At 42.4% G+C, this 144,179-nt stretch overlaps 1 protein-coding gene across 6 annotated transcripts; it reads right to left on the reverse strand.

The window, feature by feature from the left end:
* Positions 1-35,438: 35,438 nt before the first annotated feature.
* Positions 35,439-79,627, reverse strand: ANKRD50 (ankyrin repeat domain 50). 6 transcript variants are annotated; one of them, XM_028743043.2, is made up of 5 exons: positions 79,538-79,627; positions 76,403-77,669; positions 55,691-55,920; positions 39,175-42,725; positions 35,439-38,340 (listed from the first exon to the last, which is right to left on the reverse strand). In XM_028743043.2, the coding sequence occupies exons 2-4, from the start codon at positions 76,879-76,881 to the stop codon at positions 39,178-39,180; spliced, it is 4,257 nt and encodes a 1,418-aa protein (XP_028598876.2). In that variant the 5' UTR covers positions 76,882-77,669; positions 79,538-79,627; the 3' UTR covers positions 35,439-38,340; positions 39,175-39,177. The 6 variants fall into 6 exon arrangements, with proteins under 6 accessions (XP_028598876.2, XP_028598879.2, XP_028598880.2 ...); XM_028743046.2 differs by lacking the exon at positions 79,538-79,627 and adding an exon at positions 79,181-79,412; XM_028743047.2 differs by lacking the exon at positions 79,538-79,627 and adding an exon at positions 78,497-78,550.
* Between the last annotated feature and the right edge of the window lie 64,552 nt (positions 79,628-144,179).

Raw genomic sequence — 144,179 nt, forward strand, 5'->3', positions numbered from 1 at the left:
GTGGCAGCCCTGGAAAGCACTATATCCACAATTTTTATAGTCCCAGATGAAACCTTTGATTTGATTATGGAGGGCATTAAAATTATGCAATTTCAGCATGATTCACTTTACTGGATCTGCCTTGTACATAGCTGTCAACTTTTAGATTTGAAAATAAGGGATCAGCAGCCTTGAAAATAAGGGATCAGCAGCCTCACCTGTTCTGGGGACAGTCTACGGGACATCTAACAATCTGGGATAGCAGCGGGAAACGTCGCTGGAATAAGGGAATTTCCCGCAAAAAAAGGGAAGGTTGACAGCTATGGACTTGTAGCTGTACTCGCTGCCTGCCTGCCTGCCTGCCTCTCTCTCTCTCTCTCTCTCTCTCTCTCTCTCTCTCTCTCTCTCTTTCTCTCCATTTTGCCTCTTTCTCCCTTCTGTTTCTCCCTATACTTCCTCTCTCTGCTTCCTATTGAACCCCTGTTTCTGTCCCCTGGCTGCTGCCTTCCTCCTGCTAGGCTCCCAGATCACTTTCCTTTCCCACCTAGCCTTCCCTCCACTTTCTTTTCTACTTTTCTGGTATATAAATGATGCTGATTTGAGCCTTGAAAAGCAAAGAGAGCTGAAAGAAAGAGGGCAAATGCCACTTTTCCGATTCCCTTCTTCTACCCTATGCACTTCTCAAGAGGTAGAAAAGGTAAATACTCTCATCACTTCGCAATGTAGGAGGAAGTGGGGGCTCAGGGACTTGTGGACAACAGGGGAATCCTAAAGGGTGGCACCACACCCATAGGTAGAGAGAGCCAGTGTGGTGTAGTGGTTAAGAGTGATAGACTCGTAATCTGGGGAGCCGGGTTCGCGTCTCCGCTCCTCCACATGCAGCTGCTGGGTGACCTTGGGCCAGTCACACTTCTCTGAAGTCTCTCAGCCCCACTCACCTCACAGAGTGTTTGTTGTGGGGGAGGAAGGGAAAGGAGATTGTTAGCTGCTTTGAGACTCCCTAGGGTAGTGATAAAGTGGGATATCAAATCCAAACTCTTCTTCTTATAGGTAGCGACTCAGTGTGATGTCAACATTACAATGGTAGCATTTCAGGGTTTGTACATATATGAAGGATCATTTCATTTTAAGATCTATGTTTGGAACTTAGCAATGTTTCAGACACCCTCAGTGATCGTTGCAGTAGGACTTGAGATCATCAGTGTTTAGGTAGCCAGTAGCAATGGGATTTTTTTTTTTTTTAAGGAACTGCTTCCTTCTAAAAAAAATTATGCTACACTCGTTTTTAAAATAAATATAAAATACAGATTATATATATATATCTCCAAAAGAACAGGATCCTCTATTCTCTCCATAGCTTAAAACCTTCAACAAAATTACCATTGACCCCTTGCTCTAGTCACTTCTAAATCTAAATCTAAAGCTATTTTCACACAAGTCATTTTTCATTCTCACACAGCGACTGCTATAATCAAAACTATTTTAGTACCGACCTGGAGGGAAGGGAGATTGTTATCATTATTTCTATTTTTAGATGCACCGAATGTGCTTATTACAGCTTGTGGGGAATTATAAATACCTAGATATAAAATAGATTTAATAGATACCATCCATATGCATCACACAGCAATCACCCAGTTGAAAAATGGAAAGCCGTGAAGCCTTGCATGATTGAAAGAATAATTCTACCTAGTGATTGTTCATCCCTTGGTGTCAGACTCCTCAGATATCCTGTCTCATTCTCAAGGGGACTTCAGATTCCTCTCCGGTTTTCTGATTATTCTCTCAAAGTCTTCTCTAATCTGATGCCTGCCAGATGTTATGGACTACTGGTCCATCATCCTTGACCATTAGCCATGAGGGCTAAGGCTTATTCAGGAGGCACCAGGTTGAAGAACGTTACTTTATAGCTTTGTGTTCACCCAGAGAACTATAAAATATACAGTCATACTTCTCAAAATATATTTGGTGCTGCTATATTAAATTAGTTTTACAGTACTGTTAGTTTTACATTGGCTTAAAATAGGTTTTTAACTAGTTTAAGACTATTCTACAATTTTCATGGAGAATTCTATTACTGTCAATCTTATATGCTGAGTTGCAGTGATTTTTTATTAGCCATAATGTGTGGTTTTGACTTTAGCTTTCATAATGCATGGTAGGGGGGGCTTTTTTATGTGTATTGGAAGTCACCTTGGGAGGGCATGGCCCTAAAAGGTGGCTTACAAAATATCTTGAAGTACAATTATGGACATTCACAACATTTTTTCAATACTGAGTAGTGTCAGTAGTAATGTAGTCATCAAAGAAATCTATAAAGCTAATCTTTTCAGCACCAGCCTTTGGTAGAGGATGACACAACTATTATTATTATTATTATTATTATTATTATTATTATTATTATTATTGGTGTACCTCCCTATACCTGCAGGTCTCAGAGTGGTTCACACAATAAAGAAAGGTAAAGGTACCCCTGCCCATACGGGCCAGTCTTGCCAGACTCTGGGGTTGTGCGCCCATCTCACTCAAGAGGCCGGGGGCCAGCGCTGTCCGGAGACACTTCCGGGTCACGTGGCCAGCATGACATCGCTGCTCTGGAGAGCCAGAGCCGCACACGGAAACACCGTTTACCTTCCCGCCAGTAAGCGGTCCCTATTTATCTACTTGCACCCGGGGGTGCTTTCGAACTGCTAGGTTGGCAGGCGCTGGGACCGAGCAACGGGAGCGCACCCCGCTGCGGGGATTCGAACCGCCGACCTTTCGATCGGCAAGCCCTAGGCGCTGAGGCTTTTACCCACAGCGCCACCCGCGTCCCGGTTCACACAATAGAATCATAATATAAAAACACAAAATACACAATCAAAATAAACAACAACAACAACCCAATAACCGCTCCTCCCCCCAAACACATTTTAAACAAGCACCAGATGTCAAATCAGCCAAAGGCCTGATTAAAGATAAATGTTTTTGTCTGGTGAAAAGTGATGAATATGTAATGAAGGTGCCAGGCAAGCCTCTCTGGTGAGAGCATTCCACAAAGTGGAGCCACTGTAGAAAAGGCCCATTTTTGTGTTGCCACCCTCTGGACCAGGGGTCGGCAAGGTTTTCCTTGCCTGGGCCAGTTCACTCCCAGGAATATCACTACGTACATGGGCCGGATCACTTCTGCGCAGATGCGATTTCCGGTGCCGTGGAAGCGAGACCCCGCTCCGCACTGTGCCGTGTTAGCACAGCGCACGGGGACTCGCTGAGCAGGCAGCTCAGTTCGGGGGCAGCTCATGGGCCATTTAAACGACCCCCGTGGGCTGCTTGTGGTCCATGGGCCTCAGGTTGCCAACCCCTGCTCTGGACTTCTCGTGGAAGAGGCACACGAAGAAGGGCCTTAGAAGATAATCTCAGGGTCCAAATAGGTTCATATGGAGATAGGGGCTTCTTGAGGTATTGTGGTCCTGAGCTGCTTAAGGCACTAGAAAAACAGCTACATATGATGCCTTTTTTTAAAAAAAAATTTAATTTATAGCAGTAAGCTCATTCACACATCAGTAGCATTGCTTCAAAAGAGTAAATAAAACAGAGTTTCCATTGCTACAGGAAAAGGTTCCTTCTGTTTACGAGGATGACTTTGGACTCTAAGCTTACATGGTTGGGAGCTAGATTCCTATGGCTGCTTCATGCAAAAGGGAGGTGATGGCAAGGAGACACTTGGGAGTTTAGTGGGCAACCACAAGCCCCCTGCTTACTGGAGGCATGCTAGGTTGTTCAACAGAATAAGGATTGCAGGCTCTTTTCATCATCAAGTCGAGCGAGTAGATTCTCGAATGCATATCACCATCTCAGTATGATATTTGAGAAGTTCCACCTGAAAGTGTTTGGTTTTGATAGCAGAAGTATTTTGACAGAGACAATAAGGTCAGCAGAAATGCTGAAAGGTTTGGCAAAGGAAACGAGTCCCTGTCGCATACAGTTTACTCATTTAATAGGATCTTTTCATGTTCAGGAGGACGGCCAATATGCTTCTGAAAGACAGCCTCACCTCCGTAACCCATCCCTGCCATCCAAGTCCCAGCCTATTATTAATGAAACCATGAGCTGCTGTAGCAAGTTTATCATACAGGCAACAGCAGCTGCCTCATAGATTTAAGAGGTTGTTGGGCTCTATTCTAAAGGCAGTGAACAGTAAATTGGATATGGAAATATCAGCATACAGACGAAGGGGGAAGTTGTTTGGCTACCATCAAAACATTTATATACTGTATAAAAATGTAGCTAAGTGATAATATAAAATAGAGCTACTGCTAAGCTGAATTAAGGACTGATTTATGTTTGCACTTTCACACCCATATTTTTTATTGTATCTTTTTTATTGAGATTATTTTAATTGAACAAAATAAAGTAAAAATAAAAAGTGTATTAAGAGAAAAAAAGGTAAATTATATCACTATGTATGCAAACAATTACAGTTCCATGTATGCTTGTGTGGTATATAGGCATATAAGTGTTATTATTAACCAAATACATATATCCAGTGTTTTTTTTCTGGGGGGATGGAGGGGTACACATACCCCTAAACATTTTGTGAATCTAAGTTTGGCCTTATTCAGTATTTCAATAAGAATAGGAAAATGAGAGTACCCCTAAACATATATATATATGGAAAAAAAGCACTGCATATATCATTATTTATAACCTACTATATGTTTTAATGGGACGCGGGTGGCGCTGTGGGTAAAAGCCTCAGCGCCTAGGGCTTGCCGATCAAAAGGTCGGTGGTTCGAATCCCCGCGGCGGGGTGCGCTCCCGTTGCTCGGTCCCAGCGCCTGCCAACCTAGCAGTTCAAAAGCACTCCCGGGTGCAAGTAGATAAATAGGGAGCGCTTACTAGCGGGAAGGTAAACGGCGTTTCCGTGTGCGGCTCTGGCTCGCCAGAGCAGTGATGTCACGCTGGCCACGTGACCCGGAAGTGTCTCCGGACAGCGCTGGCCCCCGGCCTCTTGAGTGAGATGGGCGCACAACCCTAGAGTCTGTCAAGACTGGCCCGTACGGCCCCTAAATCTAGGGGTACCTTTACCTTTATATGTTTTAATAAACACTACCATCTTTTTACAAACATTCCAGATATAACTGTACTTGTCCATGCATGGTGTACATCTGTAAGCAATCCATCCATAAGTTGCAAGTGTTGTCATATCTTCAACCCATTGACTAAAAGGGGAGCATAGATTTATCTTTCCATTGCATCACTACCAGTTTTTTAGCCATAGTGAGGGCACAAGGAATCCATATACATTGTCCAGTAGTCAAATTCCATATATTAAAAAAGTATAGTATAAACACTGACAACTGGGAAACACTGGCCTGCAAGCACTCCAATTGGAGAGCAGCTTTTACCAAAGGCATCATGGACTTTGAAGACGCTCAAACTCAGGACGAAAGGGAGAAATGTGCTAAGAGGAAGGCATGTTTGGCAAACCCTCACCGTGATCAACTCCCACCCAGAAACCTATGTCTCCACTGTGGAAGGACGAGTGGATCCAGAATTGGCCTCTGCAGTCACTTAAGGACTCACTGTTAAGACTATGTTCATGGAAGACAGTCTTACTCGGCTATGAGTGATCACCAAAGAAGAAGATTAGGTACATAATTCAGAAGACTGTTTAACTCTGAAATTTTTAACTTGTTCTGCACAGTCAGAGTTATACAATCCAATACTTTCTCCCCAAACTTAGTAAGTGTAGGACATTGTAAAAATCATGTGTTTCAAAGAAGCGTTATCCTTATTATATCTCCAACAGCATGCGGTCTTAGACAGTTCCCCCCCCCTATATGTTCCCCATTCAGACAGCAGTTATACTTATATAGTCCCTCCCCAACACCCTTTCAGAGAAAGAGCAAAGTAGTTGCCGAAAGCATTGCCTTCACTTTGAACTGAATTTGCTCTGAACTGATTAGCACTTGTGCCATCATCACAATGACTAGGTGTCCCTTGATTGGCTGGGTTAAATCTAGGAAGATGGAGAAGCACTGAAATTGTACTCGAAGCAGCAGCAACCTGAAGGACATGAGGACTGAAAGCACCTGTGAACAACTAAAGAAATGTAAATCCAAGGAGTTTTCCAGGAACTGTTTTGACTCCCTTAAAAATACAGTTTTCATTGCCAAAACGTTTGTGGGTAAACGTTAGCAGTGGCGTAGCGTGGGGGGTGCAGGGGGGGCCGGCCGCACCGGGCGCAACATCTGGGGTTAGGGCAAATCCACAGGTTAGGGGGCGCAAATCCACGGGTTAGGGGGCGCAAATTACTTGCCTTGCCCCGGGTGCTGACAACCCACGCTACGCCACTGAACGTTAGTACAACAGTAAATAGAATGCACATATTTCTTTAAGCAGAAACGATTTCTTGCTAACAACTGAACACCCTAATAATTATAGCTTTTGTGTTAAATAGTATTATAGGAGACTACTGCTCTTATCTCTGTCTGGAGGAATTTAATTGCACTAATAAAATATTTTCTTTGTCCTCCTCACACTGACAGTTCATTTTGTTCTTTCTTATCTCATTATCGTGTTTCCAGTACATGTCGCCTTCTGCAGCAGTTGTGTTGTGCACATGCTATAAATAAAGGCTTTCCAAATGTGGGGTGGCTGTTCATGCTGCGTGTAAACCCACCCTGGATACCAGTGTAGGAAGACAACGATTGATCCGAGTTACAGCATATGCGCTCACAACACAATGCAGGCAGGGTACTGTTGCCAGAGGCACTGGTTCAGAACTCATCATATTGCACCTTCAGTCATAGGACCCTAGGAAGGTACTTTATACCGAGTCTGCCCATTGCTTCATCTAGATAAGTACTGTCAGAGCTTTTTTTTCACTTGGAGCTCATCAGAGCTCAGTTCCAGCACCTCTCAGGTGGGCACCATTGCTATTCTAAGAGAAAAAGGGAGAAATTCATAGCGAGGTCCAGCACCTCTTTTTCAAGAAAAATTGTACAGTGGTACCTCGGGTTAAGTACTTAATTCATTCTGGGGGTCCGTTCTTAACCTGAAACTCTTCTTAACCTGAAGCACCACTTTAGCTAATGGGGCCTCCTGCTGCCGCCACACCGCCAGAGCACGATTTCTGTTCTCATCCTGAAGCAAAGTTCTTAACCTGAAGCACTATTTCTGGGTTAGCAGAGTCTGTAACCTGAAGCATATGTAACCTGAAGCGTATGTAACCTGAGGTACCACTGTACTGAGTATTGTCTACAGTGGTTTTCCAGGTTTCAGACAACGACATTCCTCACCGTACTGTAGCTCCCAGGGATTGAACCTGAACCTTCTGCATTCAAAGCAGATGTTCTCCCACTGAGCTACAGCCCTTGTGTACACACCAGCTGTCTTCAACAAGCTATTCCACATTTATAGTGTAAATAACTTACTTTCCCTGATTTACACAGTTGGGAAGATTAACTGTCTCAAGACATTTAAATTATAATGTTATGACTATCTCATTAGCAGTAATGACAATTTGCCTAAATAAACTAATTTGTAAAAATCACCTAGCCTTTGAAGCACAACCCTCCCTCCATGATGAACTGGGCAGCATTTATCTGACTGGTATATGCTACATTAAAATTTTAGGATAACCATGCTTACTTATAACGGAATGATTTTTCAAAAGCGTGGTTTTCTGAATATCCCATTATTTTTAAACCAAGCACAGAAAACTGGCGACTTTCTGGTAAAACAAAAGCAAAAAACCACCACCACCACGCTCCCTCCTGCTTTCCTACAGGCTGGCTGGCCTGGCATATGAGACTTTTCTGCCCACGATGGCCCAGATTTTGCCTTCCTGCATTTCATTGGATGTTGGCCTGCAGGACTGCCAACCACAAAGATGGGTGTGGTGTTTCCCCAGACTGTGCTGTGAGCCAGCTGGTTTCTGAGGATGCTTCCTGTTTCAAATTATAAAAGAGAGACATTCTAACAGGCCGGTTTTCATTCAAAAGGAATTTCTACGGCTGAGAGTGAAGTGTGGAATTGGAAGTCCTGAAAAATACTCAGGATTGCATACGAGAACTGTGTAGGCATTGTGCTTTACATATTCATGTGAGGGAGAGGAAATGTCACCCCCACTGGCCCTGACCCCACTGTTAATTCGCTGTTGGCCTGGTCTAATACAAAAAGTCTGATTTGTTTGTTTCACAAGAACTCCGAATCAGCTTTAATTATGCAGCCTGAATTTGCTGGGATATGACTGAATCTCACCTGAAAACTGTGATATTCTGGAAGCAGCCTTAGCTAAATAGTTCACAGCAATCCGTGGGAGTGTCAATCAGAGTACAGGGCTAACATTAAATAATTTGTGCACATGTGCCTGAAAAGAGCTGGCTTTGCCTTTCATGTAATTTTGCAGCAATCTACAAGTGCTTTAACAAGAGCAAGCTTAAAGGCAACTAAAAAGTAGCTTTGGATGTGTGATCTGCCAAACGCTGACTGTGCACTCATAGAATCTCATTTCACATATCAAACCAGAGAAAGAGCTCTTTGGGAAATGGTGCTTGACTCCTAATATAGTAAATTATTAAAAGCTGGACAAACTGTGTACCAAACCAGGAGGTAATAGTAATTACAAACGTCAACAATGTCACTATGTATAAATGCTGCTTATTGCCCATTATCATCCTGTGCTGGCCCAGCGTCAGCACCAGAACTCTCGGACAGCTAGCTGCCAGAGCCACCTGCCTATAAATTGGTTACCAGGATCTGCTCACAGATTGCCAGTGTTGCAGATATGCTTTCAAAGCTGTGAGCACAAACCTCTAGTTTGTTGGCCAGACTAGGCCCTGAATGGGTCTAAATCTCCCCCAAACGACATCCACCTGCCTCACACTGGATGTCAGGAACAATAGGGAATTTACAATGTTCCTGGTGGTTCATTGCAGTGGTGGCTGGCACCCACTGGGATTGGTAGGTGTCAGGGAGCCAGCCAGCAATAAATTACATGGAATACATGAACGTAACTCTTTATTAGAAGAAATTAGTCCTGCTCAGAGGAGCCAGGATTACTGAGCACAGTAGGTCTTGCCCCCATGAGGCAGTTGTGGAGGCTGAAGATCCCTGCTCTCCCACAGCTGCCTAAATCTGGCACTCTGCTGAACTCACAAACATGAGGAAGGAGGGATAATATCTAATAAATACATCCTCTCCTAGCATGAATGGCAACATTCATTTGGTCACCTGTCATGGCAGTGGCATTGAGTGACTTGGTATGTATTCAGTGGTCTGTGTTTAACTGAGCTTGAGTCTGGACTAAGGATTCTGAGCTCCTGTGATTCAATATATGATATCCAATCACAGAACATATCAGGATTTGGGCCTCTGCCATTGGCCCTTAAACTCTGAGTCATGATTCTCAGCTTGGAAGTTTAGACAGCCAATCACATTGGGAGTTGGAGTGGTCCAGGCCTTCAGAAATGTACATAAGCAGTTGCTTTGCCCCTGTTGCCCAGTTCTGTTAGTTCAATCAAGGTTCTTGCTGTTATCACGGTGTCTTGCCTCATGGGAACCCACCTACACTTCATGACTGATAGGTGAGAAGCCCCACCCACCTGTCAAAATGGCCCACATGAGTGGAGGAATTCCCTGGGTCAGATCCCCACCCACCTCTGCTTCAAGAAATGGGATCTATGTAAGTTGATGGTGCAATGCATTTGCTGGTAGATGGTGCTCTTTGTTGGTTTCCAATATAGAAGTAATGCAGGCAAGCTTCATTCTGCAGCCAGCTTCAATTTTCTGTTAATCAAGGAGATTCACGGGAAGCTCTGCCATCCAAATGGAATCCAAGTTTCATGTCATTTCAATCTGGAAGCAATCCATGGAAAGAATAGTCTGTCTGCTGAAACCTCTGCTTCAGACAGGTCAAGAGGAATTACATCACATTAACACCTTCAAGCGGAGACAGATCGGAAATGCCTTTTCTGCCTCAGAATCAGCTGCAATGAGATTCAAAGTTAAGAAAGCACTGACAGCATTTCACCCACTGTCAGTGGGAGAAGCCAGTGGCCAATACACCAGATGGGTGAGGCTTAAATCCTGCTCAGTTTCTCTGCAAACATCAGTACCTTGTGCTTAGGTACTCTGTCTAGCTTTTTTCTTCCACACTGAGCTACCAGACCTGGCAAGGAGCAAAGTGGGTGTGAGCTCCTTTTTAAATGCCAGAATGTTTGCCTGGTCCTGGTAAGGCACACTTTAGCTTACCATGATGTGCAAACCAGGACTGTGTGTTGTATTAAAGTCTAAGGTAAGGGTTTTGGAGGGGGGATATTTATCTACTAATATCAACATTTAATTATTTACTTCTAACCCCAAATTTGAAACTGGAGAGTATTCAACGAAGCTCCCCCTCCCCACCCCGCTCTCCATATAATTTAGTTATTATTTTCTGAAGATAAATAATGAAGATAATAAACTAAGACAAAACCAGAAAAGCAATGACAGTGTGCACAGGCAGAAATAAAAAAAATTTATAAAAGGGTGTTGAAAACCAAGATATAATAAGCAGCAAAATAACCTGTTACAATAGCAGAGAATAAAAGCACTTTTAAAAGCAGCAGTGGCAGGTAATTTAAAATAGCAAAGTTTTAAAGCAACAATTTAAAAGTGAACAAAAAGAATTTGAGTGGGTGCCAAAAAAATAATAATCAAATTTTATGCCAGTCAGGCTTCTCTGGGGAAGGCATTCCATTGATGAGGGAGCACTACTGTGAAACATCCATTAAAATAGTACAGCATCTCTTTAAGGATAACTCATAATTGTGCTGAGTGCACCGAGGAGCAATGAACCCATAGTATTCTGAAGAGAAAAATTCTTATTTTAAAGATAGAATTGTAAGGATTTTGATGCACCAAAGAGTTGTGATCAGGACAAGAATCTGTCAGGTGCAACTATAGTACTTGACATTCTTTCCTAACTTTCTTTAATGTGCAACAGCTAATGCTGAGGTGGCGTGGTGGAACCTAAAAAGGTAAAGGTAAAGGGACCCCTGATCAGTTGTGGCCGACTCTGGGGTTGCGGCACTCATCTCACTTTATTGGCTGAGGGAGCCGGCGTACACCTTCTGGGTCATGTGGCCAGCATGACTAAGCCGCTACTGGAGAACCAGAGCAGCGCACGGAAACACCGTTTACCTTCCCGCCGGAGTGGTACCTATTTATCTACTTGTACTTTGACGTACTTTCGAACTGCTAGGTTGGCAGGAGCAGGGACCGAGCAATGGGAGCTCACCCCGTTATGGGGATTCGAACCACTGACCTTCTGATCGGCAAGTCCTAGGCTCTGTGGTTTAACCCACAGTGCCACCCGCGTCCCGTGTGGTGGAACCTACCTCCTGATAAATGAATTGCTGCTGTGTATCAAGAATGAGAGGGCAAGGAGCAATGCAGAGCCAATCTCTCCACCTTGCCTTCTCCTTCCTGGTCTGCAGCAGTGACTCAGCTGTTGGGAGGTCAGGCGGGCACTCCCGCCCCACCATACTTCCTACTGCTATTTATGGACTCAGCTACATTAGTAAAGAAAAAGCATTTTATATGTGTTATAACACTGTGGCACCAGGTGGCGCTGTGGCGTTCTGTCTTTCACCAACGTGATTTCCCACTCTGACATTTGCAATGTGTTTTCCTGAAACATTTTTTTGATGTGTCTAGATTCAGCCTAAATGTCATGGTGTCACAAGATGTCCCAGGAAGAACTGAAGCAAGTCCAGCTTTGTGTTCATTTTCACACTCTTCTCTTTCTTGAATTGGTTCAAATAAAATGTGTCTCTTTTCAACTTTCCTTTCCCTCTGTTATTTGCTGGAATTTTGCCTTCTTAAGGAACAGTGCCAGTTATATACTTTTTTTTATCTCTTTGGAGATGAGTTTTATCACAGGACTGCTGGATCAGCAGTTCCTATCCCTTGTGACTGATTGTAGAGTGTGCATTTCCTGCTGTGGCTTGTGTGTAACACAACTGTAACGTTTCATCTTAAATGTGTGCATTATTTTTTTTTTAAAAGAAAAATCGTTTTGAAATCTCAAAGCCTTTGAAAATGGATTTTGCGGCGGAGGGCTTTAGGCAAGCCAGTTGTGTGAAACTCAGCAGCAAAAACAGTCTTGCCTTTGTACTGAAATATAACTGAGAAATTTCACACTGTCAAATGTGGTTTGCATTTCATTTTCTACCCAGTTCTAGAGTAAGATGTTTTATTTGCAGCTTCAGTTACAGCATGTTGGACCGAGTTACTATTCTCAGGTTTTCTGGCTTAGACACTGCACTCTTGCCACTGCGATATACTCACAGCTATGTCAAAGTGTGAAGTAAACATAATTCAGCCTCTGACCTCAGCCTTCCCACCTAATGAGATTGTTCAGTTTCCCCCCAGCGAAAGATGCTCTGGGGTGTTTAGATCAGATGACCTGGCCTGCTGCAGCTACGTTATGCTGTGCATCTATGTGTATAAATGCCTATTCCTACTTACGGAGGGGTAAATCTGAAAATGTTTGTTTCCTCTCAGTTTCTTATTTTTCCAGTCTTAACTTCAGTTCTCCACATTGCCACATAAGTATGCATTTTTAACATTAAAAAAAGTCCTGGAGAAAATGCATCAATATTTTAATGCCATTCTCTCCTAATATGCATATTATTGTATATAATTATGCCTAGTATACTTTTTAAAAAAATCCTAACATTGTATGATATTTCCACCAATAAATACATTTTTATGCACCCTTTAATCTAGCATATGAATTTTTATACCTATTACTGTGGCTGGGTTGCAAATTTGGAGAAATGTGAATTTTGAAGGATGTCTGCATTTTATGCATGGCGGCGGGGAGAATGTAAATCAGGCAGAAGTGTGTTGATGTGGCTCGCCACTGGTCCCCCCCCCCTTTCTGCCCCTTCAGCCTCAAGAGCAGTAGCAACATCAACAACATGTCTCCTCTCCACATCTTCTGCCTCCCCAGCCCCTGAGGCAGGAGCCACAGAAGCAGTGGGCATGTTTAGGGGAGCGCAATTCACTGCAGGAGAGGCCAAGCCAGTGCAAACAGGAACTGAGCAGAACAACTAACCATCTCTGAAGTGTTGGTGCATTTTTTAAGGGATATTTATTGAGAACATTTGAGAGCACCATAGGAAGTATGGGCGAGCATATGGTGCCCACGGGTGCTGCATTGATGACCTCTGCTCTGAGGCTTACATTCTGGTTCAGAAGGAACATAACACAGTGCATAAGAACATAGGAATGTAGGAAGTTTCTCCATAAAGAGTTCAGTATTGTCATCATTTCCTAATACGAGTTCTCCACTTCTCTTAAACCTGCTTTGAGATGGTGGGGATTCAACTTTCCTAGATGTCTGGCCCACCTTTGTTTACTTCTGGTTAACTTTCCTGGAACACAAAGATTATGCAAGCCTCAGCCATGCCCAGACCTTCACATTGTCATATGCTTATTCTACAGTACTTAGACCAGGGGTCAGCAAACTTTTTCAGCAGGGGGCCGGTCCACTGTCTCTCAGACCTTGTGGGGGCCGGACTATATTTCAGGGGGAAATGATGAATGAATTCCTGTGCCCCATAAATAACCCAGAGATGCATTTTAAATAAAAGCACACATTCTACTCATGTGAAAACACCAGTCAGGCCCCATAAATAACCCAGAGATGCATTTTAAGTGACACATTATACTCATGTAAAAACATGCTGATTCCCAGACTGTGTGCAGGTCAGATTTAGAAGGTGATTGGGCCGGATCCAGCCCCCAGGCCTTAGTTTGCCTACCCATGATATAGACACAGGGCATTTAACTTACCTGCACAGCATTTGCTTCCTAACACAGTTGATTTGATGAAGGGCCATTATTGGTTTCTAGTCCAGAGGTTGCTAGATTTGTACCGGACCTGTAAGTGGCTGAAAATGGAAATAATAAATTTTCAAGTGCCCAATGCAATAGGCTTTGAGAATCAGAGAACCTGCATTTACGACTTTAATCTACTTTCGTAAATGCACCATCAAATCAGGTTGTAGTTCAAACATTGATTCTTCTTGACACAAAAACCACACTAGCTCTTCTGCGACATTTGGACAAAATCAGTGTGGTTCAAATTTATGGCTTCAGACAGCAAAGCCATAATTGATCAAACATTCTCGGGCGCAACTGGGTGGTCTGAGAAAATATGATCAATCATAAAATCGGGTGAAAATGTAATAAGCACCCTGTGACTCAAGCTGCAAATGTAATTTGACTCTCCATCTTTAAATACAAAACTGCAGAAGTGACCAGTAATTGGAATTGTGTGATAAATGGTGTATGGTGGAAAGGAAAATGTTAGCACTTCTAGTGTCAAAATGTCCCAATGCACTTTTTCCCCATGGAGTCACTCAAGCCCTAAATAGGTCAACAGAGCACAGCTGAGAAACTGAAAGGTCAGAACAGTAAAGGAGCTTGTATCAATTTGATTCCCATCTGAATGATCAGCTTGACCTATAGAATTGGATTTGGGGATTGCACAGCAACTTGTTAAGTTGCAAATAGTGTCTGTGTAATGATTTCCGGATTGTACAAATCACTGGTTATATGCCACACCGATACTTCTGCTGTTCTGAAGTTGCTTTGGAATTCTTCGTGTATATATCATCTAGCTGGCCTTTAATGACCATCGACACTTTTCAAGATAAATGACAATGAACTTTTCCTTGATTTGTTAGCCCCGTAAAGTTGGAGCTAAAGGGATTTTGCTCCTGAGAACAGTGGTGCAGTTGGGTAATTTTAGATGCTGGGCTTAATGGTCTTAGAGAGGGCCATCTTTAGAAGGCAAAGTGTGTATTGCTTTTCTTGCTTCAAAATGAGAAAAAGCAGCTCATTCTGCCTAGTTGGATCCTGGATCTCTGCATATCTGCAGTGCATGGGACTGGGAGACTAGAAAAAGTTACCTTCTTTCATAACTAAACAATCTCCCCTTGCAAATCAGATTTCCATGCTTTTCTTTGTGGCACCTCCTGGTTTCTGATACACTGGTTTCAGTTCTAAATATGGTCTGTAAAATCAATGGTCAGAGCCATTGTTCCTCCCTCTCTTCCCATCTTGCATGCCTGATCTTGGCAATTCAGCTTGACTTGGAAATATTTTTTGCTTCAAACAAAAATTAGATAGATAGATGATGATAGATAGATAGATAGATAGATGATAGATAGATAGATAGATAGATAGATAGATATAGATAGATGATAGATAGATAGATAGATAGATAGATAGATAGATAGATGATAGATAGATAGATAGATGATAGATGATAGATGATAGATGATAGATAGATAGATGATAGAGATGATAGATAGATAGATAGATAGATAGATAGATAGATGATAGAGATGATAGATAGATAGATAGATGATAGATAGATAGATAGATAGATAGATAGATAGATAGATAGATAGATAGTGTTGCATCCCACCCCAATGTCTGAGTGGTGGGAGAAGATTCCAGGGGTTCCTGGTTCCTCATTTGGAAATGAGGCACAGTGGAAACTGTGGTGTCTTAATGATATATGGTTTAGTTACACAAATACAACCTGAGCCTATAATGGAGGGGTTCACATTGTCAGCACCTCAAATATGTCATGTTTCTCTCATAGCCTCAGCCTTGGATTCAAACAGAAATTAAACATGGCTCTCAAACATTGCTCTGACTCTCTCTCCAGCTTGCTCCTTTATTTCTAAGTCATATCACTGTAGTCTCAAGCTCCCAACTCTGGCTTTGTCTTCTAACTATAAACTGGGGAGCAGCCCTACCCATTTGCCATCTCACACAAAGGCCCTTTCCTTTGTTTTCCTTAATGGCCCATTACCCAGGCTATCACCTCAACACAGGAAGCTAGCCTGACTTATATTTTAACACTTACTGAATCCAGGGGTTAGAAGGATCTCACATACAGCCTACTTCCTCCCCTGCCCAACTCATAACTCTCTGTGTGTGTATTTCTCCTGGCTCTGGCAATTAATTAATCCTGTAAGATGTATTACTAACATTTCGTGATGTTACGCCAGGAAAAACAGCCATATTTTGGTGTCTTTCTACTGGGTTCAGATATGAGTTCATAGCTGGAATCTATTCTTTAAGCCAATACAAATTCTGTTGTTATTAATCTGACTCCAAACTCTAAGTCATTGCTGACATACAAGCTTCTTGATAAGTGGTTGATTAATTTTGAACTTACCTAAAATAGAAATTGAAACCATGTAGGTGTGAGTGTGTGTGTGTGCGCGCGCGTGCATGCACACGCGCACGCAAACCTAGCATGATCTAACCTAAGACTGCATAACAACACATCTAATCTATTGGATTATTACAAGCTGCAGACTAGGCTTTCTTCCCCAGCACTCGCAGCAAAATCTTTTTCTCTTTCCCCTCTCTGCCTTCTTACTTAAGTTAGCCTAATGTTTTGATGAACTCAAAAGATTTCTTACTACTTTAAGTTGTTTTGGTTGGACCTAATGAAAATATTGGGACGCGGGTGGCGCTGTGGGTAAAAGCCTCAGCGCCTAGGGCTTGCCGATCGAAAGGTCGGTGGTTCGAATCCCCGCGGCGGGGTGCGCTCCCGCTGCTCGGTCCCAGCGCCTGCCAACCTAGCAGTTCGAAAGCACCCCCGGGTGCAAGTAGATAAATAGGGACCGCTTACCAGCGGGAAGGTAAACGGTGTTTCCGTGTGCGGCTCTGGCTCGCCAGAGCAGCGATGTCACGCTGGCCACGTGACCCGGAAGTGTCTCCGGACAGCGCTGGCCCCCGGCCTCTTGAGTGAGATGGGCGCACAACCCCAGAGTCTGTCAAGACTGGCCCGTACGGGCGGGGGTACCTTTACCTTTTTAATGAAAATATTAGAGGTATTCAAACACTGAATGCATGAAGGAAAACAGGATTGCATCTTCTGATCATGCTGCAGTCCCAACCAATGATATGTCCACTGGTGATGCCTCCAGATGCCAATGTTTTTATATTATTATTATTATTATTATTATTATTATTATTATTATTCACCTTTCCTTCTACTCTCTGGTCTGCTGCTATGGCCTTTATCAGCTTTAGTCCCTAGCCTGTCAGTTACCCTACTTCCATCCCTTCCCTTCCCTTTTGACAGTACCCAGATCTATCTTTCCCCATGAAGATAGGTGTAGACTTTCATAGTGGCAGAAAGACCTTGGTGGAATCTAGCAGGACCAGTGGTCAGGGATGATGGGAATCGTAGTCTCAAACATCCGGCGCAGGCTTTGAGGAAGCCTGTACTACACTACACTGCCATGGAGAGCAGGATGATGGAGTGAAAGAAAGAGGTGCCAGCAATTCAACATGTTAGCAAGCATGAATTGCTGCCTTAGTTTTTCTTGTAAATAGCTCCCCGGAGGATGAAAGAGGCACACACCAAAATATTATTCAGTCCACCACCGCACCTGTAATAAGTTCAATATTTCAACAGTACAAAAGTCTACTAAGAGATGAAACCAAAAAGGTCCCTTTAAATTTTAATCTCCCGTATGTGCTGTAGCTGTGAATCAAAGGCTGGACAGGGAAAGGAATTCTGTTAGAGGAAAGTGCCAGTGAAAACAGCTGAGAGCTAGAGCCATTTCATTATAGGGCAGCTCTTGGCTTGTGCCTCTGTTGCTTTGTGGGCAATTTGGTTAGGGCAAATAAGCAAATCACACTTAAGCCATGTGCCTGTGTTTGCATAGCATCTGACTAAGGCATAGGCTAAGAGCATTAAGCCAACAACAGCTTATTTTCACTAACAAGCCATAGTTAAAAGAACATAGCCAAGGCACTGGGTTGGGGGTCATACCTAACACTAAACCATGATTTATTAACCAAGACTTATTGGAACCATTATTTAACCCGATGGGTAAACCAGTTCAGTGGCTGTGTCATTCAAGACTTTTTAAGCACGAGGTCATTTTGCTTATTTTATCTCTTGCACATCATATGGAAAAAACAAACAAACAAAACGGGGGGGGGGGGGAGGACATGTTATTTTAACTATAGCACCATATGTCATTTAGAATTGGACCTAGTGTCATGAACTAGGAGGAAGAGGATTCTAGTGCTACTGGGCTAGGCTGTGGATGGGGAAGGAGATAATGGTTCAGGAAGTACTCACGGAGTGATGGAGAATGGTGAGAGGATAGGGGTCAGTGCATGAGAACCAGAGCTGCAGGACTCATCACCACAAACATGGCAGCCTCTGAGACATAGAGAGCAGTGGGTAGGGTGCTCTAGGAGGCTGAGACAGGCAAGGGCCCACTGCCCAGATCCCCAGGTGGAGCTTGCTGGCTCTGGGAGGAGGTGTGTGATTCCTCAGCTGGAGTAAGCTTAGAACAGGTGAGGGTCACCTGCCTCATCAAGCCCAGATGCTGCAATCAGCAGGCAAGGGATAAAAGGGAAGTAGAACTGAGGTGCTGGGTCTGTTGGATGTTCCAGGGACTGTGCTTCAGGACTGACCTTGTCCTGACCCCTGGATTGGCTGTAGAGGTGGGAGCCTGGCCTGACTGGACTTTAGACTCATTTGCTGTGTACTAGCATCTGACTTGGGATTGCACACTCCAGCAGATATCAAACAGGTACCCGTCAGGTACCCAGTGGCTCAGAACCCCTAGCCTTCTTTTCTCACTCAAAAGATAAGACTTCCAACTTAAGTTTCCATTCAGGTAGCTGATCAGGTCTGAGATATGAACAGTGCAGAGTACCTAATAGATTTATTAGGAAGTGGTATCGTAACGCAATCGTTTTGGAAAAGTTCAGCATGGATGAGCTCTTGAGGAGATCAAGCTCCATCTCAGCTGATACATAAATACATCAGCGGTGCATGTTGGTAAATTCTCTTATTTGAGTTACGGCCATAAAGGGCCGCATCACCTTCTAACAGCCGTTCTAGGAATGGGAATGTAGAGCATAAGTTACTGCTCTGTGTCAAATCGAAGTCTCAGAATGGTTTATCCAGGAAGTGGGGAGATGCTAAGGAGCCTTTATAAATAACAATATAAGGATGCCTCACATCCCAAGAGCAGCTGAAATGGAACATTTTTACTGAGTTACTTGCAGTGCAGTAAAAGTGGTGTAATTTATGATAATCTGAACATTTTATTTCCCCCTGCACTGCCACCTAAGGTTATGACAACCTTATATATTATACCAGGTTAGGTGTTGCTTTCATCTTTGGCAAGGCAAGATCTGCCCTGATCTTAGGGTGTCCTGTTTTACAGATGGCAGTCCTCTCTGTGTGGTGGAGTGTGGTGGAGTCTCCTTCTTTGGAGGTCTTTAAGCAGAGGCTTGACAACCATATGTCAGGAGTGCTCTGATGGTGTTTCCTGCTTGGCAGGGGGTTGGACTCGATGGCCCTTGTGGTCTCTTCCAACTCTATGATTCTATGATTCTATGATTCTATGATTCTATGATTCTATGATTCTTTGAAGGGCTGTCTAATATAAGCACAGTTTTGAGATAGGACCACAGGAATGGGAGTGGAGGCCTTGATGGCTGCCTATCAAAAGCTAGTCCCTGGACAACAGATTGAGCAGGCAGACAGGTCACCTGGTCGCAGTCTCCTTTATGAAGGTGAAGCACATCATACTTCTATTTAAATCCTATTTCTATATTGCCCTTCATCAGAAGATCACAGATGGTTTACAATACAAAAACACAAAATGATAAATACAGAAGTGAATATAGAAAAGCCTTTCTCATTTGCTCGGGTGTTCATCAGCCTGTATGTATGTGCATATGACTTTTCATGGCAGAACATTTGAACTTTTGAAAAGCATTATTATCAGAGCTCAACAAACCTGGATGAAAGCTACATCTTCAGGCCTGGAGAGTCCTGTGTATTAGCCCTATACGTGTGAAATAGTCTGTGACTACCTGGTGGAATAAGAAATGTAGATTCAATGAAGTCTTTCACTAAACTTATTGTGGAATATTCGCCATGGCTAACCAAATGTACAAATGAGTACATATAAGCCTATAATTAGGATTATACACATATTTGCAGTATCTGGGTCCATGTATACAGTATAGGAAAAATATTTTAAACAAAAAAAAAAAACCTATTTAAAAGTTCACAACAATAGCAGCTGTCTCCAGAGCTTTGTTTACTGCATACAGACCAACTTCTAGCTATTCAATATTCCCATCATGAGGATGACGCTTTATTCAGCATCATCAGTACTTTACCAAGTATCACAGACAAAAGATAAGGTTTTTGCTTACAATCTGAAAAAGGCAGGAAGGGAAGCAATGGGGGAATGAAAAGTTAAGAATGAATTTCAGGAACCTAGGCTGCATTCAGATGTAGGGTTTATTGTGTTTGTTTTGCTGGTCATAATACTAGCAGTTCTGCCCCAATTTCTAGCATTCTTTTTACACAGCCGTGTTGCACAATGGTGGCTTTTTGAACAGTATGCTACCATGTCACACTAAATTTCCTTCACACCCGTGGCTGTCGTGTGACCCAACAAGAAAGAGCTCTCTACACGTCACCGCTCAACCCACCTTACCACACATGAGTCACTGCTTGTTATACCAAAATAGGGTTTAAATTACCTTGATAATTATTCTAGCTGGCACAGGAACCATCTGTGTCAAGTATGTCTTGTTTATACAGCAGAATAAGATTTGGAAAGATGTTCTGAATCCTTAAACCAAAAGCCTTGCCAAATGCTGAGCCTAGTCTGTTTATCGCAGACTTTCAAAACATTTGCAGCAAGAAAAGAAAGTAATCGCTGTCGGGAAGCAGTGCTTATTTAAAAGACACCATTAAAAACTGTTCAGTGAAAGGTGAAAGGAAATTAATTATAGCAGTGGCTTATCTCACAGTGACTGCAAGCCTGGAGAATTTTCTCTAGGAGTGACATTTTAAATCCAGGACATTTGATAAAACAAGAGAATCCTATGCCCTTCCTCTGTTCCCTCTCCTACAGATAGTTCTTCTTTCCCCTAAGGATTATGGGATGACTTGTGTGAACTGTTAAAGGAGTTAATTAAAGACAGTTGGATGAACTGCAGTTTTTTTTAAAAAAACCTTTTGTAAAAACAACACACACACAACCCCCCCCCCAAAACCCATTAAAAGTAATTTAGCACAGGAAACCAATTCCTGCTGCTGGGATTCTATCTTAATCATTAACATGGCACCCTTATAAAAGCTACAGGATAACAAGAGCCTTCAGAGACATATACCATAGTTAAAATCCTGCAGATAGTTGAAGGGCAGAAAATCCAAAGCAATCCCAACCCCTGAGCAAAAATTAACCTTACCCTCTCCTGTGTGAGCTTTAATATTTTTGGACATTCCTGATTACAGGTAACACATTGCAGAAAAGCCTTAAAGGATAATTATACAATTATACATTCATATGTAGCATCTTCAAATGGGTTTCTACGTCACTCTTTCACTGGCTCCCCTGGCTCTCCCATTTGTAAAAAAAGGACAATTTCTAAAAGCTGCATGTTTTGCTTATTAACTTCCCATAATCACTTCTTTGGCAGAAAAAAACTAATTTCTACAGGACGTTCATTTCCTGAATCCATCTCTACTGCTCTCTAGAAAACCACTTGTCACAAATTGGGGGGTTAATCATTGTGCACATCATGTATATATGCCATGTGTCCATTCTCCAATGATTGCAATGACTAATGATGAGATTCAGTACAGTTTTCACTTTGCAAACAGAAAATCAACATTGAATTCAAACTGAGGAACCCCACCCCCAATCCAAACCCCAACACTGATCCCAAGAGTCTTTCAGATCGTTTTATACACCGAAGCAGCACCTCTGAAGTTTATTGCTTGGAGAGTCATTAGAGGCACTTGTTTTATTTGCTCTGTCTCTGTATTAACAGCTGATGTCTGCATCTGAAATCACAGCCAGGATGCTAAAATAGAAAGAGCAGAGTAAGATGCAATGTATCTGGAGCATCGGGGCTGCAACAAAGGCAAGATGGCATGAGCAGAGGAGGTTTGTTCCTTGGTCTCATGGCTTCCTCTCTCTACCTCCAAAAGCATTCAATGGCCATGGGGGTTGAAGAGTGAAGATATTTTCAAGTTTTTGAGTGCCAAAAATCCACAGACCTTCAGCATAGTAACTGAGCATGGGAATACTGTAACAAATTGATATATAAAAAAACACAGAACCCTCTTTATGTGCGCAACCACAGTGGCTAGGATTTTAATAGCAAAAAAATTGGAAAGGTGATGTAATCCCCACAAAAACTGATTGGCAAGCAAAGATGATAGAATATTCAGAACTTGCAAGGGTGACTGGGAGAATAAGAGGAAATACTAACCAGAAATTTAGTAAAGATTGGACAATGTTCAAAGAATGTCTTAAAAAGTACTGTAATAACACAAATCTCCTGACAGATTTGGAATGAATATTGAAGTTTAAGGAAATTATAAAGAATCCTCCCCCCCCCCCCGATAATTAACTGAAAAGAATAATAAAAATGCATATAGACTAGTAAGGTACAAAAAGCACAATGAGGTGAAACGGAAGTAATGTCACATGAGGTGTTGTTAGTCAGTGCTATGGTCTGTTTATGTTGTTTTTTGTTTTGTTTACATTCTATGTAAATTATTTTGTAATAAAGAATTTTTTTTAAAAAAAAGAACAACTGAGCATGGGAAACCTCCCTGAGCATGCAATGGTACATGTGAAAAGGGGAAACAGGGAGAGTTGCTCTTAATTCCAGAGCCCTCAGTTGAGAAATATGTTTGAGAATGCTATAAAGGTTTCCATCTGAGCAGTACTGGTGCGGGGGAGAGATTGTTTATTTTGTGCCCTCTTATCTCTGCAGACACTCATATAATTCTATTGCTATCACCAAGACTCTTTATCAAGAAAAAGATGAATGCAACAGACAGAAACTGGTTATTGTGGTCTGTTTTCAGAAAAGCTTCTGGTTGGCTGCAGGCTGCATTAAGCTGTTGAGTTTTTCTCCCCTTATGGCACTCATCAGCCCATGTGGAGACAGTAGAGAGAAATGTGGTGGCATCTCATTTTTACATTTAGATGCAAAAGTCATCCCCTCCACTGAACATGGCCCAAAGAACACACGGCTGCAGCGCAGAAAACACAGATCCGGGGCAGGAAATGTAGAAAAACCTAACTTTAATCTCTATACTAGATCATAACTGTAATTCAGGGTCACAAGGCTGAAATATAGTCGAAATAATCTGCTAAAACTTCAGGGGCAATGCAGAGCATTCCACTAAGTGTTCTGCAAACTGCCTGCCTATGTGTCCAAACCTGTGCATAGGGAGGGGAGATGAGGAAATAGAAGGAAACCACACATGGGTGCTGTGCTTGAGGTTGAGTAGAACTGGACTGATCCCTTAGAATTTAAGGGTCTATTCCATGTGGTTGCAATCCAATATCTCCTGCTTTGGTGACTCAACAGTATTTCACCCAGCTGATTTGATGAATCACAGCAAGCAAATGGGCCTGAAACAAATATTCAAATTTCACCAGCAATCTCACCACTCAAATTGCGAACGTGACACTTTGAATTTCAAACTTAAATTTACATTCTGAATGTGAAATGCCTCCAAATAACGGAGTTCTGTGCATGCTAGTTATCAAATACAGTGGTACCTCAGGTTAAGAACTTAATTCATTCTGGAGGTCCATTCTTAACTTGAAACTGTTCTTAACCTGAGGTACCACTTTAGCTAATGGGGCCTCTTGCTGCCGCCGCGCTGCCAAAGCACGATTTCTGTTCTCATCCTGAAGCAAAGTTCTTAACCCAAGGTACTATTTCTGGGTTAGCGGAGTCTGTAACCTGAAGCGTATGTAACCTGAAGCGTATGTAACCTGAAGAGTATGTAACCTGAAGCATCTGTAACCCGAGGTACCACTGTACAGTGAAACACTGGATACTATTACATTCCAACAACCGTATTAATGCCATTGCATATCAACTAGCAGTGGCTTGTGATGGGGATAGAAGAGTAGGAGCAGTGGCATCCTCCTGGAAGTGATCAGAATTATCAGGATGAGGTCAGGCAATGATAGCAAGGTCAGAGTAGCTTTGGGATGGCAGTGGTGACCAACCTAGAACTCCTCAGACAGACCTCACCAACCTGGTACTGCTTCACACTGCCCCATCTCTTTCCTGACGAACACACCTAAATAAAACTACAACCAGCAAAGATGATTGAAGGTTTACCTAACAAGTAAACTAAACTACAACTCTCATTTAGTGCTGAACCAAAGTAGCCGCACAAAGTGCATGAAAAGCTTTCCTTTTCTGAGAACCCCCCCCCTCCTCCACACAGACTGTAACAGCTGCTTACTATTCTAAGCAGCAATCAATAGTATTACCCGGGGTTTGTTTTCAAGAAAAATAATCTCTGCCTTTACTGCAAACATGACTTTGAGCAGATCTCTCAGGATTAAACTGGCATTTTGAAAGGTGTGCGTGCATTGGTTTGGCTCCTCCAAAACAACATAATCACAGGGGAAATGTTGCCAAAAGTTGATAACTAGCTATCCTCCAAAGAACACAGAGAGAACCATAGTGCACACCTGTCTTCAGAGATACAGTAAAGAAGAGCTAGTTCAAAGTCACTCTTTCTCAGTGGTTGCTGTGTTTTTGGATCATGCGACTAAGTATTTTTGCCCAAGGCCAAGTACATGATTGAACCCTGCTGGATCAGTGCAAAAGCCCAGCTAGTCTGGCATCCTGTTTTCACCCTGGCGGATGACATGCCTATGAAAATCTCCTAAGCCCAAGAACACTCATCTCACACCTGGACCCAGTAATTAGTTCATTTTTCATTTGTCACTAAGGCCTAGAACTTCATCCCTTGCAACCACTGTTTCCTCCAATTCTTCAGACTCTCTTCCTGAGAAACTTAATTCAGGTGCAGGGATCTGTCTTACCCAGCAGAAAAATAGATGCAAAGAATGAACACGAATGTATGAAGTTACTTTACCCTGAGTCAGAACATGGGAACGTTAACTCTTACTGGCAACAACTCCCCAAACCTACAAGCAGGGTTCTTTCCCATCACCTGCTACTTGTCATTTTTAACTGGAAATGCTAAGGGTTCAATCCAAGACATGCTGCATGAAAAACATGTGCAGCTAATGAGCTGTTGCTTTTCTGGGATTCTTCATGAGGTTGTTGTGAGGATGAAATGGGGGGTGGGGCACAGCAACAACCATGTATGCCACCTTGAGCTCCTTGAAGGATAGGTGGGCTATGAATGCAATACATAAAAGTAAAGGTAGAAATATGTTGTATCCCAGGCTTTGTCAGCTTGGTGCTCTTCAGATGTACCCAACCAGGTATTGGGGAACCTGTGGCCCCTCTTGATGTTGTTGGACTTCAACTCTTATCAGCCTAAGCTAGCATGGCCAAGGGCCAGAAACTATGAGAGTTGTAGGGCAGCACTATCTGGAAAGGCCACAGGTTCCCTGCCCTTGTTCTAGACCAGGGGTCCCCAACCTGTGGCCCATGGGCCGGAAGCGGCCCACTGAGGCCGTTTAACTGGCCCACGAGCCGTCCCCGGACCAAGCCACCCACTCGGCGAGTCCCCGCACGCTGTGCTAAACTGGCACAGCGCGGTGCAGGGACTCTCTTCCGTGGCTCCAGAAATCACTTCTGCTCATGCCCAGATGCTGGAAATTGCTTCTCTGCAGGTGCGATTTTCAGCATCTGGCATGCGCAGGAGCGATTTCTGGCACCGCAGACATGCGCAGATGCAATTTCCGGTGTCACACTGCGCCGGTCTGGCCCACGGAGGATCTCCGTGGGAGTGATCCAGCCCATGCCGAGTAAGCCTTGCTGACCCCTGTTCTAGACTATTCCAATTACAGCACAGGTGCAACATGATAGACTAGGCAAGATGATGGGAATCAGAGCTTGCTTTTGTGCTATTTCATGGATCAAATTCCCCCATCCCATTAGTTTTTTTGGGTGGGGGGGATATGAAAGAAAAAAGATAGACCTATTGTACTCATTTTGTTTCCCTCATGCAGCTAACGGCAACTTGGTCAGGGAAACTCAATGACTATTATCAGGAAAATGGTTTGGGGGGAAAGTTCAACGTTTCCCTTGTAACATGTAGTTTGGCCCCATCATCCTGTAGTTCAAAATGATGGCCTCTTCTCCAGTCTTGCCCTTAAGATACCTTTCGTAAACCTTCAGTGCACCCTACTTTACAGGGCTACCCTATTCAGGAAATAAGGCCCCCTGACTTCAATGAGAGTTCCTCATAGGAAAGTGAGTATATGATTGCAGCCTAAATCTTTTCCATTCTGACTTGGTGGATGATTTCTTATATGAAAGATCTAAATTGTGTCCCAAGAACATCAAGGGGCTCACATCATCTGGCAAGTTCTGTGCCCCATAATCATTTCTAAAGCCCAGGCAGCTTGGAATAATATGGAAACATTAAAAGCGATCAAAGGAGATTATGTGGACTAGAGAGAGCTTTCGTGGCAAAATGGGAGCACAGAAAATGAAGAATGTCATAAATCTTGCAGATAACTCCCCCCCACACACACACATCCCGTGTGTATGGTGGAAAGAACTCCTTTATTCCATTTGCATCTGCACACCGGTTTCCATTTAGAATTGTACCTAGAAGTCAATTTCCCACACTGTGAAGGCTGGTGTTGCATATCAGGTAATTGAAAATAAACGAATGAAGCAGAACTTACATTTACCCCAATTTGTCCCTCCACGCTATCATTGCTTGGCTCCGTTGAAAGGGAATGATGGCTATGGAACATGCAAGCAGCAAATAACAGCTAAGGAATGTTTAGAACCGGTATATGAAATAAAGCATAAAACACCCTGATGCAGCCACAACTAGGGTGGCCACTTGTGCAGCACCAAAAAGGAAGAGAGGCATTACCCCAAAAAGGACAAAAAGGGCACATATCTGTATAAGATCCTATATGATGAATATACAGATCCTATATGATGAGTATGGGACGCGGGTGGTGCTGTGGGTTAAACCACAGAGCCTAGGACTTGCTGATCAGAAGGTCGCAGTTCGAATCCCCGCAACGGGGTGAGCTCCCGTTGCTCAGTCCCTGCTCCTGCCAACCTAGCAGTTTGAAAGCATGTCAAAGTGCAGGTAGATAAATAGGTACTGCTCTGGCGGGAAGGTAAACGGCGTTTCCATGCGCTGCTCTGGTTCACCAGAAGCGGCTTAGTCATGCTGGCCACATGACCTGGAAGCTGTACGCCGGCTCCCTCGGCCAATAAAGCAAGATGAGCGCTGCAACCCCAGAGTCAGCCACAACTGGACCTAATGGTCAGGGGTCCCTTTACCTTTACCTATATGATGAGTACAGCTGCAGATTTAAGGGGAAGGAATGGGCACCATTGAAATATAAATTATACAGTATTTTATTGGATGTTGCTTTGTTTTAATATTGTGGGCACCACTTTGGTATTCGTTTTTGTACATGAAAAGCAGTACATAAATATTTCAATGAAATAGTGGTAATTAATCAATTAATTTGTATTGCAATCATAAGGAAGGCTAATCAGTCTCATCTCCAGATGTGAGCTTTGGATGAGTAGCATCAAGACTCCTGCTCTCTCTTTTAAGGATTCTTTAAGCCAGACTTGGACCAGACAGCTCTTCAAATAGAGGACTGCTCTTCAAATTGAGGATGAAAAATAGGGCAGTGATGGCTGCCTCTGATCCGATTTGGGGGCCTTATATCATGATGCAATTGGGGGGGAGGATACATGCATCTTTTTCTTCCCCCTCCTGGCTGCATGTTTAAAGCAGGAAAGGGGGAATGAGGGGGCACACCCAGACACATCTTCTCCTCTCTCTCCCTGCCACCAAACTGCCCTTAGGGTAGATAGCCCTGTTTTGACTCAGGAATGGCTCAACCCAATCTGGCCGAATCCTGGGTCAATGCGAATTCACCAGACTGATTTGGCTGGATCTGCAGCACAGCCCTTGTAGAACCCATTGACCATCCTACCCACAGATGGAATATTATGCACACTTCAGGTTATTTATGGGGAAAGGCCCAATATATGCTTCACCTTTCAACAGCCGTTAGCTGCCTGAATCCTTCCCATTTTCTTCCAATAATTAAGCTTCCTTGTTGCAATGATACAAGCATTGATTGCAAGTGGTACTCAGATTGTATGGTTAGTTTTCATGCCAGCACTGCACTGGCACTGAAGTCACTGTGATGAAATGTAACACACATCATCTGGGTGGCCCACACCACGAAGGATGATTGGTTAGGGTGAATGGAGCACTGCCCCACTAACCTCAGTCAGCTGACCTGCCTGCCTTCTTACATGCTACCAGTTCAGTGGATGGTACTTACTGACAGCTGCTTCCTCTTTAGTCTCAGTGTTGCCTTTGTCAAACTCAGCAGGGAGCAGCAGACCAAGCGGGTTCTGCCTGTCATTGTCTCTGGCTCCACTTCCTGTTGGCCAGCCTTCCTTCTACCCTGTCAGTTTCCGCTGGGCCCTTGCCGTTGGTATTTCTAAGCGCATGATGAATGTCACTGTCTGGTTCATGGGCGATCAAAGTCCCAGCAAGGGACGTCAGGACCAGGGACAAGATGGCAGGGTGGGAGCAGGAATGGGAGTCCAGAAACTGGGAGTCAGGAAGCCAAGAGTCCGAGGGTCAGAGAGCTGGGAGTCAGAAGCCAAGGGTACGAGGGTCAGGAAGCAAGGAGTCACAAAGTGAAGGGAGCAAAGAGTCAAGAAACCAAACGCAGCAAAGCAGGGAACATGTTGGTGGCAAAGAGCTGAAGGGAAATGCTGACCTTATATCCCATCCCAGTTCCTGCCACCAGGTGCTGTGAGTTACCAATTGGCCTCACCTGTGAGGCCCCGCCTTGCCTCTTCAGAACAAACTTAGGAAGGCCCCAGTCCTGGTCACAGGGCCTGGCTCCTGCATGCACACATGACAATGAAAATGAGGAGCCTAAACACAGCAAAGTGTGGTATCCCCCACTAGCCCCATGCAGCAAAGGTAGTAAATTACGCCAAGAAGGAAATAGTATTTGGGTGTGGGGGTGAACCTCAATAATGTGTATTGTAACTTTTTGCAGCAACACCTTCCATCTCTACTTGATGAGTAGCGTATATAATTATTTTTCCTTTGAAGTTGGGGAGTATCTTTGCTGCGAGTTAATAAGGTAGAAAGCCAGTGCGGTATAGTTGTTAGAGCTTTAGACTAGGGCCTAGAGACAGGGTTCAAATCCTCAGCCATCTATAAAACTCACTAGGTGACCTTGGGACAGTCACTGTCTGATCTACCTCATAGGGTTGGTGTGGGAATTAAACAAGAAGGAGGAGAACCATGTATGCCATCTATCCTTGGAGGAAAAGTTGGGCTATCAATGCAATTTCATGGAAATATTATTTGGTGCTACCATTACAAGCAAAACATTCCTGTTCTCCTAGGAACCTAATAAACTGCACTTCTAAAGAAGTTCAGGTGGACAAGTGAGAAGAAGAAGAAGAAGAAGAAGAAGAAGAAGAAGAAGAAGAAGAAGAAGAAGAAAGCAGTGTAAGTGCAGTGCAAAGGTTAAAAAAAATCCAATTACTGCAGGAGTAAAGAGGCAGTAGAGAAGAAGCAATGTGATCCAGTCATTAAAGATCTAAAAGACTGCATAGTAAAAAAAAGAAAGAAAGAAAAGTAAATTGGATTTGGTTGCACTTTTTATTGATTTTGTTTTGCTGAAGTCATCCTGCAGAGCTTGGCTTCAGTTGGGGAAGAAAAGCAGAAAACAAAACATTTTTACTGGTTTTACTTGGGCAAGTACTTACCTGGAAGAATGTTATGCTCTGAAAGCAGCCTGACCAGCCATTTCTTGAACATGTGAGGGAATTATTTACCTTTAGATGCTATTGCAGCTGAAGTGCACAAAGAAAAAGAAGGGTCAAGCCTAAGTGGTAATACGGTGTGAAATACTAGCAGAACATATTGCAAGACAATTAAAATCCATTGACAAACTTGGATCTCGCATACATCTGAGACATATGCATCAGTTACCTGCCTTTTACCTATACTTACAAAAGAATTTTACATATGGAATTCAAGAGTTTGTCACTCCTTTTTATGGCACTACAATGATATGTTTCACATGTTTATTTATCAATACAATTCGTATCCTCCTCATCTTTCAAATATTGGTGAACACTGACCTGCATTATCCCATTTTAGCTTCATTAAGACAGTTAAGGCTGAGAGTGTGTGACTGACAGAATATCACCCAACAGGCTTCATGGCTGAGTTGAGATTTGAGCTCTGATTTCCCAAGCCAGCTCCATCACGTGAGTCATTCCATCACACTGACTCTTGGTGTCCAAGTTTTAGCCTCAATCTGTGGTTTCTACTTTTCATTTGTATATCAGAACTATGATTTAACCACACACAGCCTCATTATCTCCACTGAAATCAGGTGCTATTACTACTACTATTAAGAATGATGTATTTCAAGTATAGATCACCCTTTATTTAAAATCACAGAACAGTTTACAGGCATATGTCAATAGTTGGGTCATTTCCCACTTGGACTTATGAGATATGGTTCTTGAACGGATAAATTTATATCCATTTTAAAACACAAGACTGCAAAAATACCTTCTCCGATGCTCTCCGATGCAGGTCATAATGGCTGTGAACTATCTCCAGTATCAGAAGTTGCATGGCTCTGAAGTTGTATGTTTCTGAGAAGCATGAGTGGAGTGACTGCTCATATATATTCTCTTAAATTGTCAGCAAAATCGGAAAATGTGAGTGAGGAGACATCTGTTAGTAGAAACATTAAGAGGTCCTGTTTCCCTCACTGGTAGCTCCAAAGAGTTCTGGAGATTATGATTTATACCAATACAACTAAATTCCCACCACACATTGCAAAAAAGTTCTGGATCTTCTAAGCCTCTGGAAACTTTTATATATTGTGGGTTATCTTTTCTGGAACTGCAAGGTCCACGCAGACTATTTACAAATCTGACTTCAGCCCAAATTTGCCAGCTTCCAAATGAGAAGTTCTGATCAAGTGCCTATTTGAGAGGTGAAAATTTTCCTTGGACAACAGTCCTTCTTGACATTTGAAACACAAAAAGAACAAGTTAAAGAATGAATAAATGGGGGGGGGGACAACCCCAATTGGTTATAATATGCGGATGGAACAGTGGGGACATTTGTGAGAAAAAGGTTAAAATACACATTGTACTATGATTTAAAAGAGAATTTTTACAAAATGATTTATCATTGATACCTAACTCCTGAGAAGATATTTAGAATGTACAAAAATGTTCCAAATGCTTGTTGAAAGTGTCAAGAGCATGAAGCAACATTTTAGCATGCCCGGTGGATGTGTAAAAAAGCTAAAAGATATTGGATACAAAAACATACATACAGAGGATTTTGAAGGTTAATGTTCAACTGAAACCAGAACTGTTCCTACTGAGACTTATGGATATACACAGTTAGAAAGATTATGGGACTTTTTCAATATATGATTACAGCACAAACATGAAAAGATTCATCATTACCTACCATGGATGAATGGTTGTTAAAATTATTCGACTTATCTGAGATGGTGAAGTTGACGTGTTTAATCACAGAAAAATCATTGTCAACGTTTACTAAAGATTGGAGGCTGCTTAGAGACCCTTTGTGTGAAAAAGAAAATGAGCATAATATTTGGGTTTGAGGACTGAAGAGAATATTGGGTTATGTAAAGTGGATTTGTGGGTGTTTTCTTGGAGTGGATATGTTGAATAATTTTTTACATATGGCTGACAGGTGAAGAATGGGAAGTTCTCCTTTTTCTTTTGTCTTCATCTGCTCCCCTCTTTCTGCTCTGTGTTATTATTTAGTTTTTTAGCCTTGATAAAAAAGATATCTGATAATAATAATAATAATAATAATAATAATAATAATAATAATAATAATTTATTTGTACCCCGCCCATCTGGTTGGGTTTCCTTAGCCACTCTGGGTGGCTTCCAACAAGGATTAAAAATACATCAAAATAGCACACATTGAAAACTTCCCTGAACAGGGCTGCCTTCAGATGTCTTCCGAATGGTAGTTGTTTATCTCTTTGATATCTGATTGGAGGGTGTTCCACAGGGCGGGCGCCACTACCGAGAAGGCCCTTTGCCTGGTTCCCTGTAACTTTGCTTCTCGCAGTGAGGGACCGCCAGAAGGCCCTTGGCACTGGACCTCAGAGTCTGGGCAGAATGATGGGGAATCTTTGCATTCCCCTCAAACTTCAGTAACATTGACTTTGAACATTTCCCAACTACAGTTCCTGCTGTAATATGTATTCCAGAGGAATTCATAACTATGCAAGGCAGGTTAATGCAACCATTTCTCCACCACTTTTCACCTTTTGCTATCACATTATGTATTTGTCATCTACAGCAATTTCCATTTTTAATGAGTACCACTTCTGGAAAGGGCAGATAGTGAACTGAATTTTAAAATATTGTGACTATGACAAAGAGTGAACCTTCCAGGCTACCAGGATTAGCCTGGATTTCTTGGTGGTGGTAGTTTTCAATAACCCTCACAACAGATCACTGGATTTAATTTTCTTCTCTCCATATATAAGCAAAACATTTTAAGGGCACACACCATTTCCCAGCAAATTGTTCTGTTCTGCCAAGTCTCTGCAAGATTGAGTATGCATTTAGATGAATAATTTACAAGTCACCTCAATCGATATAAAAAAATTAAGTGCAGAGTACTCAAGTCCCCACAAGCAAAACCACCTCATCAAGGAAAATTATTAGCACACCTCTAGAGTCTACCATATAGATATTGATTATTTAATTATGTAAATAAGGCACAGCACACAAGTGAAGTTTAAAAATTAATCAGAGCTGGAAGGAAATCCAAGTCAATCTATTTTGGCTTCTTGTTCTAGAACATCACACATCAACCAATGTGCATTTCATAGAATGACATAACCCTTCACAGGTAAGTGCAAATATTGTAGCAGACCGAGCTGATCATTTAAATGTGTCATGGTACAACAAAAATCATGTAGCTAGGGCAAGCTAGTTACTTAAAAGGATTTGTGTAGCACCTTGGACAACAGGCTAGTTACATTACCCTCTGCCATTTAGGATATACAGGTCATACCTTGGTTTTCGAACAGCTTAGTTTTGAAACGTTTTGGCTCCCGAAAGCCGCAAACCCATAAGTGACTGTTTCGATTGGCAAACTATTTTTGGAAGCCAAACATCCGACGGGGTTTCCAATAGGCGCTCCTGCAGCCAATCAGAAGCTGAGCTTTGGTTTCCCAACATTTTGGAAGTCAAATGGACTTCTGAAATGGATTCCGTTCGACTTCCAAGGTACGACTGTAGATGTCTGACTGTGCTTTCTTGTGATTCAAAATCAGAAAGTACTGATACTCAAAACATCTGTATGAACAACTGTGGGTTGCTTGGCATATTTGCTTAAACATTCCATTTGAAATCAGCTCCATTTTCAAACCCATCAACACTTTCCTCCTTAGATGCCATTTGCCTTTGCTTAGATTGGGCTACTACCAATAACTCATTTTCAGGTTGTTGGTTTTTTTTTTGTTAACTCTGGGCAGGGGGAACTGAGGATGAAAGCCATATTTGGTATATAAAAACCCAGATTTTGTATCATGCATCTGACACATATTAACTCAATACAATTTTACTTCAGTTTTGGAGCACACTTGTAAACATATTGGGACTTGTGTTTGGTAAATGTGCTGAAATCTCTACCTTAAGGCAAGTTCTCTATGAATCCAGCACAGAGTTAGTTCAGTAATTTTTAATAATCACTTTTGGTCTTATAACTCATTTTGGATACTGACAGGCCCATGGGTCGTTAAAGGAATCTCCATAACACAACAATCATGCAAAATAAACGATGGAATTTCTTTTGAAACATGCAAAATAAATCAATGCAACTCCTGAAAATAACTATACAGTATTACACTATACAATCTCTATCACATATATACCCCAAAACCTATTATCATCTCAGGTGACAATAGATATATAAATATGCTATCAATGGACACCAGCTTTGATTTGAATCAGTGCAATGTGGATCATTATAACGTGTTTATAATGACAGATAAAATCTTCACAGAATTTCTATAAAACTTCTCAGAAGATAATAAAAACATTGGCACACGTGTAGGCTTTTTCTACTGTGTATCCAGTTTCTGGCATTGGAACGCTCTCCAGCATTGCAAAGTTGGAATCTGTAACCATTTCAAGCTTTCACTACTGTTGTTCATAAGGACTTTGAAAAGCTTCACATAATTCACTCTCCCAACTAGTCCCAAATGCAATTCACAAGTCAAGCTGTCCTAATACGCATAATAAAAGATATTTATAAGAGACAAGAGATATTTACAAGGTTTGAGCATACTACACCAATATGGGCCTGACTGCACTGGCTGCCAATTAGCTTGTAGGCCCTATTCAAAGTGCTGGTTTTGACCTATAAAGCCTTAAATGGCTCAGGACTGCTATACCTCAAGAACTGCTCTCTCCATATGAGCAAACCCAGACCTTGTGATCACTACCCAAGGCCCTTCTCCATGTGCCTCCTTCACTTGAGGTCCCTGAGGGCTGCAAAACAACAACGGGCCTTGTCTGTAGTGGCTTTCCATTTGTGGAATGCTCTCCCCAGGGAAGTTGGCCTGGTGCCTTCAATATATATTTTTAGGCACCAAAAAAAAACAGTCCCCTTCAACCAGACCTTGGGCTGATTAATATTCTAGGTAAAGGTAAAGGGGACCCCTGACCATTAGGTCCAGTTGTGACCGACTCTAGGGTTACAGCGCTCATCTCGCTTTATTGGCTGAGGGAGCCGGTGTACAGCTTCTGGGTCATGTGGTCAGCATGACTAAGCCACTTCTGGCGAACCAGAGCACCGCACAGAAACGCCATTTACCTTCCCGCCGGAGCGGTACCTATTTATCTACGTGCTTTCGAACTGCTAGGTTGGCAGGAGCAGGGACCGAGCAACGGGAGCTCACCCCGTCACAGGGATTTGAACCGCTGACCTTCTGACTGGCAAGTCCTAGGCTGTGTGGTTTAACCCACAGTGCCACCCGCATCCCTTCAATTAATATTCTATTATTATAGAATAGCATTAATATAGAATATTAATATTCTACAGCTTTTTAAATGTGTCTGCAGAAAGGGGGAGTTATTGTTTCACTGTTTTAATTATTGACTCGTTTTTATCCTGTATTTTGTTCTGTGAACCACCCTGAAATCTTGTGATGAAGGGCCGTATATAAATCTAATAAATAATAACAAGATACCACATTGCGTGTCCACATCCTTAACAGTATGCCATTTCCAAGCATGTTGGTACCTTTGTACCTAATATCGTTTTGCAGAGGATGAAAAAGGAGCAAGCAAATTGAAAACAAATGTCTGCTTGAAAAGCAAATATATTTATTATGCACTTTCATATACATAAGGATTTTTGCTTAATATAATACAAGAAATAAAATAAAAATTTTACAATGTGAAATTCAATGTACATTATAGGCTATTTACAATCCAATCCAGAAAAAAGTCTTAACTGTGCACCATGTTATTTGAAGAGTTTCAATGGAGGATAACGAGCATGAACAGACATTTGCATAGCAGCATAGTTGACAAGAGAAAATGATGCTTTAAGTAAAAACAAAGCCATTTCCCAATACTGATCATGACAAGGGTATCACTATAGTGTAAGATGCTAAGGTTTCGACAGGTAAATTTGCCATTCAATTCCCTTTTCAGGTGACTTCCCTGGCACACATATGGTACAGATATTAATGCTCATCAGTCTTTTCCCTAGTCTCCAATTATGAATTGTGACACTTTCTTTAGTTTCCTCTAGGGATGATTTTGGATAATATAGGGAAAAGAAAGGTGAAAGCAGAACCATAGATACAGAGATTTGTGAAACGAGAAAAAAAAGTAAGAAGTCTTGAATTCTGCTGCATTATAGCTGATCAGCCCTGCCAAGTCATGGCTTAGCAGAACTGAGCCACACACATCAATTCACAATTGCAAAGAAGACAGACCTGCCAATAATTCAGGGTGATTAATTTTACCTTTTTTTGAGAGAGAGGCCAGAAAAGCCAATATATTTTTTAAAAATCATACATTAAAGCAATGCGGAACAATCTCACACTCTTGTCAAATGGATATTTTTAAACAGAGAAACACATGCTGCATTCCTAAGCATTTCTGAAAATGTGCAGGAACTTTTTTTTTAATTATCTGAAAGGTAGCACTTTTCAGCTGACCTTCCTATAGCTGGTGTCTGCGTTTGGGCATGTTACCACCACCAGCTCTTTTAGAGACATTAAGATTATAGTCTGCTGAAAATCATGAAGACTTCTGCAATGCGTAGCCTTCTTGTGAAAATGGCCAGAAATATCACCATCTAGTCACAAGGTACATACTGTAATTTAAAAACACACAAATAAACAAATAAATATAATCTCAGCGACAGCCGAGATCCAGAGAGAAAGGCAGCCTTTAGGGATGTCTTTCTACAGATCAATACATCTAACATGAAAGAAGAGCTATATTCTTGTGCAGTGTTGAAAATATCCAGTACTTAAGTTCAGAGCAAGTTGGGAGTAATGATTTGACACTCTTACCAAGCAACATTTTTACCTCCGTACTTAGGTCAAGAATGGGGAACCTTTGGCTCTCCAGATATTAAGACTGCAGCTCCCATCATTCCTGACCAAGATAGGCCTGATGGAGTGGGGGAGATAAAAGATCTGGCCTGCCAGACACTAACGGTTCTCCACTCCTGTTTTACATGTAGAAGGGTCCATATCCAATCCCTTGCACTTTTAGATAACGCAGGAATGGGGAAACTGTGCTTCCATATGTTCTTGGACTACCACACCATTGGCCATGCTGACTGGGACTGATGGGAATGGGACGTCTGAAGGACCAGAGGCTCCTCACCCCTGAGTTAAAGGATCTCTGTTACAGGGCTGGGAACATACAGTGCTGGACTTAAGGGACCTAAGACCTGACTCCACCTGGAGCTATTTCATATGCTCAAAAGCAAAACCAGATAAGTCACTTTGGGTTGCCCTGGGCAAGAGAAAGCAGCTAGCAAATTTAAATAGTTACCATCATTTGCGTGGGTAGTATGAAAACTGGCCTCGATGCTGAAGAACTGTTCCTTCATAAACCACCTTCAAAACAAGTAGCAGAGACAGGACCCAATAAATTGCACTGTCGTACTCCACCCCAGGCTGAAGGTAAGTACCGAAGTTAGCCAATACTGTCACAAGAGTTGCTTTCCTTATGAGAAACATCTGAACAACACAGAAAACCAACTGTACATTACAGCAATGCAAATGTGATTTTACGTGTACAGAAGAGTAGCTTGTGTTTTGAGCCAGTTTACATATTCAAAATCTGCCCCACGTTACATGTTTGCTGCGGCTTCTGTTGCTTTACGCTCCCATGAGCAGATGCAGAATGCAATGCATAAACCAGATTCTCCACAGACTCAGACACTGATGCCTGAGACTGCAGTTGTGATTTCTGAGCTACCACAGGTGGTGTCGACTGTTGCTGTGGCTGTGATCTGGGGATGGGCCAATTCACATTATCTATTCTCCATGCAGAGAGTATTCTCTGAGGACAGATGGGGTCTTTTATGTGGATTTTGATCATGGTGGACCCTGCAGCAAAACAACAAAAAGTCTAATGGCACCTAAAGTCCTACATCAAAAGTATGCCGCAACACTTCTAGAAGTGGGTTCAAATAATTAACGGGAACTCTAGCTTGGGTCAATGGAGGAGGGGTTCCCTTAGTCTTTGAGGTGACATTGAACATTCCTTGTCTGTTTGACTGTGTGCAGAGTTTCTTTTGCACATGAATGTAAAATAAATACAGAAAGCATTGCTGTTTGTCACAAAGTCCACTGTGGCACATTTACACTGATAAAGCCTTCTGGAACAGAGAACTCAAATTTCTAGCTCTTAACAACTTTTCAGCTGTGTGAGTGGAAATACAACGTATCTTGTTCTGCTACTGAGGAAGAAAAGAAAGTGCTTATTCTGTGTAGTAAGTACAAAGTACACAAAATAATTTTTTTTCTGAAGCACAGAAGGTTACATTTAAGAAGGCAGCCTTATTTTTTTTTTCTTTAGGCACATTACAGTAATCAAGGTAACTGTACTGCAGTGATCACATTCGTAATTTTCAATGTGGTTCGACAAGCAAGACATGCTTTGATTCCAGCCCGGGTGACAAAACATTCCAGGCAGAAACTCTTCATTTTATTCATGGTGTCATGGAGCTGCCTTGAAAACAAAAAGAAAAGAAAACATAAAATCGTTACATTCTAAGTAGACCATCTCAAAACTATGAATAAGCTGCTGTATGTGGCAATCTATCTGATGCAGTTGTGATCACTGAAAATCTTGTACCTTAAGTTTGCTTATGCATTTTCTTTTGCAGGGACCAAGTTTGAAATGATAACACACACAGGGTCAGATAGCATGTTATTATGCTGCTTCCAGAAAAAGCACCATGCCAAGCAGTACAGCTTCATTAACAATGGTGGCTTGGCCATTCAATATGAGATAAAATTCATTTTCTTAAAAATATATGTGAAGCAGACACATCAAATAACTCATGTTAATAGTAATAGTAGCAGCAGCAGCAGCAGCAGCAGCAGTAGTAGTAGTAGCAGTAGTAATAATGATAATGATGATGATGATGATGATGATGATAATAATAATAATAATAATAATAATAATAATAATAATAATAATAATAATTTAAATGTACACATAGCATCCAGACATTGGTCAGAGGTGGCTGACATTGGTGTGCCAGACAGTTATCAGTCAGTGCTTCTGAACAGAAACTGAGCTACAGGATCCCACACTCTTATTGGTGGGAGTTGTGCAGAGGCATTGGAGAGAAGACTATTGTTATCAATGTGGATGCAACATGATGAGACTTACATGGGACGCCTCTGGCCTGTTAACACCATGAGCATGTAAGGTACTGATCTGGCTGCCCCCTGCCTCCAATCCTATTGAACAATGTTGATTGGTAAGGACATGAGGGCTTCTCCCCCTTGGCTTTTGATGCCTATCTGCATTGCCACCCTGCTGAAAGTGCCTCACCTCTTACAATGGTGTTTCCTTCTTATAGTTGAAGCTTGGGTCATTCCCCTCAATTTGAAGTTTTAAGGCTTGCTTAAGGCTCAGCTCCGTCTCTGCAGAAGGATAGCCTTCCAAAACCTCCTGATGCCCTCGGTCCTGTACTGTTCGTGGGACAGAAACTCTGCCAAGAAAAACCTGATTGCTCTGAAGGTGGTAGTTTGGATTAGTCATTATTCCATTTCTCTTTTTCTGCTCCCCACTTTGTTGGTGGATCAGGAACTGCTGTTGAGACCGGCAAACTTCCTGATGGGCTGGAGGGACTAAAATTTTACACTGAGTGTCACTAGGCATTGATTTAAGGGGCACGCCGGCCCCACATTTGGCAACAGGTATCCTTTTATCAAACTGAGTCATTTCATATTCAAGGACTTTTGGTTGAGAGGAGGTGCTCTGTTTCACCTTTTTCCCAGCAGACCCGGATTTGTTGGAATTCTCTGTTTTCCCCGTTTTGCTGGATTTTGTGGATTTCAAGCTGGGCTTCACCTGGCTCCATTCAAATTCGCTGTTTGGCGAACTATGATTCTGACTTAAGGAATGAGTTGTGGAGGAAGGAGAAACAATAGACTGCCTACTTCTACTGCGGGGTAACGAATGCTGCTGTATTTGTTCCGTAAAGGACATACTGTGGAAGCTGTCGATCGGTACTGTCTGGGCAGTTGCTGTAGATGAAGTTGTGCGCAGAGAAGAGTTTTTTGAGCTTTTCAATGAATTATTGGATAAGGAGGACTTTTGCCGATCAACTGTCGAATCGGGAGATTCAGAAGGAGAACTAAAGGCATGAGCTGGTCCATTAGACAAGCCACGCAAAGCAGGCTGCGTATCTCCCCCACCAGTGCTTCCCGAACTATTGGATTTTATGGTTAAGGATTGCATCTTTGAAGATGCCGATTGCAAAGGTTTTTGTTCCATTGTATGGACCGGAGAAGGAGTGCAGCCATTTAGAGTAGAAGCACCATATTTTTCCAGTAATTTAATTATCTGCGTGTGTCCATTTTTTGCAGCCACGCGCATAGCTGTGCGCCCAAATTGATCCGCATGATTTGGATCGGCACCGTGCTCCAGTAATATCTGCACAACATCGATGTGCCCTTCTTGGGCTGCAATGCAGAGTGCAGTAGCACCCTGATTGCACGTATGGTCCACTAGGGCCCCACGCTCTATCAAAAGCTGAACTACTTTGACATGGCCCTGCCACGCGGCAGACTGCAAAGCTGAGCGTTTCTCATTGTCTGCGGCATTCACATCAGCATGGTACGTGATCAGCATCTGTACCATCTCCACATGGCCCTGCCAGCAGGAAACATGGAGTGCCGTCCTTCCTTCAGCATCACTGGCTTCGACATTTGCACCATTTTCTAAAAAATACTCAGCCATTGTTAGCTGGTTTTCTAGAGCCAAGATATAAAGTGTAGGCCGGCCATCAGCATCTTTGTAATTCACATCAGCTCCGTGACTGAAAAGTAGCTCGACAATGTCTCTATGGCCTTCTAAAGCAGCAACACGGAGAGCGTTTCTCCCATCATAGCCCCTGTGATCAATGTTAGATTTGTTTTCCAGCAAGGTCTGCACACAATCATAGTGACCTTCCTGGGCAGCCAATATGAAGGCTATGCGCCCGTCGTTATCAATTTCATTTGTTCGAGCACCTTGTTCTATAAGTGCTTCACATATCAACCTGTGTCCTTCAAAAGCTGCCATGTGCAAAGGTGTCCATCCTGCATCGTCCCTATGATTCTCATCCAGCCCTCTATCCAGCAGAGTCCGTACTACTTCAACATTGCCTTGTGCAGAGGCTATACTAAGAACAGTCCGTCCTTCACTATCAATGCTATCCACAGCTGCCCCCCAAAACAAAAGAGTATTTACAACTGATGCATGGCCCATGGAAGCTGCAGCAAGAAGAGGAGTGCGGCCATTGTTGTCCGTATGGTCTACATCTGCTCCGCCTTCCAGAAGCAAGTCAACAACATCTACATGTCCTTCGTAGGCTGCCACTAGCAGTGGGGTCATGCCATCTTTGTCACAATGGTCCACCTCGGCGCCCCGGTCAATTAAAAGGCTCACAACTGAAGCATGTCCTTTACTGGCAGGTACACAAAGCGCTGCAACAGAGAGGGCAGTCCTTCCATCCACATCCTCATGGTTTACTTCTGCTCCGTGGTCCAACAGATGCTCCACAATCTCTTTATGCCCCATGTATGCTGCTGCAATTAAAGCAGTTCTACCTTCATTATCCGCTTTGTTGACCTCAGCCCCATGTTGCAACAGATTCAGCACAATATCTTCATGGCCTCCCCAAGCTGCTGCTCTCAAGGCTGTCCGACTGTCAGCGTCTGCACAGTCTACTTTTACTCCAGCATAGAGGAGTGCAGAAACCACCTCGGTATGCCCGCCCCAAGCTGCGGATCGCAGGGCTGTCCACCCATCATGGTCCGTGTGATTTATGTTAGCGCCGCACCCAATCAAACAGTTGACAACTTTGGTGTGGCCTTGCCGAGCAGCTAGAGTAAGTGCGGTCTGCCCATGCGTGTCTTCAATCTCTAAATCTGCTCCTCTGGAAACTAGCAGATTGACTACATCAAGATTGCCACTATATGCAGCGTTAGCCAAGAGTGTTCTACCATTTGAGTCACACTGGTTTACCGAAGCACCATTATCCAATAGGGTTCGAATAGAATCTTCTCTTTCCAAAGCCTGCCGTACAATGCAAGATGTCCGATCGTCCTCACTGTTGACATGAGCACCGGCTTTTACCAGCAACTGTAAAACTTCTTGTTCTTTGGGGATCAACGTTGACAAAGAGTCCTTGACAGGCGTACCATTCCAGATCATCCACAAAGCCAGTTCAGAGGTTTCCAGTTGCAAGTTGGAATCAATTAGGTGCAAAGCAAATTCTTGAGCCTCCAGAGGCGATAAATCCTTGGCTCGACAGGTGTAACTCATTGCAAGCATTCTGTGCCCTTCTGCTGCGTTGCACAAATATTTTTGTGTACAGTGCTTTACATCCAACAGCCATTCTGCAAAGCTGTAGTGAAAAAGGATCTTTGTGTTTCCGAGACCATCGACAAGAACTTTCGACAGAACATCTAGCTTGCGCTGGAAGTCCTCCATAGATAATGCCATGTTTTTGGTCCATACTGCATGGAACAATTCAACTGTAGTTAGTGGCCTGCAAGCAGCAAGGATTACATTCAGAATAGGTTGGACCTTTGCAAACTGTTTTCTCACAAAAAGTCTTTGACAAAGCCAAAGATAGAGGCCGTTGAGTGTCCCAGGGATATCGCGGATTTCTCGTAACATGATAAAGTTTTCCACTACTCCATCTAGGACACGCTCGAGATACAGAAAACATCCACTGCTTTTAATGTGAAGCTGATTCAACATTTCTGCAGTTTCTTTTGTGAGATGTTGTCTCAGTGCTTCTTCTTGATCTAAGCGATGAAGAATATACTGTTGGACATCTTTCACGATGTAAGCCTTTCGGAGATCATCAAGGCTTATCTTCCGAAAGCCTATAAGAAGAAAGGAAAGAGGGGAGGAAAGTAAGTTTTTCTGAAATTTAGTTGCAAAGAAGCTTATAATCGCTCATTGAATTTTTGCTGTTCTTAAGACGGTAGAAACGTTATTCTCCTAAAAAAGTGAAAGGGAGATGCCACTGAAAAGGTCTACCTAGTCACAAGAATGTAGTGCATATGTGCCATCTACATGTTGCAGAACCACCGCTCCCATCAGCCTCTACAAGCATGGACAATGACCAGGAATGATGCGAATTGTAGTTCACCAATATCTGGACGGCCAAAGATTTTCCATATCTGATGTAGCAGGAGGACAGAATATGGTGTTTGATTTGAAGATATGAGCTCAGTGTTGCTGTTTGCCCTTGGAAATAGTGTCTGGTTTTGGCATTCCTCCCAGAACTTTTTTTTTTCAGACTTAGAAAACATTACACAGTCTGCACGTACTTTTCTGGAACCAGTTCCAGAATGAAAGTAACAGCAAAATTTCAAGTGGATGAATTTAAGACTGCTTTTATATAGCTATTGCAATCTCAGCTCTCTTTTTGCAATCAACTAACTTCAGCTGTTCTGGTTAGTAATTTGCATACTGTTCCTGAGAGTCACCTAATCGCTAACGATCTGTGGGTTTCAACTTACGATGGTCAATAAGGCCAATTATATTGTGGGTGAAAGCTGTTAAATGATCAACAGTCCACCCCAGTTTAAACCGTGTATCCAGGGGGCTATAATAGTTAGGTTGCAATTGTTTTGAGTCATGTTTATTGTGTTTACAGCACTCTGGGATCAAAGTGCTCCACTTTCCAATAAACCTTCTTTTGGGGTATAATGGGATAAAGGAATCCAGCTGGAATGCTCAAGCCCTATGGGCAAGAGTGCTGCAGTAATACTAAGGGACACGAGAGATTTTTACAGCTGTTGTGCTGACTGCTGGAATTTACAGTGTCCAAACACAGCAGAGGTCCAAGGCTGGGTGGATTCACAAACATGCAGCAAACAAGTTATGAAGGGACAATTTGATTCTGGATAGAAACAGGCAATCACTCCAAAATTTTGAGAGAGATTATCAGCCACATGTGTACAATGTCAGCTGCTTTCTGATAAGCACTTGCTACCTGATAACCACAGTTTGTGCATTTGGTCAAAGGTTGGGGAATGTCTGGAGCACAGGCCAATATGGGCATGGCAGCCTCCCCAGTTTGGGTAAGCCATGACCATCTACCCTACATGTGACCCTACAAGTAAGAGAGGGGATTGCCCAAAGCCTAAATCTGTATCCTAATCTTCCCCTGACTGTGCAACACAAATAGACTCCAGCTTTTATTCTGTTAACTGTGATCATGCCAGAAGTGAAATGCAATTAAGCATTTGATTTTGAAAATGAAGATGCACAACACAGGCCACTTATGCAATTTTAATGGAACTAAAGTAGCACTTCGGCATAGCAGAACCATGCTATCACGACAACATTCCAAGAGAAGTCACCGCATCCAGGAGATGGAAGGGGGTCCTCTGAAGATTTATCATTTCTCCCAAGCCCTTTAGTGTTCAATACTCCAAGGACAAGATCATAAATCTAATACCTTACATTAATCATCTAAAGACAAGATAATTTGCTAACCTACTTTATGTTGTTGGCTACTGGAAATCCTTAACAATGTGTGGACGAGCAAAGTGACAGAATGGGCACGTACGATTCATAAGACATTTTTCACGGCATGGAATAGCAAACAGCCGCTCCATCACTAAATACTTCTGGGGAAGCATGAGAACTCTCTAACTAATAAATATTCACCAACTGTTTGCCAAGGCCTAATCTGTATACAGCAGGGATGGAGATGCAGGTCTCAGACTCCTGGGATACTCCTGAGGCCACATCCCCTTCCTCTTCTAGGCTACACACCCCTAACCAGCCTGCTCCACACTCTCCTCCAGAGCTTCTGCCTGTCTGGAAAATGTCACTGAACTGTGAAAACACTTCTTGCTTGGCAGGAATGTAGTTTATTGTACAAAGTTAAGAGTCACAGCTTTTGTTTCTTTTTCTTTTCAGTAATACAGTCGTACCTTGGAAGTTGAGCAGAATCCATTCCAGAAGCCTGTTCAACTTCCAAAACATTCAAAAACCAAAGTGCGGCTTCCTACAGCTGATCAGAAGCTGCGGAAGCCCTGTTGAATGTTCAGCTTCCAAAAATAGTTTGCAGACCAGATCAGTCACTTCTGGGTTTGCAAAGTTCGGGAGTCAAAACGTTTGGGAACTAAGCTGTTCAACTTTCAAGGTACAACTGTACATACACGTCACTTTGTTTATGACAGCTAATGGACAGCAAAACCAGAAGACAATAAGGTAACAAGCAGGAGTTGCTGGATGTGTGTGTGTGTGTATATTCCAATCCCTGATTTGAATTTCACCACCCACGCTAAACTAGCTAGCCACCAGTTTCCCACTGTGATTCAGCAACAGTCAGCACTGGCATTATCCCTATATGGTTTGGCACTCAGATCTAGCATACCTGGAAGACGAAAAATGTGTCCACCTGGAAGTATCCTGAAAATGTATCTTAACATATTGAAATAAAATTGCTTGGTATACACATGCAAAGGCTCACAGTCTCTCTACTACGCCCAGCCACACCTAGCTGTTCTCATGTCACTCAACCCAGTTGATAGCCAGGCAGATTTGAACTCTGAATCAATCTTACATTTTGTTGAATGTATCTAGACGCTAAACAAGTCTAAACAAAATTATGTAAGATTCCTTGCCAACTGCTTCTGACTAACTCATAAAACACACACAAAAACACACACACACATATTAGGCTTGCATGGACAATAAAGATAAAATATTATGGGAAAACTCATTATGTTGCAAAGCCTGTCTCACGAATTCTTGAACTCAGCAAGTCAGGAACAGCAGAGACAACTTACAATCTCACGACCCAACTTCTGCATTGTTTAGATTTTTCCTACAGCACATCATCTTTTCCCCAACAGGAGCTCAAAAATCCATTTCCTTGATTTATTAAATTTGCTTCCAGCTCTGTAAACAAATCCATACCAAATTTAGCTTCTGGCATCTCACAGGGGTCTTGGGTCATTTTAAGAAGTATATGGGCAGTATGCATTCTATGAAGAACAAAATACCTCCTTTGGTCTTTAATCTAACAAAAATGTTTTACCACTGAAAACAAAACAGGAGCCTTGTGGCACCTTGAAGACACACAAGTTTATAGCAGCATAAGCTTTGGAAGACATGATAAATCTGTGTGTCTTCAATGTGCCACAAAGCTGTTTTCCTTTTTACAACAGACTAACAAGGCTACTTTTGGGAACTACAATGCTGAATTTTATTATCTTGGATCTGCTTGCCTCTTAATCCTATGCATTATGGAAAATTCCAAAACAACCCTTGTTCATATTTCTCCTTCACTCAATGCATCTTAAATATGTAATCTAAATGATGAGGCAATATTCCAGTGCCTTAAGTATGAATAATTTACATTGCCAAGCTAAGCTGATCTAAGTAGAATTAGACATTTATAATAACATTTTATGCATACCTACTCATAAGGAACTAATCTCTCGGCAGTGAAATATTAATCAGAAAACCAAAGCCCCTCCTTACACAAGGCCGTTTGAGTGAGGACTGAAGTTAAAACAGGCTGTGCACAGAGGACATTCACAGAAGCAGAATATGAGAGAATTTGCCAGAACAGGGTTAACTGAGTTTTTGAATTGTGCACAGAGGCTGACATTTATACCTGGCACAAAACAATCAGAATGCAATTCCTTTGAAATATAGTGAACTTCCCAGCCTGCTATAACTTCTAAAAACCCATTCAAATGCAATTTTTTTTAATACAGTGGAACCTCTGGATACGAACGGGATCCGTTCCGGAGATCCGTTCGCATCCAGAAGCAAACGTAACTAGTGATGGCACATCTGCGCATGCGCGCGATGTCGTTTTGAGTGTCTGCGCATGCGCAAGTGGCGAAACCCAGAAGTAACGCGCTCCGTTACTTCTGGGTTGCCGTGGAGCGCAACTCGAACGTGCTCAACCCGAAGCACATTCAACCAGAGGTATGACTGTATAGAAAATGGCTGCTTGGAATGCATTTATTTGTAAAGTTTCATTGGGGGCAACATTTCATTGGATGAGGCATCCATGCAGTTTGTTCACCAAAGGAGAAGGCTGACGTTCTATCTGTTTTGAGGGTGCTAAAGGGACTTATCATAGCCCAGTGTTATATTTTATATATACTGGTTGGAGAATTTGTCATTTAAGGTATTATGAGTGAGCTTCACTTCTCAAAGCAGCCAGGCTGCCACTTTCAAAAGCAAGCATCTCATTTTAAAGGCCTTGTTACTAAAATCTTCATGTGTTCTTCATGTGAAACTGAGTTTATCCAACTGGAGCTTGCATTTCAGCAAAACATTGTAAATCCAAGTATCTCTATCTATATATTTACAATACATGCTTACTCTGAAAATGCAAAGAGCAATGCAAAGAGAATAAACCTCTTCCTCTGCACATCAATACAGTGGTACCTCGGGTTAAGTACTTAATTCGTTCCAGAGGTCCGTACTTAACCTGAAAACCACTTTAGCTAATGGGGCCTCCTGCTGCTGCCGCGCCGCCGGAGCACGATTTCTGTTCTCATCCTGAAGCAAAGTTCTTAACCTGAAGCACTATTTCTGGGTTAGCGGAGTCTGTAACCTGAAGCGTATAACCTGAAGCGTATGTAACCCGAGGTACCACTGTACTTCCATTCTAGAGGTAGAATGCACAAGCCTATGGAAGTAAGTTTCGGGAACTCTCTTCCCTCCACCAACCTGAGTACACAAGGAACCTGGGGGACCAGACTAAAAGCCCATCAAACCAGCAACCTGTTCTCACAGTGGTCAGCTAGATTCCTGCAAGCAGGACATGGGTGCAACAGCACTCCCCCCACTTGTGATTCCCATAAGCTGGTATTTAAAAGCATATAAACTGACACAGCAGGTAATACATAGCTGTTATGGCTAGTAGCCATTGATAGCCTGATCCACTGAGGGTTCTCTATATGTACATTTAGTGGCATTCTAAATCAAAACATCTGCAAACAGAATGAAGGCTACTCCAGTACACAAATGCTCAATGCAACTTAAAGCCACACAGTTGAAGATATCAGTGACCCACAACTAATATACAGTGGTGCCTCGCAAGACGAAATTAATTCGTTCCGCGAGTTTTGTCGTCTTGCGAAGCACGGTGTCGGGAAAGTTTTGGAAAAGCTTCAAAAATCACCAAAGTCTTTAAAAACCTCAAAAAAGGCTACCACACCGCGTTCTATGAGTTGCTCCTCGAAGTCAAGTCGCAACTGTATTAACGGTGTTAAGAAAAAGGAAACAAACTTGCAAGACGTTTCCGTCTTGCGAAGCAAGCCCATAGGGAAAATCGTCTTGCGAAGCAACTCAAAAAACAAAAAACCCTTTCGTCTAGTGAGTTTTTTGTCTTGCGAGGCATTCGTCTTGCGAGGTACCACTGTACCTCTAAAATAGATACTATGCAAGGAGAACAGAGTGCGGTGCCATCGTTCAATGGCGGAGCACGTGTGCTTTGTGTAAAATGTCCCAGGGTCCATGTCTGGCACTTCCAGGTAACATGAAAAGTTTCAGCCTACAAGCTTGGAGAGCCACTGTCAATCAGAGCAGACCAACACTTTGAACAAACAGTCTGGGTTGATATAAGACCCTTTTGCTTTGTGCTTTGGAAACAAAGTGAGCCAATATGATATAATGCAGGATGTTGTTTCTATGATCCTTATTAATGGTAGTACTTGATTCACCTATCAATAGTTAATCTTTCCAATGAAAAGAAAAGGGATGTGTGGAAGGATTTGCACCGTCTTAAAATATTCCACTGGTGAGAAACTATATTTGCCCTTCAGCCCTGGAGATGTGCCAGTTAGATTAGATACACATTAGTGAGGAAATTGCTGCCGTTTTAATGTTACAGCCAGAATAATATTAAACACTTCAGGCAATGGTGCTGTTTTCAAAGTTTGTCATTGTCATAATTGAATTGCAAAATTTTAGCCTTCTCCTACAGTAAGCTTTAACTTGGAAAATCTCCTCTTGGCTTCCGTAACCATTCTGTTTAATGCATCACAAAACCTCTAAGAACTATCTGTCTACATTTGCAATTTTCATTTGTGTTCTTTTCTGGGTAGATTAGACATATTGCTCTTCAAGCAATGTTGTTACCATGCTTTCTTATGTCTTTGTTTTCATCTTCCAGTTTATCTACTTATCTCCTGCCATTGTCTGAACCAAACAATGAATCTGGCTGGAACAGATTTCTATGTTATGACTTTTGTGTAGACAAATCACATTTAACTGGTGATCAGCTACCCACGTCTACTATTGCTCTCTGCAATTAGGATGTAAAGAGAAGCATATATGTAGTGCTTGAACATATGTGCTTTATTATGTATACTCCAATGACAAACCTTTCCCCTTCCTACAGAAAAAGCATTGGGGTTGTATCCAATTGTGTGTGGCCTTCCCTTTGAAGAAAGCAAAGGCTGGACATTTTACAAGAATTCTGGGGAGGGAGGGGAATCACATGGGGGAGCATGGTTCTATTATCTGTAAAGGTCATCCACCAGGGCAACCAAAGCTGTCTCAGTCCATGGCCAGGTCTGAACCCAGATAATAACAGATCTAAATAATTATTTTCAAATAATTAAAAAACTTTGACATTAAACACAACAGCATATTTAATGTATCATCTAGTCTGGCTCTAAAGGAGAAAAATATGCAGCACCACACCGTTTCCCCACAAAGGTGCCAGAAAGTCAACCACAGCAGCAATCCTACACATCTGAGATTTAAGTTTATCTCATATAATTCGGCTGCAGTGAGCCAAGGCATAGTCCTAGTTCCTGCAATAATTCCACATTAGTGCTTTGCACTTATCCTTTTTGAAATCCATCTGTTTAAATGCAACTGATCAAAACCTGAACACAGTCATCTTAAAAACGACTATGCAAATGAATGCTGGCATCAATATTTCCTATCGCTAAGGGACTCTATCGACATAATTTCATGTGATCATCCTGTTTGTTGCATGTAGCTGGCCTGATCCTTCTGCACTGATACTGCAATGCAACTTTGATGGATAACGTATTCCTCCCTGCCTCCCTCCCAAAATAGTAATGAAAATTTTGAGTGAAAGAGTTTTGAAGAGCCTGTGGGACCCTATTAATAACTTCTCTCAAATGTGAATGTTTGCCTCTTAGCAACATTCTTTGTCCTTCCTGCTTTGTTTACATGAGATCTTATCTTGGGATAACAGCCTCTGACCTTGCTTCAAGTCAGCCTAACTTGATTAGGAGATGCAGACACCATCCTGAAGCCAAGAATTCAAAGCAAAAAGATCAACTTGGAAATAATCAAAGACTCTTGATTGGCCTTGCTGTTCATCTCAAGATAAGTGAGTATGTAAACAACAGCAGAGTTTATCTCTGGTGGAGGGAGCCCGCATTTCCACAGGGATCTGTGAATGGCCCAAGAGAGTCTGCAAACAGCACACAGTAATGTTTTGTTTGCATAACAGCCTTAAATTCTGTACTGTGTGCCATGCTTGCCCTGGAGACTTGCTCACAAATCTTACCTCCATCCTAAGTGCAATTGTGTAGCAAAGGGCAGCTGTATGTGAAGGATGGAACGCCTTCCTGGCTCAATACAGTTTTTACACCAGTGTTTGCAGACCATCATTTGTCACTTAGAAAGAAAAAGGTAACTTATCAAGGATTAAGAGCCACAGGCATAGTAGAAAATCAAGAAAACCCATGATAATGGCCCATAAACATATGTACTGAGCAAAAACAATGGACAGAAAAAAATATTTCTCATATAATATGTCAAATACCTGGGAAACTTTTTGTGTTTTAGCCTGGCACCAAATTGTGAACATTTCACAAATGGGGAGCCACAACAGAAAAAGTCTCTCACCCCGCTCTCTTCCCCCAGGTGGGGCACCCACAGCACAGCTACATATGAAGACCAAACAGTTCAGATCTGAAGTTCTCCTAATATACTAGAAACTTCTACCACACCACCATTCTAAAAACAGTCAACCCTGAAGTAAGTGCCCCATCAAAACAACCAGGATTTCTGGTATATAGGCAAAGGAATGAAAAATGTCTTATAAGTCATGTAAAGTGGAACCCTTTGATACATGTACACATAAGAAAATGCTCACTTCAAATGAGACAATTCCTCTCTTCTACACAGCTTTGACAAACACCCTACCCATTCGAACTCAGGATGCAAGGGAGAAACGTGCTAAGAGGAAGGCACGCTTGGCAAAACCACACCATGATCAACTCCTGCCGGGAAACCTATGTCCCCACTGTGGAAAGACGTGTGGATCCAGAATTGGCCTCCACAGTCACCTACGGACTCATTGTTAAAACCGTGTTTATGGAAGACAATCTTAATCGGCTACGAGTGATAGAAGAAGAAGAAGAAGAAGAAGAAGAAGAAGAAGAAGAAGAAGACCCATATGATGGTTTTGTAGGTTGGCTAATTTGGTCCCATGAAGCTCCTGTAGATCAGCTGAATGAATTACACAGGGGACCACATGACTGCATCACACTGAACAAGCCCCTGAAAAATACCTGTATTGCTGTCTCTTCTCCCTATTCTGGAATTTAATTAGCAGTTACCAACATGGTGGAACTGTACCAATGCTTTAATAAAAAGTTTTGTCTTGCTTCCCAATACAGTGCTAGCTAGTTTCAACTGTTAAATCTTTTTACTTATCAGGAAAGTTGTTAAACATCATTTGTTGCTACTGCTTTATTTTAAGTTGCTAACATGCAGCATATTTTATGATGTCCCTATTAGTAGGGCTGAAATGTGAAAATAACAATAGTTTTAAAAAATGCATCCGGACAGCTTAGAAATAGTCTAGATGCAACTTTTGATTATTTTTCCAAAATAAAAGGCAAGCTAATAACAGAAATATTGTAAAAATGAATTTGCCTGCTAAAAATGTGTTGGATGAACATCTAAAAATAACTTCCTTTGAGAAACTTGACACTTGGCAAGCAAGCAAGTATACCATGATAAATTAATAGCTTCAGGTATTTTAGAATCAGACGCTTATTGAAGCTGCTTGGCTTTGAGGCACAGGTGGTATTTTAATGCCTTCTTTTTAAAAATGTAACTGTTTATAAACACTTACAGTCAAGTACAAAATGTTTTTTCTAGCTTTCATTTCAATGGACATATTTTGAACTTAATCATTTTTTATTCATAACGATCACAAATTGGAACAAAATTGTTACCAAGGGTTACAGATGTGAATTGCATAATCTCAAACTTAATTTACTGCTTTCATAGTACAGTAAGTAATTTTTCAATAAGAAGGCAAAATCAAGGAAAGATTAAACACTTAAGCCCCACTGATATCAACTGGACAGTGCAAATCCATCAATATGACTTCTAAAATGTTTTGACATTGGCTACAGCTAATGTTATTAATGACTTCCATAATAATTTTAATGTAGGAAGTGTCTTCACTCAGAATCCCATACATTGTCATAAAACTCAGGGGGGAATTGTGCTTCTCAGTCCATCCATAGTGGTAGTTCATGTGCTTTCTGTACTTGAGACACTGAATAACACTTGTCAGTCAGAGCAGATGATACTATGCTCAGTGGGCGGATATTCCAATTTGATATGACAGCTTTTTATATGTTCACATCATAGGTACTTGGGTTTACATCCCAAATACAGAGAATTTGTTGTCTAAAACTGTCACTTCTTGTACATAGCTATCTTCCTATTTGTAGGTGACTTTTCAGCCCACAGGTTGTTTTGATTTTTGTTTGTACATTTCCAATATTTAGGCAGTGTTTTATAGTGTTTAAATTCCTCCCTCCTCCTCCTCTGTTGCTGAGCTATGATCCTTTTCTCTTGCAAGGGACAAAAATGCATGCATGCTGTAAAATACATGCTATGAAAACTATGCAAAAGTTATATTTCAAATTGCCTTAGCTCTGCAATTTGCTCACTACTCAAAATTATGAGTGTGTTTGCCTATAAAGAAGGGGAACCTTCCCTTTTCATCTTCTGAAAATAAACTGCTCCACCCAGTAACCAACTACATACTAACATACTTCTGGAAAGTTCTCGACCTTCAGTTGTCTTAAACAAAGACACATGTGTACACATTGGATGGAAGAAATGTCTGAAATATCTGAAATGCTACCTACTTTTTTGTATCTAGGAAGGGGATGGATAGAGGGAAGGCAGGAGTATTATGCAATATGGGAGGAGCAGCAGGAGGAACACAAAAGAAAACACTGGAAAGAGGAGAGGACTATGCTGCTCACAGTGCAAATGCATGTATTTATTCTCAGGCTACAGAGGAAAGCAATCATGGCTGCTGCAGCTACTTATAAGAAAAAGCCTAGTGTGCATGTATAAAATTATACACAAGACAATACACACGCTCCATTAACTTGTGAATTAAATTAAGTGAATCAACCAAATTTGAATGCCTCATTTTTTAAGAAATATATGAAATAGTGAAGGGGAAAAGGATTTAAATCAATTATGAAACAAGACCTTTGTATCAGAGACTGAAAGATCAGCTGCAACCCTGAATGATGTGCCTATAGCAAGTATCAGGAGCAACCAGATTCAATGGGTGAGGCTGTTATACAAAGGTTGAAGAAATGAAAGATGCGCCCCTGAAGCATAATTCATTCATTTTTTCCTGTAACCTTTCATACCTTTGGGGACAGGGGGAGTTGGAGGGAAAAGAATACTTCAAAGATGAAAAAGTGAAATGAGATGCAAAGCAAAAATGCAGTAGCTGTATGCTTTCAAGTTCACGCCTTCTTTTTAAACATTCACATGGGCTAATAAAATATTCCATTCAAGGAAGCTGTTATCAGATGGATTGCGGGCCCTGCAGAAGCTACTATGCTTATCAACAAGGTACAATTGTATGCCTAAACAGCAAAGGGAACCTGTCACTTTTCACTGAAAGGATCTGAAACTGCTCAAGAAATTCACTCAAACACGGTGCCGTTCAAAAGCTCTTGCCATACAGGAAATGATAGCTCAGGTTAAGTTTTACAAAAGTCATTCATAGATCCAGAATTCCTGTTATTGTAGGTCAAGTCCAACTCACCACTCAGATGCCTTGCCCAAGACTCCTACATTGCTGCCAACTAGTTGGCATTAACCCGGGACAGGGCCTTCCTTGTGGTGGTTCCTTGTTTGCGGAATTGCTCTCCCTGGTGAGGTGTGCCTGTCTCTCTCATAAGTGATTTTTTGGAAATACGTGAAAATATTTCCGTTTACGCAGGTATGAGATGGCCGAGATATACTGGTTATAGCAACCATGAAATAAATAACTGTCAGGGTATGTGATTGCGTTTAAATGTTTTGATTTGATTTGAAATTGCACCGTTTAAATATTTTGCTGGGCTCCCATGGGAGGAAGGGTGGGATAAAAGTTTAACAAATGATGATGATAATAACAGACTGCCTAGGACTCTTTATGATAGCAAATTAACTTAAGTCATGGATAGTCAAAAACCATTGCACCCTCTTTCCTGCAATGTCCCTGTCCATGGAGGACAGGTTGGCATGGCACACAGAGGCCAAAGAAGAGATTTTAGGGTTGAACTAAACAATATGGCTGAAACCAGTGACGCCACTGCAAGAACAGAACCAATTTCTCCTAACACAATGAACTTCCTTTCACCATAGGCACTGCAGGTTGGGAGGAGAGAAAGGAGCAGTTCACTCACACATTAGACTTCACCATATCTAACACAAAGGCTTTTTTTAGCCAGCACTCACTGGAACTCAGGTGAGCGCCATTGTCATTATAAGAGAACAAGGATGGCATTTGTGGTGAGTTCCAGCACCTCTTTTTCTACAAAAATAGCACTGTCTAACACCATATGTTAACTGTGCGATCGCACAATTAAATGCACCTCAGTTTTTAAATTTCCTCTAAAGAGACATAGGGAGGCATTCTTGATTTTGACTATGGTGCATTCAGACTGTCTCAATCCTTCTCCTCTCTCCCACTTCAGACCTAGTGTATATACACAGCACCCCTGCTTGCCCCAGGAGAAAAGTTGCCAATGGCATTACTAATGCCTTTAAGAAGTTAATAATAATAATCTTTATCAATTTTAGAAATCAAATTATCATAACCAAATGCATCATTGAGCTTTGCTGTAAGGGTGAAGAGACCAGGGATTTTTAATCTATTTATTGTTATTATTAATAAATCAATCTATTTATTATTGTTAATCTATTTATTCTTACTGTTAAAGCTTTATTATAACTGCGGTTTTATTCCACTCATTGCCTAGTTTCAAGCTGGTTTCACATGAAGGCTGGGTATCCAGTGTTTATGCTTCTCTACGTTTAAGAAAAATCCCACGAACAATAGCAGCGGAGTGATGAAATGAGCTCACAATTCAGCAAAGACTGGAACAACAAGTTGTAGAAGATTCCCAATAGTCTGCCAACAGCATACTCCCAGGATCAAATACAGCTACACCCATACAGTGAGCTTGCAAAGGTAATCCTCAACTCCCAGAGAAGAAGATGACAAATCTAGATTTTTAGACAGAAAAAAAAATTTGCTGCACACACACCAGACTAGTGGATTTAAGTCTTCAATGCTGTCATGTTTCATGCACTCTTTTACTGGGGAAGAACAGCACAATAAACCCCATATAATATATCAGCATCCATGTAGATACACCCACTATGTACAATAACCATTGTCAACTGGGTAAAGGCTCCAAGAAAATGGAGATTCCAGAAAGTTAATTGCTGGAATTTAGTGATGAGTAAAACATTTCAGAAAAGGATTTGACACATGAGGATCCAAAAGTGAAGCATCAGATAGGTTTTCACTGGTATTTGCACTCACCGGTAAACATTTTTGTAACAGCTTTGCTCTGCTTCCGGGCAGAGCACAGGAGCAGCAACCATGGAGGGAAAAACTCATAGTGACTAGCTAGAAGCTCAGCTATAGTTCCAGATAAGCCCGTAGATGTCTGGTCGCCTTCTGCAATGTTACATCCCTCATCCACGGAATCTACAAGGAGGAAGAGACTTTGTTGAGGGGGCTTGGCTCCGAGAAGAGGCAGCAAAATGCACCTGCAAGGAAAAAAAGAAAGGAGAATTATAATACACACACGTAAAATCCAGAAATATATTCTATATGGGTGGTTTTGTTTTTCAGCAAAGGAACTTGTGTGTGTTTGTTTACGTGTACACAAAGAGGTGCTCACAGTATGTACTAAAGCGAGGTCGCTAGGGAATTCTTTTTCCAGTGTTGTCAGGGAGTGCAGACTCACTTGCAGCCACTTTAATATTTGATTAAGCCTTTTAACATGTAAACAAATGCAGTTCAAGTGCTGAGGCCAACGACAAGCACGTCTGGATTACGCTTGTGCAGCTACCCAACACGGCCATAAACAGGGAATTTCAAGTTTAACAGGAGTTGGATACGCCCAGCAGAATGTATGTGAAATCTGAATAGAGGTTATATTAGTACCAAGCGCAATCCCAGCTAATGTTCTAGTAACAACTATTCGCAGCAATGCTCCTGGTTTGCACAAGCCCTATTGGAAGGAACTGCAGATACACTTACTCTCTTGTGCGAATGTCATTCATTTCCATGGCTGAGTGCGCAACAAGTGGATGCTCTCATGATGAGACGGTACACAATCACAAAACCACCCAGTAAGAGCCTCTTTGCATGATCTCTGAAATAACATTCCTGAATTCAAGTCAGTATCCAGTTCGTTTACTCTAGCAAGCAGTTAAGTCCAAAGCTAAAGTGAACTGAAGGTGAACCAGCAACTCTTGGCAAGATCAGAGGTGCTTGCTCACTCCTTGTTCCTTGGAAGCTACATGATTATTCACTGTATGAATACAAGATATTGCAGGGCCATCTACCCAAACCAAACCAGACTGTCTACCTCGTTTGCCCCCACGCAAAATGTCATGGTGGTAGATGTCTAAGTCCTTGCATCAGTGCTAGGAAGCAGGCCATCACCCCCCCCCCCACCCAAACCGGTTGGGGGGTGAGAGCATATACTAACAGTAAGTACAGCATCAGAGCTATGAAAGCTTCAGAGATAAAGAAATAGCCCTTCAAGGAAAGGCAGCTATCCCCTCCCCCAACAGCATGGTTCTCTCTGATCACAAGATTTGCAATTCTTAGGCTGGGGGTGGGAAGGAACAGGCAAAACCCAGAATCACTTAAATAACTCAAGGATGTGTTCGTGCTCCGGAATTCTTTATGACAGCATTTTATCAAAAGATGTGTCATGATAACAACCTGGATTACCCCCTTGGAATATAATTATAATTATAAATCCCCAATACATGGGATTTAAGTAAAGTGTGAAGTAAAAAAAGTACATGCCAGATAAGAAAAAAGATACACAACTAGCTCAAAGTCTGTACAGTGATACCTCGGGTTACAAACACCTCGGGTTATGGACTCCGCTAACCCAGAAATAGTACCTTGGGTTAAGAAATTTACCTCAGGATGAGAACAGCAATCATGCGGCGCCAGCGCCGGGAGGCCCCATTAGCTAAAGTGGTACCTCAGGTTAAGAACGGTTTCAGGTTAAGAACGGACCTCCGGAACGAATTAAGTTCGTAACCAGAGGTACCACTGTACAGCCAATGAATAATTAGATATTAGAGTTGCAATCCTGATACATTTGCATTCTAGTTAGTCTCACTGAACTCTATGGGGCTTGCTTCTGCTTGAATAAGCCTAGGACTGAAACAGCAAACCTCTGAAACACACGTTTCCTTCATTATCCAAAGACCTTACTCATCTAATTGCACTTTCTGCCACCATGAAATGCGAGAAAGTCTTGGTAAAACAGTGAAAAAAGCATGTTCAATTATCCAAACTTCTGATTACTCAACACAGCTATTGGGATGAATAAGGCTGTAGTACTATTTTGTCAACTGGCAGGGATGGGGGTGGGTAGAGCCTTCAACGCAACTTGCATTTTTGCCATACCAAGGAAGTGATTCACCAACCGCTTCCAGTAATGTAGCCCCACTGACTTGACCAGATGAGTGAAAGGCCTGACACACTTCCGAAGTGTCATTTTGTATTACTAACCATTTGCCTTTTTGTGTGTGTTTTTGGACTGGAATTCCCCCATCACCTCCGAGAATCCATAATTTCCATCATACTTTTTCTGTGTGCAGCTCTTTATGTCCCTATTTAAGACCAATTTTATCATATAGGTGATTCCTAATTTATTTGAAATGGTTAAAAAAAATCATCGGTGCATATTTAAATGGAATAGATGAGCATCACTTTCTAATAATTGTAAAGAGCTAGGCATTCCATATGTAGGGTAAAACACATTCCATGCAAACTCACCACAGTTCACATTTAGAAAGGTTTGGCTATTCCCCATTTCCACCAGTGCTTTCTAAGATTTTTAAACACAAATTTAATTCTAGCAGGGGAAAAAAGAATGCATTACAACACATTACAGCTACCAGTAACTCCCCAAGGCTAGAGCATCATTACAACAGGAGATATCACACAAAAAAGCAGACTCTTTTAAGTGTCTGCTTCAGCGCATCCAGAATTTTCTAACTTCCAACTGCATCCTGACCTCAGGCCTATTCAGCAGATTCTTCAATAAGGCAACTGTTCCTGCCATGAAATAGTCTTGACTAGAAAATAATCCCTTTATTTTCAAAAATGCCATCTTGGTTTCAAAGCAGAATGAACTGCAGCAATTCGCCCCCTTCTCACGCCAGCCAAATGTTTCGTTATCTCTAGAGAAGGTTAGCAGTCATCTTGAAGACCGTTTGAAAATAATCATGAGCTCTGTAAAATAAGATGTAAACAATATGCCATCAAACCTAATTATATGTTTTGAGTGAGAAATCGATCTTCAGAGTGACAATGAGTGGAACAAAGGGCTGGGAGCATCTGAAACTTCTGCATCTCCACATAACACTGGTTTTACTTCCAAATTCAGATGTGCAGCTACACTGTTAGGTAAAGGTAAACCTACTCTGGGGTTGCAGCGCTCATCTTGCTTTATTGGCCGAGGGAGCCGGCGTACAGCTTCCGGGTCATGTGGCCAGCATGACTAAGCCGCTTCTGGCAAACCGTTTACCTTCCCGCTGGAACGGTACCTATTTATCTACTTGCACTTTGACGTGCTTCGAACTGCTAGGTGGGCAGGAGCAGGGACCAAGCAACGGGAGCTCATCCCGTCGCAGGGATTCGAACCGCCGACCTTCCGATCAGCAAGTCCTAGGCTCTGTGGTTTAACCCACAGCGCCCCTCTTTATTCACTTGTTTCTACTCTTTCCCTACTTACCTTAGGTAATCACTCCTACCCTTCACTCCTCCCTTCAATAGCAAAAACACTTTTATGAGAAAGGTTCTTCATGTTAAGCAGACGCTCTTTAAAAATATGTCACCAAAGAGCCTTCCTTTCAAATCCACAGCACTAAACTTTTCCATCTGTGGGAATCTGCCATCCATGCCATGTAGCAAAAAGGTCTCCACAGAACTCCATTAAACAGCAGCCAGTCATGTGGCCTTGGTTGGGAGATGCAACCAAGCCATGCCTTTTATTTCATTTTCCCCGCCTTCCCACTACATTCACGCTTGTGTAGTAATTTGTGATAAAATGTTCATGGCAGCAGCAGCTCACACTAAACACATTTCCCTAGAATGGCTTGTTTTGGGATGATCAGCATCAACTCTTCCAAGAGAGCGCTATTCAAAAATGTCTCCTGCAACCTTTGCCAACACTCCTGCAAGTGGTAAAAACCTGCACTGCTACACCAAGAAATGGGAATCTGTGGCCTTCTGAATTTTGGCTGCCTAGTCGGTATGGCAAACAGTGAGAGGTGATGGCAGTGGAGTCCAGCAACACCCGAAGGTCTCTGTACTACATATTTTACACATGATTTTCTTTATCTGATGTAAATCAGTAGCCATGCAGGCATCAAAATTGCATGACACATTCAGTTCCTAAGAAACAGCACAAATTGGTTTATGTATTCATTGATCATTTGGATATAATTTCAGCCTCATCTCACCAGAATAGGTCTATAAATCCAGAAGACTATATTCCCTCATATGAACCTGTCTGGGCTCTGAGATATTCAGGGGAGCCTCTTTATCTTGGTCCCACCACCCTCAAAGGCATGTTTGGTAGAGACACAGTATAGGGCCTACTCAGTGGCTGCTCCCAGAGTTTGGCTGCTCCCTTCCTAGAGAATTAGATTGGCTCCCTCCTTGTTGACTTGAAAGGGCTAGTGCTGTCTTGTTTTTATTGTAGTGATCTATATGTTTGTGTGTGTATAAGGGTAAAGGTAAAGGTACCCCTGCCCATACGGGCCAGTCTTGACAGACTCTAGGGTTGTGCGCTCATCTCACTCTAGAGGCCGGGAGCCAGCGCTGTCCGCAGACACTTCCGGGTCACGTGGCCAGCGTGACGAAGCTGCTCTGGCGAACTGGCACCAGAGCAGCACACGGAAACGCCGTTTACCTTCCCGCTATAAAGCAGTACCTATTTATCTACTTGCACTTGGGGGTGCTTTCAAACTGCTAGGTGGGCAGGAGCTGGGACCGAACGATGGGAGCTCACCCCGCTGCGGGGATTCGAACCGCCAACCATGCAATCGGCAAGTCCTAGGCGCTGAGGTTTTACCCACAGCGCCACCCGCGTCCCTGTTTGTGTGTGTACAAATGTTTAAATGTTGTTTTTAAATGAAAGCTTTCCCCTCTATGTTTCACCTGTTTCTATGTTAGCTGTAAGTTGCTTTGGGTTCCTGTCAGGGGAAAAGGCAGGAAATCAATAATGATATAAATTAAGAAATAAATGAAGATCACCCACAGGAAATCTCAATACACTTTTCCAGCAGAACTTCTCCTTTTGTGACATTTGGAGCCATTTTCGAACTGCTCAACTGCACCAATTCTATACAGCTTCTGAATTCACCTGAATTGCCAATTCATTTCAGCGCTAAGAGAAGTATCTTGCCCGAGTTATCCGCTGAATGTTCGGACTTACAAGATTTACAGTTGCCTCTGGATCTCTCATTTCCTTTCCTGAATCTATATCATACAAACAAGGAAGAGGCTTGACAAATCTGAAAAGAATTTAATGTGATAAAAAGAGGATGCACTTCTGCAGCAATCAAAGGATTTCCCTGGATAGATATGAAAAGGAAGCTACAGACAATGGAAGAGTAGAGACTTCTACTCACAAAGGCTTCCTCAAAGGACACAATAATTCTTTATACGAAGTTTAAAGTAACAATACTGCATTTTATTTTATTTTTGCTTCAGTAAAGCCACTGGTACCTCTCCCCACTTCCTCCATATACTTCAACTTTCACCTTAATAAATTTAACATAACTTTCATTGATCTAAGCACTTGAGGGGAAGTGTAAAACCACAGAGGAACTGCACAATGTCTGGATAGTTTAGTGCAAGACTTTGTAGTCATTCTTCAGAATTAGCAGACTGTGAATGCATCCTTTTTAACACAGATGACAAGAACTGGTTGTAGCTTTCAAAAGGAACCAGTGCCATCTACGATGCTATCAGAGCTTCCTTATCCCTGCAAAAAAACACCCCTACCTAACATTCAACAATTTCCCTCGTCTCCTTTACAGCCACACAAAACTGCTGGTTCAGTAACCCTGAAATGTACCAGGATCCGTAGATCCTCTCTCATTTTTCCACTGATACAAAATATGCTTTAGCCCCCAAAGCATATGACACAACACTGGGTGCTACTAGATTGCATTCCATTTCTTTTATTCATCTTCATGACATCATTTCATGCATCCTGCATAATTCCCCAATGTCCATTTAAGTTAGCTCCTTCATTGGCAACCCCCCACTTTCATTCCTAAAGTTACCAGAGAAAAGAATGAATAAAACAGGTTTAAGGACTATGGCTGCAACCCTAACTTTGTCTGCTGAAGTTCTGTTGAATCCAGTGGGACTTATTCTCTAATACTTGAAGGAAGGACACTAATTCCTACTTGATCGTTTATTTATCTCCTTATCTATTTCATACACTTCTTGACTGCAACAAACAAACTGACAAACCTCAAAGTGGTTTACAAAGAGATTTTACCATGTAGCATTTCCCCATCTTCGCTTTGTTTAGTTCTTCATTCGCCTTGCGCTACACTGCATTGCTAAACTCCAAATGGATTACTCTACCTATCTGTTCAAGAAAATGCAACTTTGCTCAAAATAAGTAATCATAAACCTGTGTGGCAGGTGTTAATATTCTTGGTGGAAATCTTTCTGCCAAAAACACACTAAATAATAATAATAATAACAACAACAACAATAACAACAACAACAACAACAACAACAACAATTTATACCCCACCCATCTGGCTGGGTTTCCCCAGGTGAATCAAATAAGATCAGGGTCTGATATCCTATGGTCACATGCTTGGCCTTTTGGGGGTGAAATTGAAAACATTATTATCTGGGAGCAAGTCCCAATGAATTCAGCAGGACTTACTCCTGAGTAGATGTGCACAGGATTGCACTGTTAGCCTGCCTTTTATAGTTGCATTATAATTTATGAGCAGGCAAGCAGAGTGCACTGTAGTTCATCTTTCCATAACCGCTGACCTTCTTCATAGTCTTTTTGACAGCAGAAGTGTTCTGAATGGTAACGACGAATTCAGCATGTTAAAGGTTGCAAAGGAAAGGTCTCACACATACCACCATGTAACACCCCGCATTTATCTGTACTGACTTTCATCTTCCTTTTTCAATTCCCTTAGTTAATCCAGCCAAGAAATGAGTTCAAATGGATCACTGTATCATCTTATAGCTTACACTTGGACACCAACACAGCAACCGTAATTATGAAATTTCAGTGTCTCCTCTTTCACTGTCACTGAATCCTTATATAAATCTGCTTTAGCCACAGTCTGCTTTAGACATAGATATCTTTGTTTCATCATTTTACAGATCATTAATATGTTAAGCTCATGTCCTCCAGGTTTATTAAATGGCTGCAATCTATACTGTAACAGTCAGTACTAATACAGAAACAGACTATTTTGACATGCACTTAAAATGGTAAAATTACAGCAAAGGTAGTACCTCTCTATTTTTGGTAACATGCTCTGTAAAATCAAGCTTTCCCCCTTATTTGTTCTCTTCTACTCACAAGCTGGTTCTCTAGGTCATAACATACGCTAAATCAAGCAGAATTCCTTCTCTACACCATCTTGATTTATAACTAAAGCAGTCTGTAGCACGACCATGTATGGTGGTTTGTTCCATCTCTCCTAATGAGTCCGTTAGAAAGGAGAGAGAGAGAGAGAGAGCACTATGTAAAAAAAGATTCACTTTTTGAACTGACTCATACATAATAGAACCAGTAACAAAAACTTAAGAGTGAAACTCTGCACCAGCAGAGCTGAGGGGAATCAAGAGTCCAGCAACATTTGAAGAACCACAGGTTTCCCCACCCTTGGTGTCAGTTTTTAAGGACACTCAGTGATTTCAAAGAAAACAACTATATTCCCACAATCCCTTCTATACCCTGATAATCAATTTTCTACCTCTTTCCCTTAACTTCTGGTATTATGCACTGCCTATTTGTCAACAACAACAACAACTGGAACACAGCAAAATTAACCTATGTTCACTGTATGTTTGCCCTGACTGTATCTTGCTGTAGCCATTTTTGCTTTTCTAAAGTTAATTTCTTAACGTTCTGCAGGTTTCAAAAATTACGTGCAAGTACAATTCAGCCTTCCAACTTTGCCCCTGGACAAGTTGCTTCTTTCTGCCATTCATCCTTCCTCCTCTGATTCCTTTCCCATCTCCTTTGAAGTAGTGGGTTGTCACAAAGTGACTCACCTCAGCACCAAAAGCTGAAGCATAAATCACACTAACGCTGTTAACAAAATCTATTCCACAATTTATGTCTTCAGCCTCTTAGATATAGCATGATTGCAAGAGGAAAAGGAAGACTTTTAAATAGCACTGTTCCACCTGTGCTACCACCATCGCATATTTTATATGGCAATTTCCCCCAAAAGTCCTACTAGTGATTTAATGCAAAAAGTTCTCGGAAGTCTCAGAAGTCTGGGTTTGGAGATTTAGTAAAAATGACAGACAAAGCAAGTTAAGAACACCAAAATGAATTGAAAGAAAGATTGTTCAATTTTCTCTGCACTGCGTTTTAAGCTGTTTATATCTATCCAAGCAATGGATGTTGGGGAGGGGCGAATTCTCATGACATTAAGTCATACTGAAAGCAGTTGTGTCCAGCTGGATACAGTGCTGGCCCTGGATGGCAAGGGCTCAAATCCCAACTCAGCAATGGGTCACTTGAGGTCTGGGGTAAGTGACTACTGGCAAGAAACACAGAGTTGCTCATGAATAAACACAATAGGGACAAAAAAGCCCATTACTGACATAGGAGTCATAGTCAACAAAAAACTGCAATCTAAAACATATGTAAGTTGTGAATGCTTATGACAGCTATTTACTTTGTTGCTTCAAAACAACAGAATTCTTGTTAAAGTGTGGATTATGATGTAATCTAGTTGACTCCTATTTGTTCACGTTACCGTATATACTCGAGTATAAGCCGACTTTTTCAGCACATTTTTTATGCTGAAAAAGCCCCCCTTGGCTTATAGTTGAGTGAGGGTCCTTTCAGGCTGCTCCTTCCTCCTCTGCTGCCTTTGCCGCTGGCAGCGGTGGACGAACGAGCAGCCCGAAAGCAGCCCTTTTGGGCTGCTTGTTCTTCCTCCGCCGCTGCCGTCACCACCAGGTTTGTGGTGAACCAGCTTATACTCAAGTCAATAAGTTTTCCCAGTTTTTTGTGGTAAAATTAGGTCCCTCGGTTTATATCTGGGTCGGCTTATACTCGAGTATATACAGTATTCCTTGTGCCAAATGTACAGACCATGTAGTTAGTGGGGAAATGTTGCAACCTAGAAAAATGAAAGAAAACTGTCACTTGGTACAACTAGAACCTCCAAAGGGTGAGGCTGGCTCATTTTCAAAAGCCAGTAAATGCACTGATGAATTAGGAACAGAAACGTGTAGCTGAATTGAAAGGCAAGGATGAAAAGCACAATAGCAGGAATGGCAAACAGGTCAGAACAAGGTGGATAATCATGATTTTATTTGTACACTCATGCATTTGGATCAAATGATCTTCAAGGTGGCTTACAACCTAGGTAGTGGGGTAGGAAAACTGGGGGGGGGGAATCACATCTGGCTATCAATGTGCCCTATTGGTTTCAGATAGCACAAGGGTAGCCGAGTCTACAAAGACTGGGACACAAATTTTCACGGCCCCCTAGCAGCTATGGTGGCTCATTTACAAGAAGTTATATGTAAATTCTGGAAGTATGTACTAGATTCTGACCAAGCTAAGTCACCTGGAGCACAATATACATCAGGAGGCTTAGTTTGGTCAGAATACACTACGTTGCCAGACAAGAAATAAATTGGCATTATTTTCAGCTGTCCAAAGGAGACCTGGTTTGTCTGGCTGGTGGCAGAGGACAAAAGAGCCCCAACCCCTTGCTTCTGCAATCCCAGGGCAACTGGGGCACTGGTTTTGGGCAGGCTGGCGTGGAGTCTGCAGCTCTTCATTCACTGTTCAATGGCTGGTGAAAGGTTAGTTCTTCTAGGATTTAGAACAGCTGGTGCACAGTTTGATGACATACTCATCCTATTTTGTGTTCACATCTGCATTGGCATGAACAAAGGGAAAAAGCATTAGGTATGGACTCTGTACAGTTTGCATACCTTGTTTGGTGCAGAGATATATTTCCTGGTGATGTTAGGTAACAATACCCCAAGGCTACCATCTGCTTAATTTTGGTCTCTAATGGGCACCTATAACGGAGATCCCTGAGAAAGGGACATGTCTAGTCAGGCAAGGTTGGGATTAACTTTAACCTGGATACAAATCGCCCAGACAAACCTGCAGAGATTGCGTTGCTTCATGTTCATCTGTCTACAGTCTACTTCCATTAAGAAAGACGGCTTTTCTCAGCCAGGGAAAATATAGTAAGCCCAATTCCCAGCACTCAGAAAACTGTCACTTAATCCTGGGGGGCTCATGTAAGTTTATCAGAACCAAAGCTGGTTCTGAACATTGCCTAGTTAAACTATGGAATTTGTTTCCACAAGATGTAGTAATAGCCTCGAACCAGGATGGCTTTAAAAGAATTAGGCAAAGTCAAGAAGGATAAGACTCTCAAAGGCTACTAGCCACAATGGCTATATTTTCCCTCCACTGGTTGGGGTAGTATGCTCTGAAATACCAGTTTCTGTGGGCCAAGAGGGAGTCTGTGCAGCACATTTCTGTGGTAAACTACGTAGATTTTGCATTAATCTAAGTCTCACTCATCTCCTGAACTGCTCTCCCAATCAAACGGAGTGGACTATTCTCTGCTTATTCCCATGAATATCCAGCAAATATGAAGCACAAAGAGTTGAAACAAGGGAAACATTTGCTTAAAAACAGCCTTTTTGTGTGAGCGTGCTGGTAATGCTTTGAAACCCAGTGACAGAGTAATAGCATCTCATTTCTCTAGAACGATTGTTCAACAAGACAGAAAGCGTATCCTGGTAGGAAAGCCAGCATCCTCCCACTCCTCTAACGCCTCAGGCTTCTCTACTGGGATTTCTTCCAGTGAGTTATCCCCCCCCACACACACACCAACAGCTTTCAATTATTTTGAAATAGCAAAAGTCATCCTAAAGGAATTAGGCTATTGCCTCAGATCTAGTGCAGCATATTTAAAGGAGGGAAATCTAGCCGTGACTAAGAATGCTATCACTTATGCAAAGGAGATACTATAAATTTCAAACAAAAACAAAAACAAACCACATGTGCGCCAACCATTAAAGCATGGGCAAGAATAAAACAAGCAACTGGCCAAAATCCTTGTTACATTTTTGACAAATAATTTCCAAACTTTATTTTAATCCTATTCATTCCCTCTAATAGTAAACTTTGTGTTGATCAGAAGCGGAGCCGAAGTCAAACTGGGACAGAGACAAGGCAGAGAGGGCTCTGTATACTTTGGAGCTTTGCCAGGTATGCATTTCCTTTCTGGTTCTGGGTGTTTTGTTTTTTGTTTTTCTTAGAAAAGCAAAAACAACAACCAAGTCCTCCTACAGGAAAAGAATGACGTAAGGAACAGTTAAGAAGTCTGAGAGTGACAAAAACAATCACCTCCATCAACAAAGACAGGAGGCGGGTGGGTAGACATAAGATGAAATAGGAAATACAAGCCCTCGGTGGGTTAAATGACCATTAGTTCCAAGGGATGACACTCGCTTCCCTTCAACCTGAGGCCTGATGGGAGGGGAGAGAATTAGGGCTGAGGCCTGCACACCGGCTGGAGCCTATTTACTGACCCACTCTTTTCTCCGTCCTTCAAGTTCAATCCCAATATGGGTGTGCCCTCTTTGCAACATAAATTGTCCTTTGGGAGCGATTAATAAGAAGGCGAGGATAGAGGAGAAAGCACTTTCTCCAACCCAAATGCATTGGTTCAATAGAACAATTTACACTCTAGGGGAAAGATTCTCAAATGGGGAGCAGAAGAAAAATTGGGGATTCACTCTCAGCACTCTCCCATACAGCACCAGCAGACACATATAAAACTACTCTGCCCAACACTGTATCACTCAGGAATGTTGCATGGGGAACCTCAGTACTAACTCTTATTACCACATAATTTAGCCAGCAGGCAAGCCTAACATTTTCTTCTTTCCCACCCCCTCAAAATCTCCTACCTCCAATCCTGTCATACCACACCTAGCTCTGGAATGGACAATGGCAAAATACTTGTGTGTGTACCCACTTATAAATCTCTCTCTCTCTCTCTCTCTCTCACACACACACACACACACAGCAGGATGGAAACTTAAGTGGCTGTTACTGTCATAAACTGCCCATGCCATAAACTGCCCATACCTGAAAGCACAAAGTCATTCACTGATTGAATGTCAAGCTACTACAAGATTAGCATTGCAATGCTTGATCTCTTAAAAAAGAACACTTGAATTCTTTGCGAAAGCCAAGTAACTGCTTTGTGACAGACAAGGCATGCTTTGTCAGTACAAGCTTCTTTCTGCTTCCCACATCACTGATTATCTATATGGTCCAGGTATATACCAGGATGGCGGTACTTGTGTTTTCTGGAGCCAATATATTTGCAAGCCATTTCCATCTCCGATGTTATATTGCTTTCTGTCATGCTGGTCTCTCTAACCAGATAATATACAGAGAGCATTAATATTTAGCATCTCTATAGCACATTCAGGAGTTCAGTGCCAACGTATGTTTTCTCAGTTATCCTTACAAAAGCCTTACAAACCTGTTTGATCAAGACTGGAGAACCTCCAGACCAAACTAGACCCAACAGGAATCCTAATTTGGCCCATGAGGCAAACCCTCACAAGCCAAACCCAATCACCCTACACCTGATGACAGCCATTGTGTGGCAGGTTGCAATGAAATGAGCGGTGTGAAAATAATCACATCATTAATTGTCTTAAATTTGAAAATTACATAAAATAGCAGACAATGAAATGAGTAACTTTGTATTTGGCAGCAATCAAATTGCAGGAGAATGGAAACAGCACTGATTGTGACAGAGAGGGATTGGAACAGAAATCCCTAGTTACCACTGACTTCTAGGACTATATACAGCAGCTAAATTCTTTAGCACTGTTATGATGGAGAGGAGAGGTGCAACCATGCCAAAGAAGAAGGGGATCTAGACTGAGCTGGCCACTTCTGATTCTTCCTCACTGCGCCCACAACTCCATTGTTTCTCTCTTCTTTCCCCAACATCATAGCTACTGCTGCTTCACCAATTTAAACTTGCTCCAGTGTATCATCATCATAATACTTCTTTGTGCTAGAAACTTGAGATACATTAGCACTACCATAGGGGATTTAGTTGCAGTCCCACCCTCAACCAGGTAGCATAATGGTACGAGTCACATAAGCATTGGTAAAGTGAGTCATGAAATTAGCCATCTAGGGCTTGCCGATCAGAAGGTCAGCAGTTCGAATCCCTACGATGGGGTGAGCTCCCATTGCTCAGTCCCTGCTCCTGCCAACCTAGCAGTTCGAAAGCATGTCAAAGTGCAAGTAGATAAATAGGTACTGCTCCAGTGCAAAGGTAAATGGCGTTTCCGTGCGCTGCTCTGGTTCGCCAGAAGTGGCTTAGTCATGCTGGCCACATGACCTGGAAGCTGTCTGCGGACAAACGCTGGCTCCCTCAGCCAGTAAAATGAGATGAGCACCGCAACCCCAGAGTCGTCTGCAACTGGACTTAACTGTCAGGGGTCCTTTACCTTTTTAAATGCAGCTTAGAACTAAGAGTTATAACAAACTAACACTCAGTCCCTTCCATCACCTACACAAGTCAAAACCTTTGCAATAACCATTTAGCTAAAACTTTGGCCACAATGCTTAAATCACAAGACAATCAAAAACTGTCAGCAACATATATATTGGGATCACTAGGTCAAGGGATAATAAAAAATCACACAGGTACATAGAGGACTGTAAAGACATTAACAGCACCTGCTGTTATGGCAAATCAACTTTTATGTTTTAATCTGGACCACAGTGTGTGGATGTATTTTGATCAATTTCTTCATATCAAAAGTTTCCTATTCAACTCTATTCCTACCAAGCAAATGCTGGTCTGATACCTGAGCAGGTCACCCACAAACATACCACAGGCAGCAGGAGCTCCAGGTTTTTCCAGGGACGCACAAATTGTATAAAGTCCAAAGAGACCAATGGCCACACAAATTCTCTACCATATATATTTAAATCCATACTATAAGGCACATAGTCCAACTATTTAACTCCTTTTTTTCAACAGATATGGTGCTGGCTTCAAGGTTGTCTTTTATCTCAAGTCTTAGCCCAAGAGTAGCCCATTGTACTCCAGATCAAGCTGCTCTTGAAAAGAAAGAGGGATTGCAGGACTTAAGTACCAACTAATGATAAGGATAGAAGTTGGAAGGTGTGAGAGACAGGAAGACACCAGTACAGAAATGGAAGATGTGTACTGCACACCTGAGGGCGATAAAGCAAGTTGCTTAGGATCTCTCTCTGGGAGAAGAATAAAGTTCTTGGACTAAATTAAGGACTAAAAAGAAAAGGGGACAAAATTCCTTGATTGTTTAAGAGCAGCGTGTTACTTTGTATCTTGTAACAGTTGTTTGTAACTATTTTAGGAATGTTTCCAGTAAAGCTGAAATTCATTCTTGTGGTGGAGAGCTTATTCATTTCTATTCTGCGCAAGGTCCAGATCATGGATTCTGTTGCAACATCATACTAGCCATGATGACTATGATTTGCTTCCACAGTCAGAGGCAGTAATGTTGCTGAATACTGGTTGCTGGAAACCACTGGGGAGCAGAGGGGTGTTCTTGTGCTCAGGTCCTTTTTGCAGATTTCCTACAGCATCTAGTTGGCCACTGTGAGAACAGGATGCTGCAATAGATGGTCCTTTTATCTGAACCAGCGGACTCTTCTTATTGCCCTTAAGAACTTATATTTGCAATCCTAAAAAAACATTTACTTGCAAGTTCCATTCAATCAACAGGATTCACCTTATGGCTAAACTGCTAATTATAAACTCTTGCTCCAACCATCTTGGATCACAATCTTGAGAGCAACCGCCACTAAAATGGTCCCAAGGTAACATGCATAGGAGTAGGGTGCATGGCATGCCTAATTTTCTCAGATGTGTACCTGCTTGAAGAGGCTTGCATTTTCTGGAAACTCCTATGAACAGCTGTTAGGGATGGTACAATCTGATGCACTTTTGCAGCTGTGTTCAAGTCTATTAAAATTTAATTTTCATGGCCTTTGAAGCTTAGAGGCTTGAAAGGGAGGCAAAGGGAAACACACAAAACAAAGACTGGGAAAGGACAACATGAGATGTTTCATGCAAATAAAACCTCTGTGCACTGCAAACAGGCAATTATTTGCCTGGACTTTCATCAGATACCTTTGCTAGAGAGGTAGCTCCCTTCTCTGCTACAGATGGAGAGGGAGCAGATAATAGACAAGAAGTTCCAGACAGCATTTCCTCCCCTTTCTGTTACCTCTCTCCTTGCATATACCTCAGGCAGAATGTAACAGACATTTCTCTTTTGTACCATGAACAAAGGCAGCATGATTACCAAAGGATTTGCCAGCTTTACACCAAAGGTGAATCCGTATAAGGCTCTTGATATGATCACATTTGTAGAGTTATAACACATAGGCACAATTACAAGATAGATGCCTAACTTGTATACATGTGGCAGAATTCTGTGATTCACCCTCCACATGTTTCTGGGCTCCCAACTCCCCTCAGCCCAAGTGAACATCGATTATTGGAATTGTAGTTCAAAACATGTGCAGAATACGTTTGCTACCTTTGAGCTATAGCATTCCATGGCTTGTGCCACCAAGCTTGATGTGTTTCAGAGCACAGAGATGCACCAAGCCACATTTTTCTTTGGCATGAGTCTAGGGACAGCTTTTACTCAAACTTCAGGAGTACAGTCCTTAAATGTTTTAAGACACACAAAAATGTTTTTCTTGAGTCAAGATTGTCCAAGGGAGCTTTTGTTTCCTCCTTCACATGCAGCAGGTGGATTAGCACACCTGTACAAATCTGGAGATCTACCCTATCAGCACATTTCTTCAACACTGTTTAGAAAAAAATCTATAAACCCCTTAATTAATAATAATAATAATAATAATAATAATAATAATAATAATAATAAATAATAATAATAATACCTATGTGGTATACATAAAATACACACACACACACCCATCCTCAGGATATATATTGCAATCTGGACTGCAGAAGTAGATCTGCAGGAAAGGTGAATTGCTGAAAAGTAATGTACCACAACTCCTGCCAACCTAGCAGTTCGAAAGCACGTCAAAGAGCAAGTAGATAAATAGGTACCGCTTCGACAGGAAGGTAAACAGCATTTCCATGTGCTGCTCTGGTTTGCCAGAAGTGGCTTAGTCATGCTGGCCACATGACCCGGAAGCTGAACGCCGGCTCCCTCGACCAGTAAAGCAAGATGAGCGCCGCAACCCCAGAGTCGGCCACGACTGGACCTAATGGTCAGGGGTCCCTTTACCTTTACTAATGTACCACAACAGGAGTTGGGACACTCATTTTCCAATCCCACAACCACCAGCAGCAGCTTGAGGCAAATATTGCAGGTAAAATGAAAAAATAAAATAAAAATACTTTGCTTTCTTTATGTGCACAGGAGATAGAAGATGCTGTTTGTGTGCAGTGTCGAGGCAAAAGATGCTCTTCTTGTCCCCCCCAGGTTCAGTGCTTTTCAGGCTCAAGAGCACCTCTGCAGCTGATGACCAGAAAAGCAAAGCCTAGACTATTTGCTCACCTTAAGACCCATATCGTATATTTGGCATATGCTGTCTATATGTTAAAGACCACTGAGAACACAAAACACATTTCAGAAGTATATTTATGGAGGTATTAGGTGTGCAAATGAAGCATCTTGTCACAGCTGTGGGTAGATTGCATGCATCTCTTGAGGACAGCACAAGTCCTTCGGAGTCCTTCCAAGAGAGTTTGTTTTTTCCCCAGGCAAATTGCATCTCAGTTGTTCCACAACAGACATGATACTTAACTACCCACCTTTTCCAGCTGGCCCTAAACAGGTTCAGAATCTAAGCTGTTACAGTATTATTATGCGTACAGACTCTTGAAATGTCCTAAGCACATACAGTATTTAAAGTAGTGTGTATCCTTTCAGAGTCAAATAACTTCAATTAGCAATAAACAGGCTCAGTCCTGCATCTGCATGTAGCCTTATTCATTCTGCATGTGGGCCTAACACTGGTGTTCATTTCAAAAGAAACCTCTTTACAGCCTAGTTTAATAGCAGTTTCTTTTTAAAAGAGAGAGAGAGCGCACTACAAGAGTTGAGGCTACAATATTTTCTCAAAAGGCAGAATGTCTTTCAATGACTTCCACAATTTAAAAAAAAAAAGTGAGAAAAGACACTGAACTCATGTAAACACAGTTTATTCTCCACAGTACAAGGCCTGCTTTTGAAACATGAACATCATGTGGTGGTCCTCCACACACAAAACAGCTGGAAGTCTTACGCTAGGTGAATTAGTCCTATCAAACCGGATCTCCAAACATTCAGGTATGAAGTCTCTCCATATGATTAAGAGATACTTACAAACATTAGCACTGTCATGCAAAAGTACTGTTAAGAGCCACAACAAAATCCCTAGAACTTTCTCTCAAAAGGGACGAGTCCAAAGTTATGTCTCTTATCAAGAAAGCTGCAGTAAATCCTGTCTTTCCACATGGCTGAAAACCAGCCCAGAGAGTTGGGCTATCAAAGTCAACTATTGTAAAACATTTGACAGTCAGTCCCCATTATTGTGCAAACATCCATTGCCTCCTTCATGTACTTCCATACTTTGAGATCTCCTAACAAATGCTGTTTGTGACATTATTCATATGTAGACTTTAAAGCACACGAGTTTCAGGTTTCTAACAAGTCTGTGCAAAACACATACTATTCTTGTTTTCAATGTAACCAGATTCAAATCTTCATTTTTAGTATGTGCTTCCCCACCCCCCACCCCTGCCAACCTGAAAGAACTTTTACAGGCATTCCAACAACAGAGCTTCAAGCTGCAGCTTTGTTTACAGGTATTTAAAAATGCAGTTATAGCACTTATACTTGAGTAATAGTTGCAGCCAACAGATACTTCTCTTAGCTTTTAGAGAGACTGTAGCCCTTGAAATTCCAGGGTTTCAAACAATGATAACCTCCATCTCATGTTTTATTAGGCATAGATGCTCTCAAATTAGCTTCCTCATCATTACTTGCCAATGCTATTAAGCTGCTGCAATGACTGCTACTTTCATCCCACCGTGGCTTGCAGTTGTTTTATCCAAATATTAAAGAGCAGAGTTGAAAACTTGCACAATTCCTTTGCAGAATGGACAAGGTTCCACTTCCAATTCAATTTAACCAAAGCAACAGAACAGAAGAATGTACTGCTGTTGTTTGACATTCATTTAGCACCAGCGTGCTAGGTGCTGCATAAACATAAGTAGCAAGTCACTTTCCAAGAGAACTGTTGAAGAACAGCAATGTGATTCTACAATGGTTCGGAAAAGGGTTACAGATGGAAAATGCCTAGCAAATGAGGAGTGGAAGATACTTCTAGACATAGGAATGCGAGATAGCAGGCACTTGAACAGGAGGAGGACTAAGAAGGTAAACAGGAGTGTTGGAGCCAGCTGCTCCCTGGCGACTCTGCACAATGGTTCTCTCTATTTCTGTGGTACAGGTCCCAATACCTTGGCAGATGTTTCCACCCAAAAGTGATACTGCCCCTCACCCCATCCAAAACCGAACCAGTTTTCTGGAAACTACAGGTGGATAATTACAGGTGGGAAACCATTAATAGCCCAATCTGAGCAACTCACATGAACCCACTGGAATCAACCACATAAGAGATTTCTAAGTGTAAGGCTGAGGCTGGATATGACATAGAACCAATATAAACAATTACTGAGAATAGTATAAAATGGGAGAGATGGGGGAAGAGTTTGATTTACCTTTATATTCCAGCCCCCTCAGTCTACTGAACTACCTCCTACCAGTGTCTTAAAATACTAGCTATGGTAATATACCCTTTTGCCTCCATTTTAACAGTGGATGCTAGTATCCCCCTTGGCCTTTCCTATTCAAGTGAAGTGTTCTCTTTTTATAGCACTAAATTAGGATCCCTCAAGAAGCCTGAAAATGCAGATAAAGGTAACAGGCTTTTAACACCATTAAGTAACTTCCAATGCAGCATGTGAACACTGGAAAATTACCACATTTGTTTACACCAGCCTTTGCCAAACAGATGTTTTGGATGACAACTCCCATCAACTCCAGGTAGCATGACCAATAGTCAGGAGTGGTGGGAATTGTAGTCCAAAGTGACCCAGTTGGTATGAAAAGTTGGACTGCCCTAAGTTAGATGATTACTCACAAGCCACAGAAGGGAACCTCTTACCACAGTAACTCAGTGACAGCAATACCAGCCAACATGGTGCTCTCCAATGCTGCTGGCACACATCTCCCATCATCTCTCAACACTGGTCATGCTGGCTGGAGCTGATGGCAGCTATAATAGAAAACACCTGGAAAGTACCATGTTTGTGACCATTGGCCTATACCACCTTTGTAAACCAGCCTGCAGTAAGGAGGATACTACTTTTCCTGGATTTCTGATCAGGTGTTGATGCAAAGTAAAGTTCTCTTTCATCAGAGTGACATTTTAGACATTCGATACATACCATGCTAAGGTGCCACTTGGTGAATAATGACTTGCATTCACCCACTATTAAAACAGCTTTTATGAAATTATGAGTGCTGGGCCTCAAATCAAGAATGCATTTCTTTGTGTGGTTATTTACACAGCCACCTATTTCACAGAAACAGTTTAACGAAATAAGTGTAACTGGACAACCGCTGGAACTTTTTAAAATAATCACTGAAACTTTCAGCTTTCATAAAATACTCTTGAGAAACTAACCCCTAAAAAACCCCTATTAGGTCAGTCTTGCTTATTTAACAGACAGCATACTAAATTAACTCTAATTCGATGAGCTTGGCAAGTTCATGAGCAGCATTTATTCTTTTCACACATTCCCAAGGCATTGCTTCTCCTGTCTTCTCTCCCCCTGCAGGTTTCTCTGTTCCTATATTCCCAAATGAATGATTTCAGGTTTTAGACACAAGGAAAGGCTTCACACATGGGAAAATGAAACCCTTGTTAAACCCTCATGTCAGCTCTTCCACCTCCTTCAAAATCCTAGTTCAATTATTGTTTCCCAGGTACAAGACCTGGAAGGTATCACAGTAAAGGACCCCCCCCCCCAAAAAAAAGTGAGCTCAATCTTTTTTTATGCTGACCAATATTGAATCTCCCATGTTGCATAAAGCCTAATCTTTTCAGAGGCATCAAGTTATAGTTGGAAGTAATTTATGGCATCACCAAGATGAAACTAAATTGATTAAATCCCTCAATAACCACAGCCTCACACATTGTGCTTTGTTTTTGATACTCTTGTTTCTAGACTTCCCCAAAAGTTCCAAGTCAGAAGTAGTTCACAACACTAGCAAGAAAACCTGTGTCTTTAAAATCAGGGCCTCTTGTCAATACAACCATGGAATCAGTTTCCTTTTTGTTATATGAAAAAGAAAAAAACTCTTCCACTTTTTTCCCCTCCTCCTGCCCCTTCTAACGCCTCTGTTTCCAATTACTATGCAATCTTTGGAAGATGCCAACCTGGAATGTGTTTCCAAGTGTATCTTGTCTGGCAGCATCTGCTATAAATGGGTATTTTCCATACGGGCCATTGGAACAATTCATGCAGGGAGACAATACCATGTGAGAGATAGGTTTTACCTGTTTTTATGGCGGGCTGTGTTTTTATCTGATCAGGAGATATGAAGGAAGCAGATACAGAGTGGGTGTTTTTTTGTTTGATTTACCTTTTAAATGCTTCAGCTGGGTTTCTCTCGCACTCCCCAGGCTGCAAGAGACTTTGAACAGCAGGATCTCTCAGTTTGTCCTCGAATCCCTGAATCAGACCACTGCGACAGATTTGGGCCACTAACCCTCTGATAAAGCCTCCCACACAGAGAGTGTCCGAGTCCTGAGCCCTGCAGAAGTGGAAAGCCAGGGCTTGGTGATGTAAACCCCTTTGCAGACTGGCAGGTGAGCTCGGCCACAGTAATTCAGTACAGAGGGCTGTTTTGCCACTACCCGGCCCTCCTACCAGCAACACACCCCAGGCAGCTCCCTTGCCAGGGACGACGCAAGTATTAGTCCCAGAGTTCAGCACAACGGATGGTTTGTTGGCAGTGCTGTTGCTGCAGCTCGTCTTTTCCTGCAGGCAGTGCTGAAGCTTGTGAAAAACCCACTCTCTACAATAAAACTGTTTCCCCTGCAGCAAGCTGGTCTGAGCCATTTTACAGACTTTCTTCTCTGGGGCGGGTCAGAAACGACCACACATCTTTAAAAGTCGCACTCAACGCAGGTCCTTAAATCCAAGTCGACACGTGCGCAGCATGGAGCTTGGTCACTGGGCAACGCAATCCGCAAACCTTTCATCCCCTCACATAATGGTCAGTAGCATCTTTGCAAAGCCGAAGAGGCATCTTTCCATCCAAATGCTCTCCTGATTAGCACATGGTGTATTGCCGATCATCCGATTTAGAAATAAAGCTATGTTTGATACCAAGGCTCAGAAATACTTCTCATATGGCTTAAAAGGTCATGCAATGCCATGGCTACAGCTGCAGCTTATAGTGTTTGCATTTCCCTCTAATACAGATGATACATCTAAAAAAGCTGAGTTGCTAACACGCACGGTTCCTGCATGTTCTCTGTGCCTCTCTAGGTTTCCAGTCATTCCAAAATATGTGGCTTTTATAACCCCCTTCAAAACGCCGCCCACATCAAGATGCGACTCTTGTCAAAAAAAGGCTTCTTTTCTGTTCCGTGAATGTTTACTGAAAATGTATGGATCTGCCTTGTTTATCGAGAAGTGGTTCACTGGAGTCTGTGCAAGCTTCTGTGGTCCAAGGAAGCCCTTCAAATTATGACGCACCGTGTCTCCAATGAGATGGAAACACTCAAACTTCTTGCGCAGGAGGAGACATTCAGCAAGTGCTCTCTTTGCAGTCTCATGGTCTACTCTCACACTCCAGGTGTCTCAACTGCAGATGTCAAAACACTCCCATCTCTGCCCCAGACCTGAAATTAAGCACCACAAACACTTGTTAGCTGACATGCACCAGGGTATTCCACTCTGAAGTAAATCAACTGAAGCCAGTTGCTTATTAGGGCACAAAAATAAGAAACCGTCTAAGAAAGAATTCACTTTATGCACACTACGTCCTGCTTTTTTTTAGTATCGGAGGAGCAAAAAAAGCACAAAAACCCCAACAAAGCCCTACTAGCACTGCCTAGATTCACATTTGTGCCCTTTTCGTGCAAGATATGTGACCTTGAAGCCACAAAAGAGCCCCCTATCCCATTCTGAAAACTGTATTCATCCAAGGACCCTCCTATCTCCTTCTCTCCCCCCCCCCAAAAAAAAAAAACTTGGTCATCTGAACCTCCCTTGTACCTGCTTCCTATTATGCCTACTGGTCCTGCCGCCCTCCAGCTTTTTCACAGCCGCCTTTGTTCAGGGCTCTGGAGCATCATGAGCAAGACAGGAGCCACGTTTCCACTTACCGTCTTCTCTCTCTCTCTCTCCCCGCCCCCCTCCACCCCAAAAGTCCCCCGGCATTGTTGCTGGGCAGCGTGCTGTCGCTGTCATCGGCTCGGCTCCCCGCGGTTGGATCCAGCAGCCAGCGACGCGCTCGTTGCATTTGTCCTCGGCTTTGTCTCTCCCCCGACCCCCCCCCCTCGGGCGTCCCGCACGGCTGGGCTTCCCGTTTCAGCCGATAGCCGAAAGAGAGGAGAAGGTTCAGCAGGATGCAAAGACCCCTTTCCTAGGGAAGCCTCCCCGGTTGCAGAGCCTTGAAGTCTAAGCTTAGGGGGAAAGAATGGGAAACAAGGGAAAGCGGACTCACTCGAGCCAGAGAGCGCTTGGCCCGCCTGCTCGCTTCCCAGATCCTCCGCTCCGGAGAGACAAACGCCCTCCTTCCCTCCCTCCTCCGCCCACCCCACCGCAACGGAGGGGACACGCACGCAGCAGCGCCCCACGGCACAAAGATCCCCCCCGTCCGCCACTCCGATCGCTTCAGCCCCCACCCTCCATCGCTGCACGGGAGTTGCATGCTCCGGGAGGAGGGCGTCCCGCCGCGGCCTCGCTCCTCTCCGCCCGCCGGTCGGGCTCCCAACTCGGATCGCACGCCTCCCCACCCCCACTCCCACGTTCGCGGGGTTCAGATTTCAAACACTCGCAGACCCAAAGAGAGAGAGAGAGAGAGTTCGGGCAATCCCCGCCCGGGTTTCCGACGACGCTGCGCGCTGGCCCCTTCTTCACCTTTGCCACTCATACAGCCTTCCACGAATCGGGAGGGGAAAGTTGGGGAGGGGGCAGGCGGCCAGACGCGCGCGCGCGCCCCGACCAAAACAAACAGAAACCCCGAGAGAGAGAGAGAGAGCGCTCCCACGTTCCCAAAGCCGCACCAGCGCCTCGCAGAAGTCCGGGGAGCTTGGTGATCGCAAGAAGACAGACGAGCATTTGTGGCGGATTGAGACGGGGACACCCCCTCCTCCCATTCACACACACACACACACAAAACAAAGACCTTTGCACGGGGCGCGGCAAGCGTGCAGAGCAGACCCGCGCGCGAGCCCACCCGCTGCACATGGAGCTTTTTGCACAAGGCAGGCGCTCATCCACACGGGACGAGGAGGCGATTCGCCGGGCAAGAGAGCCGTGTGGACCCGGGCGCAGCCCCAGCAAAGCTGAGACAGCTGCCCCGCCGCGGAGACTGCCTAGCCCCTGGCAGAAAAGAGGGTCTTCTTAGCCAGGGTTGACACCACCCCAAGGGAGGGAGGTGGACGGGCGAGTGGCTGCAGCCCCTTCCCCAGCCCTCCACCCACCCTCTCACTCGGCGAGAGAGAAAACCTCCCTTCCCCGGCTGCTGCTGCTGCTCAGTTACCTCCCCTGCTTCCTCTCCTGTGGACAAGGAGGCGGCAGCTGCTGCTGCTGCTGCTGGTTGGCTCGTTCCCCTCCCGCCGCCGCCGCCGCCGCCGCCGAAGCCGCTTTCCCCAAGGCGGGCGAAAGCCCAGACAGGCGTGTCCGCGGAGCTTCCCTTCGCCTCGTCCCTCTTCACTCCCCGCAGGGCCGGCCTTCCGGCCTCGCTCTCCCTGTCCGGCGCAGCCGAAGCGCGGCCGCCGCCACCACCACAGCTGCCCCCGCCCCTTTCCCCCTCTCCCCGGCCTGATTGGGCGGCCTCGCTCCGGCTCCTCCTCGGCGCTCGCCTCCTTAGGCCCCGCCCGCCGCCGCCTGCTGGTTTGGTGCTTCGGCCGTGGGCGTGGAAGGGGCGTGGCCAGACGCCCCTCGGCATCGCTCGGAGCGGAGGGAAGGTTCGGTGCGCTGCGCTCGATCCTCGCAGCTGGCCGAGGTCTCATGAGTCGCTCCTTTGTTTTCAGGAGCAACAGGCTTTGCCCTACACCTGCCTCTCGAGTAGTTTTACTGTGCTGGTTTCTATGAGGCTCATAGGCCAGCCAACTCATAGCTGTCAACGTTTCCCTTATTTTAAGGGAAATTCGCTCATTCCGAATAGGATTCCTCGCAAGAAAAGGGAAAAGTTGACAGCTATGAGCCAACTCCTTGTTGCCGTGGTCCCTTCATAAAATATTTGAGGGGGTCTGCCAAAGTTAATGGGCATTGTCATTCAAATTCTGGGCACCACAGTTCAAGAAGGACACTGACAAACTGGAACGTGTCCAGAGGAGGGCAACCAAAATGGTCAAAGGCCTGGAAATGATGCCTTATGAGGAACGGCTAAGGGAGCTGGGCATGTTTAGCCTGGAGAAGAGGAGGTTAAGGGGTGATATGATAGCCATGTTCAAATATATAAAAGGATGTCATATAGAGGAGGGAGAAAGGTTGTTTTCTGCTGCTCCAGAGAAGCCGACACGGAGCAATGGATCCAAACTACAAGAAAGAAGATTCCACCTAAACATTAGGAAGAACTTCCTGACAGTAAGAGCTGTTCGACAGTGGAATTTGCTGCCATGGAGTGTGGTGGAGTCTCCTTCTTTGGAGGTCTTTAAGCAGAGGCTTGACAACCATATGTCAGGAGTGCTCTGATGGTGTTTCCTGCTTGGCAGGGGGTTGGACTCGATGGCCCTTGTGGTCTATTCCAACTCTATGATTCTATGATTCTATGAAATACAGTAGCTTAACCCCAACTCCCCAATATTTTATTCAAATTGGCACCTGGGATGAGGCGGGATATAGGATCGCAGCTCTGGTCACTTGCTATATTTAATAGAATTTTTTCAGGTTGAAAGGGATCACGAGGGTCCAGCCCGCTGAGATGTAGGAATCTTTTGCCAGACCCTGGTTTAAGAGTCTTATGACCTACCAGGAGCGATTTAGAACCTCAAGCTCAACCCAGACGCTTTAAAAGAAACACACACACCCCTAACAAAATACTACCACTTATTCCCAGGGGGAAGCCCATCCAGTTTCACCTCCTGAGGTCAATGGTGACAACTTGAATAAAATAGGGAGGGGGAGTAAGACCCACCCTGCATAATCGATCACAAGACACAGTGAACACACACTATTTGAATGGCAATGTCCATCAACTTGGGCGGGGGGAACGGTCCCCTCAAATATTTTATGGGAGGGAGGGCAAAGAGCTTTTATTCCCAAGGAGTTGGCTTCTGTGCTCCTCATCAACCAAAACTGGGAAACTGCTGCCACCACCTCTCCTTGCTTCTTTGATGGCAGTGGCAGCACTGGGTGGGCTCTATGACACTCAGGCACAGCAGTGGGGTCTGTTGCCTCTGGATCCCTGCAGGAACCTGCCACCTGAGGCAGTCACTTCAGTGTGCTGCCTTATGGTAATGGCTCTGCCCCCTCCCTACAACAGCATCCTCAGGGCAGAGCTTTTCTTCCTCTGAGAATAGAGGTATGATTGTTAGCACGTTTCCTCATGTTTTGCATGTTATCCATGGCCCTTAACTCCCAGGAAAGTGGGTATGGAATTGCCCAGGGCTGGCACAGTGATCACTCAGTGTGAGTAGGAGCAGCATGCCCTGTTTTGAGGTGAAATAGGAAGTGCCCAGCCCCTCCTGCTGCCACCACCTGCACCCTGCCACATCCGCCACTGGCAGAGAAGCACTGCCATCATCATCACCGATTTTGGATGAGATCTGGTGTGCTTCAGGTGAGGTACTGCTTCACCACTGACAGAGGTGACAGGGCAGGCTGCTGCCTCAGATTGCAAAAACCTCAGAGGCAGTACCCCCAACCCCCCCATCTCTTCCAGTGGCAAAGCAATGCAAGCATCAACACCAATTTAAGGCAAGATTGCATCCATTTGGGGTGACATCTCACCTGAAATCAGCACTGATGGTGGCATCACTTCTCTACCAGTGGTGCCAGCTATAGGGGGCAGAAGGGGCTTCATCCCCCTCAATATTTCTAGGCAAGGAGCTGAGCCCATTCCTCCAATACTGAGAGGGCTGCCATCCCCCGCTGCCTCCAGCAAGCGCTGGCCTGCCAGGCAGGAGGTGTGGAGTGCAATTTTCACCCTCCATGCTCCCTGCCATAATCATCAGAGCCCCTTCCAGGAAGGCACTCTGATGATCTTCAAAGGGATACCTGGGTGTCCCTGCAGGCCTGGCTGGATTGGGGAGGGGGTCAGGTGTGTGACATCATGCATCGGGCCCAATTCTGCATGCCTGGGGTATGTAGTGGCAGGCAGCGGCAGCAGGTATGACAGTGGTAGTGGTGGGAGTTGCAGCAGGGGCTGGGCAAGGCAGCACTTCCCATTTCTCCCCCAGCTGTTTTCCCCCTAGGTTCCTTACTCTTGTCCCAGGACTTATGTCCATCAGCATTGGTGCAGCCCAAAGTAGACCTGTGGTGTCCACTGAAATGATTAGAACCGGTGTGGGAATTAAGTTGTGTGATTTGAGCTCCACGCTTTGGCTAATGCTGCCAATGAAACTTTAGATATACAGTGGTACCTCAGGTTACAGATGCTTCAGGTTACAGACTCCGCTAACCCAGAAATAGTACCTCAGGTTAAGAATTTTGCTTCAGGATGAGAACAGAAATCATGTGGCGGCGGCACAGCAGCAGCAGCAGGAGGCCCCATTAGCTAAAGTGGTACCTCAGGTTAAGAACAGTTTCAGGTTAAGAGCGGACCTCCAGAACAAATTAAGTTTTTAACCCGAGGTACCACTGTAGAGTTAATATGTAGAGTGCCATGCTGACCTCTTTTAGGTGCATCAGTTACACTCAGGAAGAAGGAGGGGAGGTTCTGTGGCCATCTGTGTTAGTCTTGCAGGTGCTTTGAGCTGCAGATTGCATAGCATTCTTTGACCACATGTGAAGTTTAAATGTAAGTTATGCGTTTTGGGCCGGTATCATTTTGACTTTTTGCTTCACGCAGCCAAATCCCCTTGAGAAAAAGTGGGTCCCTTGCTGGCCTATGCTGTCAAACCACCTTTAAAATAGAATCATGTTCCAAAGTCTTTTAAGTGTGAGTAACTCTGCTTTTGCAGTGATTCCTTCATCAATTCATATCCTGTTTCTAAACTTACCCTTTTGGGGAAGTGAGTAATCAGTTACTCTGCCTTTATAGGCATCCCTGGATAGCTTAACTTGTGTAATTTAAGGCTGTTCAGAGGGATTTTGATACAGAGAAACTGTATTTTGTTTTATAATGATAACTTACCTTTTCTTAGCAGCCACTCATATCTTTGCAATTTTCTACTCTAAATTGTCAAGAACTTAAAAAAAAATAAAATCATTGCTGTTCTGAGTGCACTTTCCCCAAAGTAAATCAAGAGCTTTCAATAGAATTCACAAGTGACTGAGTTTAGGAATGCAGCATAACTTCAAAACACATGCATTTAAGGTGACTGTACTCTGTATTCGTGCTTACGATGATGACACAACATAACATGATATTTACAGTGACTATTTGAAGAGCTTACAGTAGTCAGTCACAGAAATTTGAATCAGGCTGCATCAGGTGAGGGTCAGGTCCTAAGCAATGCTGCTACAGAGGTTCACAGTGGCAACGAAACTTGAAAAGCAAGAAAGGAAGCTGCTTTAGTTACTAAGTGCTTTGCAATGGACTTAAAGCATGCTAACTTACACTCTGACATGAATGCTGCAATATAAATAATAATGCCCAAATATGGTCTGCAACAAAATGTTCAGTATTCTGGCTGGTTAGCCACACTTTTCTACTGGGCACAATTTTCACAGTTGACGGTTTATGCCTTTTTGCATCTTTCCCCCCTGAGATTTGAAGGTAAATCCTGTGTAAAACATGCATTCAATTTGAAAATGTCGATCTTTCATTTCCTGTCCCACTTTAACACTCATAGGGGGATGAATCCCAAAGTAAGATAACAATCTGAACCCCTGATCTGGACTGCTTGTGGGCAGTAGGATTCAGCAGAGGTGTCCCTTTTCCTAGGCTCTGTCAGCAAGGCACTCCAATGCTATAGAGACCGCTTCTGCACCTGCCAAATGCTGAGCACACTTTTGAGTAAGTTCATACCTCTTCCCCATTTTCCATGGTGAGGGAGCAAGTGTACATTGCTTTGCATGTTTAAATAATAAGGAAAATCTGGGAAAATCCCATTTTACATGCAGAATTGGATTTTATCAGAGGCAGGCTGCGAATGTCTCTGTAGCTGACAGCTTGCAGGAACAAATAAGTATGGGGAGGTGCTTAAAGCAAGTGCTCACTTGGTCTGTCATGAGTTGTACATCTGTATTCACATGATTACATTTTCAGCAGAGAAATCTTAATTACCTGACTCAAGTTTAATTCATTAATTGGCATGCCTAATTTATTATCATTTTCCCGTAAACCACTGTGAGGTGTAGATTTCTCGTACAGATTAAAAAGTGAATTGTTTAATGTCAGGTTTCTCAGATACAATCAACAGAATCTTATTTGGCTTGCCCAGGGGGCAAGTGGAGGTTTGCAGGTTTGAATTCTCTCCTACCTCGAAATATGCAAAGGTCCACATACAATTAGAGAAAATGCACATTTGGATCCCCCCCCTTCAAATTTCATTTCATGCAAATTGGGCCAAACTCTTTAACCTCTCTATTTTTCATCTGTTAAACTTGAGGAAGCTTGATCACTTATTTATCATTTGCTTTAACCAAAAACAAAACAAAAAACAAAAAAACTTTTGTTCTAATGGATTGCCTGTGTTAGCTTTACCCAGCTGGTGCCCTCCGGATTGTGAACTACAAATCCCATCATTCCCAGCCAGCATAGCAAACAATCGGGAATGTTGCAAGGGTTCTAGCTTGGGGAAGACTGATCTACAGCACACACTGATATCAATAAAGCAAAGAAACATTGCTGGGAATGTTAACAGGAGCATTGAATGTGTATTAAATTTCATTTTAAAGGGCAAGGAGCCTGCTGACTTGAGTCAATTACAGAAAAGCTGTGTTTCAATTAGATTGTGGCTAATTGAATTTTATAATATGAAAACTGGTGCTTCCTTGGGAAGACTTTGCCATCCACATCAGAAACCACAGAGAATTCCATTTTGACAGGGAAATCTCCTTATATTTTGGTATGCTGTATTTGAGATTCATCTGAACCTTGACACTGAACAGTAGCTAAGCTGATAAGGAGGCAACTGAATGAGGGAAAGAGAGTGGGAGAACTCCTAGCTCATTGGTGGAGTGCATGCATTTTATGCAGAAAGTTCCTGTGAATTAGATGCTATAGAGCTACTGCTGATAGGACTTGCCAGGTTAGGGAAGGATGGACCAGTTGCCTTACCTGGTATAAGGCAGATTTTTATGGGTCCCATTGCCACAAGATCCCTGCCTGTAATTGCTCCCTGCTCTTCTCCCGCAGGTGGCACTGTGGGTTAAACCACAGAGCCTAGGGCTTGCCAATAAGAAGGTCGGCAGTTCGAATCCTCGCGATGGGGAGAGCTCCTGTTGCTCGGTCCCAGCTCCTGCCAACCTAGCAGTTCAAAAGCATGTCCGGCGGGAAAGTAAACAACATTTCCGTGCGCTGCTCTGGTTCGCCAGAAGCGGCTTAGTCATGCTGACCACATGACCTGGAAGCTGTACGCCGGCTCTCTTGGCCAATAAAGCGAGATGAGCGCCGGCTCTCTTGGCCAATAAAGCGAGATGAGCGCCGCAACCCCAGAGTCGGTCACGACTGGACCTAATGGTCAGGGGTCCCTTTACCTTTACCTTCTCCCCTTGACTGGACTTCTGACAAACCTATCTGATTAATTTACTGCAAATACAGCCACTATAACTACAACCACTATAAGCAGGGTGGTCCTGTGCATTAGCCTTATTTGCATGTCCAGGTATCAAAGGAATGGCTCTTGAAGCATTCCAGGACTGGTTAATATCAACGATGCCCCCTGCTGAAACTCAAAATTGATTAGTTGGTGAGCCAACTTCATAGTTCTTGAATATATAAAGGTAAAGGTACCCCTGCCCGTACGGGCCAGTCGTCTCCGACTCTAGGGTTGTGCGCCCATCTCACTTAAGAGGCCGGGGGCCAGTGCTGTCTGAAGACACTTCCGGGTCACGTGGCCAGCGTGACAAGCTGCATCTAGCGAGCCAGCGCAGCACACGGAAACGCCGTTTACCTTCCCGCTAGTAAGCGGTCCCTATTTATCTACTTGCACCCGGGGGTGCTTTCGAACTGCTAGGTTGGCAGGCGCTGGGACCGAGTAGCGGGAGCGCACCCTGCCGCGGGGATTCGAACCGCCGACCTGACGATCGGCAAGTCCTAGGCGCTGAGGTTTTACCCACAGTGCCACCCGCGTCCCTTCTTGAATATATAGTCAGCCCTGATTTCAATTCAATGAATTTTAATATTTTCATAATTCTAACTGACATTGGTTATGAGTTAATTTTTATTTTCTGCATCTGTATAGTCTGTCTGTCAGTCTCTCTCTCTCTCTCTCTCTCTCTCTCTCTCTCTCTCTCTGTGGAGGGAGTTATTAGTGAACATTCAATGATATAAAGTGGTCCAAATGTTTTATTATTATTATATTTGCAAGTATAATATATTGCAAATATAATATTGTGCAAGTAATAAAAGTTATAATTGGGTTTCCGCACAATTAATGGAAAGGCATTATCTTTGGCTGGCTCCTCTTCCCTTCTATAGCTTGGATAGGCAACTCCTTCAACATTGAGGACTGCAGTCATAGTGATGGAGAATGGCACAATAAATTTCTTATTGAAATAGTCTGCATTTAACACCATCTGTATATTATTTTTATGAACCTGGTGGAAGGCAAACGGTAGCTGGTAATCTTTCTTTTCTGTAGGTGATACAAATGCAAAACCTTGAGAAAAATCTAGTGGGGTGACTAAGAACATAGGGGATATTAAAGCCCATGCCTTCTTCATTCCTGTTCTCATTTTGAAATCAATCTCCACAAGCATAAGCAATTAAAAGAAAGCTCCTTCAAATAATTAAAATGGTTATGCTCTGAATTCCAATAAGCTGCAAAGAGAAGCCAGAGGGTGGGTGGAGGAGTTTCATTTCACCCTGGCTTTCCCGCACAGTTTCTTATTATCCATTCTCTGAGCCACTTAGTGAGAGGAGTCATCTTTTCTTATTCTGTAGCTTTGTCCCCTCTTTTTTGAGTATTTCTCTGCAGATGCACAGCTGTGCTTCTTGAGTTGTACAGACTTAGATGCTCACTCAGTTGTTGTTTTTTTCCTAAATGAGACTATAATTATTCTGTCCAAAATAGTTCGTCTCCTCCATTCTTAAATGTATTGTTATGAGTTTGTGGGTGCCAGACTCCTATAATCCCCGTATCCAGTAAGTGATAGAATTTAATCAAGACTTGGGGTGTTAAGAAGGTTGCCAGACCTAGATCCAGCAAATGCTAACAGCTAATTAAGCCAGGCTCAGCTGTGTTGAGGTGAGTGTCTGGGTAACAGGCCATCAAGAGAACAAAGGATCAAGGCAGCTCAGTGCAAGAAGACAAATGGGTGGAGTCCCCCTCCCTGAACAGATAAACCCAGAGTTTAGTGTAGAGAGGTTAAAGCAATAATGTGACTTACCGTATTTTTTGCTCTATAAGACTCACTTTCCCCCTCCTAATAAATATGGGGAAATGTGTGTGCGTCTTATGGAGTGAATGCAGGCTGCGCAGCTATCCCAGAAGCCAGAACAGCAAGAGGGATTGCTGCTTTCACTGTGCAGCGATCCCTCTTGTTGTTCTGGCCTCTGAGATTCAGAATATTTTTTTTCTTGTTTTCCTCTTCTAAAAACTAGGTGCGTCTTGTGGTCTGGTGCGTCTTATAGAGCGAAAAATATGGTAGCTGTAAGGCAGCAAGCCAGAGAGGCAGCACACGATGTCTGACGTCTGTTTGAATCCAAGGCTGTGGTTAAGGGAGAAACAGGACCCTTTGGGAGTGTTAATGCTACGAACCCCTCCATTGTAGGCTCAGGTTGCATAGATGTGTAAGTAAACCATATATCCTAAAGACACCACAGTCTCCACTGTGCCTCATTCCCAAAAGGAAACACAAACCCTGGCCTCGAACCCCTGAATTTCACACCACTTGGAGATTGGGGTGGCGTGCCAAGTATGTATGATCAGCTGAACATCTGCATGGAATCTAAACACAGAAGAGGCTGGTGGAACCTAGACCTAGGAGGTCACATGGCCAGCACCTAAAAGGTCTCACTCCTCCCCTCTCGAAAAAGAAATAGTGGAGACATAAGCAGTACCTTTGTACAAGTACTTAGCACTTAAACTGTCTTACTTTCAGAAGGGGGTCTCTGCAGTCACAATAGCTTCTCTTCTGGAACAAAGGTTGTGTGTTCTGGCACAGAGGAAGTCCTGTATGCATAGGAACCAACTCCTAGGGGCCATGGGGCTTCAACCCCCACAATAAAATATTTGAGGAGGCTGGGCCCTCGGAAATTGATGGGCATTCACATTCAAATGGTGTGTGTGCACTGCGTCATGTGATTGATTATGTGGGGCGGGGCTTTCCTGGGCCCCCACAACATTTTATTCAAGTTGGCACCCCAGCCTGTACGCAAGTAGATTGTATGCAGCCACTTAACAGCAGGCATAGCTATCTCAGGAGAGCCAGTTCTCCACGCAGTGTGCATTCATTCTCTGTGGATATTTCAGGAGCACAAACCCTGGGTTTACAACTTCTTACAGCAGTGCCTGAAGAAAGCCCCACTGAGGGTTCATCCACGTTCCCCCTTGTGCCGTGTCTAGAAAGCATGGGTCCAAGCAGTTTTCTCCTTGCCCCACTCCTTTCCAAGGGAAGACTCACTCTTGAGTTATAGATCCAAACAAATGACAATGTGAGGGAAATGAGGAAAACTGAGGAAAACAATTGTTTGCTCCAATTGAGTGCAAAAGAGCAGTTTTCTGCATGGGAAAACAGCAGCAGAAGAGGAAATGTGGATAAGCTCTAGGTTAAATAGGGCTTACTCTCAAGTAAGTGCACATAGGAGCGTAGTCCTACACTGCTGTCTACTCAGATGTGAATCCTATTAAAATCAACAGGATTTCCTTTCAAGTAAGTCAGGTTAGGATTGCAGCCTTTAATTTCTCTGTCAGATAATGCCTTTTCACAATAAAGGTCACACGCAGACCTCTATTCCTTTGTTCCTATTGCACCGGCTTGCCTTACTTCAGATCAGAGTCCTACCATTAAGCAGGTTTAAAGCCAGTATTTATTCAGCTTGAGTGACAAGAGCACAATTAGAGCTGCATGTAATCGCAGTTGGTTATACGGAGGTAAGCCAAAGTTGATAATAAAGGCTAATACTCTGGAAAACAGGTGTCAGAGCTGATAACTAGCTGAGTAAGATTTTTTTTTTTTTTTAGCTAACACATGACTTCACATGCCATTAAATAATATTATGAAACATAATATAGGCTGGAAAATAAAGTCAGTCACCAACAACCCATTATAGAAATTAAATTCCAAAACTGACCTTTCACATGATTTTGGCAATAAATATATCCATTATAACTCGTTGACCGCAAAAATATGTTAAGTGCTTAAGTCTGAGGGTAAATGCATTTATGATTGATAAAATGGACTATATGTTATTAAATTATGACTTTCAGAGGTGGCAGTATTCCCATAGGTCAATCCTATGCACATTATCAGTTTTGAACCAAGATTCAGGAAATTCAGAGAAGCTTCTGGAATCTTGAAAGTTCATAGGTTCAATCTCACAATAATACGTTCAGAGATAGTCTGCCTTGGACTGTTATATATAAATTAAGGCACCAGACACATTTACTGCTATTAGCATAGAAATTGCTCCATCTTTCCACACCAGGCTGTTAAACATTGGAATGCATGAATCACCTGGTAAGCATTTAAACACAGGACCAATTGAATGGCCCCTTCACAACTAACTGTTGCCTGACCTGGATTGAGCAAATGAGGCTGAGGAAAGGGATGGCTCTGACAAAGATGTGTCACTGCCCTAAGCAGCTGGACCACATGATCTAAAGTATGCTTTTCAATATCCCTTGATGCATCGCAAAAAGATGTTCAGCATCAGTTTCGAAGCACAAGCCGCAGCACTCGATCTGAGGAGTATCAGAGAATATGTTTTTGGGGCATTGCAAGCGACTTTGTGGCCACACCATTTGGATCCCACATTGCTGCATTGGTGCCTCAGCTTGGGCTGCTGGTGCAATTGGGAAGGTCACTACTATAGAAGAGGGCCTACCAGAGGACACTTTGCCAAGTATCTCCTCAAACCACCAGCTGGCTTTGGTGACACCTATTATATATATATATATATATATATATGATAAACAATAAACACGTTCAGGCTCACTTGTGTGAAGTAAACAAATATGGTGGCAAGAGGCTGCCCCCACAGATTGCATGGTTCCTCTTGCAATTGTCATATTGGGGCATAGCTACTGAAGTGGGGTCCCAGATATATGTATGGAGGCTCCCAGTCCCACATGAAGCATGATATGAGGTGAATTCAAGTTGTGCTCCAACACAGAAACAGTGTGGGAACAGGAGGAGGAGCCACATGACTTTGTGTGTGTGTGTGGGGGGGGGGGTAAACATGGGTAAACATGCAACCCTACAGCCATACTTGCTCCTTTTGTGCAAATAATGTCTGAAGAGGGCTAAATGGCAGATTTCTTTTAAACATTGTTGTGCCATTTGAACTAAAACCTACAAACGTATGCATGATTACACCGGCAAAGCTAGGACCATGGTGGTTGAAAGGCATTTAGGGAATTTTGAGGCTCATAGGCTTGGGCCTTTTAAAAACCTCACTACCACCCAGTTATTCAGTGCAATTCAAAATTGTCACAGAGCTATTTGCTTTCAAGGAACCAAATTGCAATTTACTGCATTATTCTAATCGGTCAATATCCACATTATGAAGCTTTGATGTTACAAGATATAATTATTCATGTCAAAGTATAGTAACAACAAAAGCAGGCATTTGACATTATATATGTGTGTGTTTATCTTCCATAACTTTCAAAACAGAATGCAAGGCGAATGAACGATAAATCATAGGGGAGGTTTGGCTGGTTTTAACAAATGTGTTTTAAAAAGAACATCCAATCTTTGAGATGTCAAGTGAGCAGCAGGGATAGATTCATAGAATGGATGGTGAACTCCACAAATAGGATTTTAGCCATTAAGAATAAATTAGGAGAGCGCTAAATTACCGCTGCATTTATTGGAAAGTGGGTAAATTATAAAGCGACACTTCTAGACAAATGACATGTTCTACTTGCTGCTTTTTACTTGTTAACTAAATGCTACCAGTTATAGAATTCCACTTCATGGGATAATCTGCATACTTTTGATAAGCATGTGCCATACTTTATAAAAATACGCCTACACTGCCAACTCATATAAAGCCCCAGTGCATTGTACAACAATATGTGCAGGCACAATAAGACACAAATTATGATAAAACACACACATACAGAATAACCATTAAGAAATGAATGGCCTGCAAGCATTAAAAAAACAGCCTCCAAGAAAAATCTCCTGAGAGCCAGTAGTGAGGCTGCCTGCTGGATCTCTGCTGGGAAGAGAATTCCACAACATGGATCCAGAATTTCTAAATTCCCAACCTGAAGCTAGTCAAGCTTCTGTGGCCTGAGGAAAGACTAACAGTGCTTCTTCAGATGATCTGGATTAAAAAAATTACGTGTTTTGCATCTTCTAGTTCTCTGGCTTGAGTAATGAACTACAAGCTTTTTGTCACATCTAGCAAAAAATAACAATAATGTCAAAGTCTGCATGGTGACCATCTTCTTCGGTGAAATGAAGAGGAGGAGGAGGAGGATGACAACAAGCGAAGATACTTAGCATTTCCCCACCACAAGTATCTCCAGGAACTGGTGTTTTACAGAACGATTTATCTACAAAGATGCTATGCCAGTCTATAAAATTAATATTGATAATGCATGTGCTGCAGTAGAATTCCATATGTTACAGTTCAGTAATTTTCAATTAGGATAGGATATGGCACATAGTTTGAGCAGCAGTTCAGGTTCCACATTAGGCTTTCCTCTATGTTTGCAATGTTTCCAAGGAATGTAAAACTATTGTTTGCAAGTTTGAACTAGGGGTTTTAATGGGAAGATAGCAAATTCACAGCTCTATAAGGAGGAAACAGGGTTACAAGTGCATATAATTCTATTGTTGTTACTATTAATTTATTTAGTACCCATCCTTCACTGTAAAGTCCCAGGGTGGATTACAGCATTAAAAACAACATTAAAAACATTTTAAAACAGCAACCATAAAAATGAGGTGGGTCCTAAAACAGATGCTTTTCTACAGCACAAACTTATAACAAGTCTGTTGGATCAAAAGTCCATTCAGTCCAGCAACCTGTTCTCACAGCAGCGAACCAGGTGCTAAAAGCAAGACCTGAGTGCAGCAGCACACTCCCCACATGTGATTCTCAGGTCGTGGTATTTGGGGGCAAGCAGCTTCCATCAGTGGTGGCCGTACCCATTCACTGTGGATAATAATTACAGAACCTATGAATCATGTCAATCCTATGGAGCTGTACTAGGTGTTATGGCACAAGTAGTGAGCTGTACAGGGTGTTCTGGGAAACTCTGTAGTCAGGTACTAGAACATCTCTCCGCAACTATACCTCTTCAAGCATTTTCAGAAGCGGAATGTGTTTTATTAGGCTGTTGTTGGCATCCATTTGTACCATGAAAATAAATAAAAACAGTATGACAGACAGACAGACAGAATGGATTGTGCCATTGACTGGGGTTGACGTCAAACTGCTCCTTGTTGTCCTGGGCTGCCAAGACAACAAGGCCCTCTCTCTGCCTCGTTGATGTAGTTCAAAGGAAAATAGAACAATATATCTGGCACCAGCTTGGCTGAGAGAGTTGCCGGAAGGAGGCATACAAGGAACTCTCCAAGCATCTTATTGATTCCACTCCAGATTCTTAGCCTTTTCTTTGCCCGAAGATATCCCACAAGGCAGAAGAGGTTTAGGATCAAAGTTTTCCTTCACCTTAATGAACTACCTTCCCAGGTTGACAAGCCCCATCTGCCTCTCGCTTTCCTCTACAGCAGGAGCAGAAATCAGCTTCTTGACCATTGGACCCACTATTGGTCTTGTCCACTCAATCCATTGGAGCCTTTCTTCATATACAGGGGAAGTCCCTAACTCACTGAGGGTTTGAGACGATTTCCTGGGGTGTGGCTGCTGTCGCATGCTGACAGCTTCTAGGAGCCAAAGGTAAGAGCTGAGTGCAAGGATGGGACCAAAGGTGGACAAACTACCCAGAAGGAGCACCACATTTCCCCACTCCCACCCCTCCCCTAACACCCCATACACTGGACTAGGCTATACATTATTGCACAGACCTACTATATTAAAAATCTCTGCATTTTAAAGCAACTTTAAGTTTGGACCAGGTCGCTGCTAGGTTCTTTGAGCTGGTAAAAATTAACTACCTTTCCACTCTATCTGATGAGGAGTTCAGCATAACTCCTAAGTATAAACAGAGAGAAAAAGCTGTTCCCATTTTGTATTTTTTCATTCTCGTTAGCTTTCTATTCAATGGATTATGTGGTTAGGACCGACAATTAGCACTTAAAATATTTCACAGTGCCTTCTCCCACCTACACATAGCCAAAAGACGCGCTACACTGACACAAATAGGCTGAGCCAAGATATATTTGTAAACCTCAATGTTGCTTGTCAGCAATAAAGACATATTTGTTGTCAGGCATCTCCAGATGGAGGAGAATGTGATGACGTGTCCCGTGCACAACATGCGAGTTGATTAGTCCCAACGCTGCATTGATAAGTGACTGATAAAAGTAAAAAAAAATCCTCGCCACGATCTTCAAAGCTGTAAAGGAGGTGGGCTTAATGATATCTCAAGGACAGCCTTCTCTCTGATCATGAAATACCATGGCAATTTCTATCTTTAGGAACAATGGAAATGTCAACAGGGTTGAGACTCAAAAGTGGAGATGAAGACTTTTTGGCAGCTGGTTCACAGCTGTGGATGATCCTGCCACAAGTGATTAGATCAGGGGTGGGAGTCAGCAAAAATCCATTGAAATGTTTTGGTAGGCCCTAAATGTCACCCCTGCTCCTTTCTTCACAAGTGCTCCAAAGTTTAAGAGCACAATCCCCAAATTTAAGTTCTTTTAAGTCCCACTCGTTCTAGTGGTAAAGATTAAAATATGGTAAGTACATTTTCTGTACATTCGCTGTTGCAGAGACAAATTCGATTCTTACTTTTGAATTCATCATGGTGTCTTTTTGGTATACAATGCTCAACTAGTTGTCCATACCTGTATTAGAAATACTTTTTGCCTCACAAAACCCTAGGCTCTGTATATATGAAGAATCACAATTTTTATACATATATGAGCAGAATGGGTTGCATTGGCTGGAGACTCTTGGGAGTTTTCTGTTTCTCCTTGTCTCAGCCTGTACAACTGTGTTATATTTAGTATCCTGGAGAATAGGCTCTTCTGACATCACCTTGCTTGCTCCTGTTCTGCTTTTGGAACTTTATCATAATCCTCAGTCCCAAGATCTTGAAAACGGGGAATGTTTCTTGCTAAAGTAATGCCTAACCAAAAATCATGGGGTATCAACCTTTGACCAGTATATGGTGATATAATTCTATGAAGTCATTACTGATCAACAAGTTTGGGTTTGTGAATTTTAGGGGTAGGGTGGTCTGAACTGAATTGGTTGCACCTACAGAATTCTGCTGGTGTTGGTGAGCACTGGATTAAAATAACCCTGAAGTGTCTTCTGTTTTCAAGACTATGATTAATTGTACAACTTTATGATCAATTATACATTGAATATATGGTACTTATCTGGAACTTTTCTTTTGAAGTTCTCTGGACAAGGACAGCCCCAGGCAAGGAGCAGCTTCAGCATTTCTTGCATTTGTTCGACCTTCTGAATCTAGCATTTGTTATTGGGCTTGTCGCCCATTTCATGACTCTGGTGCATGATCTGCATGCATGATGTGTCCCTGTCAATTATGCTGTACATTTCCCCATATATATTTTTAAAAAGAAGACACTCAGGTGCACAAGGAAGTGCTAGCTACACAAGTCAGTGTGCTTGTACTATACATTTCAGCTGTGAACCCCAGTAACCAGGTAATCACCTGAATCACCTGCCCCCCTAGATCTAGCCCAGGTTCTAATCCCTTTCTGAAGCTGCTAAATATCAGTCTTGAGTCAATAACCTGGGATGCTGACAATCTTAACATTAGTAGAGCTTGCCTACCTCCCCAATCTGGCAGCGGAATAGTCATTTATCTTGACAGGCCTCATTTGCCTCTATGCTACTTCCTACAGTTCAAGGTGGAATCAAGACAATTGGCTGCCTGAGGCGAAAGACAATATGTCCCCAATTCCTCATACCCAAGCTGATCAGATGGGCAGCTGAAATCTTACTTCAACACTGGTGATGATCTTAGGACAGCAAGGTGGTGGATGGAGTCAGAACATAATTCCAGTGCCCAAAAGCTTGCATTGGTTGCCCATATGCTACCAGGCCAGGTTCAAGATTCTTATATCAATTGACAAGCCCTTAACATCTTGGGTCCATGAAAGGTCAGGGACCGCCTCTCTTCAAACAGCTTGTCTACATCCTCAGGCCACAATAATCAAAACTGATCCAGTACTGATAGACCATTGGACTTGGTCTAACTTTGGCATCCGACTCTATGAATCTGAACTATTTTGTCTACAACATGCCTTGCAAATTTGTTACAGCAGGTTGCTAAGGGTGTGAGAGATGTTCTTCTCCCATCCTTTTTCTTTATGTTGTTCAGCTTCAAGAGTCAGGCCAGCTCACAGTTCTGGAAATGAGAGAGCACTTTATCGTAACACAAGGCAGGGGGACAGGGAAAATATGGTGCTGCTCCATTCATATCAGGTCATTTGAGAGGCTTGGAAAAAATAGCAGATGACAGGGGATTAGTCTGGGTGTCATTGTGCATAGGACTCTGCTTCACAAAGAAGGGCTGGATCAGTGGATGTGTTTAGCCCTTAACTTCTAAAATGAGCTGTCACAGCTTCTTTGACTTGCTACAAGCACAGCATCCCTGCTGTGTACAATTACAGTTAATAAAACATACATTCAGGCTAATACCTCACACCACACCCTTAACTTGGGCTCTGAAACTGGGTTTAAATCATGGGCGTAGCCAGGGGGATAAGGTAAAGGTAAAGGGACCCCTGACCATTAGGTCCAGTCATGACCGACTCTGGGGTTGCACGCTCATCTCACTTTATTGGCCGAGGGAGCTGGTGTACAGCTTCCGGGTCATGTGGCTGCATGACTAAGCCGCTTCTGGCGAACCAGAGCAGCGCATGGAAATGCCATTTACCTTCCCGCCGGAGTGGTACCTATTTATCTACTTGCACTTTGACGTGCTTTCGAACTGCTAGGTTGGCAGGAGCTGGGACCAAGCAACGGGAGCTCACCCCGTCGCGGGGATTCGAACCGCAGTTCTTCTGATCGGCAAGTCCTAGGCTCTGTGGTTTAACCCACAGCGCCACCCAGGTAGAGCAGCACAAATGAAAGCTTTCACATGATCTGGAGCCCTGGTCAGGCATGCCGTCTGTGTGGATGCCAGGGTATAGCACTAATCAAAATGTATGATGTCAGGACAGAGCGAACTGACACAGCCCTACCAACATGTTGCTGGAACATGTGAGCAGCTTCCTTGACTAGGTGTTAGAAAAGTCTGAAATTGGGAACCTCCCCACCCCCCAGTAGACATGCATGGGATAGCATTCTTAACTAATTATAGTACAGCTAGATTTATTGGGGGGGGGGGGGTTCCTTCTCCTTTTGGTCCAGCTCTGTTGTGGCTAAACTGTGTTAAACAGGACATTGAATCTGCTTAAAGGCATTTGTTTCATAAGAGATGTCATGCTTGTTTCAGGCAAAGAATAACTAAAAGAGACACTGAGTCTTTCCAATTTCAAAATGGGGAGATATCTGTCTCCCTTAACATGATTTTTGCCATGTTGAATTACAAAGTAGTCAATGTGTAAGAAGTATCTCTGTCACTAGGAAACAATCCTGGTCTGGGGCAAATCAAGGGGGAAGAAAAATGCACAGACATAATGATGTGAGAGTTTCAGTTCCAGTGTGTTTTTCTTCCTGAAAATCGTTCATGGAGCAGATTTGGATCAGAGGACTAACCCAGGATCTCCCAAACTGTAGCCTGCAGGCCTTCAGTAGTGCACATGCTTCTTTCAGGTTGATTTTTAATTGCATTTTAATTCATATTTATTTTTAATTATATTTTTATTGCTGCTTTTATTCCTTATACCATGCTTTATTGAATTCGATGGATGCAATAAATTCTGTGCAATGCAATAAAAACCCATGTAATACAACAAAAGATAATATAAGAAAATGAAGAAGCAATAAAAAACCCATTATGAAGCACACAGAATCTAGTACAGCACATTACAAATGCTACAACTGGGAGAAAAACCATCAAGTTGTCCACCAAGACTTTCAGCTATTTTCAAGCGATCCAGGGTGGGGGGGTTGGTATTTGTGAAGCAGTGGTCTAAGCTGTTCATTCCCTGAACCTTCTAATATAAGAAACCTTGCAGGTTTACACGCTAAGCCAGGCATAAGCAAACTCGGCCTTCCAGATGTTTTGGGACTACAACTCCCATGATCCCTAGCTAACAGGACCAGTGGTCAGGGATGATGGGAGTCCCAAAACATCTGGAGGGCCAAGTTTCCCTATGCCTGCGCTAAGACCATGTGTCTCTCTCTCCATTATGGTTTATTATTATACATCTTTTATATGCCTGTTGTCTTTGTCCATGGAGTTTTCTTGGCAGGGATACTGGAGTGGCTTGCCAGTTCCTGCTCCAGATGGATCACATTTGGTCAAAACTCTCCACTATGACCTGTCCAACTTGGGTGGCCCTGCACGGCATAGCTCATAGCTTCTCTGAGTTATTCAAGCCCCTTCGCCCCGGCAAGGCAGTGATCCGTATAGTTAAAGCCATGGTTTTCCCAGTAGTGATATATGGAAGTGAGAGCTGGACCATAAAGAAGGCTGACTGCCAAATAATTGATGCTTTTGAATTATGGTGCTGCAGGAGATTCTTGAGAGTCCCATGGACTGCAAGAAGATCAAACCTATCCATTCTGAAGGAAATCAGCCCTGAGTGCTCACTGGAAGGACAGATCCTGAAGCTGAAGCTCCAATACTTTGGCAACCTCATGAGAAGAGAAGATTTCCTGGAAAAGACCCTGATGTTGGGAAAGATGGAGGGCACAAGGAGAAGGGGACGACAGAGGACGAGATGGTTGGACAGTGTTCTCGAAGCTACCAGCATGAGTTTGACCAAACTGCGGGAGGCAGTGGAAGACAGGAGTGCCTGGTGTGCTCTGGTCCATAGGGTCACGAAGAGTCGGACATGACTAAACGACTAAACAACAACAACAACAATTATATATCTTTAGCATCTTAGGGCAAGGCTAGCCAACATGCCAACTTCCAGATGTTGTGGACCAGAAGTCCATCATCCCTGACCATTCGCCATGGTGCCTGGGGCTCCAAAATCTCTGGAGGGCACCACTTTGGCTACCACCAATCTAGATGGCGCTACCGGCCACAAATCTCCACAATCAGCAGAAATTCCTGCATCTTACACTCTGTTCCTAGATTACCAGTCATACACTTTTGAAATACCTGTTCCTTACCACTTAAGATCATACACACAGCTAATTTTAAAATGAAATTATATTTAATTGTACAATTACACATAATGACAGGCACCTTATGGATGCTGTGAAGATGTCTTCAGCAGACTCTCTGGGGCTAAGAGACCTGAAACCACAGCATTCACATCTGGTGTTGAAAGCAATATCCTTATAAGAGCAGAGAATGACATGTAAATAAGAGAGTGAAAAGCATATAGAAATGAGCAGATACTAATGAGAAAATGAATGCATTATTCTTCAGCCTTGACTGGCAATCTGAATCCAAGATTGAATAGATATAATTAAATTTGCAAAAGCTGGTATCTCTATGAAAAAGGGACTAGAACTTAGAAGCCTATTCTGAATGTAGATTTTAGAGAAAAGGATTGTAAATATTTTTAAAAACTAGAGAAGAATAAAATTTGCATCTGTCAGGGTTACAGGCTCAGAATGCTCTAATTGTTAGAGCACTGTGAAATCCAATCCAAATTCTCTGCCTATTTTTTTAAAACCCTAAGCTGAATACAAATATGGAAAGGCTGATACAAATTTGAATTATATTGTGTGTTCTACTTAAATGAATTTGATTTCCTGTAACTCTGAAAAGAGAATAGACATGTAAAAAATATGATTATCTTAGAAATGAAAGGTATTTTTTACCTGTCTATTAATCATGGGGGGATGGGGATAGTCAGCTAAATTTTACACAGAATAGACTCATTGAAATTAATAGACCCAATTTAAGGCTTACCCACACTTCTGCTTGCCCGAGCCTAGGAAACATGGGGATGAGTGGTGTTCAATTGTCCCATACTTTCTAGTCATGGGTCTGCTTGGTTTTTCATTTCCCCACCACTTTCTCTAGGAAAAAAACCACTCCTTACCACTGAACTGGGGCAAACATCAATCTGCAGAAAACCCGATTGATGTTTGTTCTGAATTAGTGGTAATGAACAGGTTTCCCTGATGGAAAGAAGCAGGACAAGTGGAAGTGTGGAGGAGTTTCTTAATTTCCATGGGCCTTCTCTGAGGAAAAACTTAGCTGAATACCCATGCTATTTTAGTGAACCAATTAAGGCTGCAATCCTAACCTAACTTACTTGGAAGTAAGCCCTGCTGAATTCAGTATTTATTTGCCGTATTTTTTGCTCTATAAGACTCACTTTTTCCCTCCTAAAAAGTAAAGGGAGATGTGTGTGCGTCTTATGGTGCCAATTCAGGCTGCGCAGCTATGCCAGAAGCCAGAACAGAGAGAGGGATCGCTGCTTTTGCTGCGCAGCGATCCCTCTTGCTGTTCTGGCTTCTGAGATTCAGAATTTTTTTTTTCTTGTTTTCCTCCTCCAAAAACTAGGTGCGTCTTATGGTCTGTGCGTCTTATAGAACGAAAAATACGGTACTTGTTAGATTTATATACTGCCCTTCATCATAAGATCTCAGGCTGCTTCACAGAATAGTTCAGTAGGACTTCTTTGTGAATAAACATGGTTAGAATGTGCTGTCATTCACTGATTCGTTTTGCATATACTTGCCTATGAGAGGAGGGATACAGATTTCAAGTGGGTGAGAACAATATAAGCTTTCAGGGGGGGGGGGGAGAGGGGAGAGAATTCCTCACATTAAAACAAATAAGAGCAATCTTCCTAGGTCAGACCAAAGAAGAAATCTATTCTAACCAGTGGCTCACTTTTTTGTCTCTGCCCCCTTAAGTGGTAGGATACTGCTTTAAATGTATATGTAGCCAATGTGGTTGTGGTTTTTCTGGGACTCCTACTCCAATCTACCCCAGCCAGCATAGCCAATGGTCAGCCATTATGAACGTTGTAGTCCAATAACATCTGGAGGGCATCATGTTGACTATGTCTGGAATATATCATCTTCTTCCTTTCCCTATGGTGCCTATTCTCAACAATGGCCAGTCAACTGCAACATCCCCTTCCCCCTAAAATGTCATCCTGCTTAGTGATCATCATTTGGGTTCATGATAAGGAGAGCTAGCTTTGTCCCTTTAGAACTGTATCCAAGACTACTTAGCAGCATTCCCCTGAATGTTCTCACTAGGGTAGAGAGAGAGAGTGCATCACAAACCTCTAATTAATCCAGGTTGGTCTTGCGGTTAAGGGTTCCTAAAGAGAGCTTAGCTCCAGTTAATTAGGATCAATTTTTAATCTAGCATTTTAGATTAATTAATTAAGGGAGACTTTTGAAATAATTAATCAAGTCAGTCAGTCAAAGTTGTAGCCCTATTATCATTTCTAAACTGCTAATCTAACAAAATCTCAAAGTTGTTCAGAACATTAAAACATACATTGATTTTACCATATGCAGACATACTCAAAAGCAGCCTGCAGATGTAGTATAATAGACAAGGTCACCATTTTGATGGGTATTGTTATTCAATATTTATAATGTGGCTTTTTATCTGTTTTCATCCACACCCAATCTACATCTAAGGAAGGCTTTATGGGTGAAGTGACCTTGTATTGCTTCTTATTGAAGTGTAATATTCACAGGAGGAGGAATAATGGGTGGGAAATTCGCATTGCTATTTCTCTATCTTATATGGTTGGCATAATAGCACTTTTTAATATTAGCCATATCTAAATCTTATTTGAGGAGCAGCCCTTGATGTTGGTGACACTCCCTGATCTATGCATGCAACATATAGGCCAAAAACTAGAGCACAAAAATCAGTGGTGGTGGGGATCTGTAGCAACTGGCAGAATTTTTATAGCAGAGATAGGTAGTAATTGAGACCCCCAACTATTGTATGCTTCCTTTGGCTAGTTAAAAGCCTAGTGTCTTCTACTGAAGCCATTCGTTTCTTTGGGGTAATGGGGTTTCTAGCTGTGGGAATACCTGCTCAGGGTTCTTTTGATTACTTGAGGAGGCTACAGACTAGCCATCTGAGTAGAGCGGCAGAGATGTCACCTGAGAGCTAAATGGAAGCTCTGGTGTCCATAACCCCACATGGGAATGGTCCAGGGAGTGGCTTCTCAATTTGTATTGTATTATTTTATGTACTGTGGCTTGCTGTTGTTTTATTGATTATAGTTTAGAAATTATTTATTGTAACTGTTGAGTAGATTTCTAATTAACTTTTATATGTTATTATTATTATTTAATACTATTCTAATGATTGTTGAATCACCTTTGTTGAGTTACCTTTTTGATGTAGATTGCCTATTTTAAAGTTATGTTTTATTTTCACATTTTTGTATTGCATTAGATTGTTATAAGATGTACATTTTTTGTTTCTTCAGCTTGTAAACCGCCTTGTGTATTGTAAGATAGAAAGACGGTATAGAAATTAAAAATGATGATGATGATTAATCTCCTATTTAGAACAGTGATTGCCAGAGGATTCTGAGGAGTCCTGGTCATAACAAAAGTGTCCTAATCTTTAAGACACCAAGAACATTCTATGTATCCCAAGTCCCTGTGGACCAGAAAGCAGCTGAAAGTATTAGCAAGCAACATTTTCCCAGGATACCTGCTGAACAGGCATTTCCAGCCCAATATTGCAGAGCCCAATGCCTCTGCAACATTCTGATCTTAGTTTCTAGGGGTAGTTGTTTGGCATAGCAAATTAGAATTAGACAGGCAGGTAGTAATAGCTAACCATAAATAAACATTTAAATGTGGTCCCATGGGTGTGAATGATGCCTCTCCAAAAGATCAAAGAAATACTCCATGCCCTGATGTGTCATGAAATAAATTATATACAGGTACAGATTTATTTTTTTATTTTTAAAAAATGAATAAGTATCTCCACTATTACATTCCTTTCCTTGACGTGAGTACTGCTGCCTGAATGCAAAATAATAATAATAATAATAATAATAATAATAATAATAATAATAATAATAATTTATTATTTATACCCCGCCCATCTGGCTGAGTTTCCCCAGCCACTCTGGGCGGCTCCCAATCAAGTGTTAAAAACAGCACAGCGTTACATGTTAAAAACTTCCCTGAACAGGGCTGCCTTAAGATGTCTTCTGAATGTCAGGTAGTTGTTTATTTCTTTGACATCTGATGGGAGGGTGTTCCACAGGGCGGGCGCCACTACCGAGAAGGCCCTCTGTCTGGTTCCCTGTAGCCTCACTTCTTGCAATGAGGGAACCGCCAGAAGGCCCTCGGCGCTGGATCTCAATGTCCGGGCTGAACGATGGGGGTGGAGACGCTCCTTCAGGTATACAGGACAGAGGTTGTTTAGGGCTTTAAAGGTCAGCACCAACACTTTGTAATGTATTCTTAGCACTCTCAAATGACATTTAATATTTTATTCCATTTTAAAGTGACAATCAATTTTGTTGTTTTTCTGCTTTATTCAAGCTCATGGAAAGTGTAATCCTAAAGGAATACATTTTGAGACACAGAAAGCCTGTAACATGTACACATAGCGGGTTCCACACAAGCCCAGGCCAACGGTGGCAGGCCTCTGAGTGAGAAATGCACAGCACTCTCAAAAGAATGATCAGGAGGGCACCCAAACACAGCAGGTCTGTCTTAACTACAAAACAGGTGAAACAATACACATCACCATCTAAAAAGGAGGTGATGAATTAAGGTCAAAGTCTAAAATTGCCTAACAGCACTACTGGCCCTGACTCTGAACGTTCATCGTTTCCAAAAATGTCCTCAGTACAGAACAGAATTTCTCACTATCAAAGGGCATTGTCTTTGTGCAGGCTAGGTTTGTAAGTACATGCGCATCCAGCCATTTGTTTCCAAGCACCCTTTACTGTTTCATCAAGCATTCGATACACAAATGCCCATTTGTGAACACACACAGGGCTGGACCTTTGAGCCCTGAATACAAACATGTAGACAAATGTTTAAGCCTGTTCAAGAGTGAATTTGTACTCATTTGGCGGAAAGGCTGCAGAAATGCAAGTCTGAAAAGTTATCTGAAGGTTAGTAGGGAGTGAAACCACTATTTTTCATAATTAAGCACCCAATGCCCTCTTAAAAACACCAACATTGATGTATATATACCCTTTAGACCGGATGACATTACAGTAGTGCTTTTAATGTCTGAGAAAGCAGCACTGAGCAAAGTCAATGTGGCCTTATCTATTCTTCAGTGACTCCTTTGTACTTTCTTTTCGCTGCCTCATTGCTTTTGTAAAACGTTTCCCTCTTTTTGCAGCTGTCTCATGCAGTATCTCTAAGACCACATTCCTAACTTGTTTGCTTAAAAGTGAGTTCTGTAAAAATGAGTGGGACATGTCCCTCTTCCACAAAAAAGGAGTTTGAAAACACCTCCTAAAATAAGTGGTGTTATGATGCCCTAATGCTTTTGATGCTTTTGATAATGCCCTTGATGCTTTTGAATTATGGTGCTGGAGGAGACTCTTGAGAGTCCCATGGACTGCAAGAAGATCAAACCAATCCATTCTGAAGGAAATCAGCCCTGATTGCTCACTGGACGGACAGATCCTGAAGCTGAGGCTCCAATACTTTGACCACCTCATGAGAAGAGAAGACTCCCTAGAAAAGACCCTGATGTTGGGAAAGATGGAGGGCACAAGGAGAAGGGGACGACAGAGGACGAGATGGTTGGACAGTGTTCTCGAAGCTACCAACATGAGTCTGACCAAACTGCAGGAGGCAGTGGAAGACAGGAGTGCCTGGCGTGCTCTGGTCCATGGGGTCACGAAGAGTCGGACACGACTAAACGACTAAACAACAACAACAACATGATGCCCTAACATACGACCATTCATTTTGCAACTGATGCATTCAGTATGTAGGCTGAAATCCACATTTTAAATCATGCTCAGAGATTTATATGGTAGATCCAGTGAAACTGTTAACTTTCCTCCTCTTGCGTAGAGGACTCCTCCACCATATCATGAGCCTTCTCAGAATCAAAAGCAATTTGTCATGCAACAGGATGGAACTGCTGTTCAAGAAATTCAAATTAACGCCACATTGGCAGTGTGTAGCAAATCTCATTATATATTTGATTTATTCACACTTACGTATTTATTTTCGACGTACATTCCACATTCTCAAAGTGGCAAAAGGCACAATAAAACATAGAAAGTGACATGTTTTGCCCTTGCTTTGAGTTACTTAGATGCTAAACTACCCCATGTTTTTTCTTTAGCTCTTTGGACACTGGTGCTTTTATCAAGACTTTTCCCACCAGTTGAAAGTCTTCTCAAGTGGACCAAACTAATGCCAGAAGATGCTTTTGCCATTGGGATCAACCCCAAAGGCTGCTCCATCTAGAAATCAAGACGCACCATTTCTGCTGCAGCATAAGCAACGACTAAAGGCAGAGAAGCAAATTAGTGCAGATGGAACTGCAGAGATAACCTTCAAAGTTTTTGTTCCAAGTCAAAACTCCACAAGCAATTAAATTACCCTACATTATCTCACTCTAAATAGCTTCTGGCAAAGGAGCAGTATTCCCAGTGTATGTGGAACATCTGTAGCCAATGACCTCAAAACGATAGTTTACTGATACTCCACTGGAACACAGATAATGTGTGTCCGTTCCACTGCGAGGCGATAAGCCAATTCTTACATGAGGCTTAGCAGTCAGACTAGTTTCAATGGCCTTTTTGGCCAACAAACCTGCTCCTAACATTACAGTTATTTGTACAGCTGGTTACTGCAGCACTGACAACCGACTCAGGAGCCTGCTTGCATTCATTTCCCTCATCCTTACAACAGGAAGCATAACACTTTTGTTTTCCAGTGACAGCTTTAAAAGACAGCCTTTTCATTTAAGTGCCATTTCACTTATGGATTCTAAGCCATATTGCCTAAAAGGGTAGTACAGTGGTACCTCAGGTTACATATGCTTCAGGTTAAGAACTTTGCTTCAGGATGAGAACAGAAATCATGCAGCGGCGGTGCAGCGGCAGCAGGAGGCCCCATTAGCTAAAGTGGTGCTTCAGGTTAAGAACAATTTCAGGTTAAGAATAGACCTCCAGAACGAATTAAGTACTTAACCCGAGGTACAACTGTATTCTTTCAGGTCTTCTTCATGACATTTCTTGCCTGTATTTCTTCAAGGAGCTCTGACAAGTGCATTTTAGGCTTCCACCATTTTATTCTCATGACAGGTTTGTGAATCTCTAGGAATTAAAAGCCAAAGCAAATTAAGGAATTACTTTAGTACATAAACTTTAACAGTGAAGGCACAAGGCGGATCTTTGACAGCAGAGGTTTTCCCAAGTTCAGTGCCACCACCAAAAATATCCTGCTTGACTTCTGAAGAGGACGGTGTTGGACAAGGACCTCTGACAAATATCTTAATCCCCTGACACAGTTGTATGGAAGTCTGCTGTCCTTCAGGCACTCAGGAACCATACCACAGACAGACAAGAACGAATTAACACTCCTAGAGAGATTTCCTCTAACTCTCAGATTTCAGTACCAGTCCCATAACTGCATTCAATTACACACTCAATACATATTGACTGCATGTCACAGGGGGCTTCAAAGCCAAGATTGAGAGGAGTTTAACCTTTTACAGTCCATGTCACTGGATGCATCAGTTAATGGCTCTTAGGCCGGAACAGCTTAAATCAGTCAATGGCAATAACAGGTCTCTCTCAGCCATGCATTCTGGAGACAGGCAAGTAGAATCATAGAATCATAGAGTTGGAATAGACCACAAGGGCCATCGAGTCCAACCCCCTGCCAAGCAGGAAACTCCAACCAAGTACTATGACAAGTTTATTGGATTTTCCTGGGACAATTTGCTCGGATCTTGTAGCAGAAAAGCATGGCTTCTGAGCAGAGATTGTGGCCACTGAAGAGCATGTTTAATGGATTATAATGTGTCCACCCCCCCCCCCACTTCTGCTATAATTTAATCCTCCTTTCCATCTTCTCACTCCATCCTATTTTTCCTGAAGGATTAAGTGACTCATGTGTGCTGCAACATAAAGGTAAAGGTAAAGGGACCCCTGACCATTAGGTCCAGTCGTGGCCAACTCTGGGGTTGTGGCACTCATCTCGCTTTATTGGCCAAGGGAGCCGGCGTACAGCTTCCGGGTCATGTGGCCAGCATGACTAAGCCACTTCTGGCGAACCAGAGCAGCGCATGGAAACGCCGTTTACCTTCCTGCTGGAGTGGTACCTATTTATCTACTTGCACTTTGATGTGCTTTCGAACTGCTAGGTTGGCAGGAGCAGGGACCGAGCAACGGGAGCTCACTCCGTCGCGGGGATTCAAACCGCCGGCCTTCTGATTGGCAAGCCCTAGGCTCTGTGGTTTAACCCACAGCGCCACCCACAGCCTACTGCAGAAAGGTAAGAGTTGAAGAGTTGTGTCCATTGCTTCACTCACTTTGACCTGCTCCCATCCATCCCTGTCATTTTGCACCTGGAAGTCGCCTATGAAGAAAAATAGCCCTCAGGTTACATAAAAGGTCCCTATTCCAACAGTGGAAGAAGGGAGCTGGTTCTGATTATCCTGCTTCATTGTCCTGTGTTGTCAACCTTGGCCAGACAAGATGGAAACTGAAACACGGAATAGGGACAAAATGGTGGTGATTTTGCAGAAGAGGCTTTATATGTATTCGGATTTTCATAGAATCATAGAGTTGGAAGGGATCCTGAGGATCATTTAGCACAATCCGAACATGCAGCTGCCCCATACAGGAATCGGAACTAGGCATTATCATCACAACTCACAATTAAATACTAAATTGTGATGATTTTCATTGCATAGTTAGTATTTTCCCCAAACCTCTGGTAAACATATCCATAGAAAGATGGCACAGGAAATCTCTTTTTAATATTGTTACCTTTTTTTCAACAGCTGTACTAAACCAACATGAGTTACATGTTGCTTCTGACAATGGATCGGATTCTTGGCAAAGTATTTAATGGAAGATTAAGGAAAGTAGGTCCTTCCAGAACTCTCACACAAGAACACAAAATAATTGCAATGAATTAAATAAGGGAACTCTTTTTAAATGTTTTATCAGAACATCTCAGTGTTACAAACTTTTTTCTTTTGCAAATGAATGATTGCTTTGAAAATAAAGACACTCACAAATTCCATAATTTGTGCCTATTTGCTCACAAAAAATGCCAAAACCTCTGATTGAAGAGGTTCATTGGAGAAATGTTGGATGCTATGGTGTTATCCGACCCCCAAGCCATCTGAAGGCAATCCTGTATAGGGAAGGTTTTTTAATGCTTAATGTTTTATTATGTTTTTATATATGTTGGAAGCTTCCCAGAGCAGCTGGGACAACCCAGTAAGATGTGTGGGGTATACATGGTAAAATTATCATTATGGAATGGGACGTCCCTATTCTCATCCGAGAAATGTTGGAGGGTATTTGACCATGCTAACAAATATCATACGCATGGCCAAATAAAATACACAGACATAAATATTAGACATGTAGAGTCCTAAATGATACATGGTTGGAAACAGCTATATGTACAAAGGCATATAACCAGTGCTTTTTTCTGGGGGTACGCATACCCCTAAACATTTCGTGAATCTACCAGTAAGTTTGGCCTCATTGCAGGGAGGAAAATGAGAGTACCTCTAAACATTTTTTTTAAAGCACTGAATATAACTGAAATGCAACATTTTCTACGGTTTGGAAAAATAAATGGTTTTAATCATTCTACCCACAATCATTTGATCCACACTGGCAGAAATGACATCTACACAATACCTAATCATTTGGGGGTTATTTTGTTATTGAAGGTCCAATCCTTTACCCACTTCCTGAGAGTAAGCTCCATTGACTGTGTTGGCTTGCTCTGTAAAGCAGTTTATTGTGTGATTTCTTAACTCAGAGTTTTACATTGCACAACCTCCGTACAATCTGGCTGTTTGGCTGTTATTTCTTTGTTGATTTCTCCTCCTTTGACTACTCATCCCCGATCTTCCTTATACCCAAGTTTTAGGAACCACTTCTTTGTACTGAACTGTTTTTAGTACAGAAAGTAAGATAATAGATTGAGGGGGGAAACCACCTCACATTTTATTTTAGGATTTTTAGATCCCTATGTGTTTGACTATCATGCATAACATTTTCATTACTGTCCCTGAAGCATGTGATCTATTTATTATTACACAGCATGAGAACTGTCTCCATTATAATTGCCCTCAGTTCTAACACTTATCATTAGACATGCCTGTTCTTTGTAATATAGTGTCCAAAATTTGATTTAAATTAGTCCACTATATAACAGTGCTGTGACAAAAGTGCTAGAGTAACGAAGCTGATAAATGATTGAAATTCGTATTCTGATGGGGAGCATGAGAAGGGGATTATTAATTCACTCACAACAATCTGCATTTACTTTGCTCCAGTAAAAGCACTTAGGCATGATGAACAGCAGTGAGATTTTAAATCTGAAAAAGAGCATTGTGGTCGTGTTCAGTGATTATAACTGGGCGATGATCTTGGACATGGGACTGAGATGTCCCCAGACCACACAGTTACCATCTGGTGGCACTTTTAAACATAGGTGCACCAACTCTCTGGGACTGTGAGTGCTCTAGCCCCCACAAAATTTTAAATGAGGGAGGTGAGGGGCACCCACAAAGTGTGGCGGTGGCCACATGTACTCTGTGGGGGTTTTTGCGCACAGCATCATCATGCCACCACTACATGCATGAGTGACACCCATTGGTGTGCTCATGTAGTGTATGCACACCGGTGGGCATGAAGGTGTAGCACCCGCCCGTCGGGGGGTGCTAACATGGCTTGTACAAGCTCCTGGCATGCGCGCACATCCCATGATGGCGCACGGCCACAGGCACCTGTAGTCGCTGGCTCCAGCCGGTGCCACTGTTTAAGCATGTCACAGGTAAAGGTAAAGGGACCCCTGACCATTAGGTCCAGTTGCGGACGACTCTGTGGTTGCAGCACTCATCTCACTTTACTGGCCAAAGGAGCCGGCGTACAGCTTCCGGGTCATGTGGCCAGCATGACTAAGCCACTTCTGGCGAACCAGAGCAGTGCACGGAAACGCTGTTTACCTTCCCGCTGGAGCGGTACCTATTTATCTACTTGCACTTTGACATGCTTTCGAACTGCTAGGTTGGCAGGAGCAGGGACTGAGTAACGGGAGCTCACCCCGTCACAGGGGTGACCGCCAACCTTCTGATCGGCAAGCCCTAGGCTCTGTGGTTTAACCCACAGCACCACCAGCATCATAGGATTGGGCTATTGCATAAATTTACACACTGGAACAAGTATGTAGATAAACATAAACAATGAACACCAGTTAAATCCCATTGTGTGTGTGTGTGTGTGTGTGTGTGTGTGTGTGTGACAACTTCCACAATTCATTTTTGCGTGGGCATAAAACTTCTTCAGCAACTTATTCTGCAGGAGTTACATGAGGTCAGCCTGAAGCAGTGGAGGCTAATGAGTTCCAGACTCAAGCTCATCCTGTTTCAATACTAAAGTTCGAGAGAGAAAGAGAGATACAGAGCTAGTACAAAAGTGAATCTGAAACTGGAGTTTTGGTCCCATTTGAGATGAAAAATATTATCAGGCATTCCAGATTGCTGAAAGGAGAGGCAACCATTTCCCTTATGAGATTTAGTTAAAATTGCCTTCCTAATTTGAGAATAGGAAGAATATATACATCCCTATCAAGGGAATCCTTTTGTTTGAGGGAGCTCAAATGTGTACATGAAACTTCCTCACCTCCAATCATTTTAACAGAGGAATTTTTTTAAAAAAATGTTTGTCCCTATACATATATTAGTCTAGGGGTATCCAGCATTGTACTCTACTGTTAAAAGGGACGCGGGTGGCGCTGTGGGTAAAACCTCAGTGCCTAGGACTTGCCGATCGTATGGTCGGTGGTTCGAATCCCCGCAGTGGGGTGAGCTCCCGTTGTTCGGTCCCAGCTCCTGCCCACCTAGCAGTTCGAAAGCATCCCTAAGTGCAAGTAGATAAATAGTACCGCTTTATAGCGGGAAGGTAAACAGCATTTCCGTGTGCTGCGCTGGTGCTGGCTCGCCAGAGCAGCTTCGTCACGCTGGCCACGTGACCTGGAAGTGTCTTCGGACAGGGTTGGCTCCTGGCCTCTTAAGCGAGATGAGCACGCAACCCCAGAGTCGGTCACGACTGGCCCGTACGGGCAGGGGTACCTTTACCTTAACCTTTTTACTCTACTGTTGCCATCAGCCCCAGCCAGCCAGATGGAGAGCACCAAGTCAACTATTCCTGATCTAGTCCCTACATGAAATGAAGAAGAAGAAGAGTTTGGATTTGATATCCCGCTTTATCACTACCCAAAGGAGTCTCAAAGCAGCTAACATTCTCCTTTCCCTTCCTCCCCCACAGCAAACACTATGTGAGGTGAGTGAGGCTGAGAGACTTCAGAGAAGTGTGACTAGCCCAAGGTCACCCAGCAGCTGCATCTGGAGGAGTGGGGAAGCAAACCCGGTTCACCAGATTACGGGTCTACTGCTCTTAACATGGTTCTAACTTTGGAAAACCCACTAGAAAGTATACCAACAGTACTGGAAGAAATAATGGGGTTTTTGTATTATTTCTGTTTGCATTGAAATGTAGTAGAAATGCAAATAAATATCAAAAAATTAAAATAAATGCATGGTGTGGATGTAATACCAAACATCTGCAGGACACCAGGTCAGAAAGGTTTGGCTAGAGACTGCATAATATTCACAGTGTAACTGTGTTCCTATGTCATAAAGGTAAAGGACCCCTGACAATTAAGTCCAGTCGCGAATGACTGGGGTTGCGGCGCTCATCTTGCTTTACAGGCTGAGGGAGCTGGCGTTTGTCCACTTCCGCAGACAGTTTTTCTGGGTCATGTGGCCAGCATGACTAAGCCACTTCTGGCGAAACCAGAGCAGCGCACGGAAGTGCTGTTTACCTTCCTGCTGCAGCGGTACCTATTTATCTACTTGCACTTTGACGTACTTTTGAACTGCTAGGTTGGCAGGAGCTGCGACCAAGCAACGGGATTCGAACCGCCAACCTTCTGATCAGCAAGCCCAAGAGGCTCAGTGGTTTAACCCACAGTGCCACCCGCGTCCCTCCTATGTCATAGCACTATTATTTAATATCTATAATAAATGCAGATTTGCCGGAATTTTTTTGCAGTGTTAGCCATATCATCATTGCATTAATGGGGAGAATCATAGCTCAGTGGTAGCACATCTGTTTTGCATGCAGAAGTTCCCAGGTTCAATTCTTGGGGAGCAGCTGCCACTCACTGTGGCCAATGCTGAGCTGGATGGACTAGTGGTCCAACCATGACTTTTAAGGACACCTGAGTCAATGCAGTGCAACTGTTCCTGCATAACACATAGTTCAATGAATGATGGGTGTGTGTGAGAGAGAGAGGGAGAGAGAGAAATTCCCCATCGCTCCTTTTGAGCACCAGTTCATTTCATAGGGTAATGCACAGGAGAACATCCCAGTGGACGTAGAAAGAATTTCAGAATGACTATTTTCTCCATGTATTCCACACACAAAATTGGAGATGCTAGTAGTTTTAAAATTTCATCTAAGTGACTAAACCTGAGCCAATTTTCTTAGTATTTTTGATGGAACATTCCTCTTAACCTTGGAAAGAAATATGAGGGTTTAAAAACTTGGATTCTATATAAATGAAGTGGCATTTAGGTTCTCCCCACCTCTTTCACTCTTTATTAATCATTGTGGTGTTTTAAATTCCTTTTTTGTGGTGTTTTAAATTCCTTTTTTGTGGTGTTTAAAATTCCTCTTTTTTCTTTTTCTTTTTGCTAAGACGTTGAGGTTAGCAAAATAAAGATGGCGGCAGCATTGATATTGATGCTGCTGATGCTGATGGTGACAATAACCCTCTCTATTAGTATTTGCCTGCAAGTGGCTGACTTGGTCTCTAGAGCTGATTCAGTGAACAATTTCCATTAGCCCCCTTTTAATGAACTGTGGAATGTAAACACTTCGAGAATTCCAGATACGCTTTCTTCATGTTGGTGAATTCATAAGTTGAAGCATAAAAAGGTAAATCCCTATTCATACCATTGTGCTTAACAGATCTGTCAGTTTCTCAGTTCTTAATGCCGGGCTTTTATATAATTTATATCCTACGCATAAAACCTTGCTAAGGGCTAGGATTTAGCATACAAGAAAATGGCCATTATAATTGATCAGATTATTCATTAGCTTTTCACAATTGCTTTGGCAAGGAAGGATGAAATGGCTCCCTCTATGTGCTGCTAAACCTTTCACATTTTATTTCTTCCAAAATCAAATGCACGTGTTTTATTTGCCAAAATGTTATTGCTTTCTTTGTTGCCTTTCACATGCAATACTTATTTTAATTTGGTTAAAAATGAGTGCCTTTGCATGTGCTTCTGTGAATATGTCAGCAACGCCAATAATAGCCCCAGCTCCACGCTACCAAACACTCTTGAACCCTGATCTCCTAGGAACTCATCCAACACTTATTACACCACATTGGTTTATGTTTCTTTATGTTGGGAAAAGTTTCACCTCTTGAACCTCTGCCTGTCAGTAGCTATTAAAGATGCAAGACCTTTGCCAGAGAAAAGGATAGTAAACCTAGTGGCAAATAAGAACTTGGTCCACTTTAGGGTACTTCCCTGTCCCCTGCTTAATAAATAAATTAAAACTTTGCATATGGTTATTCTGTAAATTTTCCATGCTAGAGGCAAGCCTAAAGCAAATCTTTTTTGGACAGTTTTCAGCAGGAAAAAAAAATCAGTTTACTCATATTGAAGGAAGGTGACCAAACTATGTCTTTCTTGTTTAAAATGTTTTCCACCTAGCTGATAACTGGCTGCTTTGAAGGTGTGATATTATATATATATATATATATATATATATATATATATATGTCCTTAAATCAGGCAAATGTTGTATAGTGCTTTCTTTTTCTCTGCTGATTGAGGTGAGTTTCCAAAATAGATGCTTGCAGGTTTTAACAAAATCATTTGCTTTTCAAATCGCTATGATAATTAAAATAGTCATAGACGCATGGACGTAGCCAGGATTCTTGTTAGGAGGGCAGGCTTTTCTTGAGGGGTGGGGCAGAACCTCAGATTTGTATTGATTTTGATTGATTGGGAGGGCAGGTGCCCCCCCCCCCCCCGTTCCCCCTGGCTACACCTATGCACACCATAGATTTAAAGCACTATATATGGCAAGGGTGCCCCAAACTTTGTGGACCAATGGTAACATTTTGAAAGATTGAGAGTGCTGTAGGTGCAAGTCACAAAACAGTTGCTGCAGGGAGGTTCATGGCATAACACAAAGTGGCTGCGATGAGGAGCATCACTGTGATATTCAGTTGTGAAGTGGATGTGAACTGAAATATTCATAGGTGTTCCACTGCCTGATGAATTCTGCAAGGAAGCTCTCTGTCAAGTGTGCGTGCAAGAGCCAGGCCCTGTGACCAATAGGACTTTGCAGGACTGGGGCCTTCCTAAGTTTGTTCTGAAGAGGCAAGGCACGGCCACACAGGTGAGGCTGATTGGTAACTCCCAGCATCTGGTGGCAAGAGCCAGGAAGGGATATAAGGTCAGCATTTTGCTTTTTGCTACAGCAACACGTTCCCTGCCTTGCTGCATTTGGTTCCTTGACTCCTTGCCTCTTGATCCTTGGACCCTTGACTTTGTAACTCCTTGCTTCCTGACCCTCAGACCCTTGGCTTCCTGACTCCTGGATTCTGGACTCCCATTGCTGCTCCCACCCCGCCATCTTGTCCCCAGTCCCAACGTCCCCAGCCAGGACTTTGATCGCCCCTGAACCGGACTGTGACACTTTCATTCAGCACACCAGTTTGATTGTATGACTCTTCCGTTGACATAGAGAACAATTCATGCATGAGATGGACCTGAAGCTGAGGCTTCAGTCCCGCCCAGAACACCAACAGCTGTGTTCACAAATATCCAGTGGATTGTATTTTTAGAAGTGTTTCAGATCTGTAGTTTTTGAGGGAACGTTACATTTTCATTGCAAACATTTACTTCACTGTTTACACTGTTCTTGTTTACAAAGTCTGTTTTGAGCAGTGTGTAGGCAACAAATATAAGGCAAGCCAAAAAGGAAATTGTTCTTTGTATTCATTCTTTTGAAAAATGTTGCTCTTTTGTATTTTAAAAATGCCTTTAAAAGATATTTTTAAAAATTCTTTAAGATGCTAGAAATTCAAACAGCCCACAGATTGCATTAAACACATCTGCTTTCATTATGGTCAAGTAATTAGTCCTTGGAGTAAATGCATCTGCTTTGTTTAGATAAACCAGTATTTTAGTTGTTTTTTCTTTTTGGCAAATGCTTCCATTGCCTCTACACAAACCTCAGCCAATAAACACCCTTATTGTGATCTTATGGCAGTAAAAAATACATATGTTGTACCAAATGTGACAATAATTTATTAGCTGGAAATAAGAGTTTAATTTGCTGCCGAACTGTGTAGACAACCTAAAGAGAGGAATCCTGGCATCTATTTTCTTCCTTATTTATTCATTATTGCCTTGTTTCAAATTAACACAACGGCTTTATACACTGTTCTCTGCATATTGTTAGATCCTTTGCCAATGCTTTCTGCAGTCCTTTGGAATCTTTCAGATTATTTAACACGGTTTAGATCATTCCTTTGGCTCTTGTAGACAAGAAGGCATTTTTATTTTTATTTTTTTAAATACAATTGTAAGGGATTGAGCCCAATGAGGTCCTGATCTATTTGTTTTTATGCAGAATGAAGCACTGCACCCACTCCACTCATGACATACCACTGGGGTGTGGAATGGGGAGGTGAGATTAGGAAGAGATTGTCAGATAAGATTATATTATTCCATATATGAGAAGGTCCTCTCTAGGTCTAGACCATACAGCCTGTGTCTGGTAGTGCTCCCAGATAGTAGTTTTGCTGGACGGTCTAAGAGACGGTCTAAAGAAAATGGGATCCCCTCCCCCTCTTTCTTTCTCTCTCTCGCTCTCTCCCTCTCTCCTTCATGTAAATATTTTTGGCTACATGGTGATGTGACATCACATTGCCTATTTCTTCATATAGATTAAAGTTAGAAGCAAGCCTAGGGAGTATTTGCAGGGAAGAATTAGCTGGCCTTAGAGGGTTAATCGTCTAGAGCAGTGGTTCTCAAAAAAATAATTAAAATACTTAGGCAGAAATCCTATACATATTTATCTGAGGGTAAGTCTCACTGAACTCATTGGAGTTTACTTCTAAGTAAAAATGTATAGGGTCGCACTGTTAGCATTTAATTGCTTTAAAGAAAATACATATTCTCTTTATCTTGATTGCAATTGCATACTTATAGTCTGGATTTTTTTAAAAAAGAACGTGTAGATTAAGTTCATTAAAATTAATTTGAGTTTCATAGCTCTGGTGTTCTGCCCTTCATAATGAAAGTGATCAAAGATATATCATGCTTTGAATTGTACTCATGAAATATGAGTCTCTGTCTGGAAAATTCAACTTCAGCCAAATGAAAAATGTGTGGTTGCATGCACTTCTGACTTAAGTTCAAAGAAATACAAGCAAGAAACTGCCAAGAGATTTCTGATATTTAATTGCTGCAATCTACTCACAAAATGCTCAGTAATATATCACATGTTCCTAAGACGAGCATATTCATGTAAACAGTGGTTAATTTGTAAAATGAACTCTGTCTGGAAACCATGCCTTCTGATTTTCAGTTTGTGATATGAAGGGATTGGTTGTCATTCCTCATCCAACAGATAAAAGAAGACATTCTGCTCATACTCAGAGACATTTTCTCATTTATATTGGCCTCCGGTCTTATTTACAGAGCCAGCCCAAGACGTTTTGTTGCAAGATGGTACCCGCCTCACATTCCGCCATCTCAACTGGCAGATTAATCTTAATCTAGTACTAGCAACAGGATAGTGTCATTCTCTGAGGGCAGCAGGCTAGTTATGAGGGTGTAGGACAAGCCACAAGGCATGCAAAGTTCTATCCTCCAACACAGGCAATGTTTTGGGATTACAACTCCCATCATCCCTGACCACTAGTCCTGTTAGCTAGGGATGATGGGAGTTGTAGTCCCAAAACATCTGGTGGGCCGAGTTTGCCTATGCCTGCTCCAACACAAGGACATGGTCAGGGAAGTTAGAAGGAACCAACATAAATGGCTGTTGCTACTGCCCCCTAACCAGCATCTGCCACCTGAGGTAGTTGCTTCACTCTGTCTCATGGTAGGGCTGGACCTATTTAACTATGACCAAGGCCTGGTACAAACCCCAGCAAGTCTTTGTTCAAATGAAGTCCTGCTTTTAAGACAATTTGAAAAAGTAAATGTAGTGACCCAACTCAACGTCTACACTCTTCAAGTTGCTTACAAACTTACATTTCTTAAAGCAAAGCAAAAAAATGAAACTATACACAACCTAACAAATTGGATGTCATTAATTTGGGAGGGTTGAGCATGAGAAGGCTGTTTAATGAAAACCTTTGCTCCTCACAAAACACACTGCTTGGTGGCAGAGGCTCAGAACTTCTAGCAGCATTATCCATTCCAGCATAACTATCTAGCAGCATTATCCATCGCAGCATAACTATCTAGCAGCATTATCCATTCCTTTCAAAAGCACCTTTAGGAAGCCTGCTCTGCTAGAAGACAATGCTCCCCCCACCATCTCTGTGATTTGGTTTCATGGTATCATTCTGTAGTCATTCTCTAATGGGCTGTGTGATAAAGCCCCAGTTCTCTAATGGGCTGTGTGATAAAGCCCCGGTTCATGCCCTTGCTTTAGTGATACTGTGCAAACATGCAGACTCCCGGAGAAGACTCTGCAGCCACTTTACTCATCCGTGGTCCTTTTTCCTGCTGTGCTTCACTAAGTTAAGCCATGGGTTGGCTAAGCATCTCTTTCAGACCAGGCCATTGTGATATCAGTACTTCTTTCTTTCTTTCTTTCTTTCTTTCTTTCTTTCTTTCTTTCTTTCTTTCTTTCTACCCCACCCATCTGGCTGGGTTTCCCCAGCCACTCAGGGCGGCTTCCAACAAAAGATTAAAAATACATTAAAACATCAGTCATTAAAAACATCCCTAAACAGGTCTGCCTTCAGATGTCTTCTAAATGTCAGGTAGTTGTTTATCGCTTTGACATCTGATGGAAGGGTGTTCCACAGGGTGGGCGCCACTACCAACAAGGCCCTCTGCCTGGTTACTAAGTGATCCTTGTTTTGCTGGGAAAACCTCAGAAATAAGCTCACAGTTTTTTCTTCCAGCAGCACCACCAAAACTGCGGCTCAAGGAAAGAGACAATGGTGAGTAAGGGAAAAGCAGTGGGAGAAAAAGACAAGTGAGGGAGATGTGAAATTTTTCACCTCTGCCCCAAACAGTCATTTTGCTCCCAACAGTTTCATGGGTGAAAATTTGACACAGGCCAATTAATTTGTGCTCCTGGAGCTGCTCCAAGCAATCTACTAAATCAACTCGCCATGCCCCTCCCTGCCTCTCAAACAGCTTTATCTTTAATTAATAAACCCTATTAGAACACAGAGGACACAACTCTTAAATCAAACATTTAATTATCTTCACGGCTGCTGGCCCGGGCTCTTTTCTGAAGGAAATTCCCCGCCTAATTTTATACAAAGTGAACAAGGTGTTGGGATATTTTTCTGAACCAGAAAGCATCAATCATTCGTTTCTATGTAGCCTCTCACAATAACTATGATTTGAGGACATCAGCGCCATTGTTAACTCGAAGGAGCCGGCCAGTCAGTCAGTAATTTCTAATTGAGCTCCATGACCCTTGCCTAATTGTATTCTTGACAGCAGGCTGAAATTATAATTATGGCTACAAATGCATTTCAAAGCAATGCAATTGTGCCTTTATTTATTTATTTATTTATTGCCTGCTTAAAAACGGAAATAATTAGACCCAAGACATCATCAGGCAAGATGTCATGTGATTTTCAAAGGCTCATGGCCTTATGCTAAGTATTTGCAGTCACATACATCATGCAGCATACTGTAACTGTGTAGCCATTTGTCTCCTCCATGGCCCTACAGACACACAGAAAGGCAGGCAGACAGAGGGCTGATTATTTTGCCTAGAGGATTGATTACCCCCACATTTCAAATGCATCATTTCAGGAGACAAATGTTAGTTGTAGCTTCAGGGAAATGCCTTTACTTTTGTAGAATGTTGCACATCTTTAGGAGCTAAAAATAGAAGAAGGAAGCCATATTTTGCGACGTTCCGGGAAATTCTTGATAATATATGCTATCAATGGAGAAAAATTCTCTTCCAGTATAACTTTTGAAGTTCTGTTTTTTAAAGCCCTCTCATTGAAATTAAGGGAAGGTGAGTAGATTGGTATATTCAGATGACTCTGCTGTCGAGTAAACCTGTCCAGGTGATATCCTAAAGTGGTAAGGGTCTGCGTACATTGAAAATATGTTATAGAAAACAGTGCCATCCTCCTAGTCATTTGGAGAGGAAAGGATTAATGGAGAAATTCTTTCTGGGTTGAATGCCACAGGGGAATGTCATACATTTCTATCTAAAATTATATGACCAACCAAGATTGAGCATGTGGACTGCTGTGCATGTAGGTCACAAAAACAAATCTCTTTTGTAGCTTGCTATTTCATATTCTTTAAAAAATAAAATTGTAAGGACTGCAGGCTACCGTAATTGAAGATTCTCCCAAGGATCATACAAATGAGTGTATTGATTGATAATCACTGTGTGGTCTCTCACCTGATAAGACATTAAAAACGGTGTCCTTTGTGGATAATTTCATTTATGCATGAATAGAAGTTAAATTTGCTGTGCGTGTTAAAATACAGGCTTAGAGAAAATTTATAGAATTCTGCTTGCTGTCAGCTGGTTATTATCAGCACAGCGAATAATCTATCAGGATGGTCCAAAAAGTCAACATGCCACCTTGATTTCATTTCCTTTAAAAAAATATTTCTGTAACGTGGACATACCTTAAGTGCTTGAAATTTCAGAGAACATATAGTGGCTGAAGACTCAAAGAAACCTACTGTAAATGTTTCCATAAACCATTCTTGAAATATGGTGCATTTCTAAAATGGTCTCAGTTGTGTGAATTGTTGTTGTTGTTTAGTCATTTAGTCGTGTCTGACACTTCGTGACCCCATGGACCAGAGCACGCCAGGCACTTCTGTCTTCCACTGCCTCCTGCAGTTTGGTCAAACTCATGCTGGTAGCTTTGAGAACACTATCCAACGATCTCGTCCTCTGTCGTTCTCTTCTCCTTGTGCCCTCAATCTTTTCCAACATCAGGATCTTTTCCAGAGAGTCTTCTATTCTCATGAGGTGGCCAAAGTATTGGAGTCTAAGCTTCAGGATCTGTCCTTCCAGTGAGCACTCGGGGCTGATTTCCTTAAGAATGGAGAGGTTTGATCTTCTTGCAGTCCATGGGACTCTCAAGAGTCTCCTCCAACACCAAGAGTCTGGGAAACCTCAAAATTCTTGTATGACTTACTTACTTACTTTATTTATTGATTTATTTATTTAGATCCTGTGCTTCCTTCCAAAGCAGTTCTAGATCTGTCAGTCATTTGCATCACCACCTCTATGCATATAATGTTGGCAGTTTTCTCTAGAAATTGGCAATTACAAACTGGCATTCTGGTATTTTTGTAAGGCATAGCCTCCAACATTTCTCCAATGAAAATAGGGACGTCCCATTCCATTATGATAATTTTACTATTTATACCCTACAAATCTTATTGGGTTGCCCCAGCACTCTGGGCAGCTTCCAACTTATAAAAAAAACCACAATAAAACATTAAACATTAAAAAACTTCCCTTTACAGGATTGATTTCCGACTGCTCAGGGGTTGAATAACTCCATACCCTCCAAGATTTATCCCATGAAAATAGGGACATCCTAAGGAAAAGTGGGACATTGTAGGATCAAACAAAAAACCAGGATGGCTTCTCTAAATCAGGGATGTCCCTGGAAAATAGGGACACTTGGAGGGTCTGGTAAGGTAAATGGGCATTATAACAGTAATAATCATTATAATTCTAGTCCACTTTTCCCCCAGGAAACTCAGAGCTGCAAACAAAGTCACCCACCTGGCTTTATCTCACAAAAATCCTGTGAGATAGATTAGGTTGGAAGTTAGTGGCTGACCCAAAATCACCAGGGAACTTTCAGAGCTGAGTCTCCCCAGTGTTAGTCTAGCACTTTGGATGTTCCTGTGTGATGGCTCTCACTTGAGAATAATCAGTGATGTGAAACTGTATCTCTCTTATTCATAGAGCCATCTTTTTTTCACCAGAATGTATTTATGTTTTTCACTCAGTCCATATCAGATAAACACTTGTACAGGATGCCTGAATTATTAACACATTTTCCGCGTGGACCAACTCATGTTCAGAAGTCTTCAGAAGGGAAGCAGTGCGCATCCACTGCCTGGATGTAATTATATCCACAGCAGGGAATAAACTTGTGTTATATTTCTGACTTTATCATAGACATGGCATTTTCCTTCACAGAGATTATGGCCATGAAGAAAATTCAAGAAAATTACCCCAAGTATATCCCATATGATTCATTGAATGATGATGATGATGAAGAAGAAGACCAGGTACAAATGAACCTTAATTTGAAAGTGACTAAAACCCAAACTATACCTAAGAAGAGGTGTGCATCAAATTTAAGTAAAACACATTTTAATTGAAAAAGATCACAGCTGCTTTGCTTCGCCCTGGTCATTTTGCTGCTGTGCCATGCTGTGGTAAACTATGGTTTGTCATAGTGTGTTGTCTGAATCCATGTTCATGGTTTAGCTTTCCCAGATAAACTACGAGCAACAAACCATAAGACAAACCTTGGTTACAGCTCTTGACAGAGTAAAACTATGAACCTGGGCTGTGATAACAGGCTAAGCCAAACTGTGGCTTAGCTCAGTGTGGCAGTGCATTGAAACCTGCACCCTTAACACAATAATAAACTAAGATGGGGTTGACTTAGTATGGGATGTGAACCAGGCCACTGGGTTTTGTCTACTCTTGGTTGTCTTGGTTATCTTGACAATTTTGGGTTGGCAAGAGTTATTTAGACTTTGAGAAGGGATGTTTCAGGGATGTTTATAGGAGATGCCAGGGACTGAACCTGGGACATTCTGCTCATGTTTATTTATGTTACTAATGTTACCCTGAAGAGCGCTGTAGGCAGGAGCTGAAATAGCACTGCAGTGTACATCAATAGTTACAATGAAATAAAATACTGTTATTGCATGTTCCTGAAACACAGAAAGAGGCAGGGAAAACAACAGCAACCCCAATTTTACCCTGGATTATCACCTGGTTGTGGTGAGTGGGCTTGCAAGTTCCTATGTCCCTTGTGAGCAAAGCTGTCGGGAGTCTCGTACTCCCAGCAGGGTCACCCAAAGTGGTAAGGTCAAAGGGGAGGAGCTAGACAAAGAATGATCCAAGAAGTCTCCAGCGGCAGAACAGGTGGACAATAACAAGTGATGTGTTAAAATGGCTGTGAAGGCAGATAAAGTCTGCATCAGATAAGAATCTACTGGTCGTCGTGATACTCATGCCATTGGAAGAGAGCCCTTCCTGTGAAGACTGTGTGTTGGTCAGCATGCACTGATCTACACTCATAAAACAAATTCAATCACAGGCATCTTCCAAAAACTCAACCCAAATGTTAAAACCGTGTTTATGGAAGACAATCTTACTCAGTTATGAGTGATCGCAGCAGCAGCAGCAGCAGCAGCAGCAGCAGCAGAAGAAGAAGAAGAAGAAGAAGAAGAAGAAGACCACCCTGTTTGTGATGTCAGAGTATAACACAACCTAGCAGGGAGTTGAAAACAATTTGAAGTCACATCCTCTGCTGGGTTTTGCTTGAATGGGGAGAATGCTTTGAATGATAAACCAGAAGCTGAACAATTCATTATTTTCAACTCCTTATTCGTCATAAAAATTCCATTATTCCCCCAAAACACATTCACCTCCTTAATCTCCCACAACAGTGTGATTCAGCAAACTTCATTTTGCTCAAAATAATGGTATGTTAGAAAAAGAGATGTTAGAAGCATATGCCAAGAAACATTGATCTAGAACACTGCATGGGAAAGCAACAGACTGCTTGCTATTAGCCCTGCTAGATTAAGAAACCATGTCTAATTGTCAGACCCCAAATAATCTCATGACCAGAAGTGTTTCTTATAAGCTCACACTGAATAGCATCTATTTATGTTTTTAGGCCACAGTGCCCTGAGGGAAACCAACTCACACTACAAAAGTGAAATACATACATGGCAGCTGGAAATTTTATTCCTTCCCAATCTAAAGGGCACATTAAAAAACCAACTAACAAACCATAAAGTGCAGATGAAAACATTGTGCAGATATTAAGAGATGGGGTGGGGGGTGGGGGGAAACTTCTGAGAATCTGCTTTTTGCCTTTCAAGGGAAACATTCATGGGCACCAAGGAAGAAAAGGAGTCAGCGCCTTTCTGCACTTACCAACTATAGTTGATATTTGATCTGATGTCTTTAAGAGGGAATTTGGAGAGGATGGTCTGCAATCTTGGTCACATGTCGCTGTTCTTAGAGAGTGAGGACTTATTCACACTTCCATTCGTTCCTCCTCTTTCCCTGGGGGAAACCTGATCTTCAGCGATGAACTAGAACAAACAGCAATTGGGTTTTCTGTGGGTTGTTCCAATTTAGCATGAAAAAGTGGGTTTTCCTGGGGGAAACGGTGGGGCAAAGGCAAAATTGCTCAGAGTTGTGCCATGAAAGCATGGAACAAGTGAAAAGCCATTCAGATCTGTGCTTCCAGGCATGGAACCATCAGAAATGTATATAGGTCCTTTCCACACTAATTGCGAGTGGTGCCTAAAGCAAGAAAAGTTCTGTGGCTATTGCCACACTTCTTGCATACCTTTGGGTCCCTCCAGCTAGTAAATGTTGGAGTTATGAGCATGCATAGAGGGGTAGCCCTTTCATAGTGTGTGTGTGTGTGTGTGTGTGTGTGTGTGAGAGAGAGAGAGAGAGAGAGAGAGAGAGAGAGAGAGAGAGAGAGAGAGAGAGAGAGAATATATGATGCCAAGAATTCTGGAGTTTTTGCTTTGTGGGAGGGTAAGAGGCCTGGCGTGCTCTGATCCATGGGGTCACGAAGAGTCGGACACGACTAAATGGCTAAACAACAACAACAGATAAGAAGAGGTTAGATAAGAGGAACTATGTGTGTTTGTCTTAACTATGGCTCATCTCAGAACTCCCACAGCTACCTGCCATTTTCTCATCAAAACAGAGCCTGACCCAAACTGACAGCTCACAGTAGTCAGTGGAAAGTGGTTCAAAACAGATGCCTCACAAACGATGGCCACCAACTACCATCCTTACAAATGGAAAGCGGGATGATGCTTGTACACATGCCACAACAATGAAAATACTCAGGATCAATTCTGGATCTTTCACAAACGTCAGATTTTTCTTTTTATGGGGGTAGAAGAAAAATGCATGTTTGTTTGTTTGTTTGTTTGGGACATTCTGGGATAGCAGTTGACTAATTATGATGTTATGTGGAAGTATGCAATAAAATCCAGGGGGGAGGGGGAGAATGCTAGTAGCTATACCACTGCAAAAGGGAAGTGTGGAAAGGCCTTTAATTTCTTCCTCCCAAATTTTCATAGCCCAAATTTTAAAATAGATAAGCACAAATAAAATAAAATAAAATATATAACAAAACAATTAAAATACATAAACATATAATTAGATATCAATTAAAAGAGCAATAATCCATTCTAAATATGGAATATGTCACGTCATTTAGGGGCATTAAGTGGCCATCTCTGATTACATACACACACACACACACACACACACACACACGTATTGTGTTAGGCATTTTGGCCAAAGTAGAAACAATTTACATACATCTTAAGAGGCAGAAATGTAGATATACAAAGAGGTTTTTCTTCTTGTCACCAGTCTTAAAAATTATTTTATTGCACACTTTTCATTTTACTCCTTTTTCTATATTACTTGTTTCTAAGGAATGGTATTTTATTTCTAAAGTAAATTGGTAGCATGTCAGAATTCACATAACATAAGGTGGATAAGGAAAGGAAGAGAAACCAGATTGAGTTTCATTGAGGGAAACAAATACAGAGTGAATATATATTGCTACGCTGAATCAGCACTCCTTCTGGTGGCTCCCTGGGTGATCAAATTCAGTGCTGAATTTCAGAGTTTTCATATTATACTTTAATTTTAGGATAGTTGAAGCAATATTTGGAATGCCATAAAGTATTACCTCTGTTTCTCTTGAGTTGCAAAACTGAACAAATGGAATCCGTTTTGTTTTCTTGGCACAACTGCAGAATTTGAACAGACAATGGGACATTCATCTGGTCCCGTGATGTGGCCTGGAGCATATTAGAGAACTGCCAATATGGTGAAAGACGTTTGGGATTAGAGACCCACAACTTGTATTCTCATTGCATAAACTGTGTAACAGAGGAATCTTGCTTTGTCTGTTTTTTTGTGGTTGGTAGTTGAGTGAACTCCATAAATATTGCCTTCAATGATGATCTATCAAAATAATATCCAGGTGAGATATTTCTTTCCCTACTTTCTAAAGAGAAAGGAGGTGGAAGGGAAAGCTGGTAAAACAATGGCCAGGGATTAGCTGAAATGCCATATATCCCAGGAAAGCAAATGTCACAGACTTTTGGGTGCAGAGGAATGGTGGAAAGAACCAGCTGGGGAACCCCCAAGGGAAGAAGACTCAGAGCCAGGGAATTGGTGATAGGGTGATGATCAGTGATCAGAGGGAGAAGAGGGAGAAGACAGTGGGAGGAGAGGTGTCAGAAGCTGAAGAGGTAACAGGGCTTAGTGAGAGGGGGGAATCTTTGACAGAGAGCAGTCCAGACTCAGATGGTGAAGCAGAAGAGGGAGGCCAAGAGGCAGATGAGTCTAGCTGGTGATGAAGCACAGGTGTTTCCCCCTCCTGCTTCAACAAGCTCCCCTCCCTCTTGGTCTCCCAGAACCAAGAGAGGCATGACGAGAACAGAAGTTAGCTTCATGCAGGAACAGTTTCAGTTTGCTTGGGGAAAACCCTGAAGAGGAGGGGACTTAGGCAGTTGTGAGGAGGTGGGGACCTTCAATCTCCACAACTGCTTCAAGGGAGCAAGACCTGCAAGAGAAAAGTTGCTGTGCTCATTAGGTCTGCCACTCCTGTACAGACCCTGTTTTTGCTAATAAAGAGTTAACTTCAACTTGGTCAGTGTGGTTTCCTGCTGGCTTACTCCTGACAGCAAAACAATATAGGGATTGGAGGAGAAATTCAGTTTAGTTCACATTTAAAGGAGAGCCTACCCAACTCACACACCCTGAAGCAGTTCACAGAAACACAGCGGTTTGAAATTCACACTTCTCTGAATTTTGCAAGGCAGTGCTCCAATGTGTACAAAAATACATATACCAAGTGTGAATAAAGATACATATATGCACGAAAACAACTTAAGATATGTATATTAGGAGAAGTTTGTACTAAAATCCTGATGAATTTTCATGAAGAGCTTTTTTAAAAAAAATTGCAAACTGACCTGGAAATGTGAAGAAAACTTAAAGTGTGAAGAAGGAGAAACCAAAATGGACATATTGACCCATCCTTAGGTGAAATTACAGTTCTAAGGAAGGAAATTGTTTTCTTGGGTGAAGGGGACTGTTTTATATGCCATGAACTGAAAACTGAAAGCGTGTGTTTGGGCAGTTAAGAATCCGTTTGCTTCAGGTTCGCCTTTTGCTTCATCTGTGCATCTAATGCTTATAATTTCAAATCATTTTATTAAAATGAGACTTTGTTGGCATATCTAATGACACAAGTGTTGCCAATATGAATGGAAGAAAATGCAGGTCCTGCAGGCATGAATTAGATGCATGGCTTCCATTATCTGTCAGATGAAATTATGTGCACTCAAAGGTTAGTTCTTTGTAGTGTGAAAGAGGGTAAATGGTAGGAGCATGAGGCTTCCATCATGTTGAGGTGGCTAGCATGCCAAATAGAACATTCTTTCCCCAAGATGCAAAAAAAACACAAAACCTTTTATGTGTCCATTTAAATAACCCCAAAATGTGCATTTGTTTGTAATAAAACATCTTACTTCTAAATAGTTTTCAAAACAGCAAGCAGACTTGGCCTCAGCCAAAATTTGTGATGTGTTAAGCAATAAGTGTATGGTTTTTTTGGGGGTGTGTGTGTAAATGTGGCGATGTGCTATGCTTGCTCCAATAATCAGGTACTTTGCTACATTTTGAATATTTCATCCCTAGCAACACTGTAAAATCCCTGTGGGATGTAACATTTTAAAGCAGTTTCCCCTAGTAAAATTATTAGATCTGCTAGCAAAGCAGGAGACAATAATAATCACTTGTAATCACTTGTCAGACACTTGAACACTGGTAATCACTTGTCAAATATCTGTTTTTTTGTCATCTTCCCATCTATCCAGAATTCATAACTATCTGCCTTGAAAAGAGCTCTGTTGGATCATATTGCCTAGTCAAGTGTCTTGTTTCCCACCATGGTCAGTCAGTTGCATCCAGGAGGACATGAATACAATAGCACTCTCCACACCATTATACTGCCTCATATCTATCTACTAAAACAACTGGATGATTCAGAAAGCTGTTATCTACTATTGGGTGACACCCACTCCTTCACATCTGCCCTATTTAGCACAGGGATTCAGAAGCAAAAACAAGGAAAATACAATTGTGTTGGTGCCATGAAACGCAATAGGATTTTGAGTCCCTCCTCCCAATCTTTTCACAAGATTCCGATCCCTTGTGAGTCTTCAGATTCTCTTAACTATCTGCTGCTATAGCAGCGTAAGTAGCAGTTGCTTCTGCACTCCATCATTTCCTCACTGGTCACTTTCAGACCACAGCCATTTTGCAGGTGGGATCTCATCTCATACCAGAACATTCACATTGGTTGTCTCATGAATCAATTGGCGTTGCCCTCCAAAGTTCTCTTCAGGCTCAGACTCTGAAGTGAAATCTACAATGTTGTGATTGTACCATGGCCTGGTAGTGTGTATGGGTCCGGCCCAAGACATTTTGCTTCCTGAGGCAAAGGACAAAATGCTTCTCCACTTTTCCATGCACAACAGCTGACTGGCCTGGCAGCAGAATCTCATTTTAATACCAGTGATGGGATTGTGGCATCCACTACACCTGTGGGCAGCAGGACAAGTTACATGAAGTCACACATGTTAGCTCCATCCTGCAACGGGGCCAGCCCTGATCATGTGTGTCGAAGGGCAGGATAAACATATTTTGAATAGATAACTAAAAATAAATAATAGTACCTGAAACAGTAGATTACACACATCATCTGAACATGTCGTTTTTAAACTAAAAAAATGCAAATGTAACAAATGGGAGTGTTAAGTAAATATAATAAGGAAAATAAGTAATATAATGAAGAGTAGTAATTTATCAATAGACTGAGCATCCGAACTGGCCATCTTGACACAGTCATATGACATCAAGTGACTGGCCAATGGGTGGCTGTGCCCATATGTCAAAAATGGCTCTCATATAGTGCACCAGTTCTGAATCCAGCCCTCCAGCTGAACCCAGTTTTCCACACCTGATTTAAATGGATATTTAATGACAGAAATTATTTATAAAATTACATCTATACATGTAAATTAGCATATGCACATTTTATGCAAACCACTCTCCTTTTTTGTCCTCTTTTTGTTGTTGTTCATGCATTCCTCATTCCAGATTCAAATCATAGTAGTAAGTTCTAAATTTGCATCCATGCATATAAATTATCATATGCAAAGTTTCTGCAAATCTGTGCCATTTTTGGGGTGATGCTTTTCTTCTTTTTTGCCAAAGCGTAAGTGACTACCTAGGGACGCGGGTGGCGCTGTGGGTTAAAGCCTCAGCGCCTAGGACTTGCCGATCGAAAGGTCGGCGGTTCGAATCCCCGCGGCGGGGTGCGCTCCCGTTGCTCGGTCCCAGCGCCTGCCAACCTAGCAGTTCGAAAGCACCCCCGGGTGCAAATAGATAAATAGGGACCGCTTACTAGCGGGAAGGTAAACAGTGTTTCCGTGTGCTGCGCTGGCTCGCCAGATGCAGCTTGTCACGCTGGCCACGTGACCCGGAAGTGTCTTCGGACAGCGCTGGCCCCCGGCCTCTTAAGTGAGATGGGCGCACAACCCCAGAGTCTGTCAAGACTGGCCCGTACGGGCAGGGGTACCTTTACCTTTAAGTGACTACCTTAGGGATTTTCTTCTGAATAAACATGCATTGGATCAGGTGCATGTGAGTTGCCCCTAATGAAAAGTGCACCATGGTGCCGAAGGAGGGGATTGAAAAACAAACCCGGAGTGATTAACAATAATATTTTTTTAAAAGTCATGGAAATCAGTAATTCTCCAGGGGAATGAATCATGTCTTTCTGTTGAACGGTGGTGGGTGAGGCCCCCAAGGAATCTTATACCAATTATATATACCTGTTAGACAACTTTGGATTGAAAATAAGCTGTGAACCTGGATTTGTTAAAAAAGAATTATGTCAAGCCAATCTTCATTCCTTCTTATTCCACGTGTAACCAGTTTAGCAGAAAATGCTTTTGAAAATATCCATGATTTTGATTCCAAGTAAGCAACAAATAACAATTCTGAGCACGAACTAACAGATGAGCTTTGGTGTCCTATCCAGCTTCATAAGCCTAAATTTCAATCATGCATTCACTTGTGAGATATTCTGTGTGACAGCAAGATATGCTGTCCATTTGAGTAAAGCAAACACAACAAACTGAAACTGAAAAACTATGTTGCATTAATTTTATTATATGCCCCACGCAAAACCATGAAAGAGGAACGTGCAAGTTAAGGCTTTAATTTGGTTATTCCACAGAAACATGTCCAAGAGCAGCGCTAAAGGTATGCAAGAGACGATTCTCTGATGTGAGACACAGTTACAGGCAGTCATGATGTAGTTAGAGTCAAGACTAATAATATTTTTTTCTATTCTTGTTTTCTTTCTGTTGCTATTTTTTTTGCTCTAATTTCCAAGGCCTTGATAAGCAAAACCAGCAATGAATTAAAGTTTCATCATAATAGCCTAAGGGTGAAAAGACACACAACTATTTCAGAAATGTTCTCCCTCATTCCACAATGTGTGATGCAACGTTTGCCATCAGGGCTGGCTCTACCTGAATAAGGAAACTGCCTCAGGCAGCAGATCACAGACTCACAGAATTGTTAAGATGGAAGGGACCCCCAAGGCCCATCTAGACAAAGCAGGAATCACAACTAAAGTATCCCTGGAAAATGGCCATCAAACTTCTGTTTAAAAACCTTCAACGAGGGAGCATCCACCCCCACCATTACAGTAGTACCTCGGGTTACATACGCTTCAAGTTACATACACTTCAGGGTACAGACTCCGCTAACCCAGAAATAGTGCTTCAGGTTAAGAACTTTGCTTCAGGATGAGGATGAGAACAGAAATTGTGCTCCGGTGGCGCGGCGGCAGCAGGAGGCCCCATTAGCTAAAGCGGTGCTTCAGGTTAAGAACAGTTTCAGGTTAATAACGGGCCTCCGGAACGAATTAAGTACTTAACCCGAGGTACCACTGTAGTTCAGGTCCTACCCTCTGAAGCAGCAGAAAACAAGCTTGCTCCACCTTCCATATGACAACATTTTAGGTAGTTGAAGAAGATGATCATATCATCTTGCAGTCTTCACTTTATTATCTTGGTCTCCCTCCTCAGCACAAGTTCCAGCTTGCCATATCCTTCTTCAACTTTTCACATGTACTACTGGCAAGCCAGGTGTCCCCCACCTTATATTTGCACATCTGGTTCTTCTTACCTAAGTGCAGAATACAACATTTGGCTCTACTGAAAGTCATTTTGTTAGTTTTAGCCCAGTTCTCTAATCTGTTAAGGTCATCTTGAATCCTGATTTGGCCTTCAGCGTCATTGGCTACCCCTCCCAGTCTGGTGTCATTGACAAATTTGATGAACATCACCTCAATTCCTTTGTCCAAGTCATTTATAAAGGCATTGAACAACAAAGGGCCTAGGATCGAACCCTGTGGCACCCCAGCTGTCACTTTTCCCCAGGATGTTGAAGAAACCTTAGCGAGCACTCTTTGGGTTCAGTCAGTCTACCAGCTGCAGATCCATCTAATGGTAATCTTGTCCAGCCCACATTCTACCAGCTTCTTTTCAGAAATATCATGGGCCACTTTGTCAAAAGCCTAACTGAAATCAAGATACATTACATCTACAGTATTCCTGTGATCTACCAAGCTTGTAACACTATCAAAAGAAGAAGTGAGATTCGTTTGGCATGACTTGCTTTTGAGAAATCCATGATGGGTCTTAGTAATCACAGCATCCTTTTCTAAGTTCTCACAGACTGTTTAATTATCAGTTCCAGGACCTTTCCTGGTATCATCAACAACAAGCTGATAGTAGTTGCCTGAGTCCTCTTCCCCCATCTTTAACAGATGGGGACAAGATTTGTGCATCTCCTGTCTGCAGGGACCTCACCTGTTCTCCTTGTCTCAATGGTTTTAAATGTTTTAATTGTTTTTAATTTGCAGCACCTTAAATGGTTGTTGTTGTTTTTTATAATATTATATTATTTTACTATTTTATTTTTGCTTGGGGAGGGATAAGCATTTAGTCAGCGCTATTGTTTCTTGTTTTATTTTGTTCTGTTTTGTTTTGTTATTATTATTATTATTCTGTTAAATTATTATATAATTTGTATTTTGCTTTTTAAGGGGTGGGGTCAGGGCTGCCTGGGAGTGGGTCCCAGCAAACAAAATGGCTGGGGCATGTTCCACAGGGGGGGATGCACTGGGACAACCGATCTCAGTGATCATGGGTAGGAGGAGGAGTTACGCTAAGACCAGACCATGTCATTACCGAGGAGGCAGGTTTAGTCGTTGTCTGAGGACTATCCCTGCCTCCAGGTCTGGTTCTGACTGGAAGGATACTGGAATCAGCAAGGGAAACCCACATGACCTGAAAGTGTTGCTGTGCAATGCCAGGTCAATGATGAATAAAACCACTGCCATCCACGACCTGATTGTGGATGGAGGATTTGACCTGGCATGTGTGACAGAGACCTGGTTGGATGAAGCAGATGGGCCTGTCCTTGCCGCTGCTTGCCCACCAGGCTTCTCTTACGCACAGCAACCCAGGTCATGTGGGCGGGGAGGGGGGGTTGCAGTGATTTTTAGGAAGTCATTAGTCTGCACCAGGCGTCCTATTGGGAAGACCCAGTTCTCTGAGTGCATGTTCTGGAAGTTGGGCAATAGGGGCAGTACAGGATTCCTACTGGTGTACCGACCTCCCCGCTGCACCAAGGATTCCCTGCCCGAGCTGCTTCAGGTCATGGCGGATATGCTCCTGGAGACAACTAGCTTGGTTGTCCTGGGGGATTTTAACATCCATGCCGACACGACCTTACAAGGGGCCGCTCGGGACTTCGTGGAAAGCATGGCCTCCATGGGGCTGTCCCTGAATAAGTTTGGCCCAACTCATAGCCATGGACATGCCTTAGACTTGGTGTTCACCTCTATGGATGTTGGTGATCTGACACTAACTAAAAGCGAAACAAAAGAAGTGCCATGGTCAGATCACTTCCTGGTGCAACTGGACTTCTCTGCAACCTTTCCCCTCTGCAGGGAGGTGGGACCGATTCGGATGGTCCGCCCCCACCACTTAATGGATCCAATTGGCTTCCAGAGAGTGGTAGGGGATGCTTTATCCCAAGTTGATGGCCTTTCAGCTGATTCCCTGGTGGCACGCTGGAATGCGGAGTTAACCAGTGCTATTGACTGTCTGGCTCCGAAGCGCCCTCTCCAATTGCATGGAGCCCGGACAGCCCCGTGGTTTTCCCCGGAGCTGAGGGTGATGAAACAATCGTTGAGATGGCTAGAGCGCCGGTGGCGGAAAACTCATTCTGAATCAGACCGGACACGGGCTAGAGCTCAACGTCGAGCCTACCAAGTGGCAATGGCGACGGCAAAGAGGGCCTTCTTCGCCGCCTCCATTGCATCTGCAGAAAACAGCAGCAGGAGACTTTTTCAGGTGGTTTGCAATCTATCGGAACCACCTGTACCACCGGGGCCTGGTAGGGACCCCAAGATCTCCTGCAATGCTTTTGCAAAGTTTTTTGCAGATAAAATCGCTCAGATTCAGAAGGAGGTAGACTCCACCGTGGGAGCAGGGCCAGGGCGGGAGAGTGCTAGAGTTCTGTCTGGTCCTGTTACATGGGATCAATTCCAGTCTGTTACCTCCGAGGATGTGGACAGGCTGCTTGGAAAAGTGAAACCGACCACCTGTCTCCTTGATCCTTGCCCATCCTGGCTGATAAAAGCGAGCTGGGAAGGGCTGGGCTCTGCGGGGTGGTGAATGCTTCCCTCTGTGAGGGAGCCTTCCCAGACCCGCTGAAAGAGGCGGTCATTAAACCGCTTCTTAAAAAAACATCTTTAGACCCGGCCAATTTGGCCAACTATCACCCAGTCTCAAATCTGCCATTCTTGGGCAAGGTGATTGAGCGGGTGGTTGCTGAACAACTCCAAGCACGCCTGGAGGAAACGGACCATTTGGATCCCTTCCAATCGGGATTCAGGTCTCACCATGGGACTGAAACTGCCTTGGTCGCACTGGTTGATGATCTCCGGCGGGCTAGGGACAAAGGTGAGAGCTGTTTCCTAGTTCTGCTGGATCTCTCAGCGGCCTTTGACACCATCGACCATAACATCCTTCTGGACCGTCTAGAGGGGTTGGGAGCTGGGGGCACTGTCATACAGTGGTTCCGCTCCTTCCTCCTGGGCCGTGTCCAGAAAGTGGTGGTGGGGGATGAGTGTTCAGACCCCTGGGCTCTCACTTGTGGGGTGCCTCAGGGTTCTGTCCTCTCCCCCATGCTTTTTAATATCTATATGAAGCCGCTGGGAGAGATCATCAGGGGGTTTGGACTGGGTGTTCATCAGTACGCAGATGACACCCAGCTCTACCTCTCCTTTAAATCAGAACCAGTGAAGGCGGTGAAGGCCCTGTGTGAGTGCCTGGAGGCGGTTGGAGGATGGATGGCGGCTAACAGACTGAGGTTGAATCCTGACAAGACAGAAGTACTGTTTTTGGGGGACAGGGAGCGGGTTGGTGTGGGGGATTCCCTGGTCTTGAATGGGGTAACTGTGCCCCTAAAGGACCAGGTGCGTAGCCTGGGAGTCATTTTGGACTCACAGCTGTCCATGGAGGCGCAGGTTAACTCTGTGTCCAGGGCAGCTGTCTACCAGCTCCACCTGGTACGCAGGCTAAGACCCTACCTACCCGCGAACTGTCTCGCCAGAGTGGTGCATGCTCTAGTTATCTCACGCTTGGACTACTGCAACGCGCTCTACGTGGGGCTACCTTTGAAGGTGACCCGGAAACTGCAATTAATCCAGAATGCGGCAGCTAGACTGGTGACTGGGAGTGGCCGCCGGGACCATATAACACCGGTTCTGAGAGACCTGCATTGGCTCCCAGTACGTTTCCGAGCACGATTCAAAGTGTTGGTGCTGACCTTTAAAGCCCTAAACGGCCTCGGTCCTGTATACCTGAAGGAGCGTCTCCACCCCCATCATTCAGCCCGGACACTGAGATCCAGCGCCGAGGGCCTTCTGGCGGTTCCCTCATTGCGAGAAGTGAGGCTACAGGGAACCAGACAGAGGGCCTTCTCGGTAGTGGCGCCCGCCCTGTGGAACGCCCTCCCATTAGATGTCAAAGAGACAAATAATTACCTGATATTCAGAAGACATCTTAAGGCAGCCCTGTTCAGGGAAGTTTTTAATATGTAACGCTGTACTGTTTTAACACTGATTGGGAGCCGCCCAGAGTGGCTGGGGAAACTCAGCCAGATGGGCGGGGTATAAATAATAAATTATTATTATTATTATTATTATTATTCCTTTTTGACTTTCTAGTTGCACTACTCTGCCCATTTAAATTGCCTTACCATAATATATAAAATATATTACAATGGTTACACAGTGGGATGTGGGAGAAATTTGAATCACTTCACATTTAAAGGCAAACCCACCAAATGTATGCTTTCTGAAACAATACTCAAGTTGAAATACAGCCATCCTTCAATAATTCTCCAGCCAAGTAATGTGTACAAAAGTATATATACTGCAGTAAAGTGTGCATTAAAAAGCCATATATTAGTAAAAAGAAGGTACAAAACTGCATCATCTTAGGGAAACAATGTTTTGCACAAAATTGTATATAAGACAAACTTGAACATACTAGGTGAAATTTGCATTAAAATGCTGGCAAATTCCTACAAGGGCTTTAAACATAATAATTCAGAAACTGGTGTGGAAACGTAGAGAACAGAAATTAAAATTGTAAAAATGAGAACCCAGGGAAACTGGAATTGTCAGATTCATTCATTCCTAGTTACCACCATGCTTCCTCAAAAGGAGACAGGAGAACTTGGAAATGCTGCCTCTTGCCACTAGGGATAACATGAGTTTTGGATAAATAATAGCTATATATACAAACATACACACCTACCCAATTTAAAAGAAAAGAAAAGATGAATTAGGAAGATGTTATAATGCTTCCTCGGCATGTTCCAACTTTTGGATCGTTCTGCAGGAAAAGTGTTTCACTACTGTGGAGAATCCCCCAAGAATGACTCACTCAATGGTTTCAATTGAATAATATGCTAATATTTGTTTTAACTGGTAGATTAGTTACAAGTAAGACAGTTAATAAAAAATGTTCAAAAGATTGCCAGGTCTAATATGCATAAATCCAGCCTTTTGAATCCAAAATCTGCCATGGTTCTCCTACTCTTAACTCAAGAATGATGAAACAGTGTTGAGAATTGACTGTGTTTTTGACAGTGATATTGTAATATTAGCTGGAATTATCATTGTTCCTTTCATAATGGTCAAAACCACAGCACTGAAACAACAGTGTGGGAAGGGTTTGTAGGAAGGGTTGTGCATTTACATTCAAATTTCAGTCTTTTCAAATGATTGCAGCAATTTTCTGGCTGCTTGGTGAATGCCAACTCCAATGAGCAGAGCATTTGGTATACAATGGAGGGTAATGTAAAATGCAAAGCAAGCTGTAATCAGTATTGCTTAAGCGAGTGTGTGTGTATTTCATCATACAGAAAACGTATCTTATTACTGTATTTAAGAGATCAAATGTAAAATGGCTTTATGATATAAATGAACATTAATACGTGTGTGTGTGTTTTCTGTGCATGTTTTTTTTTTTTTAGGTCTACATTAGTTCTAACACATCAGGTTTCATAGCAAGTGGTTAGAATAGCAATGATGACTCATTATGCATCATCTTCTCAGTTTTAGCAATTCAAAATATGTGCAAAGCAGCTTAAAATACAGCGTGGAAAAAATAATTACCCCTGACAGTGATGGATGTGATTATATTTGGTATGTATAACAGAGTCTACGTGATTTAGGAGCTTGTGTTCAGTTTCCTTAAAAGACATATTGAGTGATTCCAAGAGTTGCAGCGCTAGCAGATAAGCCTTCTGCAGGGGTACCAAAGGCTGCACCTGCACAGCCTTGCAAAATATAAACGGGTCTTGGTGGAGGGATGCTACTCTGCTGTTTCAAGGAGATATAAAAGCCTGCTGTGAACATCAGGCTACTGCAGGATGCCAAATCAGTTGGCAGTTCAGTGAAAGCAGATAGGTGTTTCCCTGGCTCCATGTCAAAATCACAGACAGTAGTATCATTGTGCAGATACTAGCCACAATTCCTTACGGTCCGAAAGCATGCACACCAGGCTTTCTCTGGTGCGTTCAAAGCACATTCCTCCTCTTGCAAAGCATCCTGGGAACTGCAGTCTACCCCTCAGGGAGCTGCAGTTCCAAGCACCCTAAACAAACTCCAATTCCCAGGATTCTTTGGTGGGGGTGCTCTAAATGTGTGCTGTGTGTGCAGTCTAGTCCTGTAATTCTTTTGAAGGGAACATTTTTTAAAAAAAATTAAGACAGCCTTTCCCCTTCATGGCCTTATTCCCAGTGCGGTGTTCAATGGACATAAATATATGCAAGTATTCATACCAGGTACAATTACAGTAAGGCCATAAAAATTCAACAAATTTGCAAAATGTTGACCCTGTTAAAAAAACCGCCTGTGTAGACTTGAAATTACAAATGCGATTAGTATTTTGCAGACATGGAATGAGTTCATTAAGCCAAAACTTTGGCTTGCCTTCCATTTTTAATCAACTTCTGTTTGAGTCCATATGACATATCTATTCAGGCAGGCTGTGAAAAGCAGAATAAAACTAAAATAGCATTTCCCATGTGCTACGAATGGAGGTTTGGTAAAGACAAGGTGTTGAAATCCAGCAAGGATAATTTCTGTCAAAATCAGGGACATAGCAGCAAAATGAAAATTACTAATAGAACTGTCAGAGTCACACTTAAAAAAAACTTCTGTAATGCAAAACAGATTGTCTTATTAAATATTTCCAAAATCAGATTATTATACTATTTTTCTAAGGTAGAATTGAGAAACTATCCCACCCGCTTCCAGTGGGAGGTGAACATTTTTACAAATGCCCCCCCCCCGGGGGGGGGGGGAGAACAAGAAAGGGACAAAAGAGGGTCTTCTTCAAAGATGACTGTGCTTCCTACCTATGCACACAGTTGTCATATCATGCCCAGGCATGAGGTAGTTAAAATATTCCAGGAATCAAAACAGTTAAAAATAAATTCCTTTTTGTGCCAGACAGCACACTGCTTTTTCCCCCCAACTAGAAACCAATATACTTTCTATGTCAACTGAAATTAGAGTTTATTATGTTAAATTACCAGTTAAAAATGAAGTTCATGTACAATTCTAGGTTCCCCCAAATTAGTTTTAAATGAGTAGGCCTCTTGTGTAACTTTTTATAATAACTGCCTCAGATTTATAAACTATTGAGGATATGTGGATTTTCAGAGAGCTTCCTTTTAGAGCAAGACCTTTTATATGCAATGGCCTTGCTTCAAACAATGAAGTTTCTAGATATCAAGCTTCAAGAAGCTCTAGCAGGAATTCAAGCTTCCAGACTTTCCTTTGATTTTTCTTTTTGAAGCAATCCCTGAACCAAATAAATTATCAATTAAAATATTCATTTCTGTCAATGGTTGTTGTGACTATGTGACACAGAATTTGCTCATGTGGTACAGAGACCATTGAAGATCTGCCACATTATGTTCTATATTGTACAGTATCTTGGGATACAAGTGGGAATTGTTAGGCCCCTGTGACAGAATGTGGGGTGGACAATGCCAGCAAACATTTTTTTTGTAACTGAATAACAAGACATTTTGCTCTTATGGTTCTGTGATTAAGAATTATTTTGTATAATGCATCCCGTTAAAAGTCTAAGGATTGGAAATCGGTTTGATTTTCATGGGCCAGACAACTTGTATTATGGTTTTGGCGCAGCTCACATTGGTGTACTGATCCTAAAAAACACCACTGGCACTCTATAGCTCAGAGTAAACTCTAGTCAGGGTTTGTTTTTAACTCTTCTGAAAATTGGCCTATATGCATAAATCAGCAGGTTCAAATTCTATACATATTATGGGCCTGTCATTTATGTATCTAGCAATGCACTTGTCCTAGATCTCTCTCAGTGAAATCAACAGAATTGAAATATGCTACAGCTTGTTCATACATCCTTATTATAACTTCTCTGACTGAGCTACTAGCAAAACACATTGGGGAATGTCCCACTGCTTATTTGAATGGTTTACCCTCATCAAGGATATGTCAGGCTCTCTTGAAAGTGTGGGGAAACAACCCCAAACTATATGAATTCTAGTTTCAGTGACTAACACTTTCCCTCCCATTGAGAATCTTATGAGGTGTGGAAAATGCACAATAGAATTAGCTGTATAAAGGGAAAGCTGGGTATTTATTTTGTGAATGCCTCTCAGCAGTTCAGCTTGAATAAGAAATCTGAGCCCCATTGTCTTGGTACTTTGCCACAGTACTGTTTTTCTGCCTCTTGCAAAATAAAGATAAATGGTGTGAAATCACTTATGCTTCTCATTTATATGAGGTAAAAGCCATAAGGAAATAAGTCACAAAAGATTTGACTTGCAAGTGAATTGATTGCATATTATATATAATGGTTGGCATCCATAGAACTGCTTTGCTTATTCCTGAGGGCCTGGTTTTGTGACATGTTTTGTCTTTTCTCAAATGAATGGTGGACTCCCACATCACAACCTGCATTTGAAAATCCTATCAGCTTCAAACATAATTGGTTACATGGAATAGGAGACTGCTTTTTAAGAAATGTATATCCAAATCCAATTTTGTCACAGGGAACTTGTTGCCTAGTTGTTGTTATTGGGGTACTTTTTTTGGGGGGGTGTCAAATTGTCTGAAAACCAATGGGAGTTCTAGAAACTATCTTTTAGCTGTGGTGTTGAAGAAGGTGCTGTCCAAATTGTGTGCCAAGAGGAAGACTATCATCAGAAAATGTCAGTTACAATATGACAGATATCTGTTTGTTTGTTACCCATCCCTTTTAATAACATGTTTTAGAAACCATGTGGAATTTTCCATTACAAGCAAAAGAACTGAAACTATATCATCATTCTTTGCCACAGTAGTGTCTTTAATGAGATGGATACATTCAGATACGAAGAAAACTTTTCTTACTGTTGGAGGATGTAGCCTTAAAAAGTATATGTTGTTTCTCATTAATTTATGCCAAAGATTCAAACCATTCACTTAGGGGTACTTTAGCTGCAACAACCAGTCACCTGAATACAGAACTAGCACTGAATTCTATTCAGTATTCCAAGTGCCATCACATCATGGATTTGTATAATGGCATTATGATTTCGCAGTTTCATTTTCAATCCCTTTCCTAACCCTACTAGAGATGCCAGAATCTGGGACCTTCTGTTCTACAAAGCAGGTACTCTACCAATGAGATATTCTACTGTCTCTAATCTCCCATGAGGTGTCCGGAAATACATCTCAAGGTTCTCTGGGTCCAAGCCCCTTAACTACATAATACAAATAATAATAATAATAATAATAGCTGTACTATCATAAAGATTAAGGCCTTAAATGATAATTTTAGGTTATATGTTAGTGACTAAGTTTTAATTTATTTAGTTATAATTTATTTAGTTAGCGACTAAGTTTTTAATTTATTTTTAAACTGTTGCTATATCTGTATTGTCCCTGTTATACCTAATTGCAAATTCAAATGTATCCCTATCGTGTTTTATGACTTCCTTGATATTGTATGTGGGCTGGAACTGGTCTGTGACCCAAATAATAAAATTCATTTAATAATAGCTGCACAGAGGAAATCCCTACACAAAAGTAAACCTATGGAAATCAAAAACTGCCCCTTACATAGGGCCAGAGCAAACTCCTTTGTTACTCCAAGGATAATTATGCATGCTATCCAAGAAGAATAAACTAAATCTGGATCCAACCAGGAGCTATGCCTCAGTAATCTTTTAAAAAAGTTTATTATTTATTTATTACATTTATATCCTGCCTTTCCTCCAAGGAGCTCAATGTGGTGTACATACTTTTCCTCTTCCCCATTTTATCCACACAAAGGTACTGTGAGGTACATTAGGCTGAGAGGCAGTAACTGGCTCATTGTGTACTGGGGATTCAAACCAGGCCCCAGTCCAGTACTCTAACCACTACAACCCACTGGCGTGTTTCTCAGATTGCATGCTACTTTGTTGGCACGCCTTAGTCACATTTTGTATTTTTAGCAAAAGAGTGATAATTGAAAAAACCCACAGCACCTTTCACTGTATGCACCACCAGGCTACAATCATAATATCAGGCACCCTTTATTATGTATGACATGCAATATAAAATCTGCATGTTGCAGTGTCTCTGTGATTTATTACAGTTCAGTAGGTCTGATCATGAGCTCAACTAGCATTTCAATGAACCTGAGGGCTGTAGTGCTCCTTTCCTTCTCTCAGGGGGAAAAATGAGCTCACCATTCTCAGAACTTCTAGCTATGTTTAAATTATCACTGTAGGTCAAGAGGTTGAAGTAATTAAATCAGATCATCTTCTTGAGTTGGAGCTAAGTGGCCAAAAAAATCATACTGCAGTAAGTTCAATGTTGTTGGATTTCTGAACTTTTTTTTTGGGGGGGGGGTAATTTCAAATCAGTCAAGAAGACTGGATTTAAAAGTGGATTGTTTGAACTGATCTTCACTGGTATCTAATTCATTTTTTACCAGTTACTTTCAAGTATTTGGTGTATGTGTAGAATAGCTTCCTATTTGGGATTCAAGAAATGCTCACCGAGACAGTGCTAATTTTTTTTAGAAAAAGATGTGCCAGAACACACCACGGACTCCTCAACAATTCTATATTTACTACATATTAAGTATTTGCTTTCGTAGATTTTCACGGGTACAGGAATGCAGGTTTTGGTGTCCTCGGGTGTCTTCCCGTGTAAAAGATGGGGTGTCTAGGCGACGTTTCGACGAGGTCTCACTCGTCATCTTCAGGCTGGTGCTTTCGGCTTCTTGTTACTGGAACAGAGCAGGATCTCAGTGTTTGAGTTCCTATAAATACTGTTGAGGAGGTGTGGTGTATAGCCTCCAATGTTCTGGGCAGAGAGGAAGTTCCCAGGCTAGTGTGCCTTTTCTTCTTTTGTTCCTTAATTACTTGAGGGATATCTTGAGTGATTTCTTGAGTGATATCCTGAGTACCACTTAGGTGGGTCATTAGGTGTGGATTAGTTGCTAAGGCCTTTGTGTCTTGACCTCTTGAACTTTGTGAAGAGTTTTTCTGAGAAGATGGCTGTACTGCACTTAGTTGTGCTCTGGCTTGGCTTCGTGTATAGGGGCGAGCTGTGGTTTTGTGGCCTGTGCCACATGAAATACCCTGCAAAGTCTGCCCAGCCACGTACATTGGACAAACAAACAGACGAATAAATGCACGTATTGCAGAACACAAGAATGCCGTCAAAAAAGAAGAAAAAACTTCCTCTCTTTTCCAACACATGAAAGAAACAGGACACGAAATTAATTTTGCAGATTCCAAATTGCTCTTTAACATGGAACATCACCACAAGAGAATAATCATGGAAGCCATCGAGATAGAGAAACACCCTCACAACATGAACAAGCGTGACGACACATCCCGCTTGCCAGACATCTGGAAATTAGCCCTCCCCACAAAAACTGACACCAGAGCCAGAGGCACACAGAACGCCATCACCAATCAACCACACCAGACCCAAACCCAGACCCTCTCCACAGATAAATTACAGACACCATCCAGTAGCCAAACCATGGTGGCACCTCCGGATGCTGCACCCCCCTGCAATCCCTACACAGATCTGGCTGGCACAGGCCACAAAACCACAGCTCGCCCCTATACACGAAGCCAAGCCAGAGCACAACTAAGTGCAGTACAGCCATCTTCTCAGAAAAACTCTTCACAAAGTTCAAGAGGTCAAGACACAAAGGCCTTAGCAACTAATCCACACCTAATGACCCACCTAAGTGGTACTCAGGATATCACTCAAGAAATCACTCAAGATATCCCTCAAGTAATTAAGGAACAAAAGAAGAAAAGGCACACTAGCCTGGGAACTTCCTCTCTGCCCAGAACATTGGAGGCTATACACCACACCTCCTCAACAGTATTTATAGGAACTCAAACACTGAGATCCTGCTCTGTTCCAGTAACAAGAAGCCGAAAGCACCAGCCTGAAGATGACGAGTGAGACCTCGTCGAAACGTCGCCTAGACACCCCATCTTTTACACGGGAAGACACCCGAGGACACCAAAACCTACATATTAAGTAATATCTAGATTATATTTATCTAATAAATCCATGTTATGTCACCTTCAGGAGGAACCACGTTCAGGTGGAGGGAAGTCTTAACACTTTACTTAATTATATAAATTTACTTTATTTCCAAATATTTTTATGTATGTATATTTCTGATGGAAAATGAGAATTGTGATGTATACAAAAAAATACAAACTAAATAAATCAACAAACATTATATGCAGAAAAAGAACACACCATGGACACCTCCCTTGTTCACTTACAATGGCAATGGCACTCAGTAGAGAGTTGCCGGAATTGACTTCCAGTGAGTTCTGGCTGAAAAAACGCCCTGCTCACTGGGATATCTGGGATAAAGTTAAAACAACAACAACAAGTTTTAGAATCGAAACTTGCCAGGGAATTGAATCATATCTTAAATGACATGAACGTGAGAAGATCCCTGCAGGATAGGACCAAAGGCAATCTACCCCAGCATCCTTTTCTTCCAGTGACCAAGCAGATCCCTTTGGAAAGCTCTCAGCCAGGACCTGAACATCACAGCACTCTCTTGACTTGTGATTCCAAGCCACAGGTACATACAGACATACTGGAGGTAGCACATAGCCATAGGCATAGCCACAGTTACGAGTAACCGTAATATTTTGTGGCTGACATTGCAAAAGTGAATGATACTCTACTTATTCTCAGAGACGCTCATTACTCCTTTGGATCTTCCAGCTAAGCACTTGTGAGCCTTGACTTCAGCAAAGGTCTGCAAGAATGGATTAACCCATCAGAAAACATCCACAATAAGATAATCTTAGCTTCACTTCTTCCATACATTCTGAGTCATAAGATGAAACAATAATGATATCTAGGCGGAAAGACAGAGACTGGATGGACTGCAAAAGCATTTTGATGGCCTGTGGGCCTCTGGGAAAAGGTTGGCCTACAATATTTCTCTGAAGTACAGATCTTTTTAGGAAAGAGCAACAGCTTCTGGTGATGATCCAACAAGTCTATACTCAATTCCCCTCAACCTCACCCCATTCCCACCACTATAGAATGTTTGTTAACCATGTTGCTAGGAAATGCAACAAATGAAAATAAATAGAGTCATATAGCACCTTAGTTAACACTCATAACATGTTATTTTCCATTAACTGAGATTGCACAGAATGAGGCAATACCCAGGAACAGAAAAATTACAGACAACTAAAAGATTCCTATGTTAAAAAAATAAAATGCAATGTACAATATCTCCATCAAAATCAATTTAGCTATGAGTTATAGGTGATTTCTGTGGCCTTCGTGGAGATTAAGTTAAGTCTTCTCCAAGTTCTGACCCTCAGAAATGTGACCATAGTCCACCTTGGGAAGAACAAGCCACAGCTATTTTGCTGGATATTATTATGATTGTGATGGAATAGTCCATAGTCAGGCAAGGTAGAATTCCTCTTCCTCTTAGATGGAATCAGGGAGAAAATGCTATCTCATTAAAAAGTAGAGGAGACATTTTGTG

The sequence above is a fragment of the Podarcis muralis genome, chromosome 9 (genome assembly GCF_964188315.1).
Source record: "Podarcis muralis chromosome 9, rPodMur119.hap1.1, whole genome shotgun sequence".
NCBI lineage: Eukaryota > Metazoa > Chordata > Lepidosauria > Squamata > Lacertidae > Podarcis > Podarcis muralis.

What these genes read in the sequence shown, in the direction of transcription:
- ANKRD50 (XM_028743043.2), bottom strand. Translation starts at nt 76,881, where the DNA reads ATGGCTCAGACCAGCTTGCTGCAGGGGAAACAGTTTTATTGTAGAGAG. An exon ending in CCAGCTGAAGCATTTAAAAG is followed by an intron (nt 55,921 to 76,402) that starts GTAAATCAAACA and finishes TTTTCCTTGCAG; the next exon opens with GTGCATTTTGCTGCCTCTTC. An exon ending in TGTTACAAAAATGTTTACCG is followed by an intron (nt 42,726 to 55,690) that starts GTGAGTGCAAAT and finishes TTCTTCTTATAG; the next exon opens with GCTTTCGGAAGATAAGCCTT.